Genomic DNA, 136,030 nt, shown 5'->3' with positions numbered 1-136,030 from the left:
CTTAGTCTGCCGTATTCCTTCCTTCATCAAGGATACCAAAGACTTTCTCCACAAACTAGATGAGGTCAAGCACCAAATACCTGACTCTGCTATTTTGGTTACTTTTGATGTTTCATCACTGTATACTAACATACCCCATCATGAAGGCATGAGTGCATGTGTCTCTGCCCTCAATGCTAGTAATCAGTCCCGCCCCTCAGTGAGTCATATTAAGGAACTCATGACCCACATTCTAATGAAGAATAATTTCACATTTTCTGACAGGCATTTTCTACAGGTACAGGGTACTGCCATGGGTACCAAAATGGCACCATCATATGCTAACCTATTCATGTCTCAGTTGGAGGACAGACTCCTGTCCTCCGCCCCCAACCGACCACTAGTTTGGTGGAGATTTATTGATGATATTTTCTCCATCTGGTGTGGTGACCAAGACAGCTTGGATGAGTTTATTGCCCATATCAACTCATTTCACCCCACCATAAAGTTCACTACCGAACAATCTCTCACCAGTGTGAACTTTCTAGATGTGACAATAACCAAGTCTCCTAATGGCCTTGTCACAGATGTTTACAGTAAACCCACCGACACCCACCAGTACCTTCTCTCCAATAGCTGTCACCCTAGTCACTGTAAGAAGGCAATTGCTTACAGTCAGGCCTTACGTATCAGGCGTATCTGTTCCACAGATACCCTGTACAAGAGGCGCTCATCAGAGCTAAGGAAACACCTTGTATCTAGGGGACACAGCGAACGTAGGGTCCAACTTGCTATCAACAGGGCTCTCAACGTACCTCGTCATACTCTGTTGACTAACACGGGAGCTAAAAAACCTCCTACCAATAGAGTTGCTTTGGTCACCACCTTCCACCCCAAACTACCCAAACTTCCCTCAATTCTCAATAATAACATGCCTATACTTCACTCCTCCAGCAGGTTACACTCAGCAATCACTGAGGTTCCCATGGTTGCATTCCGCCGCCCTAAGAACCTTGGTGACATACTAGTCAGGGCCAAACTTCCCCCAGGTACAGTCCAAACACAACCCCCGACAGATATACTGGGCTGTCACAAATGTACCCGTTCCAAATGCAAAACGTGTCTGCACATTAAGCCCTCACTTAAGGTGAAGAGTCATACCACTGGCTCTTCATACAACATCAAGACCGACTCTGAATGCAGCACGTCTAATGTAGTCTATGTCATATCATGTAAGAGATGTGGGCTACAATATGTGGGAGAGACTAAGACCAAACTTAGTCTTCGCTTTGCGAATCATGTCTCTTCCATAAAGACTAAGAAACCGTACCCAGTCTCTATCCACTTCAACAGCCCCAATCATAGTGTCATTGATGTTGAACTTCTGGTGATTGAAGCTTGCAATGGTGATGACACACACCGCAAGAATAGAGAATCACACTGGATTCACCAACTCAAGACAGTCAAACCCTTTGGACTTAACATAAACACTGGTGTTAAATAACTTCTCATTACCCTCCACTTCACTTCTGCCTAAGAACTCATATTTTGTATATATTCTGTACATAAAATATAAATTAACCTAGTTTAAAGTTGTTTTTATAAATTCATCACTGTAACTATCTGATGTAAGTAACCCCCCCCCTTTTTTTCCACAGGTCCCTCATACCTATTTTTAAAATCATCATACCTTTGATCTTGCTATTCTTATTAATTGACCATTGTTAGTTGCATCATGATGCAACTTGCTCTCTAATCCTACCCTTTCATGTCTCCCTCCATTGTTGTCGAACAATACATTTACCACTTTTATGGTCCAGTAACCCTTCCTTTCTTTCTAAACATCCTTTGTCCTCGCCACTTCACTCCTATTGATTCATAGCCCCCAATATTGTTTCTGAAATAGGAACTTTGATTGGCTGTTATTTTCCCGCTTCTTTCTGGATCCTTTCCTTAATCCCTTTCCCCCTCTCTTTTTCTATAAATGGATATGTATTTGTTTGTACTTGTCTTATGCCTCTGAAGAAGGTCCGGATTGGATCGAAAGCTAAGGCCATCTACCCTATTCATTATAATAATAAAGTAATCATATAATATGACAACGGAAAGTTACGTAAGCATCTGTTTGTCAGCAGAAGGAAATACCACTTAGAAACTACGTTAACTCATAAGCAGACTGAGAATTGCTAAAATGACAAATTGATGCGGTGATGCGTAGAGGATAAATAGAAAGATGGGCAAAGCAGTGGTGAAACCCCACACAAGCAACCCTATATCATCCATGATATTCCATGGTCAAGACATGTACAAGTTACCAGGTAATAATAATATATGACATTGGAATGTTACGTAAGCATCTGTTTGTCAGCAGAAGGAAATACCACTCAGATACTGCGTACTACTAGAAATGACAAATTGATGCAGTGATGCGAAGCATATCAACGTCTTATCATCAAGGTCGCTTCCACGTATAGAGAGACAACTGGTCATAGCTGCTCTATTGATATTGAGAGGATCAAAACAATACATTAAGCGGCTGTTTACTGATGGGTGATTATGAAGATGAAGCGGGCATACCTAATAACAAACTGTGAATTAATTTATGCAAATAACAACAAATTACTGGTACTGTCGTCTGTTTCAATAGTAAGCGGATAAGGTATTATCCACGGTATACTAATACTTCTGCCAAAGCCATGCAACATTGGACATTCAAACCATGAATGAACGTCTGCCAATTGTCTACATAAAAATGAAATGTGCTGGTTTTTAAAGGCAGTGGACACTATCGATAATTACTCAAAATATTTATTAGCATGAAACCTTTCTTGGTAACGCGTATTGGGGAGAAGTTGATAGTATAAAACATTGTGAGAAACGGCTCCCTCTGAAGTGGAGTAGTTTCCGAGAAAGAAGTAATTTTCCACGAATTTGATTTCGAGACCTCAGATTTAGAATTTGAGGTCTCGAAATCAAGCATCTGAACGCACACAACTTCGTGTGACAAGGGTGTTTTTTTCTTTCATTATTATCTCGCAACTTCGACGACCGATTGAGCTAAAATTTTCACAGGTTTGTTATTTTATGCATATGTTAAGATACATCAAGTGAGAAGACTGTTTTTTGACAATTACCAATAGTGTCCAGTGTCTTTAAGTTATGATCAATGAAAAAAATAATGATTAATAAGATTTGAATTGGTGCATGATGAGAATAAGTGAGGTTTGCGGAAACCCCATGTATATGAAAAAACACGAACAAACCCCAAAACAATAACATTAACAATCAATATTTCAAATGCATTCATAGTTGTTTTTACCAAAAGAGTTTTCAGTTTAAACGTTAGTTCTACCCCAAATTTTTTGAACAAATCGTATTTAATCATAAAAATATTGAAGAAGGCCACGGGCAATGCAGAGGTAAACACACTTTGCATTTCTCAGAGTCGAGAGAAATTAAGAATCGGTAGTTTCAAGTTGCTGATAATTATCTAAACTACGGCACAAGGATGGTAATTATCGATGTGCTTCATGGGCGTAAACAATCGTTTGTTCCCACAGTCAATAGTACAAGCACGCGCCTGAGACATTATTGATTCACCTTGGACAAAAAAACACAAGTGTGTTATTTCCTTTCTCTATTAATCTTCACCACAGGATATGTACTTATTTTTGATAGTGCATGATTTTATGTGATTCAAACAAACTTGTTATGCTCATAATTATGAGAATGTTACCAAATCAGTGAATCACACCTGAGTGAAAAACAAAAACGGCTCACCATTAAGGACTCTACCAGGGATTTGTGGTAAGTTTTTTAAATTGCATTTGTTTTTTAATGCTTCTGGTATTTGTGTCCCTGTTTTTTTGTATTCATTTATTTGTTTGATTTGATTTTAAACCCTTTGTGGTTCTTGTTGACGATTATCATCATTATTATGATGTTTATATTGCCATTTGATTGTGGTAATCAAAGTAAGCTCTCGTAATTTGTGATGGTATTTTTTACAACGTGTTTTCGCGATCTACTGAAAACATTGCTCTGTGATGTTCGCTTATTTTCTCAAACACTTGACGACTAATGAAGCTGAAACTTCTACAGGTAAATTATATTACATACATCTTCATTCACAATGAGTAGGGATTCATGTCAATGGCCACAAACTTGATCTACAAACTTGATCTACAAACTTGATCTACAAACTTGATCTACAAACTTGATCTTCAAAAGGTATTAAAAACCCTGTAACCGGCGTAATCGAGCCATCAACGCCATTAAACCTTCACCAGTTCTTCTTCGATATAAAATGTAGCCCAGCAACCAAATAGAATGGGTCCCTTTTTAATGGCTTTTCAAGGGGTCCGACCTAGAGCAGCATTTTACGAAACCCCTTCAATTTAGACGTCAAGATGGTTTCCATGGTAACTGCTGATGGTTTGTATTGATTTTTAATAGAACAAACATTATTGACAATACATGTTTAATGGCCAAATTAAGAATAAGAATAAAACTGAACATTTATTTATTTTGTGTTTATCTTCTGCAGTTGAGTACCACTCAACATGCAATGATGCGGACGCACGACTTTATTGGGGAAATTCTTGATCGATATATCTAGCCAGGAAGGATGCGGTAAAAGCACACATTGCCGCCACATGTTCAGCAAGAATCATTACCACTTGGGTCAATTAGTATAGTAGTTAGTCAGTACATGTTCAAACGTGTGGGCCATTAATGACGCAGTGCCTGTGTTTTCATGTATCTAACCACCAGAGTAAAATGCTGCGTAGGCATAACAAGTTACTAAGCACAACAAAATTCAGAATAATATTACTAGCTGAACTGCTATTTCTATGTACGAAATGTAACTGGTATCCTGCTTAGTTGTGCTTAGCAGACAAATGTTAAGCAGTATTTTATGCTTAAGCATCTCAAACAAATTGAGCCCAGAGCCTATTTTCATAAAGCCTATAAGCACATAACATGGTAAGCACAGAGAATAATTGCTTAGCAGAAACAGGTTACCAGCCACAATTACAGTAAGTTGTGACTGGTACTCCGCTCAAAATTTGCTTAGCAATTACATTGTCTTTTCTACTTAACAGCTTTATGAAATGTGGCCCGGTAGACATTTTATTTTTTATTCAATGGTTTATTAAAATTCTATTCAATTCGCTGCCAGCCGCAGAATTACATGAACAGTTACATAGACATAAGCTGTCTTGCCTGGAGTGAGAGCTGAAAATTGCATCGAGTAAATTTTGTTGTGCAACAATTTTTCTTTATTGGTAACTATTGGAAGTTATTCTTTTTCAATAGTGAAGCTCACAGTGTCAATGATCCCAAGACAAAAATATATATTAAAGGCAGTGAACACTATTTGTAATTACTCAAAATAATTATAAAACCTTTCTTGTTAATGAGTATGGGGAGCTATTGACAGTATAAAACATTGTGAGAAACGGCTCCCTCTGAAGTCACCTAGTTTTCGAGAAAGAAGTTATTTTCCACCAATTTGATTTCGAGAACTCAGATTTAGAATTTGAGGGCTTAAAATCAAGCATATGAGAGCACACAATTTCGAGTGACAGGGGTGTTTTTTATTTCATTTTTATCTCGCAACTTTGACGACCGATTGAGCTCAAATTTTCACAGGTTTGTAATTTTATGCATGTGTTGAGATACACCAAGTGAGCAGACTGGTCTTTGGTAATTACCAAAAGTGTCCAGTGTCTTTAATAAATGTCAGTGGCGATAAAATAGCATTTGGAATACCAAAAAAATCACCGCTGCTTATTTCAGTCGACGTGAGCGAAATAAGCCATACATGAACGTACGGGGGAAAAGCATGCACCGTTCCTGACTAAAAGTTCGGTGAATAATTTGTCTAGGTCGATAGTGAGTAACAGTCTTAAAACAACCAGGCACTTTCCCATCAAAGTTCTGTTCACTTTTCTTTTTTTAATATTGTCAAATGAAATTGAGTGTTTTATGCTCAACTCATGTTCTGCTCTAGGGGAAACAAAATGATTCATTTGACTTATACAGTACCCTTAAACCAAGACAGCTTGACGCATTTTGACTGGCATAGACGCCAGTAAGCTTTCCGGATTCAGCTCCTCAAAGCATCCAAAACCTCTTATCACATCCATAATCTGTCTTAAAAAGCAAGGTTTCTCTCATATTGAAAGACAAAACACCCTTTCAATGTTTGAAAGGAAAAAAAGTGATGCACTTTACACTGTTATTTCAATCCGTTGTGCTTGTAATAAAATTATAGGAATAGACAAGATACTTATGTCGACGGCGAATTACTGCCGTCATTACTGCCCGGCGGCTGTTGCATGGGTGAAAACCTCGGTAATTATTTTTAATTTATTCAAGCAGACGCGATTAATACGACAAAAGTCACAATAGGGGAGATAAATCTGCAGATACAAAGGAACAATGGTGCACTCTGTAACAACTGCGGTTCCATTCATCTTCTTTCCAGAATTCCCTGAAGTCAGTAGTGTACAAAAAGAAGGGGGTCATCAAAGGGAGAACAAAGGGCAGGAACAATAGCAGACAACAGCAGCAGAAAACAATAGAAGAGGACAACAGGGGTAAACAATAGCATAGAGCAATGAGAACTCAAATGACAATATACAAATAATATTCTCCGATGATTTGGTGTTGCATATTAATATAGCATAACATTTTAAGAAACAATAGAGCAATTCAGGTGTAGACCGAACCATTAATGGCATTTTAGCCTAGATGATGTTGACGCTTAGTTTCCATGACGACGGACGAGCACTAAATTAAACAGGAATACCAAACGGCAACCGTTGTCATGTTAACAGAGGTCTAAACATTGGTACAACTGCTGAGCACTCGATCATAACGCGTTTCTTGCACAATTGACGAGTGGAGTCAAAAACCCAGACCTACAAATGATGACATGCATTTGATGACATGCATTTTTGTTTATTCAACTTTTACCGCATTGTGCATTACAATACGCAATGGTGATACACGAGTTGGTATCTTTCCACTACAAAAAGGCCCAAGGATTCGTGGCGAAACAATTTTTCAGAACTAGGGATGCGAAAAGGAATTATGGCAAAATATTAGTATTGACAGTTGTTTGGCTGAACTATGCTTGTGCGTGTCCTTTATTATAATGCAGGTTATGCATAAATAATGATTGTTTTTAATGGAAACAGTTCACGACAGCAAACGCCTCGCTTCGGGTCACTGGTGAAGTAATGACTGACCATTATACTTATACAAAAGAAATTAGAAAGGAGTAAAATTGTATGATAGTTTTGAAGATAAAATCACCTGTCACTGGTTGAGCAAGTTTCATGGAAACCAAATAGAATTTGAAACTTTGCACGGTGGAAATACGATATGAGTTTTGCGGTAGCATGCATTGATACTCTCTAAATGAGTTGTGGGTGGTTCTGAAAAAAAAAACACCATTGGTTTCAACTCGACGTTTCGATCAGTATGCTCTGATCGTCTTCTGTAGAAAGCTGGACTCTGATACATGGAAACCGTTTTCGTAAAAAGGCATTTGTCTTCGTGAGCTCTAGCGGTATACAAACTACACTTGAGTAACCACCACACCGGTTAATTGCACCAATAATGACATTCTCCAACGGAGTTCTGTTGCTTGGACAACAGAGCCACTTGGATGTTTGAACTTAGTTTGTCATAAGGGTAATTTTGAATTGCATTTTTGAACAAATCATCACCCATTTCTGCAAGCACAGTAGAGACAAATATTGTTAGCCTGTGCCCTATGCATAAGACATGCTGACTGTAGAACTCCCCGTTTGATACCATACGGTACACGAGATACCAATGCGGCGTATCATTCAAATTGATTTCTTGTTTCGATTTCTTTAAATTATTGCAGTGCAGTTACATCATTGACTTGTTCCATTTTGTTCATGAAAGACTGTAACGTGTAACGAGGAAGGGTATCATGATAGGCTTGAAACGTGGTTACTTTCTGCTACTTTCACCTCTGTGGCCCCGGTTCGAATCCCAGACCGGAGCCTTCCTTGCAGATTGTGTTTTCAGTCCCTACCTAAACACGTGGGTTGTCCCTATAAAGGGGAATTCCCTCCCACATCTAACACCAGCCGTCGATTTCAAAAAACTCTTCCTAACTTAAGACTAATCTTACGACTTAGGACGAGTCCGAACCCTGCACTGTAGCATGCAGACCTTAAGATTAATTCTATAAGTCAAGACGAGTTACTCGTCCTAACTCGAGATAAGACGAGTCTTAACTCTTTGTGAAATCGACGGCAGACATTTCGTCTTGTCTACAGGTGACGAAAAATCAAGACGTTTTGGAGGTCGGATCCTCATGGTTTCATTTACCAGAAAGATGCATGCAACAAATTCAATTTCATCTTAGGCATAAAACTGTATTATTTTACTGGAAGCCCTTCATCGAGCCTCTCGAAAACAAACTTGGAAGAAATCCTTTAAACAAATAAAACAAAACACTTCAGCGTGCTCAAGTCTGGAATTGAGATTTTCCTTTCTTGAATAGTCAATGTGAACAAACAATCCACGATGCTTAAACCAAAACATTTAAGGAGGAATTAATCCAACTTTAGGGCAATTATAAAATACAAAACAGAAACCGTCAGGTATCTCTTTACACGGGTTGTAGCCTAGAGCTTGCTTTACATTGATTGTACGTTACATCTGTTCGCCTTGAACGAGTTGTATATAAATGTCAGGGTTGGGCAGATACACGTTCATTTATATTAGGCAATTCTTATCAACCAAAACATTTTGCTGTTAACAATAAACCATGTGTGTATTTTGTTCTGTGATATTTTTTTTTAACCGAATATACCCCCTTGCCTTTTTTTCTGTGTGCAGTCTGACTCTTTCTCTCTATTCATGTATTTCCAGTTGCTTATGTTATAATACACTTGGTTACCTGTTCATGTATAGTTGTGTTGTCATTTAGCCTTCGAGAAAGACTCTGCTAGGGTCGAAACACCAGACCATCAACTATTTGGAAATATTGTTTAGGTTAGGATTTGGCTAAATGTGGGTCCAAGATCTGGGCCCAGGCTCGTTCCGAGTCAGTCCATGGTCCACTTTACGAGTGTTACGGGAATACGGGTCAGTAATGTCTTTTCGGCTCATATATTCCAGATCCTGTTGATCCACAAACAGATCATACTGACCCGGATATGGGTCCGGACCCTTGGTATCTGGATCAGGATATCCGGATCTCAACGAGTATTAAGTTAAACACTCGAAAACAAATGCCTATGCCAGAATTGACCCACGGGTCACTGTGACATATTCCGGGTCATACTCTTTGACCCAGAACTGGGTCAGGAACTACGGAACCCGGAATCTGGATTTGTTTACGAAATTACATTTATCATTTTGTGTTTTAGTATGTGTTGAGGTTTATCTGTGTCTGCGTTTCCTGCCAGTCTATTTATTTGATTGTTTGTTTTCTAATACATTTAATAGTTTGTTAGTAGTTTTTGATATGTATTTGTTCATAATGGGTTGTCTGAATATTTGTCGTTGAATGTTTGTTTGCTAACGGTTGTTTTTGTTTACGTTTGTCTGTTTTAGACTAATCGTATAATTGTGAAGTGGCTTGTCTGTTGCCATAAGTGTGTTACCTGTTATGGTTTCTCTGTATGATTTTGTCTGATTATAACCTTCTCGACAAGTCAAATGATCTAGATAGTCGGTTCGACACTAATGAGCTCCGTGAAGGGACGAGTCTCAAAATGGCGATTTCAAAAGAGGTTAGTATGGTTTCACCATGCCCATTGCGCGCTGGCTGATTTGATAGCGTATCTTTCAGTGCGTCCATCAGCAATGGCCTTGATCGGCGGAGCGCACAATACGAACGGATCTAGTAAAAGGAAGGTATTCTCTCCCATCAGCAATTAGAAGGGGAATTTCTATTACGACATATTTGTTCTGCAAAGAACTGGCTTGTATTCCGTGTGTTCTCATTTGCAGCTTTGTTCGACGGATTATAACTCAAGGTTTTTTTTTTTTTTTTTAGAATACTGAGTCTGCATAATAAGATGTCAATGGTAGGCTCTGTCTGAATTGGCGGCTAGAGTTAGGACTACGGCTATATTGCCGTGTCATCGTGTGTTGAGGTATAGGACATCCTTAGCAACACACTTAGCCGTAGTCGTAGACACATGTGGACACCAATTCGGACATGGCCGTATAGATCTTTGTCACGGTGTGGCCATCTTTATTTTACTCCATTCTAACTCATTGTAACCAAACTGAGAGTGGGCAAATAATAGTCTGGTGCCATGTTTGCGCAATGAATGCTAGCATGCATTACTGTTATGAAAACAGGGAAGACGACCAAGATGGTGATAGCGTGATAAAGGTCCATAGCCAGCTGGTTGATGCATGCGTGCTTGCTTGTTGGTTCGCATTTATGCATTTTCAAGTAATCGTCTGCCTAACGGGTGCTACTTGCTTGATTGGTTGGCAATCTGATTGGGGTTTCTCTGGTGATTGTTTGGGACCTTTGGGAGCACCGGATATAGACGATGTGACCTGTGACATCACATGTTTACAAAATAGCCACAGAGCCTGGACTTCCTGCATGCACGATTTGTACACAGCCCAATGCAAGAAAACATAAAATCTTATATTTTATGGAGATAGCACTGTCTAATTCCTATGACATTTTTGATATGATGAAGGGGGCACATCTCAAAACTTGTCCAGCTTTAACTTTAACAATTCTTGGATTTATGTGGAAATTATGACACAAAATGTCAACTTTCCCATAGGACCTGTGTAGTATCTTGCCTGCCAGAATACTCAAAGAATGCACAAGATGACTCTTGCTGTAAACAAAGTTCACATGGTCTATAAAGTTTTAACGCTACATTACGAAGAGTGGAAATGGGAACAAAATAAATCAGCATAATTGAAACCTTATATGGACTTACATACGTCCACACAGCCAGCTCAGTGTTGCAGTCACTTTGTGGACTCGCCTTTTTCTGCAAATCAGATTGTTCAACACTGTAAATAAGACTGTTTTAACGTGTGGACCTGCGAACAAAAGAAGTCCGAATAGCATAGGGATTTGAAACACTGACCTACACACGTCCACAGTTTTTTCTTTTCTTTTACAGCGTTGAAGAATAATATGATGTGTGTAAAGTTTACAGAGAGCAACGGAATGTTCTGTCCTTACTCTATGGTGAGAGCAACCGTCAGAGCACGTGGGTGGTTGGAGTGTGTTTGTTTGGTCTGTTTATTTCATTGTCGTCTTTCTGGCTTGCTCAGGGTCAGGTCGGATGCTTTTGTCTGTTTGCGAATTTCTGTTTTGTTGTTTTGTTGAGTATTTTCGCCGTGTTTATTACTTGCTTGAGTGTTTAGTTTGACTGATTAACGTCTCTTGTATTATTCAGAAATGGTATTATATGATTTCGACTGCTCTCTAGTGTGATGCTGGCTCTAATGTTGGATTCACACCGTAAACGTACATGTGCACACCCCCATCGCTCACAACAACAATAACAACAACAACAACAACAACAACCATAAGTGACGAAGAAACAATGGTCAATAGTGCAAACAACCTTCAACACAGCCCAACTACAGTTTAATCACCTTATGTAACGCACATGTAACTATGGCAACACCTCTCACCAATCCCTAATTAGCGATTGTCTACTTATAAAACCCTAACACTCTTGCATCATTTCGTTGTCCATCAACGGGATACTATGACAATGCTCAAATTTACCGGTTTTAAGGGAAGGAAGATTAAGGTATTAACAAAAGACCAATACATTATACACGTAGTATTATTTGGCATGATCAAAACGGATATTAAAGGCACTGGACACATTTTGGTATTTTGTCAAAGACCCGTACTCTCACCTTTCGTATCCCAATATAGTGCATACATTAACAAAGATGTGAACATTTTGACCCAATTGGTCCTCAAAATTGCAAGAGAATGGCAGAAAAACACCCTTGTTGTACACGTGCTTTCAAATGCATAATTAGTAAAAGGCTTCATGCATGCAGTCTTTTAATATTAATTTGAGTAAGAAATTAAAATAAAAAAAAACTACGTTACTTCAGAGGGAGCCGTTACTCACACTGTTTTATACTATCAACGGTCCTCCATTGCTCGTTACCAAGCACGTTTTAGGAAAGGGGCGGTTCAGAGAAGTGTTAGTTAAGGTGAGAGGGCTTGGCGAAACCTTGGGCTGCGAAATTTGATATTTTGGTCATTCCTTCCGGCACACATTGAAACAAATCTCTCCTTGGGAGGAGTGATGGATATGAGAAGACACTGTTGGTTGTAGGATTCGGAGGCTTATTAACGAGGTGGAAATGGATATCTAATTAATTGTCACTTGATGTCCGTCTTTTGAGGTTGCAACGTGAAAAGTGGTGGCTCAAAAGAGCTGTTCCAAGGCTGTGCTTGGTGGTGATTGTTCATAACGTAGCATCAAAGGTGTCTCTGTCAGAAAAAGTGGGTTGTCTTATAATAATATAATAATAATATAAATAAATAGTGGCTTCTTTTATAGCGCGCATATATCCCTCACTCAGTGACGCTCAAGGTGCTTCAATATTCAGTGTTTACCTGCAAGGATTATGTGGGACTACGTTTGAATTATGAGACCTACTCCTTTTACATAGCACTACGTTATGTTTTACAAGGTGCTGTGGCGCAACACGCTGTCAATAAAACCAAGAACAGTGGGGTGAACCCCTTCCCTTTACCATACGTGCACTGGGTTATTTTACGTGCGTTACACAACACACGGGACCAACGGCTTTACGTCCCATCCGAATGACTATGGTATCGTAGTTAAGTGTCTCGCTCAATGACACAAGTGTCATGACTGGGACTAGAACCCACACTCTACTGATAAGAAACACCAGAGCTTTACAGTCCGGTACTCTTAACCACCAGACTCTGATACGAAGTTTCGACTAGTGTGCTCGTGGCAGCGTCAGGAGCCAACAGTGCAACTGCTGTCTCGACGTTTCGACTAGTGTGCTCTTGGCAGCGTCAGGAGCCAACAGTGCAATTGCTATCTCTACTCATGTGTTACAACCGGAATGTTATTATTGCTGGTAGTACTCATTTGCATGAAGTTTATGTGCTTTAGAGACCATGCAATGTCATAAAACATGTCAAGCCAAGGATACAATATAATTCGGGTGCATAACAATAATAATTATATGAATCATGTTTATGACCTTCGTTTTGTCTTTATTGCTGCCAATTAATAACAAGCTACATGATCAGACGTTGCAGCTCGCAAATTTTGTGCAACGACCATGATTCTATAGCACGTAGACCTATGGGTTCATTTTTACAGTGTTTTTTCTTGTGTTTTATATTAACACTTACAGTGTTCAGCGCATTTGAACAAACTTATATTTGAATTTGCGTACTTCTTTTGTTGAATAAATTATTGTTTTTAACATTATTTAGTTATTGTTCTACCTGGCATTGCATTGTTTAGTTTTCATTGGTACATCAAAATCGAACACAGGCATATTTAGCTGCAGCTATAGATGCGATTCTAAATTAGTCACTGATTCCTTAAAAATAGTCAGCTTAGCTTTCTCGCTCTCTCCCATCTCAAAATAGACATACTTAGCGGAGATACCATTCCTGTTATCTCGCTAAATGCAATGTTTTATGACACTTCTAATATATCCACTTATAACTCACACATCACTTAAGGGTTTTCTTCCCCATCCATCCTTATTGAAACGACCTTTGTGTAAAGATATAGGTGTTGACGATGATGCAGGGACAGATAGCTACGAGGTCTTAATGTCCACTGACAGCCTCTGAGCCTCTAACCATCAATTATCCCACCCTAAAACACCTGTAAGTCACTGCCGGTCATCACTTAGCGGATTGACCTGAATTTAGATTGAGCTGTTTGCTGCAGTTGGACTGTGATATAGATACATGGGGTGATCTGATTTGAAGTGTTCGCGGCTGAGCTGTCAGGATTTATTTTCCAGCTCCCCTGGATGATTGTAGATAAACAGAGTCATTATCGGGTCAAACTGTCAGTGATTCTGATCCATTTGGGGCTACATACTACATCGGTCAGGACAAGTTCTGCTTTTAAAGGCAGTGGACACTATTGGTAGTTACTCAAAATAATTATCAGCATAAAACCTCACTTGGTAACGAGTAATGTGGAGAGGTTGATAGTATAAAACATTGTGAGAAACGGCTCCCTCTGAAGTGACGTAGTTTTCGAGAAAGAAGTAATTTTCCACGAATTTGATTTCGATACCTCAAGTTTAGAATTTGAGGTCTCGAAATCAAGCATCTGAAAGCACACAACTTCGTGTGACAAGGGTGTTTTTTCTTTCATTATTATCTCGCAACTTCGACGACTCATTGAGCTAAAATGTTCACAGGTTTGTTATTTCATGCATATGTTGAGATAAACCAGGTGAGAAGACTGGTCGTTGACAATTACCAATAGTGTCCACTGTCTTTAAGAGAAGATATAAGATATGTACATGTATCATCACTACTCCCTCATGAGCCATGAAACCCTACAGCTACAACTTCTTGTTTTCAGAAAATCTCGTTTATGGTTTAAATTGTTTTGGAAATAATTGCTTCGGAGACTATTTATCACTCAATTTAAAAAAATTCAAACCAATGGATAGAAGTTAGTTTTACGCCTGCAATTTTATATACATTATGTTGCGTCTTGACCTAACCTACGGTCTAGCACCAACCCATTCCAGCTGACTGTCCCACGCACCCATAACAAGGCTGGTGATAGAACATTTACAGTCACTGCAGCAAAGGAGTGAAACAGTCTACCACGCTCAATCCAAAATGCCAAATCAACTGACAAATTCAAGAAGTGCTGTGATTTAGTTTTCCAAGAAGAGCGTATTTAAAATGCCGTTCAATATTATTATTAATTTTGTTTTATGAAAGTTGTGTTCTTTTAAATAAGATGCATTTTATGAAAACGGAAAGAGCACCACCCGCGTATGTAGCGTTGTGTAGAAATACAACTTCCAAGCATAAATTGTTTATGTGTAACCTATGTTTAAGTTTTTCAGTCATTATTTTGGTCTGGCCACAGTCTCTGAAAACTTATTTTCTTTATATCAAAATTGCCACTGTCGTTGCGCACCGGGGAGCAACTTTTTCCGTACCTCACAAGAGCCAATACCCACACGCACAAGGTATGGGCGCTTTCCCGGATCCCTTTATGTTGACATAGCCAGCGTGTGGTACGACAAAACAAATTGCCACCGGGGAGCTTTTTGCATGGCACCAGACTACGTGTAGTTCCCTGGGTACATTGAAGGGTCGCACACTCGGCAATGACCTACAACTATAGGTTTCCCACTCTTCAATAAGTCAGGGTCGAAGTACACTCTTGATCTCCACGGTCTGGCCTTTCATTACCACTAAACCCAACAACACGGAACAGTTGCATGAGTTTACAAACACACACTCTCCATAAGCATATGTCACTATTGTCAGTTTATAATCAAATTAGTCTAACTTGTAAAAAATAAGAAAACAGGACTCAAATTAGTCACAAATTGACAATTTCAGTTTGAAGATCAACGACGTGTTTATAATGGGATTAGTCAGAAAGCCTTTAGTGGTATTAGTTTAGACTAGGGACACTCTCAGCACCGGTGGAATCTACTTCAAAACACTCAAGGGATGAACAATGCGGTTGGTATAATTTCCCCTCACTTTATTTTTTGTTTGCATGCAACAACCAAACAAAATTCAATACGAGATATATTAAAATGAGGATCCCTCAAGCACTCTACTTCTACAGCATCACCACCGGCATTCGGCAGCTTTCTCTTGAAGACGAGCAGAGTATACTGTTCGAAACGTCAAGGCCAAACCGGCTCTTTTCAGAGCCAACACGCCCTCAAAAGAGAATCCTTACATGCGGCAAGTACCCACAAGTTCACACAATGCAAAGCTTCAAACATCACTTATAAGATACATTTGATTGTGTCATACTTGACTTTTGCCGATGAGTACATCCCGATATTAAGTGTGACGTAATTCACGGTAAGCGACGCCCTCTTCACACAGACTGTCTCAAATTATGACTAGAAGCTAATAGCAATTGTATTGATCTAGCTTTGCGTAAGGATTTTTGGAAGAAAAGTTTATTGAACTTGGCTCTTAAAGGCAGTGAATATAGTTTTTTAGAAAGAGGTAATTTCTCACTAAAACATTTGAATTGAATTCGAGACCTCATCATCTGAAAGCACACAACTTGTGCGACAAGGGTGTTTATTCTTCCATTATTCTCTCGCAACTTCGACGATCAATTCGACGATCAATTACCAATGGTGTCCAGTGCCTTTAAATACGTTCTTCGAACACTCGAGGTTTTCTCAGACACAACAAATGCCTTCGGACTAGTGTAGCACTGTATCCGCGCATTGACGCAATTACTTACCAAAAGGATAGGCATACAGAATGTCAGATTTAAAATAAATAATGTGCAAGATTGGTTTAAACAAAATTATCGAAAATAAAATTAATTGGTTTGATTATCACCGATATACAAAATCCCAACGAATTATTTTAAGTCGAAAGAGAACCATTTTTAGTAACTATTTCTATTACTTCCGCCGAAGGGAGTAGTAAAAAAGCAGGACAGTTCTTTTCAGAACTGAGAAGTCTCCCGAACATCTAGTAAAATCTACTCTGCGGTAGTAGCACAAAGAAAGACAGTTCTCTAAAGAACCTAATCTACCTGGCAAGTAGATACACACATGGTGTTACCGCAAACAAAATATATATTGATACCTCACCATGCAATGCCTCAAATCCTACATACTATTTCTTAACTTGATAGCCTGTTGATACCTACCTCGTTTTCACTATTTTCACGAAGACAGATTAAACAATTATGTTGCAAAATTTTCCACAAAGTTTCTTCTTCATGGAAATGAATTTAAAATCAAAAAATGTACAGTCCCTTTAACTTCCTTTAACTTTACAAATTGACGTTTTGTAAAGCAATCTAAGCGTCAAGGCGAGCAAATTTATGACAGTTTAAAAATGCAGCACCTGACATTTTTTAGTCAATTTCATGATCTCAGTTTCACACTAACATGTCACGTTTCAAAGGGTTGTTAAGTCAGAGTAGCTGACAGTGTCTAGTCCTGGGAATGGAGGTGCGAACGTTCATGACGTAGGTAGCTCGTGCAGAACAGGTGACTGGATTGGTTTTTTGTTGGGGCGTGGCTCTAATACAAGTGCTAGACTCTATTATAGTGTATAAAACAGCTCCCTCTGAAGTAACATAGTTTTCGAAAAAGAAGTAGATTTTTTCACGAATTTGATTTCGAGACCTCAGAATTGGAATTTGAGGTCTTGAAATCAAGCATCTGAAAGCACACAACTTCGGGTGACAAGGGTGTTTTTTTCCAACATTATTATCTCGCAACTTTGGCCACCAATTGAGTTCAAATTTTTACAGGTTTATTATTTTGTGCATATGTTGAGATTCACCAAGTGAGAAGACTGGTCTTTGACAATTACCAATAGTGTCAACGTCTTTAAGATATCCTTTGACTCCAGATCATACCGCAGAAGTATTGTCAAGGTACAGCAGCTTGCCCTAGTGCATCGCATTCATCAACGCACGTGACAACCTCATACACAATCTACCAATCCATTACGACGTATCTCAATGCTTCCCGTTCTGTTCAATTAATTTTTGCCGCTAAAAAAATCAATAAATAGTCATCACATGACAATGACTACACAATGAGATACACTTGACTAGAACATGCACTTTGACATTTCCTCCATCAAGGAATTAATTTGTTTTAATCCACAATCGACCATTCTCTCGCGATCCCCCGCCCCCTCTCTCTCCCTCTATTATGACGCATAATTATCGGCTTGTGTAAAAAAAAAATCACTCACTGATAAAAACATTTATAACAAACAGTAATATTGCAAAAGCATGATAATATTCAATGGTTTTCTAAGCAGACATACACAACGTAAAGACACAAAAATAATGTATGCACAAAATAGTTAATGGCCTGACGTTTCGATCATATCAGAGTCTTTCTCGAAGGCTAAATGACAACACAACAAACATGCACAGGTAACTAACGGTAGCAAAAGCAGTATAGCGAACATAAATGAATATCTGCATGTCAAAGTTGAGGAAATAACATTCAGAAGATCCTAAACCACCTTTATTTAAGTTGCTGCAATCGAAATAAGCCCGATATGAATTTTTTAAAAAGGAAAGAAATAAAAAAATCCCCGCCAAAACATAAACTGCTTTTAGGTCTTTTTCCACTAAAACATGACCAGCCAAGTGTATACAAAATGCGCAGCTTTGTTGTACGGTGTTTTGATTGAAAACTATATATAGAACAGGCCTGGAATTAAATTACTCTACCAATTGCAGAAAAGGAAATGTAATTTGAACAAAGAATACAAACATTGCGCAATTATGTACAGACCTCCTTGGCTCTTGGTTCGATAAGATAACAGATAATGTTTTGTACTAAACAGAATCGTGTTTATTTTTAAACGCACCATGGAAACAATGAAGATTCAATCTTGCATGTGCATCTACGTCAACACATCACTGTTTCAAGAATACTACGCAATGATAGTAAATAAGTTAAATTTGTTTGTTTGGATAAACGTTTTGCTGTGACTTCGTGTTGTCTGAAAGGTAAAACAAAAGTTTCGATAAAGCAAAAACAAAAGCAGAAAAACAAGGAAAGAGGGGAAAAGCCGGAAAACCGGAAGAAGAACAATGCCGTTGGACCCTATAACACCGATAAGAGATGGTAAATCGCAAAGTCTTAAGATCTCGATGTTAAAAAAAGAAAGAAAATTGCCATTAGGTAAAGACGGGAAAAGACACACCCAGGTAACATAAAGTATATCCCTTTTCGCCAAGCTACACAAAGCCAAAGGTTTTCGATTTTAAAAAAAGGAACTAAATCATGTTTATTTCTTTAAAATGATGAAGCTACGACACTCCCATATACTTTGCTTGGCTTTTATCCCTTTATCTTATGCTGGATCATACCTCAATATAATTCAGGCGGTGCATTTACAGAACAATATCCATCCATTGCAACAACAAATCCCGTGGGGCCATCTACAGGTCGACGTCCAATATATATAATTTTTTTATGTCAGTTTTTAGCTAAAGAAAAAATTATAGGATTCTTAAAAACTAAGTATTAGTACAGGTGTGTGGCTTTCCTGCCCCATTTTTGCATCCATTTCGCGAAGCCATGACATACGATGTCCGTGTTATTTTCTTATCAGTTCCCAGATCATTGCTAAATTAAAAGTTAAATATCAAATCTTTTAAAAAAGGGTATAATGTTATGCCTTTTAACAATAAGAATGTCTATCGCCAATAGGCTTAAACGCGCGGCTGTTTATTAATAGTATACCGAATATAACGACAGTCTCTTGTTGATTTTGGCAGAAATGATAGGAAGTTCAATTTAATATCAGCTTCAATGTAAAGAAAAACAAAGTCTTTGTTAAAATTCCTTACTTAAAATTAACCTATTTCTTGAAACATACGCATACCTTTTAGGCCTTTTAAGGTCCTTTCAGATGTGTTTCTAACATCGTAGTAAAATAACACTGCCACTACATAACTTTTTTTTTTTTCTTTTTTTCAGAACAATAAAGATTACCCTAGATACGGCCACACCTCCAGTTGATTTGCATTGTTCACCCTCTGCACCATCCCATGCCCAAACACTCAGCTATACGTACTTCAACAGCATAATAACGCGATGGAACCCCTTCCTTCCGATTGTAAGTAGCGATTTGTAACCTGACTTCGACAACCAACCCCCCATCTGCCGTCGTGCGTTAAACGACAGCGTCGGCTTTCAAATTTCAATTAAGACAAGGTGCGTTTATAGCCTTAGGGACTTGACACAGTAGAGTGTCAATTCACCACCTCAAGGGAAAAAACGAGAGAGTATGTGTTAAAACAAAGGGTAAAATTTGACTTTTATGTGAACGGTCTGGTAACCAAAGTCAAAGGTTTTAGAAAACCCATCAGGCAAGCCCAGGTCCACGACCGAACATCTGCATACCTCATTTGCATATCATGTGAACGCTCAGAGTGGTGCCGTACATAAACAAAAACTTGGTATGAAAAAATATTAAGCAAGTTCAGGTCCACGACCAAACATGTTCCTTATTTGCATATTTAGTAAATGTTTTAAGAGTGGTGCCGTAAAACACTGCGGAAAGGGTCTTGTCCACTAAGATAATTTACATGACAAAATATACATCTGTTCAACATAGCAGGTATTTTGCTTCCCGCCAAACATGTTGTATCGGTAGGATTAAACGAACGAATTTCAATATCAAAAAATGTACAATAGTACATCCATTCCTGATACATCACTGGGTTTACTGATAAGTTACTTTATGAAATAATTTTTATTATAATCAGTGTGTTATAATTATCTTCAAAAGCAGTTCCTCAAACTGAAATTGTTATCCACAATTATTTTCAGGGATAATTCCAAACTTTCCCAAAGTTGAAAGGGTCATACACAAACAATTAAAGGTTTGATACATAATAACTACTAATAAACAAATCGTGTTCAGGGAATAGTGGTTTTAAAGTCAGAGTCCAAAATGGTGACTGTGGCTTACGGCTACGGCTATTGCCGTCTTCTAGCCGTAGCCATAGCCGAAGTCGAGTCATTCGGACACGGATTTTGTTCACCAATAGACCTTATTTAAGCAGCCATCTTGAATTTCTGCCATTGATATCAATGTTACCAAACCGAGGCTGGAAGCACAAAATAGTCTGGTTCCTATTAGCAAAATAATTATTAGCATTTATTAATGTTATTCGATACGAGGAACATGACCAAGATGGAGGCATCATAATAAAGAACTTATAGACGGGTCCTACGTTATTATCGAGCGGCTGACATGCTCCACGAGTAAGGTTTCATCTTAGCCACACCTCAAGCGGATAAAACCTGACAAATGAAAATTGATATCATGACACCCTCAGCAAGTGACTCGCGGGGATACGCGTGAAAACATGTGCCGCGGACGCCATCAAAAGGGTACTGCAAAAAAGGTTGGCTGAGGTCCACGAAAGAGAATGAAATTTATTAAACAAAACGAAAATGTTCGCAGGTCTGATACTTCATTGAGGCAGCGAAGGCGGTTGCCTCCATGCCCCCTTGTCATTGCCTTGGTGCCATTGAAATGCTCCGCAATTTCCGCATAGAGTGCCCTTTGAGCGAAGGAAAAAAATGCCTTGGTGCCCTTGCTCTTTCCAAAATGAAGCATACAGGCCAGCAACAATGTTGTATTTGGTATCAACAGTTATAAGACGGTGTATGTTTACTGGGCAGCAGAACATTACGTGAATCACTCAAGTTTTAGAGTGACGGGTTCCTAAACAATAAACCGGCAATACTGCGCTTTCTGAAATGTAATGAAAGATGCTAAATTTGCATCGGGGACAAATAATATTCATTTTGGTTTTTACCCATATACACCGATGTGTGTTAGCATTGTATACTCAGTACTTTCCCGAGTTCTGTGGGCCAAAACATCTCAGGCGTGTACTCGGGTGTGATAAAGAAAAGAATATTTTGGGTTTCATAAAAGGTGTTTTCAATCGAAACACAACAGGGGTCGATTTCACAAAGAGTTTAGACTAGTCCTAACTTAGGACTAGTCCTAGGAAAGAGTAAAAACATATGGCTAGTCCTAAGTTAGGACAAGTAACTCGTCCTAACTCGAGATAGGACTAGTCTTAAACCTTTGTGAAATCAACCCCTGTTCACACGACCTTTATGAGGCTCACGAGTAACATGGTGTGGGAGATAATAGTGAAAATACTGTTTAAAACACTCCCAACACGCGCCGCACGTTCAAGCAGTCCCTCTCACCAAGTCAGACATTATCAACCCCCGGTCCACCTACTCCACTCCCGGGAGTATAAGGAGATGTTAAAAGAACAACATTAGTTCGCGTTTACACAATTATATAGAATGTTGTGGCGTTTACGCGTAGGTGTAAATTGCTGATGCATTATTGATCTGCCTATATTGAGCATGCTTTAAGGGCACTGGACACCTTTGATAATAATTGTCAAAGACCAGTATTCTCACTTGGTATACAAATCTGTGGAAATTTGAACTCGATTAATCATCGAAGCTGCAAGAGAATAATGAAAGAAAAACACGATAGTTTCACAATGTGTGTGTTTGTAGATGCCTAAAATGGCTTCGGTCTGAAAACTTTTATTATTTGAGTGAGAAATTCCCTCTTTCTCAAAATCTACGTTACTTCAGATCAACTATCAACAGCGGGTTTGTGGTGGTCCTCTCTAACTGGGGACCTTCACCCAACCAGGGACCGTATATAAATTATCTTTTGTTGTATAGGTCCCGGTATAAATGTACTGTTACATATACAAACACCCGTCAGGTGTCAGGACACTTCGTGCCTTTGCCACTTAGTACCCTGGACACTTTGTACCTTTTGCAAGGTACGAAGTGACGAAGTGTGGACACTTCGTACCTTTGCCACTTAGTACCCTGGACACTTTGTACCTTTTGCAAGGTACATAGTGACTATGGACTATGGACACTTCGTACCTTGGACACTTGGATACTTCGTAGACAAGACACTTCGTACACTCTACACTAATAAGACAACGTTGAGACCAATCTAAGAACTGACTCCGCAGCAGTACAGTTATTCACGATCCTGTAAGCTAAAGTAGTAGTCCCAGCCTATTTTCTATACCATCCGCCCGGGTAATAGTTAAAAAGCAGGACCGTTCGGTAGTAGAATAAAGCAAGACAGTTCTCTATAAGAACAAACTCTACCTGGCAAGTAGATACACACGTGGTGTTACCGCAAACCAAATTATATAAGAAAACGTTATGTTACTTACCACCCGTAACACCATCTATTTCTTCTGATTGACAAAGATGCCAGAGACCACTGGTTGCTCTAACGCTGATGATGTGGGGTGCCGTTGGGGAGCTAGTTTCACCGGGTACAACAGTGCTTTGCTCCCCCGTTGTATTGTCCGTCGTCGTCGGCATGAAATCCGTACCTTGTGTCGTCGTGTCGTTCATCGTACCGTTCATCGTACCGTTCAACATGCTCACTACCGTAGAGGTAGGCTCCGGACCAGTATCAGGGGACTCGGCAAAGCGATACTCCTGGGAGAGCAACCATGAGCCAGTGCCGATTGCCACAACGCCAAGGACAAAAGAAATAGTACCGATGACTACTCCGCTGATGCAGATAAAACGAAAGTATCTGAGAATGACCATTGTGATGGGCGGCCTGAGCCTCCGTACGACCGCTGGTGGGGCCGGAAGAGTGAGGTGGTGGTTGGAGTTTGACGACGCCACTCTGGGACTTTTACGGGGATACCACCCGGATCCAGGCTTTTACAAACAAGTTGATCCAACGTTAGTTGCTTCGGTACAAATGAGCGCTTGTTTTGCATGTGGATGGTTTTTGAAGGCACAGGTCTTGTCTGCTACTAAAGGCAGTTGCGGCTATGCCAAATGGTTTGCTCGTCTTTTAAAACATAATTTTTTTCGACCGTTAAAACTCCACTCTGTTTGAACTCTCTGTATAATTAATGTAGCATCTAATGTTGTTGGTGCAGCTCGGCTTCTTCGCATTGGGTCAACGGATAACAAAGTCAAGGCAAGGTCACACATGAACCAGACTAAAAACTACTCGGTAAAAGACCAAACAATCACGAGGTCCAATAATGGCTAGCAGGCAGCGTGGCTTCCCCAGACCGTATCCATTGCAATCTGCTGTATACACAAAACGCCTAATCAAGGTTCACAGTCAACCATGCGCTCTCTGCACACACGTATAAGCACAGGCAATGTTGCATAACACGACACATCTTCCCGCTTTTTTTCCTCCGTCCATGCCCTGATACATGTATTTGTACCATAGTAATGACCCGTTACAGGCAGTAGTTTCACAGGCCAAGGATCTAACATAGACATGGTGCTTTTACATCTTAGGTACGGAGCCGGTGATATCTCCTTGCTGCACTCATACACACAAACACACCACTGTTACAATCGATCGTGTGGCGACTGAAATGCTGTAAGCACAATCACATAAAACACTACGCCTACCGCGCTACAAGCTCACCTGCGTAGCGACTTAAGGCATGGCGCTTTTAATACCCCTACGGCTGTTCGATGGGCGTTAGTAATTTGCAGGATGTGATCATGACATCATCTTGCTTTTTACCATTGTGGATGAAAATGCCTCCCGAGTAGTTGACGTTATCAAGCACGCGTCTATACGGCGAGTATGATCCTAAGTCTACCTCGTAACAATGTGGAGCTTACAATTCCCCCGACTATTTGAATACAGCAATTATCCTTAAAATAATACATGCAAGCATTCAATAATCATGACTCAATTTGTTACAACGGCATGTCAAATTATAACCACTCAGTATACACACTCTGGCCCGCTGTTCCTATTTACTATTAGTTATTTACATCCATCAACCATAAATAAATTGCATGGCATTGTGTGGGTAATGTTTACTCACGGTAAGAGTGGCCTTCTGTTTCGAATAATTAGTTCATAACCAGTGTGACTATTGATCGCCAGCTTGCGGGTACCAAAACACACACATAATACACCACACGTCAGCTAAATACATTTTCCTGACTTGATTGTTCATTTTATTATTACACAGTCGTCAAATATTAGCGACAAAGTTTAGCATAATTTTTTTAAAGCTTCACGTGCGCGGTATTGAAATAATAGTAAAATCGTTGTTGTAGTGAATGTCTCCAGTTTGAGCGCCAAATTATTAATGTTGGTACTTCCTCCAAATGAGGCGCCTATATGTAGCCCCAACATGTACCATAATGTAGCCGGGACCTTATAAATGGATTGCACATGACGTCATTGGTCGCCATCTTTGACGAAACGTGCACGCATGAAAGGCCATCATTGGCTTAGACTATAAAGCGCAGCGCGTACACGCGTGCACTTTTCCATTGTTGTCATCAAATATGGCGGGCGGTGGCGCTATGTGCACGCCATCTATTGTGTACCTCGTTATTTAATGTTACCCGGAATAATTCAGGTCACATTATGCTACACGTGGTCGGGGTTAGTCTTGGTTGCATTAGGTAAAACTTTTGGACCATGTAGCTTAACATGTAGCTTAACATTAGGTACAGGATTGGGTTTACATTGGGTTTCCTTGGGAACATTCAAAATGTAACAATTTGTTACATTTGAATAGCCAGGGCTACATTTAGGGTACAGGGTTGGACTCACATTGGGTTACCTTAGGAACAGTGACCGGGTTACATATAGCCCGGGCTACATAAGGGTGCATGGTTGGTCGGACTACATTTAGGTCTGGGGGCGATTTCACAAAGAGGTAAAATTGATTGCAACTGCAAATCAGTCGTAGTTGCTTAGTAAAGTGTGATGTCACAATACAAGTCACTATGGTGATACTGAAAATTTTTCTTACGATGGATTTGTGAAATCGAGCCCTGGATCACTAAAAGGTTCAACGTTAGGGACGTATATTGGGGTATGGCTTTACATTTAAGCACACGATTTGGGATACATTACGGTCTGGGTTACATTAGGCATGTGTGGGTTAATCTGGACACTGGGAAACAAAGTGTGTGCTACATTTATCTCCAGTCTACATTTAGGTATAGGGTTCGGGTTACATTTAGGCCATTTAGCCATTTCTACAATTACGGAAAATTGGGGCTACATTTTGGGGCTAGAGTACATTTTAGGACTGCACAACTTGGCATTTTCCTGTTGTATCACAATTTGCCTCCTGAAGTGTATTTATGATATATCTCACAACTTGGCATTTTCCTGTTGTATCACAATTTGCCTCCTGAAGTGTATTTATATATATCTCAAGTTAGTTTATATCTCAAGACAAGCCCCTTGAGATCCTAGACTAATTGCAAGTTTCAACCCTAGATCAATAGGTGCGCACCCCCACACCCCTTAGCTACCTTCCCACCCAGCACCCACCCCAGCTTCTGGTAGTAGAATATCCAAGGCACGCCATTGGTTATACAACAATACATGCACGGGATGAAGCAGACTCTAGCAACAGCAAAAATAGTATCCGCACTTAAATTCACAATATTGGCAAACACTATTAGTTTGTTATGACTCAAAGAACTCGAGAAACGTGATATTTTGTCATACTTGGCGATCATTTTGAATTTTGTGAACAAAATAAAAAACTATAATGGAGGGCTTCTATAGGCTTTAAATATGAATGAAATGTGCCCTTAAGTGAGCGTCATGCAAAACAAATTGGCTTTTATCCACAGAGTAACGGTAACCTTGATATTTTACACTAAGGCAACTGACTAGTTCGAAGCATGAATCTAGAAATAGCAAAAATAATATCCACCCTAAAGCGTCCATAGTGATTTTATTATTATAAAATAATGCCATCAAGATTATAATGCTTGTCTCTCGTTGTCATCTCCCATAAGCCAGTACGCTCAATCAGATAATGTCACACTAAGAACAAGAACGAGCCGAATAGTAAACATAATTGGAGTGGATACTTTGTTTCATTATTCTCCCCATAATTGCTCTGTTATCAAATAACCATGATCGCTATGTATGGTACCTTCATTATTAAGTGTCAATCAGCTATAAGTATATGCATCAGCACTATAGTCTGGTACTTTATTCGAGAACGTTATTAAGCAATAAGAGAATTAATCAGGAATAAATCAATCTGTCTTCCTGCTGAATACTAATGTCAGGCCTTTTTGTGTTCAAGGATTTTTGCAAATGAGAATTTTGATGTCGACAATGGGCGCTATCATTTTGGGGAAAGTGGGGGTTTATAAATCATCTTGCAATATTTTAAATAAAAAAATTCATAGGGGCCGCAAAATGTTTTACCACAATATTCTTTTTGTGCTTTAAAGGCACTGGACACCTTTGGTATTAGTCAAAGATAAAGACGAGTACTCTCACTTGGTGAACCCCATCATATGCATGTGCAAGTTTGGACTAAAACCCAGTGCATCGAAAGACACGGCACACCTTTGGTAATATTGACAAAGGTCGTCGAAGTTGCGAGATGATGGAAGAAAAACACCCGTGCCACATGAAGTTGTGTGCTTTCAGATGCTTGGTTTCGAGACCTCAAAATCAAATTCTGAGGTCTCGGAATCGAATTAAAATATTTTAGTGAACAAATACCTATTTCTGGAAAACCGTTCTTTTAGAGGGAGCCGTTTCTCACAATATTTTGTACTAACGACAGCTCTCCATCGTAAACAAGTACGTTTTTGTGCTAGTGATTAACAATAGTGTCCAGTGCCTTAAGTAAACGAATGTGTTTTACAGCATTCTTTTGAAGGTGAACATATCACACTATTCAAAACCTCTAGAGCAACCTCACTCTCTGGACATTCCTAGAGACACTTCTCGCATTAAATGTTTAAAAAGGCAAGATTATTATTGCAATAGTTGTCACCCATAATTTGACAACATTGTTTAAAGTGTCCACTGGGCAATGAGACACAGCAAGGCTTGTATAGAATCACACGGGAGCACTTTTTTTCCTTTTTGAGTATAGAGTTGCCATCCTCATTTTTTTCCTGAATTTTGTTTTGAGAATTCTCTCTCTTTTTCAAATCGATTTGGAAAAAAAAAAACTCGAAAAAGCCTTACGAATGGCAATTTTGATGAACAGAAAAGTAATTGCACCGAGGGAGAGTTGCGGTGTTCGGATGGAAATAATGTGAGGTGCAACACTACAATCGACAGCTCCGGTCGTTCTCAGTTGAAAACAAAGAGTAAAACAAGTAAAAGTTACAGAAAAGTTGAGCGCTTTTCTGGAGCAAGTTTTATTAGCCTTTATCCAGCAGTTTAAACCATCAGCCTAAAAGTCAGCCCCCGCGGCCACAGATGCGCTTGATAAACGGGTCATGACCAATGGATTCACCGGTAGATAGCCATTCATCTCAGATCCCAACAAGACTGAATGCATTCCGGAATAGGTGGGTAGATATTTCATAATATTGTAATGGTGTTTATGCGCATGCAGTCTTGGACAACATTGAATGTAGCTACACTCGACCCCAAAGTCACATCTCCACCCGTAAAATTATGGGAATTCGGAAGAAAAAAAAGCAGCAACAAAAATGACAACGAGTATAAAACAACGGCAATTTACAATGACAGTGACATCGGTAACGACAGCGACAGTGAAAAGGACATGTTGTAGGTCTCTGTTTAGATATATCAAGACTTCGTGCTGTGACTAGAATCACAACGTGATGTGTTTAGAAATAATAAAACTTAGTTTTGTGACTAAATCCCGGCCAAAATGATTGGACAACCCATTCCCAAATGGGACTATAAACATCACCCCCCTTACCCCTGCTCAATGTTGGCGGCAGCGAAGACCGCGCAATGAGAGTCGACATTGAAAGCAGTCACGTGGGGAGGGGGGGGGGGCAACGAGATATAGACGGGATTGTATACTACACCTTATTAGAGTGTTAGCTATTTTTTGCATTTATACCTAGCTCATTTTGGTTGGTCAGCAGTTTGTAACAGATAATTATATTTTCTGAAATGTTTAAACTGCTAGACCTAGTAACATGCATTTTAGTTGGTACCTTGACGTTCACGATACACGCTCCCCGTAGTTTCGTGTACATAAATGTCGCAGACGGTTTGGTATGCATGACCAACCAGAAGTAATTCTCATGAAAACCTCATCAATTTATAATGGTCACACCCTAGTCCCTCAAGCATTTAATGGCTGATCTTATGTAAACGAAAGGGATACGCTGCCATTATCCAGAACAGAGACAGCACCTCTTATCCGAATACTTTACACGTATTAGGCATACGTTTTTTTAGCCCAATAATCATGCAGGGTCTTCCAAAATCCATGCCATGTGTGATTTTGTTGGATTAGCTACCAATATTTATTCTATGGCCAGGCATACTAATGTTATCTAAGAGTGGGTAATTATGATCGCTTTAGGGACACAATATTTATTATATTCAAGACCCATTTGTGCCCAAATCACCAATATTTGTGTAATAACAAACGGTGAATATTTACAGAAGTATTTTTTAAGTAAATATTCGAGACACGGTCCAATTCGTGACTTTTTACGTGTGACATTTTGTACATACGATTGATGTTAAAGATGGTTCACAGTATGATGAAGGATGCAGGGAGGTCTCATATACCATTGGTGATTGTCAAAGGCTAGTCTTCACAGTTGCTGTATCCCAACATATGCATACAATAACAAACCTGTGAAAATTTAAGCTCAATTGTCATCGAAGTTGCAAGAAAATAATGAAAGCAAAGACACTATACTCTTGTTGCACACGTTTGTGTGCTTTCAGATGCACAGCAATAGGCTTTAGAGTGAGAAATGACCTTTTTTTTCTCAAAAACGATGTTTCTTCAGAATTCAGAGGGAGCCGTTTCTCACAATGTTTTACACTATCGACAGCTCTCCACTGCTCGTTACCAAACAGGTTTCTATGCTAACAATCATATCGTCCAGCCGTCGATTTAACCAAACTTTTCCTAAATTAGGATTAATGTTAGGACGAGTTAAGTTCAGTATCCTAAGACGTAGACGCATTGAACCCATCCGAAGGACGGGTTACTCGTCCTAACTCGAGATGGGATTAATCCTAGCGTTTCGTGAAATTACTTGCAGTGACTTTACGTCAGACCCTATTAAAAAGAAGAAAAAAAGAAAAAAATTGTAAATATAAAAATGAAAGGATACAAAAAGGATATCTTCAGTGGTATTTAAATTCTGTATGCTACTAATACCGGTCAGGTGTTAGGTGCTAGTAGGCCTTTCTCTCTCATTCTATTTTCCCGCCATAAGTAAGTTGCATGAGTATCATGCGCAAAGTATAGGAAGTGCTGCGATCCGATTGCCAGTGTGAATACCAATTAAATTGGCAAATTTGTTCCGGGTGAGAAAGTGAGAACAGACACACCAAGTGAAGATGGCATCTTTAATATTTAAAATCTTAAATCGACTCGGTCAACCATCTTTAATTGCGCATTGTCCGTAGTTCATGGCCTTAACAATTATATAGGCTCTGTACAGTTCAGGAAAAAGGGATTTATAAATGCGGAAAAGGGGGTAAAGCGGAGATTCGTAATAGGCCTCTAAACCAGGGCATTATAATTTAGGCCATCATTTTCTGGTGAGTGTCGGTAGATCATGGCCTAAACAATTACAGGCTATGTGCAGTTTGCAGTGAGAGCGTTCAGGAAATAGGTTTAAAGGCATTGGACACTATTGGTAATTACTCAAAATAATTATTAGCATAAAACCTTACTTGGTAACAAGTAATGGGGAGAGGTTGATAGTTTAAAACATTGTTAGAAACGGCTCCCTCTGAAGTGACGTAGTTTTCGAGAAAGAAGTCATTTTCCACGAATTTGATTTCGAGACCTCAAGTTAAGAATTTGAGGACCTGAAATCAAGCATTTGAAAGCACACAACTTCGTGTGACAAGGGTGTTTTTTCTTTCATAGTTATCTCGCAACTCCGACGACCAATCGAGCTCAAATTTTCACAGGTTTGTTATTTTTTGCATAAAATATGTTGAGAAACACCAAGTGAGAAGACTGGTCTTTGAAAATTACCAATAGTGTCCACTGGCTTTCATGCGGAAAAGGGGGAAACATGGAAATTCGTTAAAAATCCAGAAATTGTATGTAGACCTATTTTTCTGTTGATTATCTGGTGTATCGTGAGGTATTTTTTTCTTTATATTTTGTTTTGACAGGGTCGCTTGAATTATTTATTCGCTTTTGTACTCAGAATTGTCCATAGAACTATCGACAGCGTTGGTTCTTCGTAATCTTAAACCTTAGATGTGTATTAGATTGTGTGCCCTCGTTTTGTATGTGGGGGAGGGTTTATCAAATCCATCCACCGGACTCAACTCTTGTATTTCTGATCAGCAGAGTGTGGGTTCAAGTCCTGGTCGTGTCACTTGTGTCCTAGCGCAAGATTATACTTTGTACCACACACCATTGCTTTGTCCTTCGGATACTTGGTACATTAAATCATAGGTCCCTTGTACTAGGATTGGATGTGAATTCACTCAGGATGCACATCATTATTACCATAAATATTGAACAATAATATAACATCAACAATTTAAACAACAATATTTTCTTGAAAATAGCGATTACAAGACAGACAAAGAATACTACAGATATATTTTTTAATTCAAGCAAACAAAATGCGAGGGTTTGCTTTATAGCCATCCAAGCAAATCGGCTTCTCCACTAAAATCCAATAAAGGTTCATGGTGTGTCGTTGAGGAATTAAAAGGCGGAACCGCGGCTTGATTTGTCCCCCGAGAGTTGACGCTAGAAGACGGCAGCGTACTCGGGAACATCACAGTAGTTCAACCAACCGTGCAAAACATAGGCCTATTCACTCAACGTTTTTGTTTTTGTTAAATATTTGTCGGGGTGATAGGGTGTCGGGTGGCAATTTTGTTTTCCGTACATCAACATTGCCACTATTGAAGTGCTTTTTAATGGGGAATTTTTTTCTTTCTTAAACGATTTTTAAAAGGGAATCCTTAAACAAAATCAGGAATTTATTTTAGGATGCCGATTCCATATTACAGGGGGACAAATTGCGTCGGGTGCTTGTTTGTTTATTTGTTTGTTTATTTGTTTGTTTGTTTGTTTGTTTGTTTGTTTGTTTGTTTGTTTGTTATTTATTAACGAAGTGTATAAACGACAGCATATATGTTATTATAATATTAATAGTATACAAACAAAGAGGCGTTTTGTATGGCTATTTTTGATACACACGGCTTTGGCTTGTGTTCCGGGGCTTGCTCAAAAAACAAAATTAATAAACGAAAGTGAATCACACATTCTCAAATTTGCATCCCTGTGGAGACATCCCTGTAAGATTATCCCATAGACTTTGTAAACAAATTCCCTGTGGGGCACCCCGGTCTTTATAATTCCCCTAAGTGGATTTTCCCTTTATTTGTTTTGTCCGTCTCCAGATGGTACCAAATAGGAGTATAATTTCATGTCACACATCACACACACACTTTGAGCATAAAAAAAACAATTGCGTTCATTATGTCTCAATTTTTGTTTTTGCTTGAATTTGATGACGTCATCAGTTCTCTTTATCGTGTCCCACCTGCATCCCTATGACAACAAATAAACGCTCCAGCAAGCAACGTTAACCTTCTCTACATTTCTACGAACCTGCTGCTCCGTACAAAGTCCCTGGAGACAATGATGGACACAATTTCTGAAGCAATTTCGCAGTAATTCTGTTTTTGTGTTTAAAGGCAGTGGACCTATTAGTAATTACTCAAAATAGTTATTAGCACAAAACCTAACTTGGTAATGAGTAACGGGGAGCTGTTGATAGTATCAAACATTGTGAAAAACTGCTCCCTCTGAAGTAACGTGGTTTTCGAGAAAGAAGTAATTTTCAACGAATTAGATTTCGAGACCTCAGAATTAGATTTTGAGGTCTCGAGATCAAGCATCTGAAAGCACACAACTTCGTGCGACAAGTGTGTTTTTTATTTCATTATCTCGCAACTTCGACGACCAATTGCGTTCAAATGTTCACAGGTTTATAATTTTATGCATATGTTGAGATACAGCAAGTGAGAAAACTGGTCTTAGACAATTGGCAATAGTGTCCAGTGTCTTTAAGAACCCACTGAGCCTCGCCTCCCCACAGTACAAGCTTCACCCTCCCCATCCCGTTTGCATCCTGTCTATAATTAACCTCGGTAAATCTTTCACACGAACTCGCAGCCCTAAACCTCAAGATAATTCTAGCTTGTAATTCTTGCAATTCCTACAACATTTAAAAGAACCCCCCCCCCTTTTTTTAAAGGCACTGGACACCTTTGGTAGTTATCAAAGATCCGTGTCATTACTTTCCGTATCCCAACATTATACATACAATAATAAACCTGTGAATTTTTTGACTCAATTGGTTATCGAAGCTGCAAGAGAACGATGAAATAAAAAAAACACCCTTGTTGCACAAATTCGTGTGCTTTCAGATGCCTAATAAAGGTTTCAGCTGAAGTATTTTATTATATAAGTCAAAAATTACCTTTTCTCAACAAATGTGTTACTTCAGAGGGAGCCGTTTCTCACAATATTTTATACTCCAAAAACTCCATAGCCTTTTTGAGGTATTATGGCGGATGTGATAGGAGTGGTGTATACAAATTAAGTTCAAGATACTTCCACCATGCAAAGTTTCAAATCCTACTTAAATAAAGTTCATGTTTTAAGAATGTTTTTCTTCTAGTATTGTAAATATATTGCTGTTAATCTCTCTTACTATATATTGTTATATTTTTACTGGTCATTCTTTGATATTTTTCATTTACTTTTTGTACCTTTATCTTGTAAATACATAGTTTAATGATTTTAAAGTTTATGTGATGTATTTTGTAAGTTTTAGTTTTTTTATTATAATGAATCCAACCGTATGTGGTTGCAAATAAATTGAACCTTACCTTAACTATACACACAAATTTACCCAAGACTTTACTATAGTGCTGTAGCATTGTGTCCGCCATATCTCAAAAAGGCTTATTGCTCCCTATCAATTAAGTTTTTGTGCTAACAATTGTTTTGAGTAATTGCCAATAGTGTCAAGTCCCTTTAAAGCCCTCTGAAATGTAAATATTTTGTATAGAATCAACGCTACCATTGCATCCACACTCAATTAACATCCAAACAATCATACCATGACTTTGAGCCACCTGCGCACCATCGTCACAGAATGGAGTAATGAGCTATTTCAACAATTTTTAAACGGCGTTGATACGCATGCGAAACGCTGAGGTAGTGAGAATGACTCAGAACTGACTGTAAAATCTTTGGATAATAATATACAAAAGAAACCTTGGAATCATTTGGTGTCGACTACGGTGTTCAACACTAGACATCAAGACTCACCTCAACCGCAACCTGAAACATTACCCTTGCCATTCTGTGAACAGCTTTAGCCATAACCAAGGGGTAACCGGGTAGGGGTGGGAGGGGGGCAGATGCGGGAGCTTCCATCCCTAAACGCTCAGAACCTTTGCCCGCCCCCTCCTCGACCTTCTACCACAAACTGAAGAAGTTTCTGCCCCGATTGCCCAGAAATAAACTACGACTAACACAAGTACTACACTGACACCATCCTTGGGCATCGGACTTCTGATGAGTGCAGGCACGTGAACCCATGGGTCGTAGGTTCACATCCCGCTGTAGTAAACTTATCTTTGTTCGTACCAAAATTACTAAGTAATCGTGTATAAATATGACTAATAACTACATTAACTAGCAAATCAAATTACTCAAATGTAGATACAATTTTAAGAAAAGAGCAGTAATATGGTTAACAAGGGAACGTTTAACATCACATGTATCCCAATACAACCCCTATGCCTGCATATCAAGGCATATTGTCTTCTCAAACAGTCTCTTGGAAGAGGCATCATTCCCAAATCACTGCATTTCGACCACCAAGACTTACGTTCAATATCACTTTAAAGGGAAGGTACACTTTTGGTAATTACTCAAAACAAATATTAACTTAAAAACTGACTTGAAGTAGCATAGATTTTGAGAAAGAGGTAATGTCTCACTAAAATAATAAAAGACTTCTAGCTAGAAGCCTTTTATTCCCTTTTTTCTCTCATCATTTTCTCGCAACTTCGATGACCAATTGAGCTAAAATTGTCACAGGCTTGTTATTTTATGCTTATGTTGGGATACACCAAGTGAGAAGACTGGTCTTTGACAAGTATCAAACGTGTACCTTCCTTTTAACAAATCTTACAACTAGGATATAGTAGGGGTTGGACACTCAGCAACTTCATTACAAAGCAATTACGTTTCTCGTATTATCTCACTGTACAGAACGTTTTATTTTGTGAAGCGAAGACCTCAATTTGATTGTGGCCTGCCGGGCTCCTAGTTGGAGTTGGGAATTGTATATTTACGAGTCGACAGAGCAAATATGGCAGGCTGATTGTAATTATAGATCAAGGCGGGGGAGACAGACGTAGAATCGAGAACCTCGATTGAGGGCACTGGCGTGGATTTCAGAAAGATTTAAGACTAGTCTTATCTCGACTTAGGACGAGTTACTCGTCCTAACTTAGGACTAGCCATACGTTTTAATATCTCCTAAGACTAGTCCCAACTCTTTGTGAAATCGACCCCTGGACACCTTTGGAAATGGTCAAAGACCAATATTGGTGTATCCCAAACGTATGCATAAATATGTGAAAATTTGAACCCAAGTGGTCATCGAAGTTGCCTTTAAAGATAAACAACACTAAAAATAAATGCAGTTAATTATTATTCTCTGTTATGCCATTCATGTGTTTTACTCATTCCATCAAAGAATGTGAAACGCTCTGAACAGAGACTAATTTGAATCTTCAAGATCATAAAACTGAAGTGTAACATCTGACAATGATGTTATTATACGAGGATTCACATAAGTAACATTTCGATACTGATTTCAAACTCAGAAGAGAACGTCAGAACAAATCTCTACGTGTCACCAGGAAAAGTTGACTACCATGATGAACATCATGATAAACACAGCTTCAAACTAGCCATTATGATAATGCTATGACGAGAGATAATTTTTTCAAAGTTTCTAAACCTCGGAAAGGGCTTTCATTTAATTCAATTTCATGGTTCTAAAGTCAAGGACTCTTCGAAAAAGTTAACTTAATTACTGTAAAAACCTGATCGTTTTTATGGCCTAGTTATATAATAAAACTTATTGCTTTTTTGTCAGACAAATATATAGTGCTGGACACAAAGCACGTATTTTGTTAGTATCAGTTGAACTTTAGAAGAACTCACTTCCTTAGAGCTGTAATAACAGAGAAAAAAATTAGCAAATTTTTGCCGAGTAAAGCAAACCTTTGTGCTAATAAAACTGTAATGTCGTCTGTAATATCGAACGTGATACTACACCACTAACCAGGGTGCAAGTTCAGAAGTTGCTCGAGAATAAAAAAAGTAGTTTAGCACAGTCAAATCATGCTTATCAGGGGAAAAAAACAAAACAAATGCCGTGTCACATAATATACCATCTGCGACTGATATTCTGCTAATTTTTGCTTAGCAGACAGAAATTGTGCAGCGAAAATTGTCCATCTTCAATAATAGACAACTCTACGGCTGGTCCCGTCTGGTCGTAACAGATGTTTATAACGTCCTTCAAGGCTTTTATAATTCCTAATGAACTTATATTCATAAAAAGGCACTCTGCCCCTGAAACTGTCCCCAAGGAAAAATAGTTACCTTCGCATTAATGGACGTTTTCACAGCAAAGATCAAAATTGGATATGAGGCCACAACAGTGTCATGTGTACGGCTAGGCATTATTCAAAATCATGGTCAAGAGTCACACGAGAGCAAGCCAAACCTCAGGAAATTTTTACCATGCTTGAGGCAATTGCTTTTTGAATGTCAGGTAACAAATCAAAATGTTACCTGCAAAGCTTATTGTGACTCCGGTGGAGTGACCCACCTGGAATACTCCGGCTGGGATTCGAACCGGGGACTTAGATTCATGTCACCACAAGCAATCTCCAAGAAGAGAATCCATAAACATTGTTGTTTGAAAAATTCCTCATTTGCTGCCGAAGTTATTCCGTTGCATGCACTGCAATTGTTGGTTGCCTTCAAGTTGCCTCGTGCAACCCCCATCACCCCCAATCTATGCCACACCTTCGACGATACCCAGCCCTTGAGGAGCAGTGCTGGGTTGAAGACCTCTTGTAGCAAACGAGAAGGCTTTTAGTAAAACAGTCAATTTTTCAAATGGGGGCAGTATCTAGGTGGTGGAGACGAGTGGTTTGCTGGAGTCATCAACCCATGCATCAGCATAGCCAACCACGAGACCATTAGGCAATATGACCAACGAGCCAGTCCATACTGCAGCAAGCCAGGAAAATAGTGCAGCTCGTGTAATATGTTCCACACCCTTGAGAGAACATATTACCCCATTACTTAGGTAACTTCATTGGCTACCAATCAGAGAACGAATCCATTTTAAGATTTCTCTTCTCGTTTGTAAATGCTTCAACAAAACAACACCTCATTACATTACCACTTTACTGTCACATTACACTCCTCTACGAATTCTTCGGTCTACACTTGACATCACTCGCTTGAATGTTCCCAGAGCAAACAAAGTTCTAGGTCGGAAGGCCTTCAGTGTGGCTGGGCCAAAGATTTGGAACAATCTCTCAACTGCCATTAGGGAAATGTTATTTTCAGCATCTGCACAGCAAGCCAAGAATCTAACCAGATACATTCAACCACCAGTCTATCAGATTATCGATTTTATCGAAAGCCTGTAAGCATAAAAACCTGCTAAGCACAAGACAATATTGCTAAGCCAAACCAAAGTTACCAATCATCATTCCATAAAGTTTACAATGTTATGACTGGTGTCCCACTTATGTTTTCTTATAAAATAAATTTGCTATAGGCAGTATTTTCTGCTAAACAGCTCCGTTTACTCACCAAGGAGTTTCAGCTATAATTAAGTTACAAACAAGTCACCCTTTCAAACTAATCATTGAATTTAGCCAAGTCTATGACTAACTAATTTTCGAATCTTTGTGAAAAATAATTCAACAGACACCACTCTCATTACATCTATATATATATATATGCATGATTTGCTTTTAATAGTAAGGTATTCATCAATATTTACATTAAGTCAAAAATTTATTTGTACAAAATTTGTGGACATTATAGTTCAGTCACCTGCATTAATGTACAACCTGGTTAAACAATATTGTACACAAAATTACAATATTTGTGCTACCATAATTGTAGTCTGGACAATAATGATAAAAGCAACAATGTCTTAAAGAACACTACAGAATTGGTTTTACTAACAAAAAAGTTGCTGGCAGAGTGAGCACTTTATGTAATCCACCGTTTACACATAAACTGACAAACCTGTAGAAGATCGAGATCGATCGGCCATCTGGGTCACGAGAGATTAGTGAAAGACCGATTACAAATAATGCATTGCATCGATGCCAACACAAAAAAAAATGAATAAAACGCTCACTGAGCGATAAACTCCAAACGCGAAATAAGATTATTTATTTCTAATCAAGTATGAAGTTTCAGACAGAAATATGTCAAGGGATGTTTTCTACTATCATCATCATTAGACCGTGTAAGTTTTATGTCAATCTGTGATCTTCTCGATGTCTGCTTCTTATCAATTCTGTAACGTTCCTTTAATAACTTGTGACTAAATTAATTGAAATATTATAGGAAGCTTGATATGGATAGATATTACTAAAAGATAAGACCTATCACTTCTTTAACTTCCTACTTTATACTCACGTCCACACGAGAACAAACAAATTAAATTGATTGTAAATATGACTTTGAATATTAAAAGGTGTTCACAATATTAATAAGACTGTAAATAAAAAAAATCACTATGTTGTGCACATCGGATTTGCACATAATGAACGTTATTCCTCCTTTGTAATTTTAATAATCCACACGAGGCAGAAGAAAATCAAAGATTTCAGCTTTCCATCACATATAATATAGGAGCAACTCAAGTTTAGCAACTCGTTTAAACAAAAAGCTTTTTCGTAGGTAACATTATTTCAGCATAGCGCATACAAGAAAGCTACCAGAAAATTAAATCTAAAACGCGGAGTCAATGAACATACAAGTCCGAAGGACTTCCATAATGATTGTATTTAGGTCTCTGCGAGTCGGAAGATATTTGAAGTGAACCTCAAACTATTTCACAATACTCCAGTGGAATGCGTCTCTAATTCCACAAACAAATTGTGCAGAAAATGTACCAAATTTACTTTCTGCAGGTAAAAAAAAACCAAACAGCACAAACTATATAAACATAACCTTTGTATTTAAAGGGGTTACAAATACTTTTTGTAAATAAGCATATAGTTCACACCTACAAGATGTGAGATAATGTTTTGATCAATTTGTTGAGCAGAAATACATTTCAGAGTTCACAACTCTCAACTGACTTAAATGATCAATATCTGAACAGTCTTAAAGACTGCAGCATGGATTATCAAATTGGAAACTATTTATGTTTGTGATTTAGTTTCATGTACACACAAAACGTGCATGATCTAGAAAATATAATTTGCACAAAACTTGCACAGGTTTTTCGCTTTTCTAACCCTAGTTGGCTGCAGAGTCAAACACAAAACTTACCAGAAACTTTAAAACTCTGCCACACCCCTTTTTAAAAATTGATAACACGGATAACTTGTCACGTCCATTCACAAAAACAGCCTCTTTTCGGAAATTTAGTTTAGTAATGAGCTTTAGCTCTCTCTGAATCAGAATCCAAGTTTCAATTTCAATCAATATATTGATCTGATCCTCACACATGTTCATCAATATCTATCGCAATTAGAATCCCCCTCCTCTCTGATATGTAAGGCAAGGTCGTCTGCCTAACACATTGACCCAAATAGCCATACAGAAACTCCACTTCTCATTGTCAATAGACAAGAACCGAACAAATAGCCTTTCCTTTTTTCACCCCTTTTTTCATCAAAGGTTTGCCTTTGACCTAAAATTCTATTTAACCAGTCTGTTGCAACGTTATGCACTGATAACTTGTTTTCAGGTCTCAGGAATTGGGGGGGGGGGGTGGGCGAGGGGGGGATGGAGTATTTTTTAGAATCAGGCACCTCCACTTCATTTCCTTCTAATTTCAAGGTAGCATGGTTGCCATGGTTGCCGTGGTTACGATTACGTATATTCCCTTGATTTAATTTCTTTAATTGTATTTGGAATGTTTTTAAAAAATTCAAGGAAGTCTACTACATTTTTTTTTTTTATTTTTTTTTTTCATAGAAAGAAACCCACCTGGGTTTAGTTATAAGGCAACACTTCCTTCTGAGTTTATAAACTAATGAACTGACATTTTGTACCAATCTTCAAGAGTTTTATAACCAAGTAAAACAAAACAAAGACCCGGAGTGTAGCAGGAGTTCACTTGGCACCAGCCAACCTTTCATAACATGGGGACATAACTCGACTGCTGTTGATTTCACCAAACTCTTCCTAACTTAGCATTAGTCTTAGGACTAAGGACGAGTTAAGTTCCGTATCCATAGACATTAGGACACATTGAACCCATCTTAAGTTAGGACGGGTTATCCTTGTCCAAACTCGAGGAGATAGGATTAATCCTAGCATTTCGTGCAATCAGCTGCTGGTCAATCGTAGCACAGAAACAGAAGTATTGAATCCCCACTCCCTAGGACAAATTCAGATATTGGCATGTTTGCAATTTGAAAATTAATTATTTTTATTCAGCACTTTTGAGCACCGGCCACCATGGACACAATCAGAAAGAACAATTGCCTGGTAACCATCACAAACCGTGCTAAGCAAGTTCCACCTGCTAAGCAGAAATTAATGCTGTATGGCTTAAAAATAAGGCAAGATGATCATTTCCCCAAGGCATTCAACGGGTCGTCAAAGATACTCGGAGCGGATTCATCAAAGATGGATGCGCCAGAGGCCGCTTTCTTTTCTGTGGTCTTCTTCTTGACCTTTGTCTTCTTGGGTTTTGAGCTCGTTGGTGATGCAAAAATATCATCTAAGAAAGGAGCCACAAATGAAAGAATTAGATTACAATGACTTCATGAAAATTCAATTGTTTATGTTTTATGGAATTCATCAGGAAAGTAAGGGAAAGTACTCTCCCGAGACCCCCCCCCTTAAATAAAATAAATAAATAAATAAATAAATAAATAAACAAAATAAATGTATAAATTAAACCAACAAAAAGTAAGTAACCAGTTTAAATAATAACATACAGTAAAGATAAACGTGTACAAAAATTACAAGTATTGAATGATGGATTTTAAAAAGGGCCTTCTATTTACAATATAACATCTAGAACCATTGACAAATCTTTGAAAACATTTGTAATTTTTATCACCTTTGGTAGGAATATTTTCGTCCTCTATTGAATTTTCTGTTGCTTTTTTTTTTCATTTTTTCATTCCAAAATTAAAATGAAAAAACTAATCTGGAAGAGAAATAATAGTTGTCTTCGGGCAGTTCCCAAGGGGCCTTTCCCAAGGCATTCCACCGAGAAATAAAAATAGGTCAGTTGTACGACCATTTAGACATGATAGCTTTACCACACATAGAAACACAGTTAATGTCTCTTAATTACAATCTCAGACATCAGTGTTGTATTTGGTGCTCACTTTTAGGAAGTTATCAACTTTATGTTAAATAATAATAATACCATGCATGTATATAGTACCTACATTAATACGAGTTTTAACGCCATGAAACAGAATAAAAATTAATAAAACAAAATAATGACATCAAAAAAAGTAAGTGGAATGTAAGTGAATGGAAAGGGAAACCAATTTCAAGCAAAAATTTCAAACTAAAAACCAGTAAGTATACAGTGCTAACACACATCGGTGAAAGGGTAAAACCAAAAAATAACTAATCAAGTAATGTCAACTTTACCTTCGGCTGGATCAGCAAAAAGAGAAGATTCTTTCTTTTTCTTCTTGTCTTTGGGCTTACTGCTTGGGATATCACCAAATATGTCACTGCCGCTGTCCCCAAATAGGTCTGTGTCCGTCTTCTTGGAGGTAGCTTTCTTCTCTGCTGGTTTCTTGGTAGCAAAAAGGTCATCATCGTCGTCAAGCTGAAGATGAAACAAACAGAAGACTTACTAAAGGCACTGAAAACGTTTGGTAATTGTCAAAGACCAGTATTCTCACTTGGTGTATCCAAACATGCATCAATTAACAAATCTCTTGCAATTTGGATTCAATTTATCATCAAAGTTGCAAGCGAACAATGAACGAGAAAACCCTTGGTGCAAAAATTTGTGTGCTTCCAGGTGCCTAAAGAGAGATTCAGATGTGAAGTCTTTTAATAATTGAGTGAAAAAATACCTTTCTCAAAAACTAGGTTACTTCATAGGGAGGCGATTCTCACAATGTTTATACAACAGCTCTCCATTGCTTGTTCCAAGTAAATTGTCATTATAACAGTTATTTTGAGTAATTACCAACAGTGTCCAATGCCTTTAAACATTTTTACTTTCCATTAAAAATTTACCAGATACCTCAGAATGTTTTTATGACTCAAAGATAACTATACTTACCTCTAACTTCTTGGTTTCTTTCTTTTTCTTGGTCTTAGTGGACGGCACTGAAGCAAACAGATCATCGTCATCTTCCACTAAAAGCGCTGTAGACTTGGTATCTGAGAAAAAGTTAATAATAATTAATAATTTAATAATATAATAATAATAATAATAATAATAAACATTTATATTGCGCCAAATCCATTAAAAATGCTCCCAGGCGCTTTACAACAACAAAACATTTTAACCACAAAAACTAAATAATTAAAAGGTCCAAAAATTTATCGCATTTCTTGTGCGCCATCTCCATCAGAGGATGTTCCAAGGCGCAAAATTTCACGAAAATTCCATAAAAATTACAGCAAATTACAAACAATAAATTTACATAAAAAGCAGAACGAAAAGTCCATATAAATGCAGCAAAATAGAAAAATACACAAAGATCATAAAAACTGACACCCTTACCCCATGCAAGGGGAACAAAACACTATAAAAGTTAAGTTGGTACAACTTTGCTCAAGTATCTAGAGCAAGCTAGTCGAAATGTTGAGACCAATTTAAGAACTGACTCTGCGGTAGTACAGTTAATTACTAAAGATAAAGTAGTAGTTCAAGCCTATTTTCTATACCATCCGCTTGGGTAACAATTAAAAAGCAGGACAGTTCTTTTCAGAACTGAGAAGTCTCCTGAACAACCGAACAATCTACTCCGTGGTAGTAGAATAAAGAAAGACAGTTCTCTAAGAACAAACTCTACACACATGGTGTTACCGCAAATCAAATATATATATCTATGCGTATTGTTAAAATATTCAATGTTTTCCCTGAATCAAAACCAGAATAAGCATAGACATTAATACAAATCCTGACAAATAACATTTGGCGATTATTTCAAACAAGTGTTCTAGTGTCCTGCGTTCTGTAAAAGAAATAGGGACAAATATCTGAAATGGTTTGTTGAACCATTGTAGACAATTCACAAGAGATATTTAAAACTGTTAAGAAAGGAAATTGAGCTGTTAGTTAAACAAGATGAAAAACAAAGTCCCAGATAAATTTGACTAGGACCAGTAATAAGGAATGACCAGGGCATTTCCATCAGGGTTTCTGGGCTGAAAGAGAACAATATTTGTAATCTATTTGCTGCAATAAATGCACACAACCCATAGAGTTATATAGAAGAACTATAGGGCGCACTAGTGATGCTGCTTGCACCCTCTAGTTTTTATATATAATTCTACATCACCACCAAACTATATTTTTTGAAGAACCCTACTTTTGCTCACAACAATTCATCCTTGCTCAGGTATAGAAAATACTACATAATTCAAGTCAATCAACAATTATTTCCATATTGGTGAACAAGGGAGAATAATAAACAAATAAAGTACAATTATTTAAGTTAAAGACAGTCAAGAACAAGACAAGAAAACAATTAATGAAAATGAAATGAAAAAGTATAGCAATAATTACCCTACAACCTTTCAAGAAAAAAAGAAGAAAAAAATCAATAGGAAACTTTTGAGACAATGGCGGCAGCACACATAACGTTCCCTTTTTCTGAGCGTGCGCGCAAATGCTTAGTAGACTGTGCGTAAGTCTGAGCATGCGCACTACTGGCAAGAACTGTAAAAAAGGACCGTCCAAAAGAGTCCCATTGAACTGTAATCTTGAAAAATAACGGACTTCATCTTCACATCAACCTACCTTTCTTTTTCGGTGACTCCGTAGAAAATAAGTCATCGTCCGTCTTTGTCTTCCCGACTTTCTTCCCTGGCTTCTTGCTCTTAGGTGCCTCCCCGAATAAATCATCAGCAAACGGATCCTTCTTCTTGCTCGGCTCAAGCTTAGGACTCGAGGAGAACAAATCTTCATCAATGTTCATTGCGGGTTTTGCTTTCACTTTTGGGATGGATGCAAATAAGTCGGCATCGTCTTCTGGTTCCAGAGGAGGAGGTGAGATGGTTGATGTTGGACTGGCAGAGAAGAGATTGTCGTTACCGAACATGTCGGCTGGTTTTTTGGAAGGTTTGCTGAGGGTCGATGAGGTGGGGGTTACGTCACTTGTGAAACCGAGAGGGGCTGCAAAGTCTGGAAGGACGTCATCTGTAATCGGATATGAGAAAATGTAAAAAAATATATATCTTGAAAAACTAAGAAAATGATTGTAAAACAGTGATGCCTTCTTTGAACTTGTGCTTAATATTTATACATTATTCAACATTACAATTCAACACAAGTACAATGAACTTATTTAAAAGAAATGATTGTCAGCGTTTTTAAGATAAAATGAAACAAATCTTACTCCTGTAAATAAAATCTCACTAATGTTGGTATTCATCAAACAAGCTTTCCTGCAGTCAATTTTTAGCATTATTGTTAAATAAAATACAAAGTGATATATACATATATCTGACACATTCGAAATGGAAAAACAAATACAACTTTGAGCAAACACAAACCTAAATTACCTACATATTCTTTAGGTCTCCACAGCAAACAGCAAGGACAAACAAAAAAGAAATCAGACAAATGGAGACAAAAACACAAGCCAAGGATTGATGTATGCCCCCATCCTTTACATCCCCTTTATTAATACTCTCTGATTATTGATTGATATTTGTCCTTCCCATTTTGATTATTTTGCTAAATTTAGTTTTAGATGTCGTTTTTGTCTCTCTTTTTTTTCCAATTATTTTGTTTCTTGTATTGTGCTGTCTGTCCTTGCTGTGTAAGGACCCCCGATTGTTTTTGTTGCTTCAATTTTGTGCAGAGTTTCTTTTTCTTGTTTTATGTACAAGTATATAAATATTTTTCTCGTCGCTGGCAAGTGCAGTAAAATTTGGTTTAAATGCGCTGAAAAATAAAATACAAAAAATAGTTAATGGCCTGACGTTTCGACCCTAGCAGAGTCTTTCTCGAAGGCTAAATGACAACACAACAAACATGAACAGGTAACTAAGTGAAACATAAGCAGTGAAGTGGAAATACATGAATGGGGTTAGAAAGCATACATAAAAAAGCAGGGGGTAAACAATGAATAGGGGGACAAAAAAGGGGGGGGGTGAAGGGAAGGGACTGGCTTGACCACAAAATATTAATAAAAAATACAAGAAAATACACTATAAAAATTTGCACTACTACACACATTAAAACGAACATAGGTAAAACAGCAATAAAATTACTTCAAAAATGAACAATTGAAATTACAAGATCCCCCATCCCCACACCTAAACTATGTCATTTCTCTCACCTTTCCGTTTACTGGCCGACGTCCCGTTACTTGAAATTCCCGTTACATCACTTACACCCTTTGGGCTGGAAGAGATATTAGGTAGACCTCCTAGAGTTGATGGATCCTCAAACAGTGGATCGGCAGAGAAACTCAGAGGACTTGATTCCCCTCTTAGGGTTGGACCACCTGCAGCTCCTTCCGTACGGTGTCGACGGGAGGGGGCTCGACGCTTACCTGACACCTTGGCACGACCCTAGAGTGGAGACATAAAAATAGTTACCAAGTTCTCAAGACACATTTGAGGGAATCTTTTCACTGTTTGGCTTTCAAGGCACTGGACACTACTGGTAATTACTAAAAATAACAGCTAGCATAAAAACTTACTCGTTACCAAATGGAGAGCTGTTGATTGTATAAAGTATTGTGAGAAACGGCTCCCTCTGAAGTAACATACTTTTTTAGAAATAGGTAATTTCTCACTTAAATATTAAAAGACTTCAGGTCTGAAGCATTTTATCAGGCATCTAAAAGCACACAAAATTATTTTCTTGCAAATGCAACGACTAATTTGACCCCTTTACTAATTTCCACACACCAGTATTCTCACTTGGTGGTATCCAATCAAATACAAAACGACCCTGTGAAGTTTTGGACTCAATTGATCATTGCTGTTGGAAACAAATAATGAAAGAAATTTTTATTTTTTTATTTTAGTGATAAATCACTTCTTTCTAAAAAAAAAACTATGTTACTTCTCACAATGTTTTATACTGTCAACAGCTCTCCGTTGCTCATTACCAAGTAGTTTTTTGTGCCTTTTAGTTCAGTTTTCTGAGAGCCCTTGGGTTCGGACCAGAATAAATGAAATAAAATGTTACCTTGTTGAGGCTACTGAGTGTTTGGATCTTGGGTGCATCTTCAAATGAGACTGCCCCTGGCTCCGTGTCCCTGGAGGGTGGGGCAGCACCGGGCCTCATTGCTGCGGGGTTTATCGCTAGGTTTGACTGCAATCAGATCAAGAATACATAAAGTAAGAAGAAATTCTTCCTGGGATTGTTTAGGTCAGGCTGAATAATATGCAAGTTAGATAAGGATGCTGAGGCGATGTTAGAAGGTTTATGAATGGTTAGTTTGAAGAAGAAAAAAAAAAGAAACATGACAAATGCGAAAGAGATTGATTATTTAAAGGAACACTTAAAGGAACGTTACAGAATTGGTAATAAAAAAAAATTGTGAAGATCACAGATTTACTTAAAACTTTCACGATCTGATGATGATGATAGTAGAAAACATCCCTTGAAATATTTCTGTCTGAAATTTCATATTTGATGAGAAATTAATAATCTAATTTCGCGTTTGGAGTTTATCGCTCAGTGAGCGTTTTATTCATTTTTGTTTAGGCATCGATGCAATGCAAAATTTGTTATCACTTTTTCACTATTCTCTCGTGACACAGATGGTGTATCAATCTCAGACCTCTACAGGTGTGTATGTATATGTATATGGTGGATTACATAAAGTGCTTACACTGCCAGCAACTGTTTTGCTAGCAAAACCAATTCTGTAATGTTCCTTTAAGACATCCGAGTTTAAAAGACAAAATCTACTTATTGTTATATTGTAGCTTCAACAGTTTTCATTCTATTCTGCAGACCTAGTGTACATGTATGTATTTTGCCTTTACTGCCACTTCTCTATAATGTTACACTCCATGCCAAAAACCAGGCACTCCTGTAAACTAGCATTATTTACTCTTCAAAAAGATGAGGTTACAGAGGACTGTTAAAGAATGTTTAAGACATAACGTCAGTTTTTTTATCAAGGTGCCATCATTTATTTACCATATACATGTACTGCACTGCAAATTAGTGGATATAAACCCCATTTTTGTGAAAAATGTTTGCTAAATTGAGTGCAATCTAATTTCAAATTTTAAAAAACCATTCATCAAAATAATGAAAAAACAAAAACCACACACAAAACACAATTAACAGATGAATTCTTAAAACTTGATTTCGCTTGAAGGCAGTGGACACTATTGGTAAATACTCAAAATAATTATCATCATAAAACCTTTCTTGATTATGAGTAATGGGGAGAGGTTGATAGTATAAAACATTGTGAGAAACAGCTCCCTCTGGAGTGACGTAGTTTTCGAGAAAGAAGTAACTTTCAACGAATTTGATTTCAAGACCTCAAGTTTAGAATTTGAGGTCTCGAAATCAAGCATCAGAGAGCACACAACTTCGTGTGACAGGTGTGTTTTTTCTTTCATTATTATCTTGCAACTTTGACAACCAATTGAGCTCAAATTTTCACAGGTTTGTTATTTTATGCATGTGTTGAGATACACCAACTGTGAAGACTAGTCTTTAACAATTACCAGTAGTGTCCACTGTCTTTAACACTATTTTTCCATTGAAACATTAGCATATTTGTTTAAGTCCAAATGAATGTAAGCAAACTGCATTGTAAATTTTGTACCCATGCAAGAAACCAAACCACGTAAATTCAAAGTATTCTGTAATCTCATACAGAGTTGAGTTTGTCCATCTGTTTCAGATCAGGAAATTTCTCTGACATTTCATTTCCTTCCTCCATAATATTCGACTGACTTCTTTTGATAACTTAACGATTATATTTTATAGAAAAGTTTTAACTCAAACTGTTTTTGACATCTATGCATTATGCAAAAACGTTTATATTGTGTTAGTTGTTTTTCGCCCCAACCCCCAGCCAACAGAAATGATAATCTAAGGATGATCTTCCCATCAAGGAAACTTGTCAAACTCCCACTAGAGGATAAAAACGACATGCTGACAACAGCCAATCTCTAATGGGAGACTTTTGGACGGTCCGTTTTCACAGTTCTCGCCAGTAGTGTGCATGCTCAGGCGCAATACTGAGCATGTGCGCACACCCCAGAGACCCCCAAAATGGACCGTTTTGTCAGCTGCTGCCAGCGTCTCAACAGTCTCCCATTAGCTCATGTAGATCAACAGGTTCCGAGTAGGATTAATTCTCCACTATAAAGGCTAGGAATAAGACAGACACACTAAAAAAGACCATGCAATATCATAAAGTCATTCACATGCTTCTAAGCATACATACAGGGTCTGGTCCTTGTTTTACATGCATGTTCTAATGTTACAGCATTGGTTTGTCCGAATGTTTTTTTAGGGGCATTTTCCAAACCTAGGTTTGGGCTTTGGCTACGGTTTTGGCTATCTCGTGCATTTTGGAACATCAAGCATGCCAAGCATCGGAGCCTGGAGCCACAGCCAGAGCCTCAGCCGAGGTTTGAAAAAAATCTAGAGGTTTTCAAATTTTGCTGCAGCACATTGTAATGTACAGACTGCTGTTAAGTAGATCGATTTCACCAATGCTGTACCTTTGACACTGTCTCTGCTAATTTAGGTTTCATTTTGGAATGCTGGACTAGCATTATACATAAGTCAAATTATGGAGGCAATATTTAGCTGTTTTTACTTCTTCAAACTTGTTCAAGAGACAGGATTCCAAGATTGCCATGCCAACAACATGAATATGCACCACACCTGAAGTTTATTGATTGTGCTATTAGCCTTGTCATTGTGTATGCGTGTTGCAGGAGCGGGCGAGCAAACAGCCGATCCCAACAATCTGGCTGCTTGGAGCCTCTTGGCAGTCAAAGGTTTAGGGAGAGTCTTGGGTGCACAGGGGGCCTTGGAGTGGCAGTCCTGGGTCAGAGAGGGTGACAGGCTTTTGGAATTCCTACGCATTTTATAAGAAATTCTCTTTGTGGGGGATTTTCTAATTGAGGTCCTCTTTCTGAGGTGGACCACACCAGGAGGCGAGTCGCGCTTTTCACTTGGCTTCCTCCTAACCTTGGTATTGGCCAGCTTCTTGGCTGGAGTTGGTAAAGGGTTGCTTTGTTCAGCCTTTGAGGCTATTTTCTCATGTCTGGTCACCTTAGTCCCGTTAAGTCTACTGGCTTGAGTTGATTGGAAAGATTTGAGGTTCTGAAACTCACGAGATCCTCTAGATGGAACTCTTTTGACAACTTTAGTTCGTCTCGAAACTTTGGGGATTTCACTTTCACAACCAGCACCCGAGTCTCTTTTGAAACCATTACCAGAGAATGATGTCTTCGGGGAAAAGTTTATCCGCTCCACCTTTCTGGGCTTCCAGGGTAGATTGATTTCAGGGAAGGGTACACTCTGCCGATTCGTCCCCTCTTCACTTTGATTGTCAGCTCTGTCTATCTCTGTCTTCTTCCTTTCTAGTTTCGCCAACAATTCTGAAGGGCCTATTGCCTGAAGACCGTAATTTTCTGGTTTCCATCCCTTAATAGAATTGTGTCCCGAGATGACACCAAAGTTTATTTTTCTGTCTAGAGTACCTGGGGATGTGACTTGTGGAGGTGACGGACTAAGAGGATGACTCTTCTTTCTGGTATTTTTGGGGGCTACAATTGGTGGTAGTTTTGTCTTCGGACGGGAGTGGCTCACAGGAGTATCTTCAGCTTCAAGTCTTTTTTGTCCAAGTTTCTGCATCAATTCAGATGCCTCACTTGGAGTGTCCCGTTTGCTGCCAGAATTTACAGCACATGCAGAGGAGATTATTTGTGGGAAATGCTCCTTCTGTCTTTGTGTTTTGCTCAAATCCAACTGATCATTTTCAAGTCTTTCACTTCTTAACACACTTTCAGGCTCCGCTGCAATCCTTTTCTTGTTCAGTTTTTGCATTAACTCTGATGATTCAACAGCAGGCTCCCGTGTTTGACCCCTAGTTCTCCTCTCCTCAGCAAGGTTGATTTGAGGCAAATGGATTTCACTCCGATTGGAAGCATCCACGTTTAGTTTCAAACCAGGCTTCAATCTGGACTCGGCTTCTAGCTTTTTTCTTTCCAGCTTTTGCATCAACTCAGAAGATTCAGAATCCTTACAGTGACCTGGATTTTTTATCCTTTCACTGGGACTAAGGGCTTGTTGGTCTCGCTCCAAATGTCTAACGTGCGATTCTTGTACAGGTATGGATTCTGCTTGTGCCCGTTTCCTTCCCAACTTCTGCATCAGTTCAGACTGTTCACTTGACACTGTCGGCCGACGCTGATTTTGATTCCTTCTTTGCTCGCAAGTATTCTGTTCTCCAGCTCCCTGGTTTGTTGACAGCATCTTCTCCATTGCTTCTCTCTTGCGCGCCAACTTGGACAAAAGCTCCGACTCCCCTGTACAATTCGGCTGATTAGAAATGTTGGAACTTTGACGACCTTTATTTCCTCTGTTACTAAAGCTTAATGATGACGTCAACAATGATTGAGGACTACCTGACTCAATTTCTGCTCTCTTCCTGAATAGTCTAGCCTTTAATTCAGCTTGACCTGTGGAATCAAAGTTGACTGGACTTTGACAGGGAGTTGAATCTGATGATGCACCAGAGGCTAAGACTCTCTGGGATGGCGGGATCCAGTGCTTATTTTTAGGTCGAGGCATCGGAGGTGATCTCAGACCCTTCCTGCCTGCCTGAGTTTGATTGTTGACAACAGGTAATGCGTTATTTACAAGATTCTTTTTGTTCTTTTGGGGAAAGGCTGGACAACTTCTAGGTGGGAGAGGTGGGGGTGGGGGTGGAGGAGGTGGTGGAAAGGGTTCTGAAAGAGGATCATCTCGTGGTGGCAAAGGAGGTGCCAAAGGAGTGGGTAGAGGAGGTGGAGGAAGTTCTAGAGGTGGAGGTGGGGGTGGTTCTCGTGGTAGGGATGAATTCATCCATGGAAAGGGCTCAGAATCTAAATCGTCTTCCTCCGCAAAAATGTCATCTTGTGTACTATCTAAGACTCTCTCATCCGGGCGAACTTGGACAGGTGGAGGTATCTCAAAATGTATATCTATGACAGTAGACGTCTTGAGAGGATCACGGGTGGTGTCAGGATATTCAAAGACACTGGCACTTGTAGTCTGCTCCAGTGGGAACAGTTCAGACCCTTTTCTCAATTCCTCATTTCTACCCGCCACTTTAGACTGGATCGTTTCGCTTGGTAAAGGGTATTTCTGTCTATCAGCATTTTTCGCATCGAGCTTTGAACGATTCTCTTTCTTGAGTGACGCCTTTGAAATCGACAGTTCAAGGGCAGCCTTCCGTTTCTGCATCTTCTGCAAGAGTTCACACTCAACAGAGAGTGGTCTGGAAAATGTTGAACCCTTTCTTAACTTTGTCCTGGGATTGATGACAGGTGTCTGATTCTGACTGTTGTGTGTGTTAAAACTGTATGTGGATTCAATCGGACATTTATGCAGTTTTCTCGAGGACAAACTTTGAGGTTCATGATCACAAGGCTGTTCACTGCTCTCCTGACCAACCCCTGGAGTGCGTACTGTGCCTATTGGAGGAGATAGCGGAACTGCTGGCGAGGAAGGATCTGGTGGACAGCCTAGACTGGCATCCATGTCAAGAATCATCTTATGACGCCCTCTAGTTGGGCTTCGTGGTATATTAGGCAAGGGTTTGCACCTAAGATGTGCCTTATCGCTTCCAATATTTGAACTTATGTCTTCGATTGCCTTGAAGTTGTTCCTTGGGATTGATGGAAGGGGTTTTACCTTGGCAACGAGAGGAGCTGCAAAAGGGGGATCTTTGTGTTCATGCCCAAAACCATTCACCTGAGGAGAGGGAGGAATTGGTGGAAGGGGCTTCATGGATTGGGACATGAATGTTTGAATCTCTTGCGGGTCTGTGATTGGCTGAGGAATAGGTGGTAAGGGCTTTGAAGCAAAAAGAAGTGCTTTTTGTTGTTTTGTGTTAAATGAATCATTTGTGGTAAAAAGAAGTCTGAGAGATGCTCTGGGGTGCCCATCTACATTGGAGTCTTCTCTTCCTGGTATAAAATGAACATGTTTTGGTTTCCCTTCCATAGTACAATTAGCAGCCACGATTTCCTTGCCTTGTCCCTGACTCATCGGGAAAGGACACGAGTCCAACAGATTATCAGAGTCATACAGTGGCTCTTCGTCAATAGGAAGAGGCAGCTTTTTCCTGTTTGTTGGTGACTGGCATTCCTGGACTCCATTTGAGACAAGTCTTTGGTGACAATCTGACTGAGGTGTGCTTGATGAATGCAATGACATCTGTTCAATTTGTTCATAATTAGAAGGTAGAGTAGGAAGTGGTTTTGCAGAAGCAGCTTGGGTATTGTTCCTTCTAGGAATCTCAGGAGGATCCATTGGCTTGACTGCTTTCTGAACAGGCAAAGGCGGAGCAGGAGACATATCTGGTGACCACATCTGTCTTCGTCCTGGCAGTCTTGGTGAAGAGGGTATTTTTGGTACGGTAGGATGATGAGGCGGATGCTGAGAAAACCCAACTGGGGATGTCGAAGGAGAAGGAGTCAGGCATGGACTGAGCCTTAACCTATCCGGTGATCCCAATTTGGCAGATAATACAAATGCGGGGCTTATTGGGGGCTTGTTGGGTTTATGAGGAGGATCATTGTTTGAACTGTTGCCTTGCTGGAGAGGATGATGATGAGCATGTCTTCTTGGGGACCTCTTGAGAGATGGTAGATCTGGTAGTACTGAGGTCCGGATATCATAATCATCTGGACATTGACGAGGGCAGCCATCATGAGTTGCTTCAGAGTCAGAGGAGAATTCATAAGAGTCCGCTTTAGGAGGCGGTGGAGGAGTTCGAGGTGGAGGTGCAGTTGGCCGTTGGGGTGGAGGCCGTATCCTCACACCATTCTGATGATGTAGAGGAAGCGGTAGCGACTTTGGAGGTTTATCACCTTCTTTATGGAACAGCCTCGGAGTTTTCGCCAGTGCCTTAGATCCCATGGTCAGCAGCGCATCACTGGGACTAAATTTCAGGCGTGCATGCTGCTTTCTGTTGACGCTGCAAGGATCAGAAGGATGTCTACTACGAGATCTGTTTGGACTTGTTGGACTGTTGTTGTTTCTGTTGGGAGGGCTGTTGTGTCTCGGTCCTTGGTCGAATACAGGAGAGGATTTCAGTCTCTGAAGTACAAGCTTTGGCAGCTTGGAAGCCTTTTCTGCATTTGGAGGTTTGACCTCTTTCACATGTGGTTTTTTTGTTTTCTTGGATTTTTGGAAGTCGATCACTCTAAGGCATTTTCTCATGGCCTTTGGGAGGATTAAGTCCGACTTTCCATGGCTATTCTGCATAATGGGTGGTGATATAGGTCTCATTGGTGGTGATATAGGTCGCATTGGTGACCGAAATCTCTGTGTTGGTGTTAAGTCTAGTGGGGACACTGTTCTAGTCAAGGGGGAGAGTGGCCGTGGCCTTAGAGGGGGAGATAAGGCCCTTCGAGGAAGAGCAGGAGGTGAGAGGGATCTGGCTACAGGAGAACAAGGTCTAGCAAGAGGTGATAAAGGGCGAGGAGGGGGTGAAGGGGGTGATATAATTCTAGCAGGAGGTGACAAGGGTCTGGGCGGTGGGGTCTGGGTGGATGTTGAGAGTAGTTTGGTCTTTTGGGCGGAGGACAGGGCGGGGGAATTCTTCAGCCGCGTCAAGACTTCCTCTTTGTTACTGTTGGAGGACTGCAGGAACTGAATGTAGAAGAAACATATGGGACACAAAATGTACTCGCAAACGCCTTACTCACAGGAACTAACATCTACAGCATTCAAGCCTTATTATATGAAACAACAAATTTATCTTCATCACAATACAACTGCTTTACTACGACATGCATGCATCTGATTTAGCATCACATTGTTATTACAACTCTGCTACATGTATATAATGTTTGAAGAAAGGAAAGGAAATGCGGAAAGGTTAAATCAGTCTAGACAATGTTGACAAACATATGCATGCAAAACAGAGAAGAATAAAATAGCACTTCAGTAAGTGACCAAGAAATTGTGAAGAGAAAAAATGAGGAGGTGGATGATTTTCCCATGAATCCAGCTTATGATTAAAAGTAATTTACTTGTGATAATTTACAATACATTCAACGAGTTAATCAATTGTGAATTATCCTTTGTCATGAATGTAGTCAACTTAAAGGTGTGCTACATCATCGGAAATGGTCTCTTGATAGAATCTTAAATGTGAAAGACTACCTGACCAACAATTACCAACAAAGTAGAATACCTTTAAAATACAATAAACATGAATACAATTTAGGATTGTCTTTAAATGGTGATTTGAGAAGTTTGTTAGCTAAGCATGTACTACATTACAGAGTGATTAAATGTTTATAATGGTTTAATATCAATTAAGGCAACTTAACAGTGCAGATATATTGCAGGTTACCCTGTACACCAATGTCATATAGCTGCTTAGGCACAACAGGCAGGTTACCACAAAACAATAATGCTTACCAGAGAAAGGTTACTAGCCATTGATTTCATACTTACTTAGCATTAAATTGTTAAGCAATGTTTGCTCAAGCAGCGCTCTGAGAAATATTACGCGCAAAAAGTCCTAAGCACAGAAAAATCTTGCTAAGCAGAGATAAAGGAATTAACCCAATTATGACTGGTTCTCTGCTACTTAAGCTTAGCAGGACAGAGCACAATTTTAAAGAGAAGTTAATTGCTGCTTGGCAAATGTATTTACTTAGGACTGAAGAGTGAGGCACCAGTCAAGCCAACAATGTGATCATTTCTGCTAACCAGTATATTTAAGTGCTAACCAACTTTTTGTTCATACCAGCTTTATGTAATTTGCACCTACAATAGTTTTACAGAATACCAAAGTGTGTAAGGGAGTTCGTTTCAATGATCCCAACACCGTGTACGAAAAAAATGGATCAACCAATTAGAGACCACACTGTTTGGCCGGAACATCGACCCCCACAGACTGATCAATAAGCAGAAACAGTGTTCAATCATTTCCATCTTTTTTCAGGCTAAGATCTTAATTGTACAATTATTCATGTACTTGACATATTCCCTGGATAATATCAGGAAATAATCGGCCATAGTCTAGATGTAAGGTGATGTACAGGGTTGATATTGACTACAAACATTGCCTGGTTTGCAAAGCTAACTTCACTCAATTAACAACAGTACAATAACACGCTTGTTACTTTGAGAATCAAGGTACACATGAAGTTGGCTTTGCATTCCTCCTTGCAGGGTTGTCATAATAAAAATGTTAATGCCAGTCAATACTGATGCAAATGTATCATTTCTGCTCTGTGCAATGTTAATGAATAACAATAATAAAATAGTGGCTTCATAAAACGCTCATATCCATCACTCAGTGACGCTCAAGTTGCTTTAACATTCAGTATTTTTAACATTTGTATCAATATAAAAAAACAATTTATTTGATTACTGTGTAGAAAATAGAAATGGACAGAGAAGAAAAGAAGGTACACAGACCAACTTGCAAGGACTGAAAGTAACTGAGATATATTTGCACCGGTATTTAGTAATGAATGATGATAAATGAAGCCATGAAACCAACAATAGGAATGAGAAGGAATGTGTACAGAGAGTGCATTGATGAGAAGTACATGTACATGTATACAGTACATCTCTGTACTTTGGCCACACTCTCTCCATGTGGACCACCATCAAACCACTATCTTATAACAAAACACTCAAGCATGTTTTAAGTCCAAAAAAGAGTTGTACCAAACAAAAGTGGTAAGAACAACAGGTTCAAGAACAGATCAGTTTTGAGGTAGCATGTAGTGTAAGAGTTTGTTAGAGTGAAAAAGGACGCCAGTTGGGGTTAGAGACTACATGTTAGTGAGAGATGAAAGCAATATAGCAACTAACTAATATCCAACAGGATAAAGTTATATTTCAAAAATAATAAAAACAAGAATGGGTTTAACAAAAATTCAAAGCGGAATATATTTTAGAATGTGATAATTGTGATAAAAAAGCTTCATATGTTTTCTTTTCTTGTTAAATTAAGAATGAGAAAATTGATTGAGGAACAGTTTTTTAAAAGTAAAGTAAAACAAAAACAGTATACAAAAAAAGAAGGGAAAAAAATGGAAGGAAAGATCCAATTGGTTCATTCTGTAAAAAATATCCAGTACACTGTATTTAAAAAAAAGTTGATGTAACAACTGCATTTATTTATTTTTATTTTTATTTTTTATTTTTATTTATTTTTATTTTTTTTTTGGGGGGGGGGTTGAAAAAAACAAAATGAATGATCATGTTTCTAGCAGAGAGCTAAGCGGGCATGAGATAGTGCTGGAAACTACTGATTTTGAGGACAAAAAGGAAACGAAAATAAACAAATTAAAAAGGAAATGAACGGAAATGAAAAGTGATTTATGTTCCAACCTGAAGCATGCTAATTCTGTTGCCAGCACCAGGGCCCTTCTTAGCCTGGGGTGCTTTGACTGACCGGATGACAGAGGCGGGCTTATTAGTCGAGGAGGAGGACGGTGCCATGAAAGGCTTGGGGCTTGTATGGTCCGAACCGCTACTCGATAAACGGTTACGCTGTTTGGAATATAATCATGTACAAGTGTTTTATCTTCATGTGTATCTTTGATAATGATACAGGTGGTGCACCTTCAAGTAAAACACCAGTAAATTTTAAGGCCTTGTCCGAAACGGTGACTTTGGCTTCAGTAACGGCTAGATCGTCACTAGTCTAGCTGTAGCTGTAGCCGAAAGTTGCCGTCTCGTACACGGCCTAAGTGGGGGCGGGACTGGCCAATAGTTAACAATTATTATATATGTATCGAACAAATTTAAGGTACAATTCTCAGATAAATAAATTTAACATATTAACTTTCAAAGAAAATATAGCAAAAGGATTTTAAAACTCTCCAACTCTGAAATGGTACCTGCCTAATGACATAGATTCTGTAACAATCATCTTAAATACATTCTATCCGACTAAAATATAACAGCATTAACCAACAAGCACTGGTGTACAACCTATCCATACATATCACTGTCATGCATCTATTTTTACAAACTACACTAAAAAACATCTACAATATTTTGGGTAAAGGTCAACAAGAAATCGTGATTCCAGATGCTGGCTGTGAAAGTCTGAGGAAGGTTTTTCCTACTTTTTTTAAAACCAAGAACCATATGAGGATACTTTTTTTTCCTATCTGAATATTCAAAATGGACTCTCGATCAAGGAACTGCTTCTAAAGGTGGTCCAACACAGAAACTAATATTTGCAACAATTGAGCAGTTTAACCGAGGAATCGGTTTCACTTTGTCTTTGTATAAGAACAGCCCTTGCAATCAAATCCCATAAACCCTTGCAGTCTTCTCAAACAAAATATTTAACAATTGAGGGAAAAGGTGCCAATGCGCGACAACTGTCAAGGGACTGGGGGCAGCATCACAGACTTGTAGTTGTTGGGAGATGAACCAACAGCATACTACAACTCAATGATTGGTTTGTCCGAAGAAAAATATATCCATAATAATAATTCCAATTGATCAAAAATTTACAAACTTGACATTAAGTTTAATTCTGAAAACAATTTCAAGCATGTTCAACTTATGGGAGCAACTTAAAGATGCAAGAAAATACCTCCCAGATTCAGGAGATTACAATTTTGTTTTTCGACAGGATAGAGACTCAATTTTTTCCTATCGATCCTTAGAGTTTTGTTTCCTCACCATCCTTGCCGACTGGACCAAACAAGCCTACCTTATCCTTATCTTCATCCTCATTGGTCGATCCGGACGAGAGCTGTCGTTTGATAACAGAGGGGTCCAGCCCCGCAAACATCGACACTGCACCGGCAGGCTTCTTAGGTTTGGCAGCAGTGGTAGGAGGTGATTGCTGAAAACAAGTCAAGTCAGAAGGAAATCAGCAACTGCCAAACTTACAGAAAAATTAGAGATGGCTGATATTTAAATTTATCAAACCTTTTAAAGGTTTCATCAAGCACATCGGAGAGTATGTTAGTTTAATTCTTGTTGTAGGTATTATTTTGTTTATTTCGTTCTTTCTTCTTTTGTTAAGCTGTTGTTTTGTAGGCTGGTCCTTGACAACAAGCCCCTGGTGTTTGAAACGTGCCTCTACACATGTACATTTATATATTATTGACTGTACTTTTTGATGATTATATGTGGAAATAAACGTTGCTTTGAATTGAATTGAATATGACTCAGTAAGTGGTTGCATAAACATTTGTGAAAATGGGCAGTCATGTAATTAAGGGCGAGAAAAATCAAGAAATTTAAAAACATTCGGGACCCAAATTCTGAACACTATGATCATCAAAAATAATTACTTCACTAACAAAAAGGTAACACCTAAAAATAAACTCTTAAAATCTAATTCAACACACAACAAGCAGGTGACATTTCTCTTAAAGGCGAGACACAAAAAGCAACGATAGTTGAAGTTTACAGCAACTAAAGGAGGAAAAAGGTCACACACATGTACAAGAAATTACACAAAAACTTGCTTATTGCAAGATGGCTTCTTTGCAGGGAGCATCAGTCAAAAAGTGGGCATGGTCTACGCTTGAAGGAAATTTCCCGTAGGCACCGCCATGTCAGAATATTCTGCTGCACCACAACACTGTGCCGACCTACAACCATTTGTACATGTATGTGTATGTGCATGAGAATTTTGAAGGTTCCGATCGACAAATTAAATTTAAATCAACGAATTGAATTTGTTGCATTAGTAAAGCTGCATCAGAATCAAGCAGCTCTGGCTACAAACCAACACCCTTAGAGCAACAGCCGCAGCGAATGGTGCTGAAGCCTTTTTAGTCATATTATGCCTTGTCTGCAACAACAGAAATGAACATTTTGAACAAAAGGGAACCAGACTAGTTTGCCTTCAAGCCTCCCTGTGGTTGTATGCGGTTACACACATGTAGCAGCAGGACGACTTGACTGCACAGTCTACATACACAGCCAGTCACGAAGATCAAATGACATACACACAGTAAGTAGACGTATCAATACACACACACAGACACCTTACATTGGTCACATTCATCAAGAAAGCAAGGCAAAGAAAAATTGTATTACATGTGCCTTCATTATTAGAAAGATATTAAGAAAAGCCTGGTTCACACTTCCTGTGAATGCGAATGCAATACATATTTTTACATCACAAATTCACAAACGAATATTGTCCAAACAGTTGAACCGTGTTCAACTCCTGCGAAAAACATTCCTTGCAAAAACAGCCGCGTGATGTCAAAATTTGCTTCACATTCACAGGAAGTATGAACCAAGCTAAAAAACCCACAGTAAATCAATACACACAAAATTTGTATGAAGTGAGGAAGTGAAAATGAAAAATCACAAGTACATGTAAGCAAATATGGCTCAACACTCAGCAAAAGGTAACACAAACTTTCAAAATGATCAAAATTTAACAAAACACAGCAACATTTTATCAGAAAGGCAACACAATTGAGCACAGACATGGGCCCAATTTCATGGCTCTGCTTACCACCAAATTCTGCGCTTACAATCACAATTCTTCACTTACATTCACAATTCTCCACTTACGTGCAAGCGCCAAACTTCTGCGCTAGAATGCGTAGCACGCACACACACTAGCCTGAATTCCCTGCTTACCCATGAAATAGGCTTGACATAAGCACAGAATTCTCTGCTGCCGCAAGCGCTGATTCTTTGCTTACAGGTACAGTAAGCAGAGCCATGAAATTGGGCCATGATCCAGACATGCAGTAATTTTATCTTAACGCCTTACCTGTTCCCCAAACAAGGGGTCAGCCTCCGCCGAACCTTCCTCACTTCCAATCTTCGCAGACGGTTGCTCCTTCACCTCGGGAGTCAATGTTTTACTCCCAGACCTCGATTTGACCTCTGGGGGTGGAGATTTAAGCCCTCCCAGCAGGTCCCCACCATCGCCCTCATCAGTAAACAACAAAGAGGCGCTCTTTGGCTTGGTCGTGGGTTCAGGGTGTTTTTTGGTGGATGAAGGTTTGGAAGCGGGTTTTGGCGACGCCTTTGCCGCGGCACTGAAGAGGTCGTCATCATCCTCGTCGCTGAAGAGGCTTTTTGAAGCTGAGGAGGCTGATCTTGGCTTATCGAGGTTTGAATCGGGCTAATGTTTAGTGGGCACAAGAGAAGTTTAATATCCCTACTCGTATAGCTGCTGAACCATGGGCAGCTGCTTAACCATACATTATTACATAATTACTGCCACTCTAGGCAGGCATGATATTTGGTCCTTAATAACAGTGGGAATATTTTATACAATACAATAGCTGACCTACATGTACACATGGTATGGGCTTTAATAGACATTTCACGCTATTTAATCAACATTTTTCCCAACGCAAACAAAAATCGGAAATCAGACTAAAGTAGGAAGAATATATCATGCCTGTCTAGTGGTTCCAACTAGAACCAATAACCAAATGGTAATGTATGCAGAGACCACTAGCAACAAGTGGCTTCCTTAAGAAAGACCACAGGCCACCGTACATCAACCACAACATGTCACTTATGTTAAATGCAACTTGCACCATCAACAACTTTGATACACTGAAATACAATCTCTTTTAACACGAAAATGCCAACCCACACCAAATCATCTGAATTTGTCCACCCGTTTGATATTTCATTATCAAAGCAATGCATACACATATTTGTAAATTTTCAAAAGAAGTTTAAGGTTTTTATCTTGTGAACTTATAAGTGTTCAATTCTGTTGATGCAATACAAGTTCCTAATAAACATTATGGCATATAACTACATGTACTTAGCCATGTCCAAATGCTGTGGCTTGATCGTCAGCCGTAGCCATAACCCCAGCCGCCAATTTGGACGCAAACTTAGCAGATAATAATACTACTCTATTCTCTCATTCTATCAAAAGCATAGATTCATGGGAAATCAGTACTATCTCAGTCCCTCATAAAACAAAAACTTGTTGCCAGTAAAAACAACTTTGTCTGACAATATTTGTAATCTTAACTTTAGTTAGAACAAAGAGTAAAGGGTAAGAAAAGAAAAACACAACGAGGAGAATCTTTATGAAGCTTACCTTAGCTGCTGCGACTGGACTAACTGACCCAAAGAGATCCACAGGGGGCGCTTCTTCGTGGATCTTAAAGAGTACGTCTTCATCGTCAAACACACTCTTACTCTTAGTACGACGCCTTGTCATCTGAGAAGACAGAAGCGCAATATCTGTATCTGTATCTGGGCATGTACCAACACCAATTATGGGTTGTCGCCGTACATGGTCAGGGCCGGGTGTACGTCAGCTAATTTCAAGGGTGGGCCTAGTTTGCGATCAGACTTCCAATGTTTAGGGAGTCTTAAAGGAACACGTTGCCTTGGATCGGACGAGTTGGTCTATAAAAAGCTTTAAACAAAAAAATGCATATATGGTTGGAAAGATGTTATTGTGACGGGCAGAAAAACGTGTGTAAACCGTATTTTTTATGCTTCTTTGTTGACTTAATATATTCATTTATTCACACTTCAAACCCCGGTTCAAGCACCCCCAGCGGTGGCTTTATTTTCAAATTTATCAATTCGGATCATTCTATACTTTGATGTCGGGAGAATAACAACTGTCAACTTCTTGTTCTTCTCCGACAGGTAATGATCTTTTCTCTTTATTTATTTCACATTTCCCCTTTATCATAAATTGCATTTACCTTCATACAATCCCTTGCATTTATACTTGTTTTATACATTTTGCTTAGATTTATAGCCACTTTTTAATGTTGTTTTGGCAAGATTCCGAATTGAGATTCGGCAATCAGGAGTTCCGCCCTTTTTCAGAACTTAGTCTCATTAACCTTTCTTTATTTATTATACATGAGTTTGAGTTATTAGAAAGAGATAGTTGAGCTCTTGATGAGTATTATTTCTTGAGGTTTATTTTGCACAGTTTGCAAGGTTTATTTAATTGAATATTTGGGCGTTTCCAAGATGGCGGCCGCCATAAAGGTTTTGGCGGGAACCTGCCAGAGGAAATACTGTTTTGTATTATTTCTTTCTTTAATGTTGCCATCCAACTACAATCGTTATTTGATGGCCTTAGTTAGTAATCGCTTAGACATTAATGTACATTTTCTAGCGATGTGTCTTTTTCTAATTGCTTAATTCCGGGGCTGAGAGAAACCCGCCCCGTTTGTGGATTTATTAGTTGCCTTACTCTTTGAATAACTCGTAGACATAAGCACTGTATATATTAACGTTTATTTTATTGCAATGTTATTGTTTCTCATTAATATTATTGATTCTATACTTTGATGTCGGGAGAATAACAACTGTCAACTTCTTGTTCTTCTCCGACAGACTGTGTGAATAAAGCCCAGAGGCCAGAGAACTAAGATATGTTTCCACATTAAAATCTTTCATTTAAATCGGCCACAAAATGGTGGAGAATCCGGTTCTGTGGAAAACATTTTCTTGAACAACTCACCTGTTTGAGACTCCTGCATGAATACACGACTCTACCATATATCCTGGCTCTTGACGACAACGACTCTACTGTAAAATCCTGGCTCTTGACGACACCGACTCTACCATCCTGGCTCTTGACGGTACCGAAACCAGACACACCAACACGCACCCGGCGATACACCAATAGCCCGAGGCTACACCAATCGCCAGCGATACACCGATCGCCCGGTGTTACACCGACCGGAGGCACACCGCACAGATTTTCTACTATGGCTCAACATGTTCACGAAACGCCACCGAACTCAAGTTAACGCTACCTGAAAGTGCAACAACTTCCAAGAACAATAACCACGCAAGAACTTAATCGACGAACCATGGTTGATTCGGGTCACACCTGAACAATTACAAAGGACTCCTCAAGACAGTAGCTATATCGACTTGAAATTCGGAAATCGTCAAGTATCAACGAACCATGGTTGACTCGGGTCACACTAGAACAATTACAGAGAACACCTCAAGACAGTAGCTATCTCCAGTCGAAATCGGAAGTCGTCAAGACTGCAATCCAAAGTAAGCATTGAAGTAAAACACAATACAAATTTCAGTAGCTCTTTCGAATTCTTTGCATTGCAAGTACATAATACTAGTAACATGTACTCCTGCTTTTAACATCTGCAAGATTTTTTGAGTTACGTAATAGTTTGTTTACAAAACAAGTGCACTTACTTTTTCATTCTAAGGTGATCAATCCATTATTGATTATAGTTGTGTATTTTTGCTTCAAAGTGTGGTTTCAAAATTCCTAGTTGTACATTATTTTTGGAAGCAGCACCCGCTTTTTATACAACATTCATAGCTGGTGCTATTTACTCGTTTAGCCTGTTGTAAATTGTTTAGTGGATTTGTGCTAAATCTCTTTGCATTTTATTTGTGCTGAATCCCTTTGTATTTCATTGGTGCTGAGTGTGTAGAGCAATTCCAAAAATCATTGCAGCGTTCAGATTGAAACTTACCTTTTATGCTGAGTTGCGTGTAAGCTGAATTGCGTATTTTTGAGTCAGTGTTTTATAGACACAAGGTTATTCTATTTTGATTGCTCACACTAATTTTAGAGTGAAGCCAGCAACCATTATGATGGTAGGGAGAGTGTAAATATTGTTTTTTTTATTGAATTGCCTTTACGATTCTTTTTGATCTTGATATTAATTGATTAGGATCGAGGCAGTTTTGTACAAAGATTTGCTTGATATATTTACTGATATTTGTGTACAGTAACTTCAGTTACTGTGTACTCTGAAACTTGATAAATTAACTTGTTTTCAGAGCTAAGTTTGATATTTTCAGACCATCCAATTTCTAGCATGGCAAACTCAAATAATGATGAATATCCTATGATATCACCTACAACATTCCGAGGTGACCACCCTCCTCATCTAACTCCACAACGTCCTCCACCATCTCCTACACAAAGAAGACCACGACGTCATCCAACCTCACTACCGGAAGAGTTCTTAGATGACCTGGTTCAACTTCGGAGACGAGTGAGCCAAAACTTCAACTTCAGCATGCAGCAGCAACCACAGCAACAGCAGCAAGAACAAGTCAGAACCAGCCCTAAACCTGCCACTACTGCGTCACTACCACGACGTAGCTCGCCTTCATATACGGAACAACTGAGACAACATGAACGACCAAACAGCCCCTTCCATAGATCTCCGTCAGAACAAAGAAACCCTCTCACCCCCAGGACAACAACACCAAGATTTTAGAAAGGGGAATAATGTGACGGGCAGAAAAACGTGTGTAAACCGTATTTTTTATGCTTCTTTGTTGACTTAATATATTCATTTATTCACACTTCAAACCACGGTTCAAGCGCCCCCAGCGGTGGCTTTATTTTCAAATTTATCAATTCGGATCATTCTATACTTTGATGTCGGGAGAATAACAACTGTCAACTTCTTGTTCTTCTCCGACAGGTAATGATCTTTTCTCTTTATTTATTTCACATTTCCCCTTTATCATAAATTGCATTTACCTTCATACAATCCCTTGCATTTATACTTGTTTTATACATTTTGCTTAGATTTATAGCCACTTTTTAATGTTGTTTTGGCAAGATTCCGAATTGAGATTCGGCAATCAGGAGTTCCGCCCTTTTTCAGAACTTAGTTTCATTAACCTTTCTTTATTTATTATACATGAGTTTGAGTTATTAGAAAGAGATAGTTGAGCTCTTGATGAGTATTATTTCTTGAGGTTTATTTTGCACAGTTTGCAAGGTTTATTTAATTGAATATTTGGGCGTTTCCAAGATGGCGGACGCCATAAAGGTTTTGGCAGGACCCTGCCAGAGGAAGTACTGTTTTGTATTATTTCTTTCTTTAATGTTGCCATCCAACTACAATCGTTATTTGATGGCCTTAGTTAGTAATCGCTTAGACATTAATGTACATTTTCTAGCGATGTGTCTTTTTCTAATTGCTTAATTCCAGGGCTGAGAGAAACCCGCCCCGTTTGTGGATTTATTAGTTGCCTTACTCTTTGAATAACTCGTAGACATAAGCACTGTATATATTAACGTTTATTTTATTGCAATGTTATTGTTTCTCATTAATATTATTGATTCTATACTTTGATGTCGGGAGAATAACAACAGTCAACTTCTTGTTCTTCTCCGACAGACTGTGTGAATAAAGCCCAGAGGCCAGAGAACTAAGATATGTTTCCACATTATAAAAAAATGAAATAAAATGATCCACACAAGTTGCCTCGAAATTGTGTGGTTTTTTTCCTTTTACTGCGCCAACTAACACGGTCAGCCATTTATGGGAGTCAATAAATGGCCGACCGTGTTAGTCGACGAGGTAAAAAGAAAACCACGCAATTTCGAGGCATGTTTGTGTGGATCATTGTATTCTACTTTTACAACATCTTTCTACCATATGCATTTTATAAAAAACAGTTACAAACGCTTTCAAAGACCAACTCGACCGATCCAAGGCAACGTGTTCCTTTAAGCTAGCCTGAAAGTCCTAACCTTTACATTGTGCAATTTGTAAACTTAACGCCTGCTTTAGAATCTAACTCCGAGTTATTTTCAGATCCATGAGGTTGGGCCACGGGCTGGGGGGGGGGGGGGGGGGGGTGGGGGAGGGGGGGTGGTCTCTTACCATATCATCTTTTGTTCCTGTCGATTTGCCACCAAACAAATTATCATCTTTGTCATCATTGTCATCAAACAAACTCAACGTTGTTCTGGTCTTTGGACTCTTGTCACGTCTCTGATGAAATCAAAACAAAGAAAGTGATTAATGCAAAATGGCTCAAATATCTACAACCAATGCAATTGTACACAGACAACATCAATGGGTACATTCCATTAGCTTAAACGCGTTAGTGAAACTTACACTGGAGCGTTCAATTACATTTATCCATCACGGGATATTTGTTTCTGCTCCGGTGTCAGCCACCACAGACCCAGCTCGCGAGAGGGTCTCTGGTGGATCCCAGGGCCACATTTCATAAAGCCTGTAAGCACAAAAATTTTCTTAGCACGAAATCTCTTCTTGGATAAAAAACAAGATTACCAACCAAATTTTAGATTGTTGCATATTGCTTGTTACTGCTATTCAGCTGTTCTTTGCTTATCCTGAAAATCACGTGAACATTTTGTTGGAAATTCTGTTTTATTAAGGAAGAAATTTCATGCTAAGCGAATTGTTTTGCTTACAGGCTTTATGAAATTGGGCCCTTGTGTAATAACATAGTTTCCGGAAACACTGCAGTTTTCGATTAGCCTCGTTTTGTGGCTGCCCTGAGTGCAAACTTCGGTACACAAGGGGAAGCTAATCGAACGCACCCTTTTTTAATATGCACTTATGGGTTGAATGACCCTTGACGTCCAGACAGTTTGATATTATTTTTACCTTGACTGTGGGTTTCTCTTCTAAATCGTCTTTCTTTGGCGACGCCCCTCCAAACAAAGCCACACCTCCAGCCGGCTTCTTCTTTGCCCTGTAAGATCAACAAAACAACAACTTTAATGACTTGCAAAACTTGCTTTGAATGGAACTAAATAAAAGAAACAATTATCACTGATCATTCATGTGACATACTTGAAAGATAACTTAGGTTTTCTGAACTCTGTTAAAGGGTTTATGTACTTTTTGTAGGACAAAAAACACAGTGTCCACAGATTTACATTAATCTTGCACAGTTTGAAGATAATGATAGTAGAAAGCTTCCCTGAAAATATAACTTGCTGAGGTGCTGTAGTTTTTGAGAAACGAGTAAAACAATGTCATGAATATAATTTTCGTCTCAGTGATCATGAGCTGAAAATTATTTTAGCATGTAAAAATGTATTTTCATGACATTTTTTTACTCATTTCTCAAAAACTACAGCACCTCTGCAACTAACATTTTAAGGTACGCTTTATACTATAATTATCTTCAAACGGTGTAAGTTTGATGTAAATCTGTGGACATTGTGTTTTGTGTTACAAAAAGTACCCAAATCCTTTAAAGCCATTGGACACTTTCGGTAAACAGTATTGTCCAAGGCCCACACTTCGTGTACCACAACTTATATATAAAATAACAAACCTGTGAAAATTTAGGCTCAATCGGTCATCGGAGTCGGGAGAAAATAACGGGAAAACCCACCCTTGTTTCCCCACGTTGCGCCGTGTCATGACATGTGTTTAAAATAAATCCGTAATTCTCGCTATCGAGAATTGATATTGTTTTAATGTTTTCTCAAAAAGTAAAGCATTTCATGGAATAATATTTCAAGAATCTTTCACCATTACCTTCTGTAAACCCTGTAAATTATTTGTAAATCTGTCAACTTTTAATTTTTTTTCTGTACCGAAAGTGTATAATGGCTGTAAGAGCTTACATGAAGAATGACAAACACAATACCAATTTGAAAACCTGGATGAAGAGAAGCCAATTATGACTAAGAGTCTTACCTACATGTAGATACGCAAGCACCATTAACAGCATAAGTTAGCATTCAACCCCATAATAAGGTGACTCTGCCATCTGGAAACTAACTAAGTAGGCTAGAAAAATGCTGACCACTTGACCTCTTTAATCCAAGTCTAGCAAATTGGCAAAGCTAATTAAAAGAATTGTAACTCAATGTACTGTGTTTTTTTCAATATTTTCAATAACACAACTGAGTAAGCAAAAATGAAAAAAAACTTGACCCTGCCTGTTTAAAGAATTTCCTCACAGTAAAAGATTTGAATCCAAGTTTACACAGAGACTAAAGAGAAATCAAACCACAGTGAAGTAAATAAATGACTCACGTTTCCTTGGGTTGTGAAGCCGCTCCAAACAGATCATCATCATCATCGCCATCAATGTCATCAAATAAACTCCCACCAGACGGCTTCTTGTTAGCATCGGGCTGCAATTGGTTTAGAGATATTTACATATTCATAATATGAATTGAATCAACTTAGCAGCAGGCTGTGATTGGTTTAAAGATATTTACAATGTACATATTCATGGTATGAAATTAATCAACATGCCACTAAAGCTCCAACATCATGGGGTAAGGGTGAAACTTTTTATAGATCTGCCAAGCATGGAGAGTTGCGAACCACAGGAGAGCCTTGCTTAATAAGCATGAGATACCAGTTTCAATATCAAGGGATGCATACTGTTGTTTTCAAGCGATTACCTGAAAACATTGCCCTGTGTAACATGGTCTGGGTCCAATTCCATAGAGCTGCTTAAAGGCAGTGGACACTTTTGGTAATTACTCAAAATAATTATGAGCATAAAACCCTACTTGGTAACAAGTAATGGGGAGCTGTTGATAGCATAAAACATTGTGAGAAACGGCTCCCTCTGAAGTGATGTAGTTTTCGAGAAAGAAGTAATTTTCCTCAAATTTAATTTCGAGACCTCAGATTTAGAATTTGAGGTCTCGAAATCAAGCATCAGAAAGCACACAACTTCTAGTGACAAGGGTGTTTTTTCTTTCATCATTATCTCGCAACGATGACTGATTGAGCTCAAATTTTCACAGGTTTGTTATTTCATGCATATGATGAGATGTATACAGCAAGTGAGAAGACTGGTATTTGACAAATACCCAAAGTGTCCACTGTCTTTAAGCGCACAAAAAAGCTTAGCACAACAAAATTACGTGAACCAGAATAAGGCTACTAACCAACATACGATGTCACATGTACAATGTTTGATTGATATCCTGCTTTTATTGCTAAGCAGGGATTTTTTTAAGCAGTATTTTATTCTTAATATGAAATTGGGCCATGGCCTGAACTTTCCTTGGAGCAAATAATTCTAGTAAGTTGACTCACTTTGATTATAGTGGGCTTAGACGCAGCTGGAACATGAATATTCTCCTTATCAGCAAACAGTCCGTCTTGTTCCCCGTCTTCATCAGCAAATAACGAGTTCCTGGCAGGTGCACTAGTCGGAGCCGGTTTACTAAGGAGTCAAACATAGAGACTCAAGTTAATAATAATACTAATAACTTGAGTTATATAGCGGCAAAATACCAGAGGATGCAAGGCGCTTAAAAAAAAGAAGAAAGACCGAAGTTAGTTGGAGTTTAGTTTGAAATCTTGGGTCAGAGAAGTTCAATTGCTCTGGATTTTGACAATTTACAATTATGACATATTAATCAATATCTGCCTAACTACATGATTTACCATATAATACACAACCACTGTGATTGCCCAGTTATGGAAATCCTTGATGTAAATGATAAGTTAGTTTCTTTTTAACACACTCTTGTTACTAGTGATATGAGACAGGAAACATAGCAAAATATACATCATATTAAAGAGAATAATGTACTTTTCCAAACCAAATACAGTTTGAATTGTCATGGGTATATTAACCAAATACAGTTTAAATTGTCGTGGGTATATTTGTTTGCAAGGCAGTAAATAATGACTGTTGATTGTAATGCTCCTCTAAGTGCTTCATGGGCTTATGCACGACTGGGTTTACTGAGAAGTCTCCCGAATTATGAAAAATCTAAAGCAAGACAAGTTTTCAAAAGAACATAATTGAACCAGCAAATAGACACACACATGGTATAACCGCAAACCAATTTTGTTTATTGTTTTATGTACTGTGACAAGGTCGTGCCAATATGGATGAAAAGGCATTCAAGAGGACCTGTTAAACCCTAACTCTAACTCCTCACACAACTCCTATACCAGTTAATCATCAGGTTTAAAGAACTCCTGAAACAATATCAATTCCTTAGGAGTATGCGGCACCGGGCACACAGGTTAGTAATTATTCACAATCATTAATCAGTTATCTCTACTCCCACAGGCAGGTACCCAATTCACTTCACAGTCACAGTCAAGTGTTTTTTCCCCCCAAGGACACCAAGTCCTGTGACCAAGACTTGAACCCACACTCTGACGACTCAGCGTCTTGGTATGGTCACAAGACCACTCATGTGATTTGTCAGTTTCTGGTTCAACGACTGAGTAATCTCTCTACATCTATAATAGCTCTTACAGAATCTGCAGGCAAGAAGGTCACCAAGGCGTTTGTTGCCAAATGGTTCCAGGACTTGGGACTAGGAATTTGAACCCGTACTGTGATGACTAAACATCTTGAAATGGTCACAGGACCACTGATGTGGTTTGTCAGTTTCTGGTTCAACAACTGAGTAATCTCTGTCTATATATAGAGAGGACGGTGTAACAGCTGCTGCCACTAACAGTGTGATGCTCCACATGAAGCTCACCTTTTTGATGTTCCAAGATAAAACTTTCAAACAAATTTACCCAGTGGAACATCTTGAGGTTGGACTTTTTGTCTCATCTTCTGTAGGCGCTTTGTTACCTTAGGAAAAAGACGCCTGATATAAATGCTGAATGTACGTTTGTACAGGTACATGTATGTACATGTATGTCCATTGGATATACAAAATCTGCAGGCCTGAATTTACACAAAGGTCACCAAGGCATTCGTTGCCAAATGGTTCTAGGACTTGGGACTAGGAATTTGAACCCATACTGTAATGACTAAACATCTTGGCATGGTCACAAGACAACTGTGTAATTTTCTGGTTCAACTGTTACAAATCTGCTGGCCTGAAATTACACGAAGGTCACCGAGACATTTATTGCCAAATAGTTCCAGGACTTACAGACTTATGACCAGGATTTGAACCCACACTCTGACGACTCAAAGTCTTGGCATGATCACAGGGCCACTGGTGCCATTTGTCAGTTTCTGGTTCAACCATGGTCCGATCCGGCCTGTCAATCAAACTGTACGCGTTCACCCATTTGACCAATCACAGCAATGATTGTGGTCAGACAAACTCGGTCATAGGTGCGCGTAAATTTGGCACGCGCGGCAGAATCGTGCAAAATGTCATTTGGAGTGCTCGTACACGTGTCTTGCTCATGTGTGGGGTGGGCGGAGCTTAGTGGAAAGCCGGAATGGTCCATTGAGTAATCTCTCTACATATTATACATTGAATATACAATATCAGGTCAACGAGGCGTTTTTTTGCCAGATGGTTCTAAAAATTGGTGCCCCTTTAAAACAGTCTCACAGAGTTTAAGAGTTTCCAATGGAAGTGGCTAAAATCAAATCGGCCCTGATTGCCCCCAATAAAATTAAAATTCCTTGCCTAGAACTCTACCTAGCCTGGGCCCAATTTCATGGCTCTGCTTACCGTAAGCACAGAATCGGCGCTTACGAAAGCAGGGAATTCTGTGCTTATGGCAAACGTATTTCACAGGTTAGCGGCGAATTTTGGCTTCTGCGCGTGCGTACTCCGCGTTACTAGGCATTCTACGCTTACAAGGCTAGCGCAGATATTTGGCGCTTGCATGTAAGCCGGGAATCGTGATCGTCAGCGCCGAATTCGGCGGTAAGCAGGGCCATGAAATATGGCCCTGCTCACCAAACTGCCTACTCAACTAGCTGGTTTTTCTGCTAGGGTTGAAACGTCAGGCCATTAATTATTTTTTTGCATTTTTACCATCGATCCTTTTGGTTTGTAAGTTGTTTGCAACAGCCAATTCTTTTTTCTCACCACTATCATTTGACAAATCTGAAGTTTGATATCATTGCTTTTTTTTAGAAATCATTCTTCGAGTTTTTCAAACCTTTTGGTCTTCCCAGCAAACAAGTCTCCTTCCTCCTCATCATCGTCATCAAACATGGCGGACTTCTTCTCAGCTGCTTTGGGCTCCCTCTTGGCAACGGGAGGCGGGGAGGAGGATTCCTTCTGTTCGTCCTCATGTTCTAGAGATGATTTCCTGGCGGCTAATGGATCGACGGTGCCAAACATCGACACGGCTCCTGCAGGGCGCTGTTAAAGAGGAACATTTACCATTTTTAAAAAATACGTCATCGATTTTTACACATGCATGGAAATATGGACACAGCCTGACAAGCGTTTTAATGTTTACGCACATCGCCAAACATACAACAAACACAAGGGGTGACAGGTCTCTTCTTCAGCTGCACCACACATCTGGAGCTCTCTACCACTTAATCTCAGATCTTGTCTTTATACCACAAAATTCAAATCTCTTCTCAAAACTTACCTTATGTCACAGGTTTTCAAGGACTAGTTTTCAAGGTCTGTTTTCTTTGTTTTGTTTTTGGTTTTACTGCACCTTGAGCACCCAGCAGGGTGGATGTGTGCCCATTATGAGTCTTTATTATTATTATTAAGGGTTTCCGGCCTGAAGCTATCATCTAAATTACTACATCACATAACTCTAAGTGTGACAAGTCTCCAAACTTCAAAGCAACTAGTTCCGATATTAAATAAGTAACTACCTTTTTCTTGGATTCTTTCTTCTCTGGAGGTGGAGCAGCAGCGGCAGGTTTGGCAGCAGAGCTTCCTCCGAATAAATCACCGTCGTCATCGTCATCATCAAACAAGTCAACTGTCTTCTTTGTCGGCTCTGAAAGATAATTCAATAACAAGGTCATAAGAGGGTTCAACCCATGGTTTGAGAAAGTCATGTTCAAAATCATAAATTTTCAAGAAACATCAGTTACGAATTTTTGATTTGATTTTTTGGTTTCACATATTATTTTTTTCTACATTTTTGTTTTGTAAAAATAAAAGCCAGAAAGGTGTAACAAGCACTGTGTACTCAGTATTTTCCCCAAGACCTGCAGAGACACTCTGCAAATCTACTACTGAGGTGGGAATCAAACCCATGACCCCAACATTCTTGAGCAGACTTCATACTACTAGACCACCAAGCAGGCACAGTGGTGACAAGTGGCCAGTTCCAACTTTGTTTTTAAAGACACTGGACACTATTGGTAATTGTCAAAGACCAATCTCCTCACTTGGTGTATCTCAACATATGCATAAAATAACAAACCTGTGAAAATTTGAGCTCAATTGTTGGTCAAAGTTGTGAGAGAATAATGGAAGAAAAAACACCCTTGTCACACAAAGTTGTGTGCTTTCAAGGTGCTAGTTTTGAGACCACAAAATCAAATTCTGAGGTCTCAAAATCAAATTCAAATATTTTAGTGAGAAATTACTTCTTTCTCAAAAACTACATTACTTCAGAGGGAGCCCTTTTTCACAATTTTGCATACTATCAACAGCTCTCCACTGCTCGTTTCCAAGTTTTTATGCTACCAACTATTTTGAGTCATTACCAATAGTGTCCGTTACCTTTAACTGTTGGTACCACAACAATCTAGAAGATGCTACACATTGAAATATCGGATAGTGTAAATTCTTGCTACCTTTCTTGAGTGGTTTTGGAGCTGATGCTGCAGCAAACAATCCATCATCATCTTCATCATCAAACAACCCTCCTCCTCCTCCCTTAGCAGCTTTCTTCTCTTGACCTTGTTGCCTCCTCCTCAAGGAATCCTGACAGGAAAATCAATGTTTAGGTCAACACCAACAGAATGCAGCAAAGCCATGTTCCAATCAGACTTTTTCTTCCGCTGCCAAGCCAAACTTTGGTGTAATTCAACCATGCGTTCCCAACTGACATTTGCATAGTGTTGTACAGCCTGGTCGCGATAGGTTTACAGTGCGGAGATGTTCCCATTTGACTTTTTAGCAGCCCTGTTAAGTTAACGTGGCCGCGCGGAAGTTTTCCGCGACCTCTTTTGGCCTGTTAATTTTACATCACAGTCTCTTGAGGTCAATTTATCATGGGTCCCCATATATTAAATGTTGTCATTCTACAGAAAAGTTGTGGCACTTAACAAAAACAAGTTCAATGGGAACACGGCTTTAGGCAAGCTACACATCTGGGTCCAATTTCATAGATCTGCTAAGCACAAAAATTTGCTTAGCATGAAATGTTTGCCTTGATAAAAACAGGATTTCCCAACCAAATTTCTACGTGATTTTCAAGAAAACCATACAACAGCTGAATACCAGTAACTAGGAAATGCAACAACATGAAAATTTGGTTGGTAATCCTGTTTTTATCAAGGAAGAAATTTCATGCTAATAAAAACTGCTCTATGAAATTGGGCCCTGATCTACATGTAAAGTTCAGTTGCTAGAAAGGCCAGTAAAGGTTACCACTGCTGACTCATTGTATCTGGAGAGCACCGAATTCAAACTCTGGTGTTTCTGATCAGCAGAGTGTGGGTTTGTATCCCCAGCCGTGACACTTGTGTCCTTAAGCAAGACACATAACCATTGCTTCGTCCTTCGGATGGGACGTACAGCCATTGGTCCCATGTGTTGTGTAAACGCATGTAAAAGAACCCAGTGCACTTATCGAAAAGAGAAGGGGTTCGCCCCGGTGTTCCTGGCTGTGGCTGCTGTATGCGCCGTAGCACCTTGTAAACCCTTGTAAGGTGCTAACTAATTGGGTGTCAGAATTCATCACTTGAGTAACCTATCTTTCTGAAAGTGTATATAATGTACTCAGCGCCTTGAGTACCTCGTTTGGTAGATACTTGCGCTATATAAGACTTTGATATTATTATTATTATTATATTATTAAAGAATTACTGATTTTTTCGATGGCACTAAGTGAAAAAAAGAGAGGAAATCAGTAAATGGGCTGAAGAGATACATTCCTGTTAAAATCTATGGATCTTTTGGGGATAACTTAGAGGAGGTTACATGTACATGTATCTAAATTATGCAAATTGAAAAATATATTGAAAGCTGTAAAGATACCTTTTTATTCTCTCTAAAAAGTAATGATTTGGGCAATTCCAAGCAAACATGGACATGACACCAACAAATCTAATTTTTTTCACAACTTTCTTTCCACTTGGAAGTTATAGCTAACATATGAAACCAATTTATTTTTAGTTGTTGACAAGGAATGAACCCAATTTTTGCAAATAAGAACTCAGCTTGGGCTCCATGTAGGCGTGGCTACATTGTCTGGAAAGCTGTAATGCGACTGACCGTAATGCGACTGACCATGGTTTTGCCATGTATACCTAAAAGTTCAAGTTGCTGACCATTTATAAGTATCCTGTTGGATACTCATGTACAAGAGTTGTGTGTTTCAGATAGTAAAACTTTCCCAAGTTAGAGAAAACTTTGAATTGTGACTAGTGTACTTTTTACCATGTCCTTTTTGCGTAATGGGACTGACCGCTTTTTACAACATTATAACATCAAGAGCAGAAAGCCCACAACATTTCTAATATCATAAATTCAAAGCATTGGGTGTCAAGTACAAATCAGTCTATAAACTTAGTGGAAGGAATATCTCACACAGAACTACTAGCACAAACATCAAGAAATGACACAGAACAGTGTAATGCGACTGACCATGGAATCGCCCATATGCATTTCTTATACATGTTTATCTTGTACCACTTAAGGGTCAATCAACATAAGTTTACATTATACCTGGATATTGGAATCAAATGCATGAAAAAAAAGAAAAAAAAACACAAAACAAAACAAAAACAAAACAATTCAAAAGCAAATAAATAATTGAATCTTTTCTACTGAGCAAATAATCTCTTTATATTCATTGCACACATTTATCCAAAAGCAATATGATATATGTAGGCTATCAAAATCAAATCAAATCAAATCAAATCAAATCAAATCAAACCAAACCAAACCAAAACCAAACGAATCAAAACAAATCAAATCAAATGAAGTAACAACAAAATGATTCACTTCCGTGAAGATCCAAACCTGAGCAATCGACATTGACCATATGAATGGAGAAAATGTAGAGACCAATATATTTCAAATGAGACGCAATTGGATGTTTTGAGATGTTTACAGTATTCACACTGGAAGGGTATCATCAAACATGTAGAATACATGTACAACAGCTTTTTACACTATATTAATGTAAAGTTAGAGACTTGTAACCTTTTCCGTTTCATAGGGAATATATGGGTCTATATTAGCCCCATAAATCGGTTATCTTATCATGAACGGTACGGTCAATTGCTAAAACTGAAGGAACCAAACTAATTATGAGACCGTGTGCGCGATTCGAAAACAAGCAAGTTGTCAAGATGGTTGAGAAAATTCACACTCAAAATTCATTTGATTTTTACTGAAAACCTGTGATACCTATTTGTACAATTCCAAGTGTAGGGCTTATCTGCAACTTCTGAAGCATTAGATCGGTAAGTTTTATGATGCAGATCGTTAAAGATGGTTTTTCAAAAAAGCGAAAAATTGGTAAGTTTTATGATGCAGATCGTTGCAGAAGGTTTTTCAAAAAAAGCGAAAGATTTTGATATCAGACGTGCTGGGGCCAAGGATACAAAGTGGATTGGATCGATTTATGGGGCTAGGACTATATGGGAGAATAAGTGCAGTACAAAATTTAATTTGATCTCAGAGTCACTCTTTGTTAATGTCAGACCATTAACTTTTTTCAATTTTTAAAAGTCTGAATTTTTGCTTGCGGGTTGAGGAAGTTGTGGTGCAATACATGCACAAGATCATTTTTCATGCATGTGCTCGAGTGACTCACCATACTGCCACGACGATCCTTGGCAGCCGAGGTAGCCCTCATGAACAAGGTTTTCTATTTATTTGGGTCACACACACACACACAACGTACATTACACACACGTATAGGGAGAGTACCAGTTAACAAACGGGAAAGCATGTGGAACTTAGAGGAACAAGCAAGCAACTGAAATGAGAAATACCTCAAGGAAAGTTTGCTTTAGCATTTGTCGCAAAAGAAATATGTATCAAGTCGTTTGCAGTGCATTTCAATTGAATTAAAAGAACACGTTGCCTTGGATCGGTCGAGTTGGTCTTTGAAAAGCGTTTGTAACCGTTTGTTATAAAATGCATATGGTTAGAAAGATGTTTTAAAAGTAGAATACAATGATCCACACAAATTTGCCTCGAACTTGCGTAGTTTTCCTTTTACTTTGCGAACTAACACGGTCGGCCATTTATGGGAGATAAATGGCCGGCCATGTTAGTCGATGAGATAAATGGAAAACCACCCAATTTCGAGTGATACTTGTATGGATCAATATATTCTACTTTTAAATTATCTATCAAACCATATGCATTTTATAACAAACGGTTACACATGCTTTTCAAAGACCAACTCGACTGATCCAAGGCAACGTGTTCCTTTAATTTAAAGGCAGGGTAAACCTTTTGATTGTTTTGAACTTGTAGGACTTGATAACTGTGTGAGGCCCTGCATGTGTTAATTGAACTGTAATCATCAGGAATATCTTCATATCAGAAACAGGAAATGCCAAATTTCTTGCGTGTAAGAAGAGAAAAAAAACAACTTAAAAAAGTAGTGCGAGATAATTTCAAGATAATTTTGTTTTATCAATCACTTTTTATTGGTGTAAACTTGAAGCTTATCTCTAAACTTCTTTACTATGATTCAACAAAAATTAAATAAAGTCAAATCTTTTAAGTTTTTTTAATTCAATTTTAAAAAACTAACACAGTTCTAAACATTTAAATTAGCTGAGTACAACAAGTAAGACTGTCCGATTTTTCATCGGGGAACACTTCCGATGCAGCCTGACACTATCGCCAACGCTCACCATGAGTAAGCTTAAATACACAAAATTGCAAATTTGGGCACTCACCCCGGCCGCTTTGGATGTTGGCGAGCTGCCAAACAAGTCATCCTCTCCCGCGCTGTCACCGAAGAGTGGCACGGCGCCAGCTGGTACCTTCTTAACACTCCCTGTTGTGGCTCTTGGCTCATGCATAGCTGTAGAAGTTGGGTAAATTATTAGTCAACAACCAGGCCTGTGATGCTTCGTTTTTGATGGGGAAGAGGCATTTTCTCTTTGGTAAAGGGCCCCTTTTGAGGAAGTTTGTATTGGAGCATTTCAAAGGCACCAAGGTAACGACCAGGGGGCATGGAGGCGATCGCCTTCATCATGTTCATTGCCTCTGTGAGTATCAGGCATAACAAAGTGTTACTACACATAATAGAACAAGAAAAAACCTACATACATGTACTCCAAGCAAAATCCCCCGTTCCACAAGGTTTGAAGCTAGGATCGTACCTCACAATTTGAAATAATCTTGCCTCATTGACAGAGATTTGTTTTCACTGTACAGTGTAACAAGATTCATAATAACAACGGAAGACTCTTGGACACTAGGTGGCAGCAAACATACCAAGTAATTTTCCACCGAACATGCGCACATTTCCAAGGACAATAATTTGAACGAGTGGGTTTGTTGCCACAAAAGTCTCAACATTTTCAGCTTTAGGATTGAGATCACAAAGACATGAAAAAAGTGAAATTTTACATCTTAAGATCTTATAATTTCAATGGTGTCAAAACTGAGAGGGTATGTTCCACTTTTTAAAATATGAGTTTTACTAGCTAACAGTGATATCACAGCTGACATCTCTTTACAACCAGTTTGTAAAATGTTTACTGAGAATATTCCAAATCAAACCCATGCATAGCAAAGAAAAACACAAGCTGTCAACCTGAACTTGCTTGAACAGTTTTAAATAAATACTAGCAATAACAGTGATGATTTAACTGATTTGCATATTCAAATACTTTTACATATTCTCAAAATATTGTTATTGCTTTACCTCCGATGTCTTCATATATGTGGTCATCTCTTCGAATTGATTGGCTGCGTTGTGGAGCCTCATCAAATAAACCCCCCTAGAACAAAAACAAGTAACAACATCATCTTAAATAATGCTTGAGATCTAGGTAAATAAAAACATTTAAAATAGTTAGTGGCCAGTCGCTTTGACCCTGTCTTTCTCGAGGCCTTTGAGAAAGACTCTGCTAGGGTGGAAACGTCAGGCCACTTACTCTTTTTTGCATTTATACCAAAGGTCCTTTTGGTTGGTACTAAGCAGTGTACAACAACATCTCATTATATTTCCAGAAAAATATTTGAAAGACTTCGGCGACAGCTACAGCTAGATCAGCGCGTCTGCCAGTAAGTGTAGCCAAAGTCGCCGTCTGGGACACAGCCTTATTGTCATTGAATTTCATGATGAATAGAAAAATACGCAACAGATATTGCTGTTACTTGAGGGAAAAATTGCATTGAATTTTTGGTAACTAAAATTCTTGATTCAAGACTTCTTGCGGTTCAAACAAAACTCCTCTCCCTTCCTACCTCTTCCTCCTGGTCATCTTCAAAGAGCCCTCCTCCTCCTGAGGAACTGAAGAGACCTCCTCGCTTCCCAAATGGTGAATCTTCATCTTCTTCTACCTCAGGTTGAGGTGCTGGTTCACCAAACAGGTTATCACCTGTAACAGTCAATAATAAAAGAGTCAATAGCCAATAGTCAATAATCAATAGTCAATATTCAATATTCAAGAATCAATAATCAATAGTCAAGAATCAATAATTAATCAGTTACCAGGGACCAGTTGCTGTTATGTAGCAACTGCTATAGTGGTCTTAAAATTCTTAACACTTGAGGATAGACCCTTCCCATGAAATACAAAAATTGCACATAGCGCGTGCGCACTAACATTTTTGTTGGCAGCATCATGCTGTTTTGTACGATGGCGTGACGCAGATGCGATTGTGCGTCTGCTGAGTACACATCTATATGGTGTTTGCCAACCAATATCGTCTGTACGCATGCGTGAATGTAATTAGCATATTTCATGGAAAGGGTCTACTTTAGATAGTCATTACCTCTCTTGTATTTTTTCCATTTTGTCTGATTTTGAAAGAACAAGTCCCATGGATTTAGCCCCTTAAAGGAAGCTACAAAGATTCCTCAGTCCCCAAGGAGTTATCCCATTGAGGTAAAATTACAAAACTAACATGTTGCATTCATTTGTTTTACCAGAAACATACTCAAGTAAAATATCATTGAGGGATTTGTTATTTTAACTAAATTAATAGACATTACTTGTTGCCTCGGGGAAAAAGAATATGACTTGTTTTTGCCCTAACATGTACATGTCCACCAAAGTGTAACTACGCACGGTATACTCGGTACTTGGTTCTGAGAATGACAAAATCTACAGGCAAACCATTTGCAAAAGTACCAAGTATACAGTGCTTAATACAAATCGGTGTAATATAAGGGTAAAAACCAGAATACAATTGCAAAGGTCGTGGGTTTGAATCCCACCCGAGTAATATGCCTGTGATTCTGCTTTCTCAAAGCTAAGGTGTATATAAAAACAACATTAAATTGCCCTTACTGCTGTTCTTGGAAGCCGACCTTCGCTTTTCACCTTTATCTTTCCCTGCAGCCTTCTTGCGTTTCTTTCCCTTGCTGGACGTCGACGCCGCACTAGCCTCAGAGATTGACCTGTCTCGATTTGCCTCTGCATTGAAGAGTGTCAAGAAATGAGATGTTAGAGTTCCGGTATCAAATTCCAGGTGTCTGTGAATGATACGCAGGGGATCGCTGGAGCGGACCCGGCACGATGGACGGGTGCAAAGTTCACATGACTTGGGCATGCTGGTGGTGGTTTTGGTGGGGTGGGGTTCAGATACGGTCACACTAAAACATCCATCGTGCACTGAGACAGTGAAAGAACAATTCTCAACAGCAATTTCTTCCATTGAGTTGTGGAAATCTGAATAATACTGATAGTATTTCTGGCTGCTCCAAACCATCCATCATCAGAAAGTCATTTTGATGAAAATCAAAGATGAGCACTTAAATTTAGAAGTTTATATACTGTACTTCATTAAAGACATCTTTAAGACAAATCTTTATTTCCTCAACCCCTGCTTAGTAGCGACATATCCTACACTTCCGTAATAGATATTTGAAGACATCCAGCTCATCTGGAGAAAGCGAATTTCAATGTAGATTGTTTATTTCTTGCATCTCCACGGCAACAGTCATTTTAATGGGAGACTTTGGGAGGGTCCATTTCCACTGTTCTCTAGAGTAGTGCGCATGCACAGACTGAACATGTACGTACATGCTCAGAACCACTAGTGTTCACAACCCTCTCCTCCCTTAGCCGGCTGATCCCATCTACCTTGAAGATGTCGGCAAAGTCTTGCGATAGGAACTCATTAGAGCTATCAACGACATCAAGAGATGAACTCATAAAACACACTTCTGAAACTCGAGTCTATATTTCAACCTTCCTGAGCTATATTTCAACCTTGTAAAACTTATGCTGCTGAACTTTATAAGTGCATGAGGTTAACTCACAGGGTACAGTCAGTACTGAAGAAGGAAATAACGAGACAGCATCTGCCATGTGATAATCCCACTCCAGTTTACATGTAGGTAAGGAGTGGATATTTGGACCTTTCCGCAACAAATAAATATTTTACTGAAGCAATAATATCAGTACCAAATAGGAAATTCCAACTAGAAGTACCCAATTATGTCACATGACCTATGGCCTGTTGCATAAACTTTCCCAGGAAGTGGGGTGACGATAAATGTTCATGACATATCACCCCCCGTTGACGTAATGGAGTAATCCACCCCAGCCTACTACAGAAGGAAGTCAACTAATGCAAGAGTCTGAAGTCATTTCCAAGGGGTTTCTTGACGTCTAGATCCAATATTCAAATACGTACATGTGTCCCCCAAACCGGGCATGAAGCTTCCTGGAAGTAATAGAGGCACTTGCCCCCATGGCCTGATCATCGCCTTGGTGCCCTTTCAATTGCCACACCCTTAACCATTGGCGTGCAAAATCTGCACACATGTCATGTAGGTGTGTAGTTGTTAGGGCAAAAATATTTTTTTTTTTTTACTTTCTCCTTAAACACATGGCATTGGGTATAAAAAGAAGCATCAATAGCTATTAATATTAACAATACAAGATTTATAGAGCGCCCAACATCAATCCAGTCATTGAGGGCTTTATTGTACCGTCACATCCATCACGATATTATTATTATATATTTGGTTTGCGGTAACACCATGTGTGTATCTACTTGCAAGGTAGAGTTTGTTCTTAGAGAACAGTATTGCTTTATTCTACTACCGCGGAGTAGATGTCCAGGGGTTCGGGAGACTTCTCAGTTTTGAAAAGAACTGTCTTCCTTTTTAACTATTACCCGGGCGGATGGTATAGAAAATAGGCTGGGACTACTACTTTAGCTTATAGGATCGTGATTAACTGTACTACCGCGGAGGCAGTTCTTAAATTGGTCTCAACCTTTCGACTAGCTTGCTCTAGTCATCGTCATGAGATATTATTACTTTTACTCCCTTGCAATGTACAAATGTTTAGTTTGAAAAAGAAGTAGCTGAATTTACCTTCCTCCTCCAGCCTGCTAGGGAGTGCAGTTCCAATTCTTGCAGCTAGTTCATTGGCAAAGGCTCCACCCTTAATTAACATCAACACAAAAAGCAATTGAACAGTTAATGCAAGGACAAATGAAGTTTCTTTGGTTATAGTGGTTAATATTGTAAACAAGCCAGACGTTTTTTGTGTGTGACACAGCTTAATTTGTGATGCCAGGCCACCCAAAAGTATGGCACTTCTCAGAAAAAGTCATATGGCATCAAATGTGAAGACGAAATGAAACATTAGCCTCAATATTAATTTGATGTGGTGTCTTAAACATATTATGCATGGTATCGATGAGCCGATGCAAAGGTCACTTTGGACAACTATTCCCAGAATTCACAAGTTGTATCTCTAATTTGCAACATCCTTTCTGAACAATTATGACATATCTTGGTCCACAATTATGTACCTTTCCGGAGCTGAAAATATTTGTTAACAAGTTTTAAGACAGGAATAGAAATCAGGAAATGAAAAAACTGATGTGAGAATACTGGTCTTTGATAATTACCAAAGGTGTCCAGTGCCTTGGCAACAAAGTTGGCATTTGTAACTTAACACAGGTGCTGTGAGTAAATGGTACTCTCTAATTTCACAATCATTTCCTTCCCTATCCACGATATGACAGATCCCTCCTACAGGGTCATGACCTTTGGAAAAACTGTTAACACATTGACCTTTGACCTAAAACCATGTCAAGAGGAAGTCGTCAATTATAAGGCTCACGACCAACGTACCTTCGGTTTCTCGTCTTCTTCATTTTCGGCTGATTTCTCGTTTTGATCAAACAGGTCACCCTCGGATTCAGATCGACTCTACAAAAAAAAAAAAAAAAAACATGCGTCACGATTTGGTTAATTTGAATTTTCCTCCTCAAAATGTCATATCTATTTGAATGCTCATTCTCATTCACAAAATTAGAGTAAATGAACAAAAGTAAAATATATATATCATGTATACATTAAAAAAAAGCTAAATGCTAACAAAAAGTAAAGTAAAACCTTTCCCCTTAAAGCAAGCACATGTATTCAAAAGATTGTGACCAAGTGTTGCCACAAAATAGCTTTGGATTCAAATGAATCCCAAAGCTATTCTAGTCGATCAGAGGGATTTAACAGTAATGAACACCATCACACAACCCTGCATTACGAGTTCCAACTCATTTTAACTAAAATTATAGAAGTGTAACAAGCGTGATAATAATTAGCTTGGGGGCCGGAGAGGGAAGGGGGTCCGAAATGAAAACATGCTGATTGCAGACCTCCAAAGAAACTTCTGATCAAACACAAGTTAACACCCAGATCTGCAGACTGGAGCACCAGAGTCGCAACCCAAACAAACTATTAGGTAAGTACAAGATGAGTTTGATGACTGAAACATTCAGAAGCGAATGGCGCTACGAAAGTTGAAAGATCGAATGTTGTAAACAACTCTGGAGCATCTTAATTTCATGTTTCGTCAGTAACCACATGTTTGACAGTAATAATTTTGACTGGAATTTGTTGGATTTAAGCCAGAAGAGTACAGTATACAAATATGCGAACATAAAGTATTTACAAACCCTTTCTTGTAACGTTGGTTTCTTCTGGTGCATGGCCGTATCAGACTCAATCTCACTATCTGTCTCGGTCTCAGTGTACTAAAAGAAAAAAAAAGAAAAAAAAAGTGTGTACTTTATATTTTACTGTTAGTCAGGAAACTACGTAAGTATCAATTCTTGTTTCACTGTCACGTCAGGGGGCAAGAGAGATGCAGAAAGTACACCACAGCAATACAATTACAGTTACTTCCTGATGCTTGTTTATTTATGTCCCCAAAACTTGACTCGGATCCAAAAAGGTGTTCCTTTTTAATTAACACAGAAATATAAAAAAGCAGTTCAGACTATATAAGCGACCCTGGGGTGGATTTCACAAAGAGTTAAGACTAGTCTTATCTCGAGTTGTACTCGTCCTAACTTAGGACAAGCCATACGTTTTTAATATCTCCTAGGACTAGTTCTAAGTTAGGACTAGTCTTAACTCTTTGTGAAATCGACCCCTGTCAATTATACAATGAAAGTACTGATAGTTCAAAGATATATGGTTTGCGCCAGACTATTTCTATGGACTTCCTGGACTCGCTTTCACAGAGCACTCAGAGCAAATCTGAATTTGCGGCTACAGCTACGGCCATAACGACTATTGGCTAATGCTTAAGGACATGCTATACCTCAACGCGTAATGACGCGGAAATCTAGCCGTAGTCAATCAGAACTTTCAAAACTTGACGAGTCCACCACCCTAGACCGCTCAGCCACGACACCCCATGGTGTCACAACAGAGCAAGAGAGTGTTCACTATGCTACAAACATCTTTGATGGTTCCCTGAGTATTAATTGTAGCCTCATGAAAATACTGAGAATCCAAATAGGCCAGGGGCCGATTTCACATAGAGCTAAGATTGATCGTAACTGTAAGTCAATCGTAGTTACTAAGTAAAGTGTGATGTCACAATACAATTCACTATGGCAATACTGACAATTTGTCTTACGATGAATTTAATTGCTTTGTGAAATCGAGCCCCGACTATTTATAAAAATTAATATGGTCAATGGTTGTCCTTTGAATCTTGGTGAATCATGCAAATGGTCGTCCTCTGAAGACAGCTGACAAATCGACTTCAATTTTACTGGGTGCTCCTAGGTCAAGTTGATGACCTACATGAATCACGACCCCTATACGCCTCTCTTAATATTTATGCATGAGGTACGTCACAATGCTAACTCAAAATGAGGCGATGGGCGCAAGTGATGGGGACCGTGCGCCCATAGCCTCATTTTGGGTAAGAAATGTGACGTCATGCATAAATATTAAGAGATATTAATTGACCTTTCCATTGTTGTTAAACAAATAGCCTTGGTTAGAACGGCCAGCCGATCGAAGCGAATCGTTTTAACTGATAATTTATCGAATTCAGCACTTCTGCAAACTTTCGTTTTAAAAAAGTACATCCCATGATGTGTCGCTTTGTTTAAAGACCTGTGGCCGATCCACTCCACCCACTGATCAAGTATCGTATTGCGCAATAGAGGCATCAAGTCATGGTCCTCTGATTCTTCTTTGATCATGTGATGCGACTGTATACTGTATGCAGTTTAAGTAAAAACACGATTCATTTGAAATGGAACTGCTCCAAAATACTTGCATTTTCACACACGTGTACTAAGCGACCTACAAGCACCATAAAAGTGCTCAAATTTCATTAACAAGCGTGCACGCAAAGTAGTTACTTTGGATTTTAATGAATGAGCGCTGCGTTGTTTCTCAATTCGTCCCTCCCAGGGGTTAGTGATGACAGGTATCGATACAGCGCTCTGCCAATGTTAGCAAGGCTTGTATCTGGCCTATTCAAACGCCTCAAAGCCACGACGCCATATATTCTGGCTTAGCAGCAATTACCAATTATTTGAACCCCTTAAATATAAGTCAAGCTTGGGGTGTTTTGAGAAAATCATCTTCAAGCAATCTTCTTCTTACCTCTGATTCCGAATCTGATGTCGTCTTCTCAGAACCGCTGATCGAACCCTCTTCGCTCATCTCTGTTCATAAACACACAAAAATTTGCCAGGAATAGAAATCAGAATTGTGGAATATTAATTCTTATCATTTCACGGGAGGAGCTAAATCTTTATCCTTAAGTCCTGCTGTTTAATAAAAAGACTTTTAGCTCAACAGATCCCTGCACTGACATCACACATGATTACTAAACAACCAAGGTGTAGTCTATCAAGTATAATTGAATGTAAAGATAATTTAGTATGCATGTATCAACATGCACGCCACTTAAAATGCGCACTACACAGTAACACACAGAGAGTCTGACTCCCAAAATGGCACAACCAAACTTGATCAAATATAAGAGTAATCTATAAATATAAATATTAATAGTAAACTTGCAGGTACAACCACGAGTAAATTCTCTTTTGAAGGAGTGGTGGCTCTGAAAAGAGCCGGTTTGGTCTCGACGTTTCGAACAGTATACTCTGCTCGTCTTCAAGAGGTCAATTGATTAATTATGATGACATCAGGTAAACATGGTGATAAAAAGTCATGAATCTCTGGCCCGAATGCAGTTATTTGCACTTGAAAATTTGGAAAATGGTCTTAATTGAATGATATGTTTGCTTACGAGCAAATGGTACTGAAAATTAACATTTAATTTTAACAACAGCATATTCCTAGAAATGGCAGAATTGGCAATTAACAAGTTTAAAGGGAAGGTACACGTTTGGTAACTACTCAAAACAAATATTAACTTAAAAACTGACTTGGTAACGAGCATTGGAGAGCTGTTGATAGTATAAAACATTGTGGGAAACGACTCCCTCTGAAATAACGTAGTTTTTGGGAAAGAGGTAATTTCACACTAAAATATTAAAAGACTTCTAGCTACGTGTAGAAGTCTTTTATTCCTATCTGAAAGCACACAAATTCGTCCAACAAGGGTGTTTTTTCTTTCAACATTTTCTTGCCACTTCGATGACCAATTGAGCCCAATTTTTCACAGGCTTGTTATTTTATGCTTCTGATGGGATACACCTAGTGAGAACACTGGTCTTTGATAATTTCCAAACGTGTACAGTGCCTTCAAAAAAAAATAAAGAGAAAACCAAAAGCACACAACCTAACACATAAGCACAAACACACCTCGATATAGACACACACTTTAGTTTATACATGTCTTACGTATACATTGTCACCAGCTCAAACATGATCACAGACGATCCAGGCAGACGCACCAACAGAGTCAAAAGATTCAGCTTCATTGATCCATGAAATGGTGAGATGAACAAAACTACCTCTTAAAACTAACAACTCAAAAAAACGAAACTACATGGTGCTAATGCTAAACATACTGTAAGTATGTTGGTGTGTCACTGAATGGGAGACTTTCTGGGACGATAGAGGGCAGCAGACTTACCGGGTAAATCCATTGTTCTCAGAATTATGCGCATGTTCAGAACTACGTAAACAATGGAAATTTACCCGGTATGTCTGCTGCCACCTAGCGTTGGAAAGTCTCCTATTGGACAGCACCATCATTTTTTTTATCAATCATTAAAGGGTCTATGTACTTTTTGTAGGACAAAAAACACAATGTCCACAGATTTACATTAATCTTGCACAGTTTGAGAATAATGATGGTAGAAAGCTTCACTGAAAATATTACTTGCTGAGGTGCTGTAGTTTGAGAAAGGAGTAAAACAATGTCATGAAAATAATTTTCGTCTCAGTGATCATGAGACGAAAATTCTTTTAGCATCAACATTTTTTTTTGCATGACATTGTTTTACTCAATTCTCAAAAACTACAACACCTCAGCAACTCATATTTTAAGGTACGCTTTCTACTATCATTATCTTAAAACGGTGTAAGTTTGATGCAAATCTGTGGACATTGTGTTTTAGTACCCAAATCCTTTAAGTACGTCACGACCACAACCCCAGACCATGAGAGGAGGTTTTTGAAACATGTGTATAAAAGGCTGACCTTCTTCTGTGATCTCAGCTACTCCAACGCTATCATCCTGCATGAAGGCTGGACTGCCTATCAAGTACGGCAGTGCACGATGGGCATACAGATCCTGCAGAAACACAGAGAGAGAGAGAGATAATTTTATAACAGGTGTCGGTAACCTGTCACCACTGTCACAACAATTAGTTAAATGCCGCGTCCCCTTCCGCTGAAGGAAGAACAAGAAAACTTTATATTCCTTCAAAATGGAGACAATGAGGATGGGTTATCCAATTTATACACAGTTCCAGGTTTCAAGGATGACATTGGTGAATGTTTGTGACACTGACTAAGGGGTTGAACCTGGAACGTGTGGCAGAAGGAAGGACAAGAATGATATTTAGTATCTAGATCCTTATTCAAATTTGGAAATGTAGAACCGAGGGGAAAAGACGATGCCGATCAGGCCAAAACGCTTGTGCTAGAATTCCCTTCATTAAATTTGGAGCTCGGTGTGTCTGGTAAGATAACCTTCTTCTACCGTGACTACACTGACAAGGAAGGAAACTAAATGATATCAATGATGTACAGCCAGTACTTCAGTGCTTCAGTAAAAATGAAATGTAATATTTAAGGAAAGTTTAGAGAGGGTGACTTAATCCAGTGCAATATTTCATTCACAAAAGTGTAGTACACAAGTACTAATAATAAAATAATAATAATAAGACTTGTAATGCGCACATATCCATCCTGCTGGGTGTTCAAGGGGCAGTAAAAACCAAAAACAAAACAAAAACAAAACAAAGAAAAATAGACACTACAAAATTAGTCCTTGAAAACCTGTGACATAAGATAAGTTTTGAAAAGAGATTTGAATGTTGTGGTACAAAGACAGGATCGAAGATTAAACGGTAGAGAGTTATAGATGCCTGGCGCAGCTGAAGAAAAAGACCTGTCACCCCATGAGTCAATATTTGTAAATGTACATGAGCATAGTGCAATAAGTTCAAAACGTACAATGTACATGTACATGTATCTCGCTTTTTAACAATTTCATCTGTTGTATCTTGCTTATTTTAACCATGTGTAAAACGACTCGGCCCTTGTTCCTATTGACCCCTTGCAGATGCAAGATACATGAGTACCATTTCCACCATTTTGGAGTCAGACATTTCAACTTCCAAAATGGCGTGCAGGAGGTAGGCGCAGATGCAAGAGATCAATAGAGCTCTCCAATCAAATCATTTAAGGGGGTGCCACGATAAGATCGGAGCAATGGAGGCAATCAGGCCTGGAACTTCATCTTGGAGTGGGGCAAGGCCGTTTTCATTTTCCAAAGGGGCACTACCATTGGACAATCTGAAAGTCTATGGTAAACTTTTGATGGGGCACCATGGCCAAGACAAGGAGAGAACATGGCCTTGAGCCTTCCTGTACAAATGTACTTCCAGGCCTGGACATTGTAAATGTAATTACAACCCCTGAATGGTGTATTTTATTTAATAATTTCAGCACACACACCATTTTTAAAATTCTGAAAAGAAACATCCAGACAAGAGAAAAGGTTGTGTAAAAATCCTTCCTGACACTCAGCAGGACTACAAAAATATCAGTTGTTACACGTCTAATGTGCAGGAGTCTGGCTGTCAAAAAAAACGGCTGTCAATTCAAAAACAGATGTATGTCAAAACTTGTTTTTCAGTCAAATAAACAAAAGTTATCATTGTTCTTTGATTTGTTTAAACAAGTACAAGTTAAAGTCTACACAAGATTCCCGCTAGGGACTAGATAATGATACACACATCCCCTGTCTAGTCCAGCAGTTTGGACATGTTCCATCATCGTTGTCTGCTCACAATGAGTCAGATTATAACATGTGCGTCTTATATCAAAAGTCTACAACAAAACTTTCTAGTTTGAAATACTTCAACCAACAAGGGAAAAAAAAAACTTATTAGAATAATTTGAATAATGTTAGTTATAACTTGCCAATAATGTTAGATTCATTTTTATTGACCTGAGGGGTGCCACGACCAATAAAAAAATCAAAACTTTTTACTGTGTCACTACAAACCTGTTTGTACATGCATGTAGTACATACATGTATGTACAACTTCAAACTTGTCCTTTTTAAATTTTGTAACGGCTAGACTACATGTACAATGACGAATGTCTTCATTTACATTTCACACTGTTAAAGGAACACATTGCCTTGGACCGGTCGAGTTGGTCAATTTGAAAAGCATTTTTAACCGTTTGTTATAAAATGCATATGGTCGGAAAGATGTTTTAAAAGTAGAATACAATGATCCACACAAATATGCCTCGAAATTGCGTGGTTTTCCTTTTACCTAGTCGACTAACACAGTCTGCCATTTATGGGAGATTTTTTACTCCCCTAAATGGCGGACGGTGTTAGTTCGCAAAGCAAAAGGAAAACCACGAAATTTTGAGGCATATTTGTGTGGATCATGTATTCTACTTTTAACACATCTTTCCAGCCATGCATTTTATAACAAACGATTACAAACTCTTTTTACAGACTGACTCTTCCGATCCAAGGCAATGTGTTCCTTTAAATTTGGTGTTGTAAAATTTGTTATTAACAGGGCCAAATCGTTATAAACAGTCCAAAAATTGGGCTGATTTAGCATGGGGTGGAACACTGCTAGGATGAGATAGATAGATTAAAGGTTTAGTGCATAGTGGATGATTGATCCTGGCTTTGGTTTGCAGATTGCAGTACACCATGTTTTTAACAAGTGTGCACGCAAAGCAGTCATTTTTGATTAGCTAACCCGAACTGATTTTCAGTGTTGCCCTCCCAGGGGTTAGTGACGAGAGGTATCGATACGGCGCGCTACCCATGGTAGCAAGGCTGGAATTCATAGTATAGGATTTGAACCAGGATCTACAGATGTAGAAGGTAGGGAAGACACAACTAAGCCAAACTGCAGTCGAATTTACAAAAGGACTCTTCCTAGGAGATATTAAAAACTAAAGGCTAGTCCCATAGTTAGGATGAGTGAACTCGTCCGAACTCAAGTCTTAACTCTTTGTGAAATCCACCTGCCGTCGATTTCTTCCTAGGAGATACTTAAAACTTAGGGCTAGTCCAATAGTCAGGACGAGTGAGCTCGTCCTAACTCAAGATAAGACTAGTCTTAACTCTTTGTGAAATACACCCCTGGATACCTATGTATATCCCATGACATTTCAGAGCCCTACATTATATCTTCATGTTTCTGATTGAAACAAAGATTTTGTTATGGACTATATATAAAGCCAGTGTTTGAACTTTGACAGTTCTATGACATTAATACCCAAATGGTTGTCCATAAACAGGCATCTCTAGTCTAAGATAACGTATTGTACAGGTGTATCTCATGCACTTTTCGTTAGGCCGTGTAATCCATGTTAAAGCTCTCAGCTTTTATATTATCGACCATGTAATTCAATTTCTCAAACTCTTAGAACGCCTACTCTTTATTTCCCCCGGCAGACAATGTTGCTGTGTTTTATTTTAGAGGGGGTGTAGGCCTATAAACCCCAGATCCTGATCTGTCCAGACAATCCCTTTAATAAAGGCCCTAACTCCGTCATTCCTCCCCCGTACAACACACAAAAAAGCTCCACACCCATTCCAATTACGTCGGTAATGTCAGGACAAGCCATAACGTGAGCAGACCAGACATCTTATACCCCCAAGGGGAAAACCCAGCCCCCCACGCTAACAGGAAAGCCCTGTATAATGACCTTCATATCCTGAGCAGAGGTCAACTCAGACGGACCCTTTTGCCTGTCTGTCTTCTGAACGGTAAAGACCTTTTCTGTCTTTGCCATGATAAGAAGGAACTCATCCTCTAGATTTGAGGAGAGCAGTCGCCTTGCGGTCACTATAAATGAATAATTAGACAGATCAAGGGAAGCTTTATTTATATCCATACAAGTGACTGTCCGATACCTTGACTGCTTCCTTTGATTAGTGAAGTCCAGTCATGTCCAGTTGGTGCTACTGCTGGACTAGATTGGGCCCAGTTTCATAAAGCTGTTAAGCAAAAAATACTGCTTGACAAATTTCTTTGGTAAGCAAGCATCGAGTCGGGGACCAACCACAACAATGCAAACTCAATGTAATTTGGGCTGGTAACTTGATTCTACCAAGCAATACTATTCTGTGTTTAGGGATTTTTTGTGCTTGAGTCGGGCACCAACCATAACAATGCGAACTCAATGTAAATTGTCCTGGTAACTTGATTCTGCTAAGCAATACTATGCTGTGTTTAGTGAGTTTTTGTGCTTACAAATAGGCCCTATAGACTTTATGAAATTGGGCCCTGGGGTCGATTTCACAAAGAGTTAGGACTAGTCCTAACTTAGGCCTAGTCCTAGAAGACAAATTGCATGGAAGTTAGGACGAGTAACTGGTCCTAGCTCGAGATAACACTAGTTCTAACTCTTTGTGAAATCCACCCCTGGTCTCTTAGAATAAAGACAGGTACTCGCTTTTCAGAACCAGAGATTTCATTGAATACAATGATTTCATTGGACAAGCGTGCAGTGACGTCAGCTTTCCATATCAGTGTTTCGATTGGTCAGAGGTGATGAGGATGCAGCTGACCAACGTCACTTCGGACCAATCAAAACACAGATATTGAAAGCTCACTTTCGGTCGTCTGCATGTTGTGTGCACTGTGTTCAGTATTATGTTCAGTGCACGATTGTTTTTGCATGTAATGCTGTTAAATGCACATGTAGGAATTGATCTACTCTGTACATGTGAAATGAATGTAGGTGAAAGGTGATTATGGACAGAGATTGCCGCAGGCTTGATGCCACTCTCTGGCGTAATTCACGAGCTGGACTAACTACTATGTGATCAAATACACCCCAGTCATGCCAGTGGCAATACCATAGTTCTTAATTTGCTGATGAAGCAATGAATTCTGATAGGAAATAATTTGTGTTTTATAATTTCTTTATCTCCAGCTCTTAGCAACCAGTTACTATAAGGAGCCACTTTGAAGTCAATTATACGTACATGCTACAACACACTGTTACGGAAGTACTAGCATGTACACATAAGGTCACCTCTCTGTACTGAGCACTGTACACAAATCCAAGCAGATTTTAACTATTCTTTCCAGAAAAACACAATGTGAAGACGTTTTCTGTTTAGAAATTAACAACTTAACGTATGTTTACATGTCCTAGCATGTTTTGTGCTAAATAACAAATCTGCTGTGCAAGTTAGTTTTATAAATCAAAATAGTGGCAGCTGTACAAAAAGTAAAACTGCTACACAAGTCAGTTTTATTTGAACTTGGGAAGAAATCAGAAATGAATGGAAACAAACGATGCAACATGTACCCTACCTGTAATTGATATATGAAATTATACATGAAGATTACGATACAACGATTACAAGGTTTTTATGGGACCAGGGGTCGATTTCACAAAGAGTTAGGGCTACTGCTAACTTAGGACTAGTCTTAGGAGATATGAAAAACGTACGGCTAGTCCTAAGTTAGGACTAGTAATGCGTCCTAACTAGAGATAAGACTAGTCTTAACTCTTTGTGAAATCCACACCAGGGGCAACTTTATAGCCTTGTACATGTAGTTGACAGTCACCTACCCCCGCACCACTCTGTGAAGTAGTTTGTCAACTTCCCATACATCATGTACACACATGGCAGAAGTATCTGTTAACCCTCCAGCCACGAATGACTACATCAAGAACCCAAGAGGAAAAGAAAAACACTATTCGAAACGTCGAGTTAATCCAACGGTTCTTTTCAGAACCACCCCAACTCATTTAGAGATTGTTATTACATGGTGTTACCGCAAACTTTTCTATATCTTACTTCCACCATGCAAAGTTTCAAATCCTACTTACTATTCATCAAGGTTTTGAGTAAAGTAATAACTTTTACCTTTGGTTCCAGGATGGGTTCCAAGACGGCTTTATACGTAGCATCTTCATCTTCAGAATCAGAGTTATCGATGTTAGCGTCCAGCTCCTCGAAGGCGGTGTCTAAGACGTTGATGCCGAGATTCAGAGCTTTAATAACCCTGGGGATGACTTCGGCTTCTCTCTGCTCCCTCGTCTTAGTCTAAAAGGGAGAACATCGACGGATTAGGCACAACGCATCAATCTTGCTAGGCATAGAGACCCTTATACTGGAGACAACTGATGTAGACTGGACATGACCTTAATGGCACTCCCCTAAGAACATGCTGAGTGTACCAGGTCAAGGTACTCTCCGCTGTCTTGTCTTAGTCTAAACAAGAAGACCAACAACGGATTATCCACAGCTCATCAGGCAAAGAGACCTTCACACTGACCAGAGACAAGGTCTGATGTAGACTGGACATGACCTTAACAGCAAGCACCCCCCTAAGAGAACCGTGGGTGTACCAAGACAAGGTACACCACGTGACTCAAGCATAAACAGCTCCGGCAACTACTGTCTGAGAGGCGGGGTCGCTCTACTTCCCCTGCCGGATTTGAAGAAAGATGCTCAAGATAATGTACTCTACATACATATTAATGTACATGCAGTTATTTAAGGCCTCCCCAGCTCTGTGTTACAGTGTTACCATAATCCATGTAATCTGGGCCCAATTTCATGGCTCTGCTTACCGTAAGCAAAAATATTGCCGCTTGCGGAAGCAGGAAATTCTGCGCTTTTTTTACGGGTTAGCAGGGAATTTTTGCTTGCGCACGTGCATACTCCTCCACGTTACTAGGCATTCTTGGCCTACTACAAAACTAGCGATTGCCTCCATGCCCCATGGTCAATGCCTTTGTGCCCTCAAAATGCTGTATAGAAATTCACAATTTCCTCATAGGCTGCCCTTTAACCAAGGAGGAAATGCCTTGGTGCCCTTGCCCTTTCAAAAATGAAGCATACAGCCCATGTTTCTATATAACCCTTGCTTAGTTGCCATGGTGATCACAGTGGAAATGCCGCACACATCCATTGCAATTACAGCTACATGTATCAACAGGTGAGGTGCCTCAATTTGTCCTCAGTGAGGGCGCTGTCTGTGACACCATACAAAGGATCTATTCCTGGTTAACGTATATTTGCGATTTAAGCACGATGACCTTTTACTTATGAAAGAAAAGCATTTGTACTCTTTAATTGGCAGTAATCCGGGTCAACATTTCCGGTAATGAGTCACTATAGGGTGGGGCCTATTGTCTAGTACCTGATCTTCTTTCTTGCTGGTTGCAGTGTCAGGTTTCTGGTCTGTTTCCTCGGAATCATCATACACTCTCTGGAGAGAAAAAAAAGTAGAGAATTGACTATCAGTCAGGATTTATTGATGTACGTTTAACTATTGGTTGCACTGAAACGCACTTCAACTGTTAGCATGCAAATATGAAGTGTACATGGTGTACATGGTATAGTCACATGTCAGGCCGGGAAATATGTTCCAGTTGTGCACCTAAGAAAGCTGATTGTATCAATGTACTAAAAAATCATTGTCATCCATGACATCACGTTTGTCAACCTATAAGTAAACTGTTGTGAGGCAATGTCAAATTTCACTCACACAGTGTAGTTTCAATTAAATGCACATGTAGTAAATGCAGTTATTACATTTATATATTCATGAAATAAACATTAGCTCACACACGTAAGGAAACCTGCCTAAGGAAGGGTGCTTGCTATGATAACTACATTAGTAACACAGGGGTTAACCCATATCATCAAACCGTGCAAATTTTATGTAACTGGACGTTGTGTTTTGTGTCCTACAAAAAGTACCTAAACCCTTTAAACACAAGCCTATTTGCTCTTTACAGCAACAAAGATTGTTCCAACAAGTCCCTGGTTGGAATCTAAAACAGCACTGTTGTTTGTTGTGGAAGGAAGGAAGACATTCATTTCAACTCAGCCCTCCCTTGACAAAAGAAAATGTGCCGCTCAGTAGAGATTAAGATCCGCTATTGGCAGGCTCCTATAAAGGTCAATTGGTTACGAGGAAACGCTGACAGACGAGATTACAAAAAAGGGGGCGGATTAAAGAGGAAGGGGTGTACTCTAAGCATGCTAGACCTCTAGCAAAATGGGTACAAACTGAACACCCACAGGGGAAATCAGAGAATTTAAAAAAAACTGTCAAAGGTTTGATGGTTAAGACACTTTAAACGCCCACCCCTCAAGGTCTGCTAATGAACCCAAATCCCAACACGGTAATTATGTCTAATTATTAATGCAAGGTTTGGAAAAAAATTCTACTTTTTCAGCAAAATATTTTTTTCTTAGGGTAGATGTACTTTTTTTAAATTACTAGAAAATTGCTTTTGAAAGTTATGAATCATATCATTATCTGACAGGTTTTTGATGTAAGATCTGAACACTTAAAAGCTGCTTGACTTTTAAACTTGGCTGGAAACTTTAATCGGATCAGCAATTATTTGGTTGAGAATAGCTACTTTCTGTGTTGAAGCAGCTCTATGAAATTGGGCCCTGATAGTAAAGACATGTCTTCAAAGGGTGCAGATAGTTCTGGATTTGGAATAATCTGGGGGGGTCAAATTAAGTAGATCCCCCACACACACACACACACACCCACCCCCACACACGCACCCCACAGTATGCAGGAAGTTTACAGTGAGTAACATTTTTGTATCAACATCAATTATTTTCCCCGATGCAATAAGTGATTGGGGAAGGGGTTACTTTCCAAACTGTAAAAAAACTTTCCCTGAAAGAATATTATTTTCTTAACACAAATCTTTATTTCTTAGTTCACGGATGAACTTTCTTGAGGTGGGGTTGGGGACTATTTGAAATTTCTGCTGTTGCCTTAATTTCTTAGATCATGGATGAATTTCTTAAGGTGGGCGGGGGGACTATTTGAAACTTCTGCTGTTGACTTAATTTCTTAGATCATGGATGAATTTCTTAAGGTGGGCGGGGGGACTATTTGAAACTTCTGCTGTTGACTTAATTTCTTAGATCATGGATGAATTTCTTAAGGTGGGGGGGGGACTATTTGAAACTTCTGCTGTTGACTTAATTTCTTAGATCATGGATGAATTTCTTAAGGTGGGGGGGGGGACTATTTGAAACTTCTGCTGTTGACTTAATTTCTTAGATCATGGCTGAATTTCTTAAGGTGGGCGGGGGGACTATTTGAAACTTCTGCTGTTGCCTTAATTTCTTAGATCATGGACGAATTTCTTAAGGTGGGGGGGGGGGACTATTTGAAACTTCTGCTGTTGCAGAATGCAAGTGTACAGTGTATGTAAATTGAACACTGTATACAGACTGTTGTGGTGAGAATCGGAGCCATGTGTTTTCATCTGTCATGAATAAGTCATCAATCCCTTGATCGCTTGGAAGGATGGCATCACCAATTACATTACTAGCCAAAACAAAGGTGGAAAAAACAACAATACAAAAAAAAATGCAATGTAATTGTTGTGATCCTGTCTCGCTTACATTTTCAATGAACTGTGTATTCGCCAACATGAGGAAATCGTTGAAGACGTTATGCACTCTTGAGTCGGTGCATTTGGTTTCATGCACCAAGCCGTCCATCTTCTTCTCAAGATCACTGGTTTTGGTTAACATCTTGGTTGAGAACTCTTGTAGATACAACAGCAACTGCAAAATCAACAGAAGGAGATATTTGTGTAAAAAAAAATGTAAAATACAATAAACCTTTAGGGCCTTGCCACATCTGCAGCCAAGGATTTCGCAAAACTTTACTCAAGTCCAATTCCCCAAGGTTTATGGCGCAAGTTGCTCCATAAACGCTGCGTAAGTGGACTTACGCAGTTGCATACAGTTTCGTAAAATCTGCTGCAGGAAACTTTTCAAGGCAACTTACGGAGACAACCAACTGCAGTGCATGCTACAGGCATAAAAGGACCTTTTTGGTAGTCGTTTCCAAACAGTTTCCTAGGATCCTGCCCAAAAATATGTGAGCATTCAAATGTGAATGTCCTTTTTTGTTTAGACTGTCTGGACCTGGTTGACTGTAAATTGTCTCGTATGACATGGGCCTTGTATGTTATAAAAATTGACCAAAATAGGATTTGAACCTGCTACAACTTGCAGAACTAATGTACTTTGTTGGCACTCTAACAGGCAATGTTGCTCTTTCCCTCCATCATGAAAGGGCTAGGTTGCTCAGTTGGTAGAGTGACGGCACATTCATCCGGAAGTTGCAGAGCTCATTTTTTTTGTCATACTCTTTGTCCGGGCTGTCAGGCAATTTCAGGTTTGGCTGCTGATTGGCACTTTTAGCTAAAATTGGGAGACTGGCATCAAACATGTCAAAGGGCTAGATACATGTAGCTCACTGGGTAGAATGCCAGCATTCATTCCAAAGTTCCTGGGTTGAAATCCCACTCTATTAGTGAATTTAGTTTGTTTAAACAAAATTGTATTTAAATTTAACTTGTCAGTTTCCCTTGTGGTTTATTACTTTTTAAAATTTGCTAAACTTTTGGGCAGCATGTTTGGACGTTAGTAAATCTTTACTAATGAGTATGGCTGGAAAAACTACAGGACTTTTTTGGTTATGATCATGACCATTGCAAAAATTACTAGACCCTGGCCAGTGGTTCAGTCAGTATTTCGAGGCCCTGAACTGATCAACTTGTTTCTGACAAAATGGCAAGAACTGTGAGAAAGTAAACCAAAATAAAGCGAAAACATTTATTTGAGTCTGGAGAATATGCCAGCATTCAATCCCAGAGAGACGTTGCAACAATGATCATCTGTACGGTTTAGTTCAAAAATCTTGTGCAAGTCATTCCTACATTGCAGGCATCTGAAACTTCTCACATCATATTTCATTCACACCCTTGTGGAACAGATAAAACCCTGCGTTACTGGACACTTGCTGGCTAGATTATCACGTCACAATAGACTGGTCACTGAAGTCGGGGTACTTTAGATTTACATATAAGTTGAATTCTAGTTTGAAAATCTTGTGCAAGTCATTCCTAGGCATCTGAAACTTCTCACATCATGTTTTCATTCAGTGCTTTTGTGTAACAGATACAACCTTGTGTTTTACTGGACACTTGCTGGCTTTAGATTATCCTGTCAAAATAGACTGGTCACTGAAGTCAGAGTACTTTAGATTTAGGCCAAAAAAACATGTTTAGCATCCTGCCTTTTTGAGAAAAGGAATGGGTTTTAATTGTTTATTTTTTCAAAATGGCCAGCCGACACATTTTTTAGAGACAACTGGCTGGGCTATTTTTCAAATTTCATTTGCCTCCGTGAAATTTCAGGCCTACAGGCGGGACGTTATAAACATGTGGGTTTTGGGGTTTTTTTTTTTTTTTTTGGGGGGGGGCGCCTTACATAAATGTATTAGTCGGATTCTCAATGACATTCAAATTTACGGGTGTTCATTCAGCAGAAACATGATTGGTCTTGACAATCTCTCAAGACCCTGGAGTAATCCTTTACAGCGAAATCCCGGATGAGGGGGACTTGACGTTTGTTAGATGGATCTTCTTCATAACCATGCCAACTTATTCCTCCAAGTAAATAAACAATTTAGGAAATGTTCGCATACTCATCGTGCAAGCTCACGCCAGATGGTTTTTTGTGTTTTTATTCTTACTTTGTCTTTTTGAAGGAAGGTTGGAGAGTGCAGATTAAATTCAACTAGATGTCACGCAATGCGAGAGTGGTCATCATTGACTGAGTGACAGGTGACACTGTGCATTGGGTATCAAATTATTCAACATATATTTACGATAATGTGCTAAGACCGGCTGGAACTTCCCGCGAATCATGCTTCATGCGAAGCAAATTCTGCATCACAAATTCGCAATAGTTGCCCTGTCACCAATTCCTACAAAAGATACGTCAGCAAAATTCATATGTGTCAGCAAAAATGTACAACAAAATGTCCTCAACAAACTGAGTGTAAGGTCAACTAATAATGCACATTGTTTTAATTTGGTAACATTTTAATTGTTGTTTCCTGACACATCAATAACCCAGCATTCTGAAACAGGCTGCTCATGCCTAAATAAAAAAGCCTGACCAACCCCAAGGATGTTTAGATGGCATTTTTAGTGTTAGCTGTACCTTAAAATAAAGCCAGGCATTACTTCAAAGATTATTTCATAATATATTAATCAACCTACACGTACTTGTAGTAGAACTACAACTCTATTTTTGGAACCGACTTCTGAGGTGAAAATGTCACCAGGATGGCTGAGAATTGAAGCACGCACAACAACTTAAGAAGTTGGCAGAAAGACAAGTCTGCACCATCATACAGTACTAATTATACCCTAGAAAAAATAACTCCCCTGAATTTCTTTTTGTTTTTTTCCCCCAAGGTGATTTGATCAAATTTTCATCAGGCTCCATTATCGCTACAATACCTCTTATTCTCAAACGGCAAAGCTGACCTGCACAACCCAAGACAATAACAAACATTAAAACAAAAATGAGCTAAGTCTTGTTAGTGTTACAATATCAACCATTTATTATTACTTTGTACCTTTTTACATACAGTTCATACTGCTTTACACTAGAGTTTGAAACTATTTTGTTCCGATAACGCCTCTAATAATAAATTTTAAAAAACTGAAAATAAAAAGCAGCCTGGGTTTACTTGTAATTGCTGAAAAACAAACCTGCAAACTTGAGCTCAAGTTGCAAGAAATAACAGAAGTGAACATCCTACTTGGGATCGTGTGCTTTGGGATCACACAGAGGCTTCACTCTGAATTGGATTCAAATGTGTTTTTTTCTAAGAGTGTTGTTTCTAAAAATGTTTTATTATCAACAGCTCTACAGTGCTCTTTTAGCCAAGTAAATTTTATAATCATTAATTGGTTGAGTTATTACCAACCTGCCTTGTAGGTTGGTCTTGTGAAAAACTAAAAAGAATTTTGAGAAATCGGGTTACATATTATAACATCGCTAAAAACTATTGTTTATCCAAATCTACAATACGTTTCCGCAAACTGCATTTGCAGGGAACTAGTTAAACCATTGTTGCCTATTCTTGATTTGAAAGAATTATTTTTGAAGTTTATTATCCTTTTAAAATTGGAACAAAAACACAATTCATTTTTTAAGTCCAGCCATGGAGGTGGTCTAGCCGTTGCTTGCTGCATATTTACTACCAAGTTATGCCAAAGGTTTGCCGTTGGTGGTGGCTATGAACTGATTCTACTTCTGTTTGTCACGCCCTGCTGGAATTCTCGGTACAGGAGTAGCAAGCATGGTTCTAAATTTTGATTTGACGTGATTAAAGACGGTTAGGCCCAATGCTGTCTAATGATGACTTAAATACCTTATAGGAATGGCGTCAATTAGGATATCACTGGATTGACTATTTTTAACGTTTCCTACAAATCTGAGAGGTAGCAGTTATCTTTGTCAACCATATCTGCATCAGCTGCTTCCTGAAGACTAGCGTTGTTCAGCTGACAAACCATCTTCCCTGGACCTTCCTCCATCAGCAGATTGAAGGAGCGACAGCGGGGCTCTGATCGGCACGCCTTCCCGCACGACACCACACCATCAGCTAGTAGCTCCTTCATGACGTGACCGACCAGACACTGGGACTCAACGCGACCATCAGGACCGGTCTGAAGACAGAAAAACGGAGTGTGGTGCCTGGCGTCAAGAGGGAGCTCACATGCGGCATATTTCATTTTACTACATTGTTTATTACGCCACTGTCCATGAAACTTGGAAATGACCACACAATTACGATCAGAGCTGGTTGGATAGTCGTCTCCCCAATTCTCATAGGTTTCAGCCTGACCCCTAAGTCCACATGGATGCCACGCCCCCTCCTCTTGGTCATCATTACAACCAATCCAAATTCCATTGGTCGGCTGCCCATTGTGTAAGTCAGCGTAAGTGTTCCAAATGTATGTTTGTTCCATTTGCGATTTAGGCACGGCTAAGTCTGCATGTGATCTGAGGCAGGTATCGCGTGCCTCATACCAGGTCAAAGTTTTATTTATTATAAAGTAGCAGGCCTCACCGTATCTCTGCCAGTCAGTAGGGCAGATGGCTGCCATGGTTGTACTATAACACCCAACCAGAAGCAACAACACACCAATAAAGTTCATCACGACAAAAAGTTAACCGTGTCTTTAATAATAAAAGCTGTCCAACAGTTCTGTTTGAAGAAAAGCAAACCAGTCAAAACACGTCAAAACTCGCCTCAAGCTTTGCAATGATGAAATATCACCTTAAAGTTACCCCTCTCTTTATAGCTGTACAACAATGAAAAGCCAAACCAGTGTGATGAAACACGTCTTCATGCTAAAGTTTTACCTGGGTGTCTATAAAGCAGGTACAACGATAAAAAGCAAACCAGCATGATAAAGTAAAGCAGTGTGGTGACGTCTATATATACTGTACACTCTAGAGAGAAACGCCATTTAATAGGCCTACTGTAAAGTAACTTAGAACAAAAGCATTCCTTGCCTGCGTGACTGATCTTTTAATCATGGTCATAGATTGGTAAATAATTTACTCCAAAAAGTGAACAGTGAGAATAAACAGGTCTACATCGCTAAAGATAACTGGCATTAATAGGCTTACTGTAGTCTTAGTAACTTGGAACAATGGCTTTCCTTGCTTCAATGACTGGTCTCAAGGTGGGATTGGTGGTAAATAATTTACTCCAAAATTTAACAACCAAAACAAAACTGACTTGGTACAGAGAACTTGAAGTACCATTTGGCGTTCGATACTATTTCGAGATCCCATTTGCAGTAAGATGGTTTTGGAAATTTGTTGCCCAAAAATATTTGAATCTGAGAGCTGATTCATAAAGTATCATTTCTCAGATTGTTGAGAGTAGTGGTGTCCGAAAAAACACCCTTGTGAGTGAATCACAAAACTGGGTTTGGCTTTAGAGTCTCTCTTTAAAAATCATGCACAGCATTGGCAGTTAAAAAGAGTTCCCCTGCGTAGAGGAACTTTGACTATTAGAGGTTTTCCATTAGATTATCCGGAAAACGGAAAAGTTTCTTGGCAAGAAATGGATCCTTCCAGATCGTTCCAGGTAGATAAAAAAACTGCACGCATGTTACGGATCGATAAAAAACATATTGAGTGTACCTGCGTGTACCTGTGCAAGCTTTTTAGTAGAGGATTTGTTAAGACGCCTGAACTTTTGAACACAAAGTTAGTATAACATTCAAGTGTGGTGCTGCAGTCTTCAGTCTTGAAGTAGAATAACCCTCTCTGAACAACTTAAAGCTACTGGGGTGTGCAGCAGTGCATACATTTACATCTTGTGATACTGAAACCATTCATCTCTGTCATTGGTTGCATGATTTCTCTTTTTCATAAGCCAAGAAGTTTATGAAGGGAAATATTCAAGACGCGGAAGGAACTTAACGGAGCCAGTAAGGGCTGAGACGTTGCATGTGATGATGGAGATAAAAGTCGAGTACATCTTGTAGTTAATGTACAAGTAGTATTCAGAACAGACAAGATCTTTGGCATAACTTATCAAAACTGATAAAACATATCTATGCAACTTGCAAAAAAGGAGGAAACCGCCTCGTAACAGATGGGATAAAAGGGCAATGGAAAATCTCAACATCTTGCCAATGGGAAACTTTTGATGGAGCACTAAAGCCACGACAAGGGGAAACATAGGCCATTGCCTCTGTGGATTTCAGGTAACTCCAGACAGGCTGTAAAAGGTCCTTGACATGACTTGACTATTACTTCCTGTTCAATAGAGCTAATTTATGTTAGTCTTTCAAAAACCACATTGTGTTACTCAAGTGTACGTAGGCCTACATGTACCTCACTGACTGAGAAAGAGAGCCAATAAAATGTGATAGAGTCTACCTTCTTACCACACCATGGGTCTAAAAATAGTCAATTTGACAAATAAAACTAGTGACTCATTAACTAAAGATGACAAACTGAATTCAGGTCAAGGCAAAAGGTAGACACGTCCATGCAGGGGATGTGTATGATAATCTCATGATCTGTGTTCAAACCTTTTATATTTTTAGGGGGGCGGGGGTTATTGCTCATCCAGAACTGCAAATCGTTTAGATCAGTTTAAAATATTTGTTGGTAACAAATTATGCATTGCACCTGCAGCTAACAATATTTCGCAATGCATCTGTGGAAATAAAAAATTAGTTTTGACTTACACTTTTTACAGTGTTGAAGTCGCGACTATTTGAGGCGCGACTAGACGAGTATTGAATTTCACTAATCGCCAGTACTTACATACCTCATAGTTTACAAGACAATGAAATGTCCATTCTATGCCTACAGCCTCACAGTCTGTTCTAAAGAAAAGACTTGCTGTGTTTGATTACTCTTACTCACCCCTGCGTCTGATGCCAGTGACCAGTTATTACTGCTCTTCCTTATTTCTGGAACCGTCAGAGGCTTCTCCCAGGCCTGGGGCTCTTTGACGGGTGGGGCTGGGGGCGTTGTGTCCATGGAACCATTGATGTCTCCGGCTCCAAAGTTTGGAAGAGCAACAGCCTGGAAGTAGAAAACAAGATACATTTAAACCATTGTTTACTTTAAAACAAAGATCAACACATTTAAAAGAAGGAGGTTCAAGTGTTGTCAATTAAATAAATAAAGATTTTGTACAATTATTATTTGAAGCCATCTAAAGTCACTCTTTGCATGCCATTATGACTCTTTTACATTGCCCATTTATGGATTTCTAACTTGCCATGGCAGTTTGCCGTTATAATTGAAATTGCTGACTGTAGTCGTGGTGGTTGAACTCATATGCCAACTGACTGGTCAGACTCACAGTCCATAAAAACACTTTTCTTGCCTAAGCCAATGTAACACTTATTGGTGCATCAATAAACATACATGTATGTAGTACACTGTAGTTCTGCCTTGCAATTATCTACATAATGTGGTACACTTTTTGCCATGTCCGTCCATTTTAATGAGACAAACACAACATGTAACTTCTTATTTATCTACGCATTTTCCCCATAGTTAAGCATTTTAAAACAGAGTTTGTGTGTTCTACCAGAAATCATCCCATGGCTGAATTATTTACACCCTTATGGTTGTTTTATCAATTAATATCCAGATAAATTCCAATGATCGATAAACTATTCCACCAGCAGCCAGCATGATGAGTCAACTTAAATGTTACCAAAAGTTAAGTTGTTGTATTTGGTTGTAACCATGGAGATACATAAACATAGGTTGTAAGCATTAAGAGCAAGCCCACAAATTATCAATAAATCCTAAGAAATTCCAAACATATAAAATCTAACACAAGAGAAATTTTTTTTAATCATCTTTAAAAGTTTTAATTCCTAAGGACACCCCTATGTCTAATCACATTATAATAATAATAATAATAATAATAATATCGAAATCTTATATAGAGCACAAACTTTCAGAAAGATAGGCTATTGCAGTGATGAATTCTGAGACCCAATTATTTAGCACTTTATAAGGGTTTACAAGGTGCTACGGCGCATACAGCAGCCACAGCCAGGAACACAGGGGCGAACTCCTTCTCTTTTCGATAATGCACTGGGTTCTTTTACATAACAGTTACACAACACATTGGCCCAACGGCTTTACGTCCCATCTGAAGGACGAAGCAATGGTTAAGTGCCTTGCTTAAGGACACAAGTGTCACGGCTGGGGATTCGAACCCACACTCTGCTGATCAGAAACAGAGTTTGATCAGAGTTCAAGAGTTTGAATTCGGTGCTCTTAACCGCTCGCCCACAACACTTCCCAAACCACAATCCTTCAAACCAGGCCTTTCTTCCGAGTCTATTAAATAACCATTGTCATTAAGTTAACCATCTCCTGGTAACGAAAGGAAGGAGGCCACATTTCTAAGGATATTCCAATTTTCAAAACATCCTGAGAAAAAAGTGGCCAAGGCCACACTTATTAAAGGGAAAGTACAAATTAAGTACAACATTGATGTTGGTTTTTGAGGTTTCAATGAAAACACCATACTCCATTAGTACAATAGACCTTTACTACAGTGTGGTCATCTTGATTTTACTCCATTCCAACTCATTGTAACCACACTGAGGTTAGACGATATAATAGTCTGGTGCCATGTTTGCGCATTGAATGTTAGCATTCATTACTATTATTGGAAACAGGGAACATGACCAAGATGGTGACAGCGTGGGTAAAGGTCTATTTGTCAGTATCTTTGTACTAGTCCGAAGCCATGCTTTCAACCTGTAGCAGTAATATAGCCATGGATAACACCCAAGGGTATGATACATTCTTGGAAGCCGATTTCACGAAACCATAGAATTAAGAGTAACTAGTCCTTACTTAGGATGGGTTCAATGTGTCCTAATGTCTATGGCTACGGAACTTAAATCCTTCTAAGTCCTTTAGAAGATCCTACTTGTAATGTAAGTTAGGAAGAGTTAGGAAGAGTTTGGTGAAGTCGACGGCTGGGCCAAAATTTTACGGCTCTGCATGCTTACTACTGTACAGCGGAATTTTGTGCTCACAAGTTACAGTTGCCATTCTCCACTTACAATGTATTGTACAAACGCCAAGTTTCTGCACTAGCTGTGTAAGCAAAGACTGCCTACTGACACAGGCGCATTTTAAGCAAATATTCTGTGCTAACTCGTGATTATGCTTACTTTAGACAGAGCCATGAATTTGGCCCAGGTAAGATTGAGTCAGACACTGAGATAATTTTTTCTGGCTTATTTAATTCAAGTTCTTGTAACTAATTAAAGATGGCTTTTTTGTGTTTATGACTAATTGGTCTGGCCAATTAGTGTATTGTAATGGTTCTCCATCAAAATTCCCAAACAGCTTTGACTATAAATCTCTCTTGTTCCTTAAGCAATCTGAGGTAAACTCCTTTTCAAAAAGCCTCGTGAAAAACAGAATAGCAAAACCAACAAATTTATGATGCTACAACAAGGATGTCAACCACTTAAAAGTCTGTCAAACTTCAACAGCTAAATTAAAGGCCACCCAATAACTCACCAGAAAGTCACCCGACGTCGGCCCAAACAGATGCATGTATTTATCCATGATTGTACTCTCCTGTAATCCTACCAGGCAAACATCTCAACAATCCAACGCAAAGAATGGAAACTTAATTATTTCCCTGGATACATTCAAGTCGACACAACAACAGCGTAATCCACGATCTACATTGTTTTTTTTCCCGAACCTAGTCATGCTAGTGTGCACCCCTTACCGCTCACCACCCAACACTAACGCACGTCAGCTCGCTACCCCCAGAGAGACCCAGCACAGAGAGAGACAGAAGTTCCTAGAGCAAGCTTCTGCGATAGTCTCTGAGTCACTGTAATTGCCAAGGAATTATCCAAGTATACTACATCCTGCTCAGTTTCCTATGGGCTCATTACAACTCAGTCAAACTACAAGTCGACAAGTCGGGCTAGACTTTGTGACAATGAGGTCCAAATGGTTTGTTTTTTTCTTTTTCAAGAATCTGTAGATTACACTGTACAAATGCAGAAATAGGCACAAAAAAAAAAAAACTTTCCGGCATATTTTATAAAGTGCTCTTAACCTTGGTACCACAACACTTTAATACTTGAAAACAGTACAATAAGCAAATAAATAGAGGCACTTAAGGCCTTTTCACACAAGGAAAATAAGCAGGGGGTCCTTGGTCTTAAGAACACAACGTTGTTTAATCCACATCGTGTGAAAGGTACCTCTGCTTAAATAGGCACGGGTCCCTGGTCTTTTTAAGACCAAGGTCCAGACCTCCATCTTAAAAACACAACGTTGTGAAAATTATACCATGATCATCCGTGTGTGCTGTGTGAATGAACATTGCTTGGGTAACGAAGGACCCTGGTGTGGCTGGAGCTACCACGCATGCACGCAAGAAGAAACACATGGTGCAAGAAAATAAAGATGTTCGACCCCGTTATACGATAACGTTAAACCTTTGAGCATGTTCATGAGAACGTGTGTGCACGACTCCTTCAAGAGAGCAAGTTTTCAGTGTTTAGCATGAAATCGTTGAGATATCACAACTACACGTTCATTCTTCGTCCAAAAACAAATCTTTTTTTTAGGGGTCGTCGATTCACGACAGTGCAGGAAAATGTTTGGTACATACGTTGGCGATGCGGATCAGTGAAATGGACAATAAACAACGTTCACCTTTAGCACCACAAAAGACGAATGTTCTGAAACAAAGGATGTTGGTTTCTGCGCAGTGTGAAAGGTCCTGTTTGAGTTTGACCAACGTCCTTGGTCAAGACAACTGGCACCAAGGACCAAGGACCCTAGTTTGACGTTGTCGTGTGAAAAGGGCTTTAGAAAGACAGTTGGTCCTAAGCAATCAAACACTGAACGGGAAAAAAGTTTTTTTGAAAGGATTCACGTGTAGGCCTATATTAAATCTGTGGGGGATGATAATTTAAGTCAGTCAGGGTAGAACACGACAGTAGAGCTCAAATTCACTTCCTTTCTGCTCACTGATAATCCGTAAGCTCAAGTCTTTGCATGCTTGACAAATTTGGTTAGCAAAGGAATTTGTGCTTGTGTGTGTGTGTGTACTTCACGAAGCATTCTGTAATTACACAGCCAGCATAAATTAGGCACTAACACCTGAACCTAAGTCAGCAACATGATAAACACAGAGTTTTGCTGCTTAGCAGATCCATGAAATTGGGCCCGGGTCTTCAAACAGTGTTGAACCATAATCTTAGTTTACAAACCTTCATGTACACAGGCTTATTTCACTTTTTTTTTTTTTCGTCTTTTGAAATTTTCTGTGAAAACAATTGTTGTTGTTTTCCCTTTGTTTTGTTCGTTTTGTTCGTTTTATGTTTCATTTTATTATTGGACTTGAAGAGGTGTTCTGAGTGACTGCTTGAATCTGGCTATGAAAGGCAATTTTTGAGGAACTAGATTGATTAACTAGATGTTTTACCAATAACAAATCGTTGTAATTGACTGAGTGACTAGACTCAGTATTCAGAGTGGCTGCTTATTAAGACATCATCTTTATAGAAGAATGCAGGAAGTCGTTGGTTTTGTCCCCAGGGTGCTCACAAACAAAAACTTTAAACCAAGTTGAAAGCCAGATTGGAGTGACGTCAATTAAAAATCTACAAGGCTAAAAAATAACTGGTCACCTGAACAACTACACTTCTGTTGAAATCATAAAAAGTTTCCCACTTTTATTTCCAAAGATTCTTAGACAAGAAAGAAAATGTATGATCTTTGTTGCTTATTGAATAAATCAAAAATCAATAAATAAATAAAAAGAAAAAAAAGTGCCACATATTTGAAGGTAAGAGGGTAACGCAATTTTGTCCTTCCACAAGTTTAAAGCGAGATTCCCAATAAAGTAAACTTGACCGAGAGAACAAGATCCAGCATGACCAGAGCTGACTTGACAGGGTTTGTGTGCACAGCTTAGAAAAACAATGACATGTACAATCAATGGTTTCAATGACCAAGCTGTGATTTTTTTAACGACATTGTTTAACTGGTATTGGTAGTGTAGTGCTATTTGTATTGTCGTTACTGCAGTCAAATCTCCACACCGAGAAATCATTGAAGGTGTTCTTGGTTGCTAGCAGAAAAGCTTTATAAATAATTTAATTGATGTGTAGGTAGGCCACCTTACGCCCCCCTAAAGGCCCTGTCACACAGGCCCCGATAACAAGAACGAAAACAAGATCGATAAAAATGCACGCCCTCGATTGGTTGAATTGCTCCACGCAGAATACGCCCAGGCTTATTCAACCAATCGAGGGCGTGCATTTGTATCGTTGTCATTTTCGTTCTCGTTATCGGGGCCTGTGTGAGCGGGCCTTTTGAGTAGGGTGCTTACATAATGTATGTAGGCCCCCATGAATGGAAGTGCCAGCCTGCATCCCTTGAAGTTTGGATTAAAGGTAGCTTCCTGACAATTAATAGCTGTCAATGACCTCTAGAAAGCATTCCACTCCTAAGCTGTTGTACCTGGTACTGAAAGAATATCTGTACCATCACCGTTTTGGAGTAGCCAGTTAGAAATGTTCCATAAAGTAAAAGAATAGAAGACCAATGTGCAGTGTATATGGCGATGCGTGCTGAGATAATATAGGTGTTCCTCCAGTAGTTGAAGATGAAACCTTCTTCCTGGACCTACACTAGAATGAACTTTTTCTTCTTCTTCTTCCTAAGGTGTGCGGTTTTTCATTTGTCCTTCTCAAGGTTTTTTTTAAAGAAACTTTTAAAGGCTAGGGATTTGGTTTGAATCAGAGATACGTGTCCGTATCCTGCCACCACTTTTTCACTCATTTTTACAAAAAGGGATATATCTCATTGAGGTAAATTAGATACTATATTATTTCATATCGAATGAAAAAGTGGTGGGGTGAAACGGAAACTTTCCCTAAATCAGTATGAAAGATGGGATAACTTTCCGTATGGCGCCACCACTTTTTCACTCATTTTTACAAAAAGGGATATATCAATCAGGTAAATTAGATACTATATTATTTTATTTCGAATGAAAAAGTGGTGGCGCCATACGGAAACTTTTCCGAAAGATGAAGTAACCTTGGAGTCGGATGGAGAAGAGCATACAGTGGGGAAAATATGAAAACTATTCAATTAAGAATTAAGATAACAATGAGTACTAAATTGGAATGTTCCATTTAGCTAGCTCAGCTTCGCCTTGCTAAATAAATAATAGAGCATTCCAGTTCAACTCATGAAAATTAAGTCTCGGCACAATTAATAGTACATCATGATTGCATGTATAAAATTTGGAAAGGTATCCGTATCATCATACTACAACTTACTACAACTTACTCACATATTTAAATTGACAAGTAATTTTTTTAAATTAACAAGTAATTTTGCTCATCAAATGAGATGGTCCTTTTCATAATTTCAAGCCCGTCTGTTTTGCCTTCCCTTTGCTTTGGCCTTTGGTTTGGTTTGCCGTTATAGGGGTTTGGCAAAGGGAATGTCTACCCCCCCCCCCCCAGTGTTTCGCTAAGAGGTCTCTCAGGAAAAATAAATAAATAAATGATCAAACTTTAGATACTAATTTAATTTATAACGAGAAAAAAAAGTGGCGGCAGGATGCAGACATTTTGCCTTTAATTTAATTTTTGGACTCGGAGCTCTGCGTGCAATATGCCAGGGGGAATCACCTGACCGGTTTGCACTTGACTTTGCATATAAAATAAAAATATAAAAAATATGAAAAATTTACAAAACAATAAAATTTAACCCATTTAAAGACACAGCGAGCAATTCAAATCCACACTAATCATGCTCCTCAACTAAGGTCCATTGGATTTCTAAGAAATTGCTCACCCCTTCATTTTGAGGTTGTTCGTCCAGCAAACCATTCGTAAAGAAACCATCATCCATCACTGGAGGTGGCGGTGGAGGGGGAGGAGGTGCCATCTTTACTCTAGTCACTGTAAATGGTATCCGTTATTTTGATTCGATTTGCATTAATTTTTACGTTGGAGCAATGATATTGATGGAGCAGGATACCAATCAATGTTGTCACGAGATTATCCATCAGCACTCGCGGTTTCTCGTGTGATTGGCTTCAATTTAAAGATGGCGGCGCCCATGGGAAGATTGACGTGGGTAAGTCAGTGACAAAACGGAAGTGTAAAGAGTGAGTATAAACGCTTTAAAGTGTGTGAGGTTTTAGTGAATTTATTGAATACCAGGTTTTTATTAAGTATGGGATTGTAATTTCACATATACATGTACACGGACTTGGTTGCTTTTAGAATGCGGTTTTTTAAACTTGCCAATGGCAATGGGCATGGCCATGAATATGAATGATTATGAAAAAAAAATGGAGGTAGAAATTCAGAAATTATTCTTGATTCAATTGACTCGACTGACTCACTGAGTCATGACTTGAGTGCTGCTGCATTGTCATCGAGTTCTTGGCACACAGGCAGACACTGGACAGGGACAGTGTCCATTTCAAAGCATTTTTGCGATGTGATGGTGCTTTGTAATAATAATATTAATAATGTCAACAAAATTACAATTAGTGAAACTCATATTTGTTCAGTTTCAGTTCACTACTACGTACTAGTAGTCTACTAAAGTACTACTACTATTACTAGTGCTAAAATATTAAATTTGGGAAAATGTCTGTATGTGGTACCACGTACCACCACTTTAATTTTAAATAAATTTTTATTTTATGATTTTATTTCATATGCCTGATTCATAAAGCTCTACATATTACAAGTGGCATTAAAAAAAGTTCTGAAATATTTTATTAAGAGTAAGACTTAGCCAGTAAATAAGAGGAACTTTATGAATATTGAATTTATTAAAGGACTAAAAAGTGAGCAATGGGTCGGAAGCGAGGAGGGAAAAGCTCCAAGGCTGCGGCATCAGGAGGGAGAGGTCATCGTCACATACACAAATTTGAAAGAAATTTCAGGGACTACCCGCAGGATGTCGGTAAGAAGTAGGCCTACAAAACAGACTGAAATGTTCCTGATCTTGAACATGTTGGAACTCAGGAAATTAAAGCAAGATCCAGATTCCTCTCTCCCGTTTTTGCTTGAAAATGTTCAAAACCTGCAGAGCCAAACTTTGGCATTGTACCAAGGCATGCTAGCCCCACTGCCGATGCCATCGAAAACCACCTCTTTACCTGGAACCATGTAATTTTGGAGAAGGCAACCCAAGAAATACACAATTGGAGCTTTTGTTTGAGGCCAAGTTTTCCAGTCATTCAGGATTCAAACTTTAAAAACACTTCCTTTCAACCAGTTAACTAGCATAATTTGATTGCAATAAACTGGTTGAACGGAAGTATACTGAAGTAAACTGCGAACCACCCAGTGAGTCGCTCGTTAGATTCTATGGATGACCTAAAACTTGATTTGGCGGGTCGTGTTGCAACGTTATCACCCTGAATATCTGGGCAATACTGATGATTGAATTGTTTCTTGGATTACGAAACGATGGTGTGCCAAGAGATGAAGTTCCCATTCTAATATGAGTATGACATTATGATATTTACATAATAGCCAGGGTCATTAAATGTCATTGAACCATTCTTGGCTTCATCATATTTATTATATCAATCATAGTTAAAGGCAGTGGACACGTTTGGTATTTAGTCAAAATAATTGTTAGCATAAAACCGTACTTGATAACGAGTAATGTCGAGCTGTTGATAGTATAAAACATTGTGAGAAACGGCTCCCTCTGAAGTAACATATTTGAATTTGATTTCGAGACCTTAGATTTTGAGGTCTCGAAATCAAGCATCTGATGAAAGAAAGCACACAACTTTGTGTGACAAGGTGTATTTTTCTTTCGCTATTATCGCGCAATTTCGACGACCAATTGAGCTCAAATTTTCACAGGTTTGTTATTTTATGCATGTTGAGATACGCCAAGTGAAAAGACTGGTCTTTGACAACTACTAATTGTGTCCAGGGTCTTTAAAGGAACACGCTGCCTTGGATCGGTCGAGTTGGTCTTTGAAAAGCGTATGTAACCGTTTGTTATAGATTGCATATGATTAGAAAGATATTTTAAAAGTAGAAATGATCCGCACAAGTATCACTTGATATTGTGTGGTTCTCCTTCTACCTCGTCGCAAACACAGTCGGCCATTTATAAATGGCCGACCGTGTTAGTTCGCAGAGTAAAAGGAAACCCACGCAATTTCGAGGCAAATGTGTGTGGATCATTGTATTCTACTTTTTAAACATCTTTCTAGCCATATGCATTTTATAACAAACGGTTACAAACGCTTTTCAAAGACCAACTCGACCGATCCAAGGCAACAACAAGTTTTTTGTTTTTTTTAACACCAGTGTTGTAGTAAGCCCCTACTTGTACTCGGTACTCATACAAAGTACTCCTAAATATTGTTTTGAGTCCATAAGGTTTGTTTCACAAAATTCATCCATATTCGAAAGTTTAGATTTTTTGGGAGCCTGGTTACAATTAAAATATTCTGGATGCCCCACAATATACATGACATCAACAGGTTACACCCATATCAATGTAGTGTAATTATCTCTTTCCACAGAGCGGGACAATTAAATAATCACCTGAGAAGAAATTGGAAAAGTCTGTCTCCTTAAATGTTTTATTTGAAATGTGAGGTACTTATATCATTACATTTTTATACAAAACCACACTGACAATTGATAATCTACTGTTAAAATCCCATTAGCAAATCCAGATCATCCATCTGGATCAGCTGAAGATGACGATCCCTACAAGATCCCATGCCCCCTGGCCATGTGGGACCTTCAGCACTGCGATCCCAAGAAGTGCACGGGTCGGAAGTTAGCCAGAAAGGGCCTGCTCAGGACACTACGGCTAGCCCAGAGATTCAATGGGGTTATTCTCTCACCTCTGGGAACAAACTGTATCTCACCACAGGACAGGTGCGTCTATTATTATTTAATGTATTCAGGAAGCCTTGGTAATGTAGGAGTATTTAAATATAGATACCCAGGCCTCGGGGTACGGTTGTGTTGCCGCTTTCCAGAATGTTTCATACACTTGGGTGTTATCCATGGCTATATTACAGCTACAGGTTGAAAGCATGGCTTCGGACTAGTACAAAGATACTGACAAATAGACCTTTATCACGCTGTCACCATCTTGGTCATGTTCCCTGTTTCCGTAACAGTAATGAATGCTAACATTCATTGCGCAAACATGGCACCAGACTATTATTTCGTCCAGCCTCAGTTTGGTTACAATAAGTTGGAATGGAGTAAAATCAAGATGGCCACACAGTGATAATGGTCTATAGGGAGACCACAAACATTGGGGTTAGATACTTCAGTTGGTAGAGGGTCTGCATGTTAATCCAGAGGTCATAGGTTCAAGTCCTGCTATTACAGTTACAGGTTGAAAGGCTTCTGATGACTAGTACCGAAACAAAGATATTGACAAATAGGGAGACCACCAACATAGGGCTAATTGTTATCCATGGCTATATTACAGTTACAGGTTGAACGGCTTTTGACTAGTACCGAAACAAAGATATTGACAAATAGGGAGACCACCAACATAGGGCTAATTGTTATCCATGGCTATATTACAGTTACAGGTTGAACGGCTTTTGACTAGTACAAAGATACTGACAAATAGGGAGACCACCAACATAGGGCTAATTGTTATCCATGGCTATATTACAGTTACAGGTTGAACGGCTTTTGACTAGTACAAAGATACTGACAAATAGGGAGACCACCAACATAGGGCTAGATAGCTCAGTTGGTAGAGGGCCTGCACATTAATCCAGAGGTCGCAGGCTCAAGTCCTGCTATATTTTTGTTTCTTTTTGAACCCCAAAATAAATCATTGTACTTTCAGTGTGTAGATTTATAATCAACATTTTTTCAGTATCTTTAGGCCTTATAACACCCCGCATTATATAAATGGAAGATTATTTGTAAATATATATTTGAGATTGCTACAATATAAATGTTCAAGCACTCTGCTGTTTTGACCCTAGCAACGTCTTCCTCAAAGCTTAAAATGACAAAACAACACACACACATGCAATGCATACAGTTGTTAAAAAGGAATGAAAAGAAAGCAACAGAATTCTGTCGGAAGAGAATTCAGAAAGAAGTATTTTGTAAACACACATGATGAGTGTCTGTGAATCATTCAATATTTAGGTTGTATGAAAGTTGACAGTTTTTGTTTTGCGTAATTTTACAGACACATTGTAGAAGAGAAAGGAATCGCTGTGATAGATTGCTCCTGGGCCAAGCTCGAGGAGACGCCATTTGATAAGATGAGGGGAGGTCAGCCAAGACTCCTCCCATACCTCGTTGCCGCAAATCCTATCAACTACGGCAGGCCGTGTAAGCTGTCATGCGTTGAGGCATTCGCTGCAACTTTCTACATAGTCGGTAAGGTTTATTCTAAGAGATTTCTAGCTAGAGTTATAGTTTACAGGCATACTATTCTTCCTACTCTGAATTTTTGCTCTTCAAAAAATCTGGGGAAAAAAACGTTCATTAAATAGCTTAATTAAACTATTGAGGCCTACACCATGCGTACATTTATCTACTAAATAAAGTTGTTCTACTTTTTTTCTGGGGACCAAATATCATGAGTTAAGATCGACTTCAAATAAAAACTGGTTGGCTAATAACAGGTTTCTTTCCCTGCCTTTCACCTCCATGGACCCCGGTTGGATTACGCCTTAGACTAGAGCCTTGAGTGTGAGATGGGTTTACAGTCCCCATGGGGTTACTTTGGATTTCCCCATTTGAGGATTTCCTTAGAGTGAGGAAGGATCTTACTGAATCCAGGCATGTGGCTACCCATGTTTTTTTTTTCTTTTTCTGATTTTAAGATGTTCTCTCTATCCTTGAGCCCTGAAAGAAATAGTCGTGGGAGGCTATTACCAAGGCCCACAAGCCATTTATCAAGAATGTTCACATTTGGCAAATCTCATCCCTGTTGGTTACCATCGTGGTCAAGTGGCTAGACTGCAGGTTGAGTGTTCGAATGCTGTTTTGTAGTACTGAATCTTAATTGATTAATTTGTGCAATTCATAATCATTGATGAAAAGCCATTATACACTTTCGGTAAACAGTATTATCCAAGGCCCACACTTCTTGTATCACAACTTATATATAAAATAACAAACCTGTGGAAATTTGGGCTCAATCAGTCATTGGAGTCGGGAGAAAATAACGGGAAAACCCACCCTTGTTTTCGCACGTTTCGCCGTGTCATGACATGTGTTTACTATAAATCCATAATTCTCGTGGTAGAGAATTGATAACTGTTTTAATGTTTTCTCAAAAAGTAAAGCATTTCATGGAATAATATTTCAAGAGAAGTCTTTCACCATTACCTTCTGTAAACCCTGTAAGTTATTTGTAAATCTGTGACCTTTTGTTTTTTTACTGTTCTGAAAGTGTATAATGGCTTTAAACCAATGTTTGTATGTGTGAGATTAGCTGTTGCCAGCTTGATGTTTCTACCTACTTTGTGGGCTTTGACAAAATCTCTTGTTTGGGAGATCATTTTAACAAACAAAGTGGACTAATGAACATTCTGAGTTGATACATTCTGGAGGATCATTTGTGTATAATGACACTTCAGACCGAATTCCGCGCTTACGATCACGTTTCCCGCCTACAAGCCAGCGCGCCGAATTTCTGCGCTAGCCTTGTAAGCTTAGAATGCCTAGTAACGTTTAGTATGCACGGGCAGAAGCCCAAATTCGCCGCTAACCCGTGAAATACGCTTGCCGTAAGCACAGAATTCCCTGCTTCAGTAAGCGCCGATTCTGTGCTTACAGTAAGCAGAGCCATGAAATTGGGCCCTGATATTCTTCCTACTTTAGACTGATTTCTGATTTGTTTTTGCCCTGAATCTTAAATCTGAAAAAAAATTGTGATCAAATAGCCTGAATAGAGAAGTTTAAAGTTGACACATATGTCTACATGTAGGTTAGTCCTCGTACTCTATGAAATGTTCCTACTTTTAGTCCAAGGTTCATATATCATGCCTTACACTTGGAGGAAGAAAGTGATTTTTACACAATTCCTTGTACTCTAGGTCTGCCTGAGTCCCCAAGTGGGGACCAGGTTTATAGTGACACTTTTGGGAAGAAATGAATTTTTACACAATTCCTTGTACTCTAGGTCTGCCTGAGTCCCCAAGTGGGGACCAGGTTTATAGTGACACTTTTGGGAAGAAATGAATTTTTACACAAAGTTTCTTGTACTCTAGGTCTGCCTGAGTATGGCATGCAGCTTCTGAAACGATTCAAGTGGGGACCAGGTTTCTACCAGCTCAACCAGGAAGTTCTTGATAACTATGCGGCTTGTAAGACCAGCGCTGATGTAATTGAAGCACAGAGCAAATGGATGGAGAAGTTACAACAAGAAGATGCACAGAGATACAATACTGGTAGGTTAAGGCAGTCTCCTGACGATGACTAAAGCAAGCTAGTCGAAATGTTGAGACCGATGGGAGACTTTTAGACAGTCCTTTTTCACAGAGCACGTGCTCAGACCTACGCGCGCAATACTGTGCATGCGCTCGCATGCTCCGAGCCGCAAAAGCGAACTATTACGTCTGCTGCCGCCAGCGTCCACTCACGCGACGGTAGTGAAGTTTATAATGAGAAGTCCCTTTGATCCACTAAAGCTAAAGTAGTAGTCCTGGCCGATTTTCTACCTTCCGCCCAGGTAGTAGTTAAAAAGCAGGACAGTGCTTTGTAAGCAGGACAGTGCTTTTTAGAACTGAAAAGTTTCCAGAATTCTGAAAATGTCCTCCACAAGAGAACATACTGTAATCTACCTAGCAAGTAGATACACACATTGTGTTACCGCAAACCAAGATTAATTCTCTTGACCCTTACCCCATTGATATTTAATAATAATAATAATAATAATAATATTTCACAGAAAGACTATCATTTTATCTCTCAATCAACAAAAGGTGAACAGCATAACAGAGGAGAATAACCGCCTTAGAAAAAAAACTTGGTTAATCTCCCTTCAGTACTCTTATTAGAGAGACCGTTTTATTTAGATGACCTCAAGCCATTATACATGTTTAAATGTGCACCTGTGGTTCATTTAAAGACAGTGTGAGGCAGGCGGCGGGCATGTGTCAAAGCCCATTAACTCACAAAAAAAAGCTTTTCTGTGTGTAATAATTGTTTCCCTCATACACAGCTCAAACTGCAACAGCACTGCACTGCTCAGCAAGTGCTTTGCACATAAACAACAATACCATCAATTTTGAATACTAATGCATAATGCTATACAGTAGATGCATATTAACACAGTGAGGTATTGTGATCTCCTGCACTAAAAGGGTTTAGGTACTTTTTGTACGACACAAAACACAATGTCAACCGATTTACATTACACTGCTTGAAGATAGTGAAGGTAGAAAGATTCCCCAAAAAAATTATTTGCCGAGCTGCTGTAGTTTTTGAGAAATGAGTAAAACTAAGTCACTAAAAAATTTTGTTGTCTCAGGAGACGAAAATTATTTTAGCATGTACAACGTATTTACGCGACTCTCCTACAAGGCACTGTACACGTTCGGTAATTGTCAAAGACCAGTACTCTCACTTGGTGTATTCCATCAGAAGCATAAAATAACAAGCCTGTGAAAATTTGGGCTCAATCGGACATCGATATTGTGAGAAAATGATGACAGAAAAAACACCCTTGTTGAACAAATTTGTGTGCTTTCAGATAGGAATAAAAGACTTCTAGCAAGAAGTCTTTTATTATTTTAGTGAGAAATTACCTCTTTCTCAAAAACTATCTTACTTCATAGGGAGCCGTTTGTCACAATATTTTATACTATCAACAGCTCTCCAATGCTCGTTACGAAGTGAGTTTTTGAAGTAATGTTTGTTCTGAGTAGTTACCAAATGTGTACCTTCCCTTTAATACATTGCTCTGTGATTTTTTCTAGCTAGAAGTCTTTTATTATTTTAGTGAGAAATATCCTCTTTCTCAAAAAATATCTTACTTCATAGGGAGCGGTTTCTCACAATATTTTATACTATCAACAGCTCTCCAATGCTCGTTACGAAGTCAGTTTTTGAAGTAATGTTTGTTTTGAGTAATTACCAAACGTGTACCTTCCCTTTAATACATTGCTCTGTGATTTTTTTTTTCTGAAAAACTTCATGACTAATGAAGCTGAAACTTCTACAAGTAAATGACATCTTCATTCACAGTGAGTAGGGATTCATGTCATGGCAATAAACTTCATCTACAAAAGGTTTCAAAAGCCTTTAAGGATTACCTGACTGTTGTTGTGCATTGCAAACCGCACTCCTAAGTCCACTTTGCCACCACATATTCTTCCCTTGTAGCACCCCATCACTTACAAACACTTCACTGGGGAGGTTCAGAGAATTTAGTTTATTGTGAAACTTGATCAACGGAAATTATTAATCAAGGAGAGTTGACCTTATGAGAGAAAGTTCATCATGGCTAATTAACCCTCTATTAAAGGCAGTGAACACTATTGGTAATTACTCAAAATAATTATTAGCATAAAACCTTTCTTGGTGACGAGTAATGGGGAGAGGTTGATGGTATAAAACATCGTGAGAAACGGCTCCCTCTGAAGTGCCATAGTTTTCGAGAAAGAAGTAATTTTCCATGAATTTGATTTCGAGACCTCAGATTTAGAACTTGAGGTCTCGAAATCAACCATCTAAACACACACAACTTCTTGTGACCAGGGTGTTTTTTTCTTTCATTATTATCTCGCAAGTTCGATGACCGATTGAGCTCAAATTTTCACAGGTTTGTTATTTTATGCATATGTTGAGATACACCAACTGTGAAGGCTAGTATTTGACAATTACCAATAGTGTCCACTGCCTTTAAATAACTACCAGAATAGCATTCAGAAATAACGCAGTGCTTTGTATTACATACACCAGAGTCCCGGTTCCTGTCATGTCCTTCTAGTCTGGGAAAAGCTGTCATTTAACATTTATAAAAAGAAGACGTCATTTTTAACTGCAAAAAAGGTTGACCCTCAGTGTATTACAGTATACAATATTATCAACAACAAATAGGTGTAGGAGGTGCGTGTAAAACCAAAAGCAATATTCTTTATCCTTGATGCATCATTGCATCATTTAAAGGTGCTGGACACTATTGGTAATTACTAAAATAATTTGCTAGCAAACAAATTTACTTGGTAACGAGCAAAGGAGAGCTGTTGGTAGTACAACACATGTGAAAAAAAAAGCTCCCTCTGAAGTGTCATAGTTTTTGAAAAAGAGGTAATTTCTTACTCAAATATTAAGTAGGCATCTTATCTAAAGCACACTAATTTGTGCAACAAAGACGTTTTTTCGTTCATAATTCTCTTTCACTTTGATGACCAATTACATCAAAATTGTCACAGGTTTGTTATTTTATGCATATGTTGGGATACACCAATGAGAATACTGGTCTTTGACAATTACCAAAGGTATCCAGTGCCTTTAACTGACCCCAAACTAGTTCTCCACAATCCTTCTCCCTTGGTTTGATGGACTGCACAGCCAGTTCAGCCATGTTAACGTTAACGTTAACGTTAACCTTGGTATGGGTCAGGCATTCTAATCTTAGTGTGAAGGTCTCGATCTTGAAATAAAATAGATGAAATATTCTGACAGATGAAAAGATTCTCGTAAGGGTTAAAGGTAATGAACCTCCCCAAAAAATAAAAAGTGTAGTTCTAATCCAAAAGCCTTCTTTTTATAAAGGTCACAAAGAACATCATGCGAAATTATGCCCCAACGATCAGAAATCAACATAAAAGTATGTCAATAAATCAAGACTCTCCTGGATTTGTCACAAGAGGGCCAACACACTATCAACCACGAACCGCTATCACTCCAAGAACTGATAGCAGTTCTCGGAGTGATAGCAGTTCATGGTTGATAGCGCGCCCTCTTGTGACAAATCCAGGAGAGTCTTGAACCAAGACAAGAACTCACCTAAAGGCAAGTTTTAGAGATTCAAATATCTGTGGTGTCCGTATCTAAACATGCTAAATGCTGCAGCCAGAGATGCGGTTGGTACCTGCAGTCACCTCGCTATTTGTAGATGGATTCATTGTTTTTTATTATACCGAGACAGTTTTTTCCTGTTTTCTCAACAAGTAGAAAGCTAAACCTTCACATTTATTGTATCTTTCTTGATAATTTTGCCTGTAAATCATCATTACGTTGACAACCAAATGATGACCCTACCTATAAAGAGTAATTAAAAAAAATTCACGCAAAATCACACAACCCAAGAGAAGTCGACGGTTGTTGCGTCAACGGACAGTAGCCTCTGACGATTGATGTTTAGAAAAGGTCAGGCTTCCCCAATGATGTGCAACATTCTCTTACAATCACAGGATGACTTTTGATCATATCTTTCTGATCTTTAAAAAAAAAGAACAAACAAATCTTCTGACCAGAATATCCCCTTAATTAGATTGTGGCTGTCCGCAGTTCTCGATTGTTTTCAAGAGTGTGGGAGGCTACAGCCACTCTGAGTCAGCCAGCAGGAAGTGGTGATATCACTGTGTGTAATCGACAACTACCTTGCCCCTTCATTTGCATCTCTCTGCTTTTAACACGTGGTGTCCGTTTTATATTTGGCATAGCAGCTGCTGTATCGTTCGACAGGAAGAGAAGGGGTTTACTGCATACACTGGGGCTTGGTGCCACATTTCTCACTGATCGGCCTGGGTTCGCTTTCACATTCACAAAGCACTACGATTCATCTAAAGCCGAGTTGTCAGATCTAAGTGACTTGTATTGTGACATCACACAAAAAAATTAAAATGTGTCAAATTTGGACTTGGTTTACATTAATCTGTTGGTCTATGTACATGTAGGGTATATATTCTCAAAGTATGATGGACCATTTGAAACTTCCATCTTGAAAGTGTGAACACTAAAAGTCCCATTCAGGGATGTGATTGGCAGTTTAAAAAAACCTGAACTTTGAGCTCAAAGCAGTAAATCTTGATAGAGCGCAAAAGATTGTTAGCACAAAGCCTGTTAACATACATTTATGTTTGGTTTTAAAAACTCTACTCTGCTGTTTGGGGCCTTCTATATATGGTTTTATCTTCCTTAGTTGATGTTAAATTTTTTCTTCATTTCAGATCTTATGGACCTTGACATGGAGAAGGAAACTTGTAATTTGAATCGGCAACCTCAGTACTCGATGCCAGATTCAGAGTCCGGAGACTCCTCAGAGGAGGACTCTGAAGAAGAAGAGGAGGTCGACGAGGAGGACGATGAGGAAAGTGAAGATGATGATGCGGACAACGATGCAGAAGATCAAGATGTCGTGGATGAGGAGCAGCCACAAATTGTGAAAGGAGACACAGAAGATAAAATGGATGGGGCAGAGGCAAGAAGCATCAAGAAGAAAGACTCGAACATCCCTAGAGAATCTTTAGATCATCCAGCAGATGGAGATGCTGCCAATGTAGAGAGTGGAACAATTCAAAAGCGACGGGATGATCTTCAGAACAAATGCAGTGACTCGGACCTTACTAGACAAACCGCTTCTCTCAATGAAGAGAGGACTCACGGCAAGGATGAGATCTTAAGAACTCAGAGTGAAAAACTGAAGGAGGGTTTGTCCGATGAAATCAGTGAATCATTAGAATGCATTAGCATTACGAAAGAATAGGGCCCCCAATAGTCAACTCTCAAAAACCTTAAAAACCATGGTGCTATGTAAAAGGAGGAGGTCTCATAAATCAAAAACGTAGTCCCACATAATCCTTGCAGGAAAATAACAATAACAAATTCTTATATAGCGCATTTCACAATAACCGTATCAATGCTCTTTACATTAGTGCCCTGGTCATAGGGCCAATAACATCCCTGTAATGTTTCTCAGCTCCCAAGGGAGTATACAGCCCTGAGCTGCCTGTAAGGCGCTTGTGGCTTTTTCATACACAATATCGATATCAACCCCTACCCTCGCAGGTACTGGGCCATTTATACCCCTGGGTGAAGAGAAGCAATTACAGTAAAGTATCTTGCTCAAGGACACAAGTGCCACGACCTGGATTCGAACCCTCACTCCGGTGAATTAGCACCAGAACTTGAATTCGATGCTTCTAACCACTCGGCCATGACACTCTACTGAATATTGAAGCAACTTGAGCATCATGTGCATGTATGAGCACTAGAAGCCACAGTTTATAATAAAATACATCATAAGCACTGGCAACAATAAAATGAATTCAATCAAGATATGGTTTCAATAAAAATAAACAACATTTTATTTCTTCTTTTCCCTGAATATTTCATTCGTGCACTGTTCATTTCTATCACTAAATTCTAACCACAAACTCATAAATTAGAAATGTATTATTGAAAATGTGAATTGAACAGACGAGTAAAATACTAAGTATCAAATATTTCCTCAATTATCAAACTAAGTAAAAACAGCTCGACAGGAGGACTAGACTTTTAAGTCGTGGGTGTCAATGGAACAGGCATATATTAGTCTCATATTTTGGTGCGAAATCTGTGTGTTTGCTTTAAAAACCAATACAGTAAATGTATGTCGGTTAGCCCTCGTGCTCAATAAGAAATTCCAGGGAAACCAACGCATTCAAGTAGGGACTGAAAACCCAATCCACAAAAGTGCATTATGTCAACTTTGTCTCCAAAATAGAGTTACCTTATACATTCCATGGCATATCCTGGTAGGCAAGTAATTCACTGGTCGTATGCAAAACATCATGCCCGATGTGCTTTTGTGAAAATATTGGCAACTTTGATGAGCTCTTTGGTCTAAATTCGAGGAGTGTTTGTTCATCATGAGATAGCAGAGGATGCTGCAGTTTCTGTTGATGTTGATGCTACAGCTGCAGCACTTTCTCCATCTGCTGCTGTCACTTCTTCAGTCTTGTCTTCAGTCTGCTTTTTTTCTTCATTTTCATTTGCTGAAGTCTTCTGTGGCTTCTTGTTGGCTTTCAAGAAAGGCTCATGAAGGATATTGAAGAGTTTCTTTGCCTAGGAGAAGCACAGAATAGCAAAGCACTCGATGATGTCATATGTTCATTAGGAAGTGAATTATTTTTCATTCTGATGGAGTTGTATGTAGAAACAAGAGCAATAGTAATAGCTAATTTTTACATAGCGCATTACATCAACAAATAATCTCAATGCACTTAAAAAATTATTAGTTAGTTATCACTCTGACAACATTTCTTTTGTTTAAATTACCTTAAAAGCACTGGACATGTTTGGAAATTATCAAAGACCAATATTCTCACTTGGTGTATCCAAACTAAGTATTAAAATAAAAAACCTGTGAAAAATTGGGTTCATTCGGTCATCGAAGTTGCAAGAGAATATTGAAAGAAAAAACACCCTTGTGGGCTTTCAGATTCAAAATAAAGAGCTTCAGCCAAGTCTTTTTTTTTATTTGAGTGAGAAATTACCCCTTTCTCAAAAACTATGTTCCTACAGTGGGAGCCAGCTCTCACAATGTTTTATACTATCAACAGCTCTTCATTACTCATTACCAAGTAAGTTTTCATGGCAACTATTTTTTGAGTAATTACAAATAGTGTCAAGTGCCTTGCCCTAATGGGTTCCAAGTACAAATGCTTCTGGGGGATAAATTAACCTTAATTTGAATGCATACCTTCTGTGGGCCGAATCCTGGGCACAGGTATAGGTCTTCTTGAGATGCTGAGATGATCTTCTCAAATGTCTGTAAATGGGAACAAGTCACATGATAAAAAAAACATTTCACATTGTTACTTTTGACTGCCTCTGCTTTAGATCGAACCTTCTCTTCGCAAGTTACATCAAGATCGATGTCTATCCCTAGGATGGTTCATGCTTGTTTCACAACCAATTCCATTTTACCAATATCTTGTTTTCTTGCTCCAATGTACCAAACAACACAGTCATGAGTAATAGCACTCTCAATAACAGATGAGTAAAACAGAATCATAATTTCCCTGTCTACATGAAAATAATTCAATTTACGCAAAAAAATACATTAACCGACAGCCCTTTGTGATGAGCGCTGAGCAATGATTACTCCAATTCAATTGATTGTCAATTATTGTGCCCAGGTATTTGTAGTTTTGCGCTACTTTAAGCCAAGAGTTTAGTTTGCTTGAAAATAAATTATCACATGTGAACTTTTGGAATAGAATAATAATATAGAAACATTTCTAGTGCACCATGTCTGTCAATCATGACACTCATTAGAACTCAATACTCATTAATAATAATAATGAACCATTTTTGTAGAGTGCATATCAAAATCACAGAGAAGTCCCTATGCGCTTTGAGATGAAAACAAAAGAGAAGTAAAAGTTAAAAGAGATGTGAAGTAAATACAAAAGCAAAATTTAGTTGATACAGAAAGAAGTACTGAAGGCTATTGCAAAAATAAATGTGTTTTTAACTATGTCTTAAATAAATTCACTGTTTGAGCTTGTTTTATGTTGTCCGGAAGACTATTCCATAATTCTGCTGCTGCTGCTGCAAAAGCTCTGGCCCCATAAAACTTAGTAAAAGTCGAGGGACAAACTAAGAGAGACCTGGATTTAGAGCGGAGATTACGAACTGGATGATATTTTTGGTCGAGTTCCTGGGTCATTAGAACTCGATAACCAAAGTTTGAGAGCTATGGTTTCTGAAATAGATATGAAACTCAACCTTACAGGAGTACATGTTACCATCTCAAACAAGTATTAAACCAAAAACCAAAACTCTTAAGTACTTTATTGCACTACAATGAACATGAAATGAACATGAGTGAACAATTACCCCAAATGTTGAGACCAATGTAACTGCATCTGTCTTATTGACAGATCTGACTGTACTTAAAACATCGGTCACCTGTGGAACAAAACAAACACAGGTTTTCTTTTAGACATTAGAGATACGCAAATATATTTGTATTTTTGTATGTCCATAATGTTTTGGTAATGTTTTAAACATTTCAAGTATGTTGTTGCTATGTGCTTTTGATGTTTTTTAAAGCCTGATTAAAAAAATAAAAAGAAATTTTTATAGTTTCAAGGATTACAAAGAACATAACTTTCAATTAATCCTATTTCATATTGGTTGCTTATTAAAGTTGCATGACCCAATTTTTGCCGAAAGACTCTTTTGATTATTTATTTTTCTACGAACAAATATTGACAGATGATGCAGTTTCAAAACAAAATCAAATACAAAAACTTTTGCAATGTCTTGACATGCGTAAATTTGACATGCAAAATAATATTTGTTCCTGGCTGATAGACGTGGGAAATATCGGTATCACAATCATTTGTTCTAAAATCTATAAAAAAAAATAGCTTTTTAAAATGTCAATCTTTGTTTCAAAAGGAAGTTATGGATAAAATAATCAAGCCTGCTTTGAAATTCAGACCAGGCATCTTTAATTATTAGTCAAGAGCCGATTTCAACATGATTATCACTTATAATGAAAATAACAGCATTTAACTTGTCCATAAAAAGGTAAGAACACTATATACATTATTAAAAGCTAAACAAATGCTGAAAAGATATTTTATACAAATCAAACCAGGCAAAACTTTAAAAAAAAAATTGTGGAAGTGTCATGGCCGAGCGGTTAAGAGCACCGAATTCAAACTCTGGTGTTTATGATCAGCAGAGTGTGGGTTCGAATCCCCAGCTGTGACACTTGTGTCTTTTAATAAGCAAGACACTTAACCATTGCTTCGTCCTTCAGATGGGACGAACGCCGTTGGTTCCATGTGTTGTGTAACAAATGTAAAACTCAGCGCCTTGAGTACCTTGTTTGGTAGAAACGTGCGCTATATAAGACTTCGATATTTTTATTATTATAATTCAAAGCAGAAAAGCATGAATCAACAATTACAAAATTATTAATATAAATTTATCTTAAAACCCATAACCAAGTAAAAGAAGCAGAGACACAACAATACTACAGGGCATCAATGTACACAATATGGGTTTTTGTTAACATAGTTAAACAAAATATTTCACAAGGTAAACATAGGTAAAAGGGAGTTAACAGGGAGGGAAAAGACTCAAGAGTTAAACCATTTTTAAGGCTATATGAGGCATTCTATGACCGAACCATAATGCTTCAATCCCAGCCATATCTCCTTGGGCCCCCCCCCCTGCCCCCTTTCAATGTTGGTTCTGATTGCACAGTCTTCTGCATTCCAGTCAACATTAAGCACGGACGGGGGAGAGAATGGTTATTGTCAGGGGAAGTGTACAGGGAATGGTTTTATGTAACGTTAGGAATTGGGTGGCCCAAGCATTTTGGTCGGGATTGTAGGCCCTTTTTCATGTTTTTAAACAGCTACCTGAGCGGAATGTTTTCAACAGGAATGGTATTTTTACTTGTTTATAATGCACTTGTTCACCATTTTAATGTAATTTTGATATGTGTTCACTTCTGAACTTTTCGTAATTATCGAGTAAAAAATCAGGCCCCTACCTAAAGGTTTTTGAAAAACTAAAAACACTTCTGCCGTTGAGAGCGGGCGTCAAAGGACAATGCCGCTGACGTCATTTGTGGGAGTTTGCTTTGTTATACATCCACGCTGCAACAAAGCGGCTTTATCTACTTATGACGTTTAGAGAGTGATTATGTAATGGGGCTTTTCGCAAATCTCGCAGAAAAGCTCTGGACAAGGGCATACAAAATGATTGTTTTTACACAATTGAAACCTATTTATAATCATATGACTCGATTTCCTTATTCATAGAAAACATTTTAAGTGGAATTCAGCAAAGTTCACGACTTGACATTTTCGTTCAAGCAGGTCTTTAACATCAAAGTCTCAAACCCTGGAAATGCCATAATGCATCTGCTTACCTTTGATAGGTAATCTGTGTCTATTTTTTCTTTCAAAGCATCAGCTGACTTATTTTCATATGACTTGTACGTTTCCAAGTATCGTCCAGCCTCTTCAGTACTGTAGTTAATAATCAATACAAAAAGGAACGTCAATAAACACATCAGTAAAGATGTTCATTTTACCAATTCAAATATAATGGATGAAAACTGGAGAACAAACTCACAAATTTGTCGGTGACATTTCACCACTACATTAGTGCTTTCAAACACAATTATAATTGGCATTAGAAAATTTCCGGTCTGGAATAATAATGGCCACAGTCTGAGTTGCCCTTCAAAAGTTTCCCATAAACTTTAAAGTTTTTCCAGATAAACCCTTTGCAAAATAGTAATGGCCTTGCCCTCTTAAAGATGAGAACCCGAGCCTGAACTCCTACCCAATCAATCATTTGATGCTTAACGTACTCATGGAATTCCCTGCTTCGCAAGTGCTGATTCTGCGCTTACAGTAAAAGTTGGGGAGGTAGTTCTTTCTGCTCTTCCAGCCATGCTCCTGATGGATGGTACCTAAGCCTACATTCGTATGGACTGTAAAGGGGTTAACCCTGTTTCAGCCCAGGAGTACATGGCAACGGCCCCTGGAAAGTAGTTGATTGTAGCCCACACCTTGAAGTGGCCTTCAGGCCTTGTGTGTCTGGCGACTTGCATAACGACAATTTTAACAAAAATTTAAAGCAGAGCCTCGAAATTGGTCCCAGTTGTAACTACAATCTCTGTCTACAACAACGACGCTACATAATTCAAGTCTGAATAGAGAATGTAATACTTACCTCCATGCTAGTATAAGAGTACAATCTGACATCAGAGCCATGCGGGCTAGCTCCTTCAGTGAATGGTGTGGATCTTTCTAATCAAAATAATAGAGAAGGTCCAGCAAATTAGAACAAACACAAACTACCCATCAAAGAGCGAGAAAGTCCAACAAATTAAAAACGAACACAAGCTCTCATATAATATACACAAATGTAAATATTTTAATTTTTTTATTCAAAAGTTAAAGTCTAATTACACACAGAATGGACACTGTCACACTAGACTCGGTAAACACACAAACAGCTGACTGAGTCCATTCTCTTACAGTGAATGAAAAAACAATACCCATCAAAGTTTGAAGGAAAAAAAGGATCAACATTTCAAAGTTTTGGTTTTTTTTATTTTTTTAAGTGCAAGCACTTTTTTTTTCTTCATACTTATGCACTCACAACAAACCACAAACATACAAACAAAAATTAGAGGACAAAACATAGAAACTTGATTAAGAAACAATTAATAATTAAGTAAACCGTAAACCTCCACTTTGTGATAAACTTATGCATTGTGTTCGAGCCAGTCGCAATCTTTCTTTATGATTCATAATTAAATTTGACTAAATTAACAACAGAATAAAAATTTTGCCTTTGTTGATTAAACCTACTTCTAAATATCGTCTTCTTTGTCAACAAAATGCAAAGGTAAAAGTAATAAGTCTGGCTGGTCAGTGGTTTGACCAAAAAGAATGGATTTAAAACCTAAAGTTATTTTATAACATTTAAAAGTGTTTAAATTGATTATTCTGAAGGCAGAAATACTGCATTTGAAATTTGACTTCAGTGTATAGTTACATTGCATGGGAGCAAAGAGCACAGAACTGACAAGAGTTTGGAAGATAATGGTAAAGAGGGTGCTCTTCCTGCAAATCAGACAATCAAACAAGCAGACCTTACCACATCAACCTGTACGAGTAGCACCCTGAGTTCATAGTGATGACCAAGATCTTTGAGTCTGTTGTGGATGTAGTTGGGGTTAAGATGGTGGTACCTCAAACTATAACAACAAACAAATTCAGAATAACAATAATAACTTGATAACTATAACAACAAACAAATTCAGAATAACACTAATAATTTCATAACTATAACAACAAACAAATTCAGAATAACACTAATAATTTCATAACTATAAAAACAACAAAATTCAGAATAACACTAATAACTTGATAACTATAACAACAAACAAATTCAGAATAACAATAAATAGTTTGATAACAGAACCCCTACTTCAAAACAAAACAAAAAAAACCATAAATGTACAAAATAAAAATAAGACTTTCTTATAGAGCACATTTCATTTCTGGGAGACCTCTCAATGCGCTTTACAAACAATACAAATGAACAAAATACAAGCGTAATCTACAAATTAAAGGGGCACATCAGCTCACCGTTTATGCAATTTAGTGGTGTAGAATCATAAATAAAATTTGTTTAGATGGCTGCTGTAAAAAAAATCATCAAAATATCACGTTATTTAGCGCAAAATTATTTTAAAAAACCGAAGCGGTAAAAGACCAGCATATATCTTAATCTATTTTGTAGCCCAAATAGCCCAATTCAGCCGGTGTGCCCCTTTAACTTAACAACAACAGATTACAAAAAGGTTGAGCAAACAGATTGGAATTGAGGTGATTTTTTAAGAGATCAGGCTTCATCTGAAAATGAAGGGTAGCAGGAAGAGAGTTCCAATTGTGGGTGGGCTGAAGGCAAAGTACAATTTTTAAAATTCACAATAAAGCACCACAAAGCCAATTAATCAACCAATGTGTGCGGCCTTTATTTGCCCCTTCAATATAGAACCAGAAAGATGCTGAGTAAAACCCAGGTCATACTTCCAGTGAATGCGAATGCGGTACGAACTTTGAGCTGGGACGCCAACAATTTTATTGCATTAGCATTCACAGGAAGTATTAACCAGGCTTACCCGTGAAGTCAATATCTGTGAGATGATTTATGTGTAGATTGATTCAGACTTATTGATAACAGCATGTAATATTTACCTCAGATACAGTGCACATACAGTTCTACCCATCACATAATCAGGCACAATGTCACCAAACTCCCATGGAATGTTACGGATATGCTTCAAAATAGGATTGCCTCGCTGCAAACAAGAAAACAGAAAACAGTTGTTGTCAACTCACTTTAGCAATGCTTCTATAGATGGTTTGCACAGAGCGTCGTCGAACCCATATTTGATGATAAATAATGGAAAAGTGCAAGCGTATAAGCCCTACGCAAAACTCTCAGCCAATGATAGCCTTGCACGCATGCATGTCTCATCAAAGATGGTGGTAAAAATTAAGTTATTTTCAATATTTATGTATTTATTAGTTTTGGTTATACCCATAAACACTGATGTGCGTTAGCGCTGTATACTCAGAACTTTCCCAAGCTCTGTGAAAAAACCCAAAGACATATTAGTTGGAAAGACACTGCTCTAGAATTGCAAAGGTCGTATCCCACCCTGCACCTGAGTAATATGCCTGTGATTTTATTCACAGAACTCGGGAAAGTACCGAGTATAAAGTCACAACTTCAACCAAAAATAATATTCTTTACCCCCGATGCAAAATTTAACATCTAATAAATATTAACATTTGTTTACGATGGGGGGGCCATGAGCAAGATGAATGTTGTTTACCTGTCTTGTATTGACAATGATGCTATTGGCTCCAGTCGGTGCTTTATTACTGATTGATACTGGAGCTGCTAAAATTGCAGTAGATAACATTGGCCTGAAAATAAACCAGCAACATTGACACACTACATTACTATTCACTGGACAGGGGTTGGGACAAAGTTTGAAAAAGAGTGGTCAATACAACGGTTACAAGCCCTGCAGTCTTGTGGAATTTCACTCCAAATTAAAGCGCTGCAACGTTAGACCTGTTTTTTTCTTCTTCTTCTTCTTTCTTTCTATTGCAGCCTTTGTGATTGAAGATAGACGCACTGCCAGACACACTGGATTAAACCCCTTCTATCTCTCTGTAATAATTTTGTACAGGGGTATTTTAAGTGCTTTGATAGTTTTTTTTAACAACACAAGGGACCTACAGCTTTATGTCTCATTCGAAGAATGAAGTGTCTTCCTTAAGGACGCAATTGTGTCACGACCGGGACTCGAACCCACACTCTGCTGATCAGATACAGCAGAGCTTGAGTTTGGTACTTTTAAACTCTCGGCCTCGACACTTTTACAAATACAATAGTAGCGTGTCATAAGAGCACCGGATTCAAGCTCAATGTGTTTGATCAGCAGAGTGTGAGTTTGAGTCCCGGTCGTGAAACTTGTGTTCCTGAGCAAGACAATTACCGGTAAACATAATTGCTTCAAAAATGTGGGGAGGAAGTGCTTTCTGCTCTACCAGTCGGGCTCCTGATGGTTGATACCCAAGTCTACATCTGTATATGGACTGTAAAGGGGGTAACCCTGTTTCAGCCCCTAGAGTAGGTGGCAACGGCCCATGAACAAAAAGTTGATTGTGGCCCACACCTTGAAGTGGCCTTCAGGCCTTGTGTGTCTGGCAACTTGCATAACAAACAAATTTTTAAATTACCTCTTGGCTGGATTCAATGGAGCCTCATAGTCAGGTGCATCTCTCAATGCAGCAAACTTATCAGCAAACGATGAACCAATTTTCCTCTTGGCGCCCTTATCTTGCACATTGTCAGAGGTACTCGGTTCTGTACTCCTATATGCAGTGGAGGCATCAATGTTGAGGTCATTGCCAGTTGACTCCTTTGTGTTGTCAACCTTATTGGTCACATTGTTTTTTTCTTGTACAGCCTGATTGGCTGTCTCAGCTGCTAGTGTGGTTGCATTGGTTGAACTCTCGGATGTCTTGGCTACACTTAGTGAAGTACTCTTTCCACTGGTCGACGTTAGTTGGTTTCCAAATTGGCTCTTGAAGTAGGACTTGACCTGTCAATAGATTCATTTGAACATCAAATTTTATGACAGTTATGTAATAAAAACATAAAGGCCTGATACTTCACAGAGGCAATGAAGGCAATTGCCTCCATTTCGCTGTTCATTGCCTTGGTGCCCTTGAAATGCCACTGTAGAAATTTGCAATTTGTTCATAGGGTGCCCTTAACCAAGGAGAAAATACCAAGTGATGTCCTTGTCCATTCAAAAACGAAGTATACAGGCCTGAACATACATCAATTGACCCTAGCCCTGGTAGGACGTCAGTGCCTCCAACCTGGGCTACATTGACCTCCTTGCACCAACATCAACGCTGCTAACTCTCTGTAGTGCTTGCCGTTTGGTGTCAACTTGTAAACATGTTTTTTAACAACATTGCCTAAAAAGGCACACTACACTGTAACACACTGAAACAATAATCATCACAGCAAACAAAATAAAGATCACATTTCTGTTGTCCCGGTTACTCCTCTCCGGTCAGGCTACGCCCCAAAGCCTTAGATAGCTCCTTGATGTTCCCAAAAGCCCATTTTTTCACATTTCCCCAGTGCTTTGGAAGTGGGGCACGAAAATTTGCTTCAACTTTCAAGCATGAAATTTCTTCCTTGGTAAAAACAGGATTACCAACCGAATTTCCATTTTGTTGCATTTCCTAGTTACTTGTATTCAGCTGTTGTATGGTTATCTTGAAAATCACGTAGAAATTTGGTTGGGAAATCCTGTTTTATCAAAGCGTACCATTTCATGCTAAGCAAATTTTTGTGCTTAGCAGCTCTATGAAATTGGACCCTGGTACAAAGTGGTAGTAGCACGTCAGTCAGCAGTGCCATGAGTATGACTGCACTGAGAGGAGTCCAACCTGGGCCCAATTTCATAGAGCTGCTTAGCACAAATATTTGCTTAGCATGAAATTTCTTCCTTGATAAAAACAGGATAAAAAACCAAATTTCCTTGTGATTTTCAGAATAAGCAAACAACAGCTGAATACCAGTAACAAGAAATATGCAACAAATGGAAACTTGGTTGTCAATCCTATTTTTATCAAGGAAGACATTTAGTAAGTAGCTCTAGTAAGTAATATAGTATGGAATTGGGCCCTGGGCTAAACCATAATATGACAATGACATTGCATTGCATTTGTGGTTACTTTTCTTCAATTCAATGTTAAATCACCTTTGACTTCCCATGCTCCAATCTTGCGATATCCTTCGCAGTTGGAATTGTGAAAAGTTTCTTCTCTTCTTTGTTCCCTTCTCTTCCAAGATCATCACCCATCGTAAACGCGAACTCGATGGTCTTGTGTGTGTGCATGGAGCAATAAACTAGATTGTGTAAGTTCAGTCTCCCACACAGTTGATGCATATGTTTTCATTTTCCCAACTGTAGTTGGGCTGACCCGATTAGTTGGGCCGTTTAACTCCCGTCCCATCTGCAACACTGACTCAATCTTTGGTACAAGCAAGACGAATGTAACGTAACGTGATCACCCAACAGAGGGCGCGCTTTTCTGATTGATAGAACCAATAATAAACTTGCGTAAAGCTGGCTAGCGGGTGATATGGTGCGCTGCCCATGGTAGCAAGGCTGGGAAATAATCCATGCGAAGGAAGAACTGACAATTCGTCTTAAAATGAAATCTTAGTGCTTTGTTAAACCATAGAGCAAGGGCAAAATAATTCATGGACAAATGGTTAAATCGACCCCAGACCTGATCAATCAAAGGAAAGAAACATTTCCACATTTTAATGTGCATTTTCGTTTTGTTATAATTACTAGAAAGTTTGCAACAAACAGAAGGTTCAAATTTTTAAGCAGGAAAGTGTAGCTGGTTGCCACCAAATTACCCCAAAATATTATCCCATGATAGTGCCTAAAATACAATTTAAAATATTACAACTTCACAGAACAAAAAATAAACTGAAGGGAAAATGAAGTCCACTTACATGTGTCACCGAAGTTCTAGAAAACTTTTTTATTTCATATGGGAAAGGAAGGCAGTTAAACATTGTTATCTCAGTAAAAAAAGAAAATACTTTGTTTGTGGATGCAATATAATGATATGCTTTGTAAAAAAAAAAGAAGGAATATCATCAAATATTTTATTGTTTGAGGTAAATGGCCGTCAACTTTGTGCATCAAAAAGGAGGGCGGACTAAGTAAACTGAAGTATTAAACAAAAACCAACCAATTTTACACAAACTTTAAAACCAAACTGATTAACTAATAAAAATCGTCCTAACAAGGCTAGTGGTCTACTGTTTCTTGCAGTTTTACGATTTTCTATCAGCCAATAAATGTCAAAAAAAAAATTTTTTAAAGACAGTGGACACTATTGGTAATCAAATTCGTGGAAAGTTACTTCTTTCTCGAAAACTATGTCACTTCAGAAGGAGCTGTTTCTCACAATGTTGTATAACCATCAACCTCTCCCCAATACTCGTCACCAAGAAAGGTTTTATGCCAATGATTATTTTGAGTAATTACCAATAGTGTCCACTGCCTTTGAAGTTTGTTTTGGTTTTTAAAATTGTTTCACAAAAAGTATTTTTTAAAGCAATGATGTGCAAACCTTTCAGACATAAAACATTTATTGATTGTGTTCAACTCATACAATGATTTGTATAAAGCACTCCTTTCCTGAGCCCTGTAAAAAGAAAAACACTGGCTTAGTATCTGGTGGGATTCAAACCCTAAACCTTTGCCACTCTAGAGCAGATAAATATATTACAACTCTAGACCACCGACTTTGCCCTAGTAGCCAGAGGCAGTTTGAATCCAATATTTTAGCGACGGGTACCCAGTGATTTTGATAGATGAATAGAACAAAAACAATTCTCTTTAGGCCTTTTCACACTATCGATCTTCGATCCGT

General features: G+C 38.7%; 4 protein-coding genes across 6 annotated transcripts; 1 reads left to right on the top strand and 3 right to left on the bottom strand.

The window, feature by feature from the left end:
• Positions 1 to 22,971: 22,971 nt before the first annotated feature.
• LOC117292430 lies at positions 22,972 to 24,112 on the bottom strand. Its single transcript, XM_033774462.1, has one exon. It carries the CDS (start codon positions 23,365 to 23,367, stop codon positions 22,972 to 22,974), a length of 396 nt encoding a protein of 131 aa, XP_033630353.1. The 5' UTR covers positions 23,368 to 24,112.
• A 16,198-nt stretch (positions 24,113 to 40,310) lies between these two features.
• LOC117292298 (WASH complex subunit 2-like) lies at positions 40,311 to 107,097 on the bottom strand. The gene is made up of 31 exons (XM_033774304.1): positions 107,017 to 107,097; positions 104,371 to 104,532; positions 97,501 to 97,665; positions 95,255 to 95,323; positions 93,973 to 94,152; positions 88,074 to 88,167; positions 86,061 to 86,122; positions 84,104 to 84,181; positions 83,280 to 83,357; positions 82,512 to 82,581; positions 80,473 to 80,598; positions 79,424 to 79,557; positions 78,879 to 78,954; positions 77,902 to 78,029; positions 73,606 to 73,735; positions 72,670 to 72,797; positions 71,988 to 72,193; positions 69,195 to 69,324; positions 68,172 to 68,272; positions 66,783 to 66,870; positions 66,027 to 66,137; positions 61,478 to 61,600; positions 60,176 to 60,532; positions 58,139 to 58,273; positions 56,797 to 56,958; positions 46,423 to 46,548; positions 45,563 to 45,797; positions 44,017 to 44,415; positions 42,328 to 42,428; positions 41,679 to 41,862; positions 40,311 to 40,785 (listed from the first exon to the last, which is right to left on the bottom strand). The coding sequence occupies exons 1-31, from the start codon at positions 107,062 to 107,064 to the stop codon at positions 40,634 to 40,636; spliced, it is 4,338 nt and encodes a 1,445-aa protein (XP_033630195.1). The 5' UTR covers positions 107,065 to 107,097; the 3' UTR covers positions 40,311 to 40,633.
• A 4,458-nt stretch (positions 107,098 to 111,555) lies between these two features.
• LOC117292296 (ribosome biogenesis protein TSR3 homolog) lies at positions 111,556 to 123,311 on the top strand. 3 transcript variants are annotated; one of them, XM_033774302.1, is made up of 6 exons: positions 111,556 to 111,627; positions 112,343 to 112,470; positions 114,209 to 114,425; positions 115,720 to 115,913; positions 117,755 to 117,934; positions 122,666 to 123,311. In XM_033774302.1, the coding sequence occupies exons 2-6, from the start codon at positions 112,359 to 112,361 to the stop codon at positions 123,199 to 123,201; spliced, it is 1,239 nt and encodes a 412-aa protein (XP_033630193.1). In that variant the 5' UTR covers positions 111,556 to 111,627; positions 112,343 to 112,358; the 3' UTR covers positions 123,202 to 123,311. The 3 variants fall into 3 exon arrangements, with proteins under 3 accessions (XP_033630193.1, XP_033630192.1, XP_033630194.1); XM_033774301.1 differs by having other exon boundaries at positions 111,591 to 111,645; XM_033774303.1 differs by having other exon boundaries at positions 111,617 to 111,658.
• Positions 123,312 to 123,588: 277 nt separating this feature from the next.
• LOC117292295 (DNA excision repair protein ERCC-1-like) lies at positions 123,589 to 134,562 on the bottom strand. The gene is made up of 10 exons (XM_033774300.1): positions 134,332 to 134,562; positions 132,788 to 133,152; positions 131,872 to 131,965; positions 131,228 to 131,331; positions 130,122 to 130,221; positions 129,189 to 129,265; positions 128,377 to 128,476; positions 126,321 to 126,392; positions 125,179 to 125,247; positions 123,589 to 124,541 (listed from the first exon to the last, which is right to left on the bottom strand). The coding sequence occupies exons 1-10, from the start codon at positions 134,518 to 134,520 to the stop codon at positions 124,344 to 124,346; spliced, it is 1,368 nt and encodes a 455-aa protein (XP_033630191.1). The 5' UTR covers positions 134,521 to 134,562; the 3' UTR covers positions 123,589 to 124,343.
• Positions 134,563 to 136,030: the final 1,468 nt, after the last annotated feature.

The sequence above is a fragment of the Asterias rubens genome, chromosome 7 (genome assembly GCF_902459465.1).
Source record: "Asterias rubens chromosome 7, eAstRub1.3, whole genome shotgun sequence".
NCBI classification, from domain to species: Eukaryota; Metazoa; Echinodermata; class Asteroidea; order Forcipulatida; family Asteriidae; genus Asterias; species Asterias rubens.
The sequence above is the reverse complement of the archived record's forward strand: the minus strand, read 5'-3'. Positions and strand labels throughout refer to the sequence as shown.

Bases quoted from the DNA above. Each gene is read 5' to 3' on its own strand.
- LOC117292430 (XM_033774462.1), bottom strand. From the start codon at position 23,367: ATGGTCATTCTCAGATACTTTCGTTTTATCTGCATCAGCGGAGTAGTC.
- LOC117292298 (XM_033774304.1), bottom strand. From the start codon at position 107,064: ATGGATAAATACATGCATCTGTTTGGGCCGACGTCGGGTGACTTTCTG. The intron at 82,582-83,279 runs GTACGTTGGTCG...ATGTTAATTAAG, and splicing joins AAGAAGACGAGAAACCGAAG to GGTGGAGCCTTTGCCAATGA. The intron at 78,030-78,878 runs GTAAAGCAATAA...CAACTTCTACAG, and splicing joins CATATATGAAGACATCGGAG to CTATGCATGAGCCAAGAGCC.
- LOC117292296 (XM_033774302.1), top strand. From the start codon at position 112,359: ATGGGTCGGAAGCGAGGAGGGAAAAGCTCCAAGGCTGCGGCATCAGGA. The intron at 114,426-115,719 runs GTGCGTCTATTA...GTAATTTTACAG, and splicing joins TGTATCTCACCACAGGACAG to ACACATTGTAGAAGAGAAAG. The intron at 117,935-122,665 runs GTAGGTTAAGGC...TCTTCATTTCAG, and splicing joins TGCACAGAGATACAATACTG to ATCTTATGGACCTTGACATG.
- LOC117292295 (XM_033774300.1), bottom strand. From the start codon at position 134,520: ATGCATCAACTGTGTGGGAGACTGAACTTACACAATCTAGTTTATTGC. The intron at 130,222-131,227 runs GTAAATATTACA...TTGTTGTTATAG, and splicing joins GTATGTGCACTGTATCTGAG to TTTGAGGTACCACCATCTTA. The intron at 128,477-129,188 runs GTAAGTATTACA...TATTAACTACAG, and splicing joins ACTCTTATACTAGCATGGAG to TACTGAAGAGGCTGGACGAT.